General features: G+C 37.2%; 2 protein-coding genes, 1 non-coding gene and 1 pseudogene across 3 annotated transcripts; all 4 read right to left on the bottom strand.

The window, feature by feature from the left end:
* Positions 1–689: 689 nt before the first annotated feature.
* On the bottom strand, positions 690–34,410 carry LOC133058838 (UDP-glucuronosyltransferase 2C1-like). The gene is made up of 6 exons (XM_061145842.1): positions 33,651–34,410; positions 18,027–18,175; positions 16,060–16,191; positions 14,320–14,407; positions 12,820–13,039; positions 690–1,190 (listed from the first exon to the last, which is right to left on the bottom strand). Exons 1-6 carry the CDS (start codon positions 34,369–34,371, stop codon positions 911–913), a joined length of 1,590 nt encoding a protein of 529 aa, XP_061001825.1. The 5' UTR covers positions 34,372–34,410; the 3' UTR covers positions 690–910.
* A 7,979-nt stretch (positions 34,411–42,389) lies between these two features.
* On the bottom strand, positions 42,390–73,921 carry LOC133058533 (UDP-glucuronosyltransferase 2C1-like). The gene is made up of 6 exons (XM_061145236.1): positions 73,188–73,921; positions 66,633–66,781; positions 64,415–64,546; positions 54,947–55,034; positions 53,537–53,756; positions 42,390–42,850 (listed from the first exon to the last, which is right to left on the bottom strand). The coding sequence occupies exons 1-6, from the start codon at positions 73,906–73,908 to the stop codon at positions 42,571–42,573; spliced, it is 1,590 nt and encodes a 529-aa protein (XP_061001219.1). The 5' UTR covers positions 73,909–73,921; the 3' UTR covers positions 42,390–42,570.
* Positions 73,922–93,223: 19,302 nt separating this feature from the next.
* Positions 93,224–109,350, bottom strand: LOC133058700 (UDP-glucuronosyltransferase 2C1-like; annotated as a pseudogene).
* TRNAY-AUA (transfer RNA tyrosine (anticodon AUA)) lies at positions 97,337–97,408 on the bottom strand. The gene has a single exon. It is a non-coding gene; the product is annotated as a tRNA-Tyr (tRNA).
* Positions 109,351–121,896: the final 12,546 nt, after the last annotated feature.

Here is a 121,896-nt window from a genome sequence, read left to right as displayed (position 1 = left end):
CCTGGTTTTGTGAAGGACAAGCTGACATAATGTTAAACTATCTTCCCCTTAGAAATGTACTAACTTAGGGTATAAAAGCTATGGTAAAAAATAAAGCATTGCCAGACTCTGCCAGACCCTGCAAACATCCCCGTCTCGTCATTCTCTCTCTCTCTCTCTCTCTCTCCCCCCCCCCCCCCCCCCACAGACTTGGCCCTATCAAGGCGGGTCTCACGTGTCTTCTCTCTCTCTCGCCGACGCCTTTCATCCTCAGGGTGCCCCCTGGATCCTGCCGAGGCTGGACCCCAGCACTATCCAAATGAAGGATAATCTTCAAATGAAAAACTGAAAAACAGTGTTTTGTATTCCAAAGGGAACAAAGTCTAGTATGTGATATGGAAGGAAATCGACAGTGTAAAATGCGCTTTACAGCAGAGTAGAAATTCTATCAGGCTCCTGATATTCCTGATTGTCAAAGAAGCTCTGTCTAGAGTGTGTTCTGCATTAGTTCTTGTGAAGTTCTTTTAAAGAATATAATATTGATTATTGAACTCTAAATTACATTAGATATTTAAGAAATATTCAACGTGATCAGTGTGGAAATAGAATTAATCATTATGTTCCTGAGGCCTTACCAGCATCTCAACTGGTTGAACTAAAAGCAATGAATAAAGGAAAGCACTAAGTCTTTAATGGTAACAATTTCCATGTGTTTATTCATTTATCATATCTTTTTAAAGAATAGTTTATTTTAAACCTTAATTCTGAATCATGTAGCATATTTTTGGAGTGAAGATTGGACAAGAATCCAGAAGAAAAGGAGAGAAATCTTTTCAAATCAGTGGCTGGATTTAATCACATGGACTCTGTCAAGGTTTCTAGTACAACTGGTAAAAAACAAACAAACAAACAAACAAAAGGCAGAGAAAGACTACTCTCTCTTTTTCTTCTTTGCAGTCTTACCATACTTCCAGCAACAAAACAGGCAACATTTAGTGACCAGGAATGCAACAGTTGCCACACAGGCCAGCAGGAAGCCAATCACATCCAAAGAGTGGTGCTGGTACCAGGTGAGGTCATGGAAGGCTGGGCGAAGGTGCTTGGCTCCTTTGTGGTGCATGACAAACTCAACCCAGAAGACTGCTCGGTCCAGGGGTTTCACAGGCTGATCATGGTGAATTCTTGATAACTTCATAGCATTCTCTTTATAGCTAAAATTGAATATATAAATAGCAACCTGTAAAGTTTATTAAAGACATGATATACCTAAAAAAGTTATATATTATTAAAATATATTGCATAATCAATTATATGATAAGTTGTGTCATAATTTATATCACCAAGGATAAGAAAAGCATATGAAAATTTGTATCCTCTTGAGATATTTCTAGATATGATGGTCCATTGGCTGGAATCTGTTGGATGCTTTAGAGTCTCGGCAATTATTGGTAGTAGGAGAGAAAATAACTTCCAATTGAAAATAGCATTCTCTAAGTACAGAAATAGGAATGGGTTAATAGAATATGTAGCTTTAGAACATAGAATTTTGATCTAACTTGTTGAGTGTGGTATTGGGAACATGATAGTGTAGGAAGCAGCATGGAGGGGAAGGTCTATGAAAAATGAACCCTTTCCTACCCCTTCACCCTTCCCCAGGTTTGGTCTGGAGTGCCAATGTTAGCAAGACTTCAGCAGTAACATGAAATGGTTTCAGTCTCTGATCTTCATAGTCCTGACATTTCAGATGAAAGCAAGAAAATTTCATGTGACCGTCTAGGCAAGAAGTAGGGCCTGAGACTGAATAGATGCTGGCATTTTTGCTTCAGGCTAAAGAGGGTTATGTGTTGAAAAGCAGAAACATTACTCTGCCAACAAAGGTCTGAATAGTCAAGGCTATGGTCTTCCTAGTGCTCCCATACCAGTGTGAGTGTTGGACCATAAAGAAGTCAGGAGGCTAAATAATTGATGCCTTCAACTGTGGTTCTGGAGAAGACTCCTGAAAGTCCCTCGGATAGCAAGGAGATCAAACCAGTCAATCATAAGGGAGATCAACCCTGAATATTCACTGGAAGGACTGATGTTGAAGCTGAAGCTCCAGTATTTTGGTCATCTGATGAGAACAGAAAACTCATTGGAAAAGTCTACAATACTGGGAAAGATTTAGGGCAGAAGGTGAAGAGGGCCTCAGAGGATGAGACGGTTGGATGGCAACACTGAAAATGAACATGACCTTGGGCAAACTCTGGGAGATGGTGAGGAGCAGAGAGCCCTGGCATGATGGAGTTCATGGGGTTGCAAAGAGGAGACACAACGGGGCGACTGAGCAACAAAAACAATAACAGAGGGCTGCACCTGCAGGGGTGAGATGGAAGGCTGCCAAGACCTAGAACAGCAACCCTTCCAAGTTCTGTCAAGGAACAGAAGACCACACCAGGGTTTTGGCTGAAGGCTTTGATGGCTGACTTATAAGCAAGATTTCCTTGGGTTTGTGAAGGCGGGATGTTATTCACCCACACCAAAGTGCAATCATCGTTGATAGAGAATACAGAATTTTAAACTGTAGAAAATCATAGGAAAGCATGTAAAAAATTTTAGGAAAAGAAGTATACACCTTAAAAAGATAAACAAAGCCTTATTACCCTTTCATTTAAAAGAACAAAGGCAGGCCTTTCCTAATACCAAAGAACTTAAGGAATAAGTACCTCTGAATACATCTCAGGAAAATAAATAATAGTGACAGAAGTTCCAAGACAGATGCAGAAACAAAATATTTATCAAATAAAAGGTCAATAAAATAAATAGATATACTCCATTAAAACATAAAGTGCATCATTAAGTACATACAAATATGAAACTAATGCTAAATGATATTGGAAATTGTGGTCATGGGCAAGATAAGTACGTTGCAAGCTTTGATAATATTGCTCTGATAATATAGCAAAGAAATAAGATGTGGTGTTTAAGAGACATTGATGGAAGCTGGTGCTTGTTTTAAGAGTAAAGTAAGTCAGAAAGAGAAAAACAAAAATCATATATTAATATTGTAACCTTGAAAAAAATAGTACTGATAACCCTCTTTGTAGGGTAGGAATAGAAATACAGATATAGAGAACAGATTTGTGGACATAGCAGGAGTAGCACACGGTTGGACGATTGAGCGAGTAGCACTAACATATATACAGTATCATGTGTAATGTAGACAGTGTGTTAGAAGCTGCTGTACACCACAGGAAGCTCAGCCTGGTGCTCTGAGGCTTCCTAGGTGGCACAGTGGGTAAGGAATCTGTAGGAGAAGCAGGAGACACACGTTTGATCCCTGGGTCAGGGAGATCCTCTGGAGGAAGAAATAGCAAACCACTCCAGTATTCTGAACTGGAAAATATTACTAACAGAGGAGCCTGTTAGCAGGTAACAGTTGATGGGGTCAAAAAGATTTGGACACGTCAGAGATTGCCACAAAATCACAGAGGGGAGGGATGGGATGGAGGTCGGAGACAGGCTCATGAGGGAGGGATTATATATATATATAAGTACTTAGCATGATTCACTTTTTACTTGAGAAGGGAATAGCAAAACACTTCAGTATTCTGCCTTGAGAAACCCATAAACAGTACGAAAAGGCAAAACAATATGACACTGAAAGATGAACCCCCCAGGTCAGTAAGTGTCCAATATGCTACTGGAGAAGACAGAGAAACAGCCCCAAAAGGAATGAAGAGGCTGACCCAAAGTGGAAATGACAGCTATTTGTGGATGTCTCTGGTGGTGAAAGGGAGTATGTCAAGGCTGTAAATTGTCACCCTATCTATATGCAGAGTACTTCATGAGAAACGCTGGGCTGGATGAAGCACAAGCTGGAATCAAGATTGCTAGGAGAAATGTCAATAACCTCAGGGTGGAGATGAACCACACTTATGGCAGAAAGTGAAGAAGAACTAAAGAGCCTCTTGATGAAAGTGAAAGAGGAGAGTGAGAAAGTTGGCTTAAAGCTCAACATTCAGAAAACTAAGATCATGGTGTCCAGTCCCATCACTTCATTGCAAATAGATGGGGAAACACTGAAAACAGTGACGGACTATTTTTCTGGGCCCCAAAATCACTGCAGATGGTGATTGCAGCCATGATATTACAAGACGCTTACTCCTTGGAAGGAAAGTTATGACCAACCTAGAGAGCGTATTGAAAAGCAGAGATGTTACTGTTCAACAAAGGTCCGTCTAGTCAAGGCTATGGTTTTTCCAGTGGTCATATATGCATGTGAGAGTTGGCTTGTGAAGAAAGCTGAGTGCTGAAGAATCGATGCTTCTGAATGTGGTGCTGCAGATGACTCTTGAGAGTCCCTTGGACTGCAAGAAGATCCAACCAGTCCATCCTAAAGGAGATTAGTCCTGGGTGTTCATTGGAAAGACTGATGTTAAAGCTGAAACTCCAATACTTTGGGGCACCTGATGCGAAGAGCTCACTCATTAGAAAACACCCTGATGCAGGGAAAGATTGAAGGCGGGAGAAGAAGGGAACGACAGAGGTTGAGATGGTTGGATGGCATCACTGACTCAATGGACATGGGTTTTGTGGACTCTGGGAGATAGTGATAGACAGGGAGGCCTGGTGTGCTGCAAGTTCAGAATGCTGCTTGTACACACACCAAGATGTGTTCCCAGGGCATATTCGGGTCTAAGACCTCCAGCTGGGGATATTCCTTGTACAAGAACATAACAAAGATAGTTCAAAGTAATCAATAAAATGAGAGATGTGACCGGGGACACAGGAGGCTGATTTTATCATGGCACAACCTATACTTTCTGCATGGCAAGACATAAATAAAAGTGAAGTGACTCTGAGCAACAGGTGGCTAAAGTACTGGACCTTCAGCTTCAGCATCAGTCCTTCCGATGGAAATTCAGGGTTGATCTCCTTAAGATGGAATGGTTGGATCTCCTTGCAGTCCAAGGGACTCTCACCAGTCTTCTCCAACTCTACAGTTCAAAAGCATCAACTCTTCAGTGCTCAGCTCTCTTGATGGTCCAACTCTTCCAACCATACAAGCCTACTCGAAAAACCATAGCTTTCAGTAGAAGGACCATGGCAAATAGATGGGGAAACAATGGAAACAGTGACATACTTTATTTTGGGGGGCTCCAAAATCACTGTGGCTCTGAATGCAGCCATGAAATTAAAAGACGATTGCTCCCTGGAAGAAAATCTATGACAGAATTAGGTAGCATATTAAAAATCAGAGACATCACTTTGCCAACAAAGGCCCATCTAATCAAAGCTAAGTTTTTTCCAGTAATCACATACAGATGTGAGAGGTGGACCATAATGAAAGCTGAGCATTAAAAAAATGATATTTTTCATCTGTGGCATTGGAGAAGACTCTTGAGAGTCCCTTGAACTGCAAGGAGATCAAATCAGTCAATCCTAAAGAAAATCAATCCTGAATATTCATTGGAAGCATTGATGCTGAAGCTGAAGCTCCAGTACTTTGGTCACCTGATTGAGGAGTCAACTCATCTGAAAAGACTCAGATTCTGAGAAAGACTGAAGGCAGGAGGAGAAGTGAGTGGCAGTGGATGAGATGTTTGGAGGGTATCACTGATTCAGTGAACATGAGACCGAAGGCCTGGAGATAGTTTAGGATGGGGATGCCTGGTGTGCTGCAGTCCATAGGACTGCAGAGTCGGACATGACTGAGCGACTTAACAACACGTTGTTGCATGGTGGAAACTAATGCAACATTTTAAATAAGTTATCTCCCAATTAAACATAAGTTAAACAAAAAAGAGAGACACTGATAAATAACTTGATGGTGAAAAGTCATTCAATATTTTAAAATTTTAAATGCTTATAAAAAGTTTTAATCTCTGATGACAAAGCATATTTATAGATTTATACAAAATTTCTAGTAAGAATTTATCTGATAGATAAAAACAATTGTCCAACTCTGGCAAACCTTTTTAATTTTAATATAGTTTCTTGTTTCCAAAGAATATATTTGTTTTATTTATGTGAAATATAGTTACATAATAAATGCAATCCTTCATTATTGAGAATTTATTTATTTGTCTATGATCACAGCTAACTACCATGTGGTACAAAGTTCCCCAGAAATTACATATTTTATTACTCAAAGCCTGTTCCCTATTACTCAAAGCTTGTCTCTCCAGTCTTTCAACTCCTAGACCTGGAAAACACCACTCTACTCTCTACTTCTACGAATTTGAATTATTAGGCTGCATAAATAAGTGATGCTAAATAATATTTGTCATTCACTGACTTATATCACCTAGCACAATAACATGTTTTCAAATATGGAAGTATTTCTTTTGTCTTTTTTGCTAAATGATATTCCTTCACATACATACACCACATTCTCTTTATCTATTCATTCATTGAAACACACTGAGGTTTAATTCATACCTCGGTTTTTCTGAATAATAGAGCAATTAACACTGGGGTGAAACTATCAAATTGCCACCATCTGTTGGATCATCGAACATGCAAGAGAGTTACAGAAAATCATCTACTTCTCTTTTATTGACTATGTCAAAGCCTTTGACTGTGTGGACCAAAACAAACTCTGGAAAATTCTTAAAGAGATGGGAAAACCAGACCACCTGACCTGTCTCCTTAGAAATCTGTATGCAGATCAGGAAGCAATGGTTAAAACTGGACATGGAACAACAAACTGGTTCCAAATAAAAAAGGAATACATCAAGGCTCTTTATTGTCACTCTTCTTTAACTTATTTAACATATATGCTGAGAACATCATGAGAAATCCTGAGCTGGATGAAACACAAGCTGGAATCAAGATTGCCAGGAGAAATATCAATAACCTCAGATATACAGATAACACCACCCTTATGGCAGAAAATGAAGAACTAAAGAGGCTTTTGATGAAAATGAAAGAAGAGAGTGAAAAAGTTGGCTTTTTATAGCTCAACATTCAGAAAATTAAGATCATGACATCTAATCCCATCACTTCATGGCAAATAGATGGGGAAACCAGTGAAAACAGTGACAGACTACTTTTGGGGGCTCCAAAATCATTGCTGATGATGACTGCAGCCATGAAATTAAAAGACACTTGTGCCTAGGAAGAAAAGTTATGACTAAACTAGACAGCCTATTAAAAAGCAGAGACATTACTTTGCCAACAAAGCCAATCTAGTCAAAGCTATGATTTTTCCAGTATTCATGTATGGATGTGAGAGCTGGAATATAAAGAAAGCTGAGTGCTGAAGAATTGATGCTTTTGAACTGTGGTGTTGGAGAAGACTCTTGAGAGACCCTTGGACTGCACGGAGATCCAACCAAATCATCCTAAAGGAAATCAGTCCTGAATATTCATTGGAAGAACTGATGCTGAAGCTGACACTCCATTACTTTGGCCACCTGATGCGAAGAACTGACTCATTGGAAAAGACCTTGTTGCTGGGCAAGATTGAAGGAAGGAGGAGAAGGGGACGACAGAGGATGAGATGGCTGCATGGCTTCACCGACTCAGTGAACATGAGTTTGAGTAAACTCCAGGAGTTGACGATGGACAGGGAGGCCTGTGGTACTGCAGTGCATGAAGTTGCAGAGAGTCTCACACGACTGAATGACTGAACTGAACTGAACTGAAGATGTCTCTCCATATTCTGTTTTCATTTCTTTAGATATATAGCAGGAAGTGAGATCACTGGATAGTGGAGTAGTTCTACTGTTGATCTTTTGAAAAGTTTCCGTACTGTTTTCCATAGTAGCTGCACCAATTTACATTCTCACCTGGTGTGCAGTAGAATTTTTCTTTTTCTAAATCCTCACCTCTTAGACCATATCTTTTAATGATGGCCATCCTAAAAGTTCTAAGCTGGCTTGCAACTCAACACTCAAAAAACTGAATCCATTGTATCTTTTCCCATCACTCCAAGGCAAATAGAAGGGGAAAAATTGGAAGCAGTGATAGATTTTATTTTCTTGGGTCCAAAATCACTGCAGATTGTGATTGCAGCTGTGAAATTAAAAGACACTTGCTCATTGCAAGGAAAACTATGATAAACCTATACAGCACATTAAAAAGCAAGGATAACAGCTTGCTGACCATGGTCCTTGTAGTCAAAGATATGGTTCTGCAGTAATCATGTTTGAATGTTATTTCATACATGCAGGCTCAGTTGTGTCCTGCTCTTTGGGACTCCACAGACTAAAGTAGTCCAGACTCCTCTGTACATGGAATTTTCCAAGCAAGAATACTAGAGGGGGTTTCCATTCTCCAACCAGGGGAAGATTTTCCAAGCAAGAATGCTGAAACGGGTTCCCATTTCCTACTCCATGGTTTGATCACTCACCTAGGGCCAGACATCATGGAGTGTAAAGTCAAGTGGGCCTTAGGAAGCATCACTATGAACAAAGCTAGTGGAGGTGATGGAATGCCAGGTGAGTTACTTCAAAAACTAAAAGATGATGCTGTAAAAGTGCCGCACTCAATATGCCAGCAAATTTGGAAAAGTCAGCAGTGGCCACAAGACTTGAAAAGGTCAGTTTTCATTCCAATCCCAAAGAAAGGTAATGGCAAAGAATGTTCAAACTACTACTGCACAATTGCACTCATTTCACACCCTAGCAAAGTAATGCTCAAAGTTCTCCAAGCTTGTCTTCAACAGTATACAAACAGAATTTCCAGACGTTCAAGCTGGATTTAAAAAAGGCAGATGAATGAGAGATGAAATTGCCAAAATCCACTGGATGCTAGAAAAACAGGAAAATTCCAGAAAAAAAAAATAAATCTACTTCTGCTTCATTGACTACGCTAAAGCCTTTGACTGTGTGGATCAAATCAAATTATGGAAAATTCTTCAAGAGATGGGAGTACCAGACCACCTTCCTGCATCCTGCAAAACCTATATGCAGGTCAAAAAGCAACAGTAAGAACTGGACATGGAAAAATGGACTGGTTCCAAGCTGGGAGAAGAGTACTTCAAGGATGTATATTGTAAACCTGCTTATTTAACTTTTATGCATCATGCAAAACGCTGGGCTGGATGAAGCACAACCTGGAAACAAAATTGCCAGGAGAAATATCTATAACCTTAGATATGCAGATTACATCACCAAATGGCAGAAAGTAAAGAGGAAATAGTCTCTTGATGAAGGTGAAAGAGGAGAGAGAAAAAGCTGGCTTAAAGCTCAACTTTCAAAAAATGAATATCATGCCATCTAATCTCATCACTTCATGGCAAATAGATGGGGAAACAGTGACAGACTTTATTTCTTGCGCTCCAAAATCACAGTGGACAGTGAGTGCAGCCATGAAATTAAAAGAATCTTGTTCTTGGAAGAAAAGCTATGACAAACATAGAGAGTGTATTAAAAAGCACAGAAATTACTTTGCTGACAAAGGTCTATATAGTTGAACTATGGCTTTTCCAGTAGTCAGGTGTGGATGTGAGAGTTGGACCATAAAGAAGGCCGAGCATCAAAGAATTGATGCTTTTGTGCTGTGCTGTTGAACAAGACATTTGGGAGTTCCTTGGTCTGCAAAGAGATCAACTGGTCAATCCTAAAGGAAATCAATCCTGAATATTCACTGGAAGGACTGATGCTGAAGGTGAAGCTCCAATATTTTGGCCAACTGATGTGAAGTGCTGACTCATTAGAAAAGACCCTGATTATGAGAAAGATTGAGGGCAGGAGGAGAAGGGCTGAAGAGGGCTAGATGCTTAGATGGCATCCCTGTCTCGATGACATGAACTTGAGCAAGCTCGGGAGATGGTGATGGGTAGGAACGCCTGGCCTGCTGCAGTCCATGGGGTCACAGAGTCGGATGCAACTGAGTGACTGAAAAATGCCATGAGATCTCCTGACTCAGGGATCGAACCTGCATCTCCTGCAGCAACTGCATTGACAAGTGGTTTCTTTACCACTGAACCGTAAAGAAGGCTGAGCACCAAAGATTTGATGCTTTCTGATTGTGGTGCTGGAGAAGACTCCTGAGAGTTCCTTGGAGAGCAAGGAGATCAAATCAGTCAATCCTAAAGGAAATCAACTCTGAATATTCATGGAAGGAGTGATGCTGTAGCTGAAACTCTAATACTTTGGCCACCTCATGTGAAGAACTGACTCACTGCAGAAAACCTGATGCTGGAGCAGATTGAAGGGAAAAGGAGAAGGGGTTGGCAGAGGATGAGGTGGTTAGGCATGTATTTGAGCAAACTCTAGGAGATAGTGGAGAATGGAGGACCTTGTCATGCTGTAGTTAATGGGGTCACAGCGTCGGACACAACTTGGTGACTGAACATCAACAACAATTCTAATAGGTGTGAGGAGGGATTTTGACTTGCATTTCATGATGCTTAGTAAAATCAATCCCCTTTTCAAGTACCTGTTGACCATTTATATGTGTTCTTTGGACAAATAGGTAACTCCATTCATTTAAAAAAAAATTGCTATTGAGTAATATGTGTTACTTATTTCTTTTGTATATCAGTCTATATCAGATGTGTAATTTTCCAAATATTCTCCAATTTTGTACATTGCCCTTCATTTTGTGAATCATTTATTTTGCTGTGTAGAAGCTTTTGAGCTTGATATAGCCCCACCTTTTGTTTTGCATTGGTTCCTTGTATTGTTGGTATCATATCCCAAAATTTCTTGCCAATACCTTTGTCAAGAAACTTTTCCTCCTGTTTTTATAATAAAAGTTTTATGGTTTCAGGTTTTATGTTCAAGTCTCTAGTCCATTTCTAGTCAAGTTTTGTAAGAAATGCAATGTGGTGGTTTAGTCGCTAAGTTGTGTCTGTCTCTTGTGACACCATGGACAGTATACAGCCAGGCTCCTCTGTCGATGGGATTCTCCAGGAAAGAATACTGGAGTGGGTTGCTAACTCCTTCTCCAGGAGCACTTCCTGGCCCCAGAATTGAACCAGGGTCTCCTGCATTGAAAACAGATCTTTACCAACTGAGCTATGAGGGAAGTAATGTAATATAAAGGTCCAAATTTTTTTCTCCTGCATATAATTATTTAGTTTCCCTAGTACTACTTATTGAAGAGATAACACTTTTCCTATTGCATATTCTTCACTTTTTGTCAAATGTTATTCAACTTTACATAGAAGGGTTTGTATCAGGGCTCTCAATCCTGTCCATTGGCCTGTTATGTCTATTTTTATGACAATATCATCTTTTTAAAATTGCTATAACTTTGTAGTACAGCTTTAAATAAGAAGTGGGATGTCTCCAATGTCATTATTTCTTGGGACTGCTTTGGCTTTTTGAGATCTCTTGTGACTTCACACAAATTTAGAATTTGTTTTTCAATTTCTATGCCCCAGAAGGACTTAGAAATTGGCCATTCAATCCATTCTTCTTTTTCTGCCAAGGAACTCTTTCTAGATTAAAATTCTCTCTTGGTGATGTGTAATGCTGGCTTTGGGAAGATGCTGGTGAAATAAAGCTGCCATCATTCTGTTCTTGCATGATTTATCTCAGGTTTTTTTGTTCTATTGTGTTGCTAAAATTTCCTTCATGGCCTTTAGGACACTCCCAGAGATGGTTTTGCTCATAGATAGAGTTCAGCTTTTATTCTCTTTCAGGGAACGAGGAATCTGGGTTCTTCTTTCTATTTATAAATTAGCAGAAGTAAGTTTCCTAACTGGTATTGGTTATAACTATGCAGATTGTCACTGCAGCCATAAAATTAAAAGACACTTGTGTCTTGGAAGAAAAGTTATGACCAACCTAGACAGCATATTAAAAAGCAGAGACATCACTTTGTCAACAAACGTCCGTCTAGTGAAGGCTATGGTTTTTCCAGTGGTAATGTATAGATGTAACAGTTGGACTATAAAGAAAGCAGAGCGTTGAAGAATTGATGATTTTGAACTGTGGTGTTGGAGAAAACTCTTGAGAGTCCCTTGGGCTACAAGGAGATCCAACCAATCCATCCTAAAAGAAATCAGTCCTGAAAATTCATTGGAAGGATTGATGCTGAAGCTGAAACTCTAATACTTTGGCCACCTGATGCGAAGAACTGACTCATTGGAAAAGACCCTGATGCTGGAAAGATTGAGGGCAGGAGGAGAAGGGGACAACAGAATATGGCATCACTGACTCAGTGGACATGAGTTTGAGTAAACTCCGAGAGTTGATGTTGGACGGGGAAGCCTGGCGTGCTGCAGTCCACGGGGTCGCAGAGTCAGACATGACTGAGCAACTGAACTGAACTAAACTGACATGAGGGAAGCTGAGTGGTTTTTCAGTTTCATGATCTTATTGTATTCCCTAGATTCTTTATAGTGGTAATATCTGGTATTTTTAACAAATAATAAGTACCATTGTTAATTTAAAAATTCATGTCCTCTGTTAACTACATAGGCTTAAGGCATATGAATACCTTAAGTTAACTTTAATTGTATCTTTCTTTTCCTTTGTTCAGACTAGTTTCAGGGAATTTGGGGAGGTGGGTTTGGGCACAGACAGGGTATATAAGGTTTTCACAAAAACTGGTTAGGGTCCTTGACTAAGAGGAGACTCTGCCTTGGGCCCACCAGTGTAATAAACTGCACTCCACAATCAAAAAATAAAGAAATAAATAATAAAAAAATAAAAATTCATATATTTTTAACAATAGATCATTTTCTTTAAATAAATGTAGCATCTCTTTGAGGTTATAATTTATCATCAAGTAGTGGTAGGTGACAAAATACCTTCACAAAATTTAGGAAGTATAAAATAATCTTATTTGCTATTAGGTGTGCTCTAAATTATGCAAAACTTGCCAATTTAAAATTATATAAAACTGATTATTCCTTCAAAAGCAAAATGATTCTTAGAAAAGAATATATTCTCTACTCACGAAGGGTTGTTAATAACTGCTTTCAATGCATTAAGTAGATCTGCACTTGTCATTCTTTGCAAGTCTACTGCAACACCTGCCCCTTTGGCTTTCATGCGAGCAATATTATCATGCTGATCACCAAACATAGGAATTCCAACTATAGGGACCCCATGGTAAATAGCTTCATAGATCCCATTGGTTCCACAGTGAGTGACAAAAGCTCTGGTTTTAGGATGACCTAAAAATAAAAATGTATATATATATTAATTATATATATTAATTATATAATATATATTATATATAAATTAATTAATTATACAAATATATAAATATATATTAATTATATAAATTATATAAATATATATATATTATATATATATAAATTAATCTGAGTTGTGAGAGTGTCAGAAACAGAAAATCATGATACCTACATAAGCCAAATTCTATTAGGTAACATCTTCTATATAATTCTGTGCCATGAGAACACATATAAATTCTTATCGGCTCTGAAGAAAGCAGCAATTAATTAGCCCAGGCTAAGTATAATTAGTGATTCCAGAAATTAAGTCATTCCACAGACAACTAAGAAGGTTCCTGCAGAATATATGGTGGAGAGTACTTGTCATTTGACAAGTTGTTGCAGGAAGAATATATTAATAAAAAAGAAGGGAGGGACTGAAGAAACTAATATTTTTGTCGATGGGAAAGGGGAGGTGAGATGGGCAGGGTTTCAATATGAGAATGTTGGCATAACAAGCTAGAAATATAGGCTACATTAGTTCATGGTGTACTCTGTTTAAGAAAGTAGGATTTGCACTTGACTTTATACTAATATGCAGCCATTTATATTCTACACGAAATATAGGTGAAATGGCTGCTAGATTTTATTTTTTCCATAGAGAAAAGAGGTGTGAGAAAATTGGTGAAGAGAAATAGGAGTGTGATGCAGTATTCTATACAAAAGTTAATGAAAGCCTGATCTAAAGGTACTTTCTCTGACCTTGATCCTGAGGAGGGAGAGATTATATCATAAACGAGAGAGCCATGAATTTGATATTTATGTTAGAGTTTGACAAAGATCCTTGACCAAAGTCTAGTCAGGTTCAGCTGAACTCTTCTCAACTAGAATTTGATTTTGTGGTTCCACTATCTCTGTATTGCCAAATTTTAGCAAGCATTCTACTAGGTCAGTTGAACTCTGCAATTTTCCATCCAATCATCTTCCACTATGTTCTTTTGTGATAAATTCCCCATTTTTATTTCTGCATACAAATTGTTTCCAGTCTCTCTGTTTTATTGCCCTAATAACTGTACTTATGGTGATGGTCTTGAATAAATGTGCTTTACACTCTTTAACAAGTGTCATGAACAATCCTTTCAAAACTTGTGAAGCAATGTGAAGATTTATTAAATTTTTTTCTCTTATTTTAAATACAAATTTGTTGATATCTGTTATTGAATAATCATTCAGATTATACCTCATTCAGCTCTGTTTATCTTTCTTCTCTTTGGTCTTACCAAGAAGATCATTCTGTGGAATCCATTTATATAGCCGGGTATTGGCTCCTAGTGTTTCTGGTTTCTTTCCTGTGTATCGCCACAGAACCTATAAAGATAAATGTCTTTATTAGAAGATTTTAGAATCATATCCTGTCAGAAGAAGTTAACGTACCCTGATGACTCAGATGGTAAAGAATTTGCCCACAATACTGAAGACCAGGGTTTGATCCCTGGATCAGGAAGATCCCCTGAAGAAGGAAATGGCAACACACTCTAGTATCCTTGCCTGGAATACTCCATGGATGGAGGAACCTGGCAGGCAATAGTCCATGGCATTGAGAAGAGTCAGACACGACTGAGTGACTTCACTTCAATCAAATTTGATGCCTCCAGGTAATGGACAAGCAAACTGAGTCCCTATGTGATTAGGTAATGAATATTTTTAAACCATCAACACTACAACCATATTTTCAAAGGCTTGCAATAATCCTAGTCAATAGCCTTTCATCTTCTGGTTAATTCTAACTTAACCTAATGAAGAAAAATGATGAAGATGTAGATGAAGAATGACAATCTGAATCTGAAAGACCTACATACTGGTGTTACTAGGCCACTCTGATAAAGGGGATTTTTGAAACAGATTTCAGAGGCAAGTGGAAGGATGTTAATTACCTCTTTAGAACTACTGTTTGCATACTTACCAGTAATGTAGACTCATACAGTAAAATATTCATAATCATATTTATCATTTTAAAGTATTCTAAGTCTAGAGTTTGGTGGCATTAGAAACATCCACATTGTGTAACCATCAGCCATATGGCATGACATCCAGTCGCACAGTCGTGTCCAACTCTTTGTGACCCGATGGACTGCAGCTTGCCAGGCTCCTCTGTCCATGGGGAGTCTCCAGGATAAGATTACTGGAGTGGGTTGCCATGCCCTCCTCCAGGGGATCTTCCTGACCCATTGGAGTTGGTGATGGACAGGGAGGCTTAGTGTGCTGCAGTCCATGGAGTCACAAAGAGTTGGACATGACTGAGAGACTGCAGTGAACTGAGAAAAAAGATGTCTCTCAGTTAAAACCTAGAAAGGTACCAATAAAAATTATAGTTTACTGGAACATTCTAAAGTATACTCCTATATCTTTTACTGTATTGTTAAAGAAATGTTAAAGAATCATTATTTAGGATTTCATTTAGGATTATTTTTAAGATTCATTATTTAGGATTATTAGAAGAATAATTATTTAGAATTATTTTTAGAATCTAAACTCTTATTTCCAGGCTCAATTATGACAATGCTCAAAATCAGTAATTACTAGAAAATATAGTCCCAAGACCTTCTGAGAATCAAACCTATTATTTTGAATATCTTTTCCTTTAATCTCTGTCATGTTATTTGTAACTTGTTTATATGCTTCAGATTTAAAGAAATATAAGAACATCAAAAAGTGTTTGGTTACATGGATGCCTTAAAACCTAATGCACAAAGCTGACTGATGGTTTAACAGTAGAAAATGATTAATTTTAGTTTATTATTTAAAGAAAATACTGCAATAGAATTTCCCTAATAATGCCAGGTTTAAAGCAAGATAGTGATCAAATATCCCCTTTTATCATTTATACACTTTCATTAGAGCTCACTTAAGTTGAGACTAACAATATCAATACCCTTTCCTACATTTTACAAGTATAGTTTTATTATGAACTTATTGGATTTAAAACAGCTGTCTCTGGGGAAAAAAGAGTATTATCTGACCTTCTGTGGAATCTGAGCAAGGGCTGATGCAATCACATTAGATTTTTCTTCTGAGAGGTTTCTGATCATTGACCCCAGAGTAAACACCACGACTCCATCTTTTCCAGAGCTTTGAACAAACTCTTCGAGCTCCTATGAAGAAAACAGTCTTTGTAATATAAAAGCTTACCGTTACAATAGATGTCACACTCTTCTCAATGTGTCTGAATTATTAGAACAGTTCTATACTTTCATATGTTAATGATTTCAGTGTATAATAGATGGCAAATTAAAAATTATTGTTATTAAAGACTCATTTAGTAAAGCATAATTGAGGTATGTGTGTGTCTTTGTGCTTGTCCATTTGTGTTTACAAATTATTGACTGACTGTTATCTTTTGCCATTTGCTGAGCTCTTTACATGTGTCATTTAACTTAGATATATGGTGATTTTATGAGATATCTATACATTTACAGATGGGAAATCTATCTCCGTAAGGTTAAGTAATTTGTTCAAGTCTACACAGCAGAGGCTGGCAGAGCAAATTGCTACGTTTAAATTAAATAGCTCTGGTGCTGCAATTTAGCCTTAGATGCTAATAACGTTTTTTCATTTTGTTCTGTGGAATCATGGTCAGGAAAACGACACAATTTTAGTATATTTACTTTTCTCTGTTTTCTAAATTTCTATTTTCTTTTACTTTGATTATATATACATTTTTGTATAAGCTTCCACATATACAATTAGCAATGAGGTAGCCATGTAGCTCCTGACCAGACAAGTAATGCAGAAATACCTATAAAGCATACTCTGAGGATTATAGGGATATACTAGAAATATATAGCTTTGAATTGAAAACAAAAAACAACATGTATAATCATAGTGAAATAAATCTTTTCATCTTCTTTTTAAATACTAGCAAAACTAAGCCAGTTAACTATGACAAAAAAAAAAAAAAAAAAGAATGTGTGTGAGGCATGAAATGGAAAGACAGGGAAGATATTTATATTAAGGGACTTCTCACATGGTTATTGGAGAAGGAAATGGCAACCAATTCCTATAGTCTTGCCTGGAGAATGCCATGAACAGAGAAGTCTAGCAGATTGCAGTCTATGGGGTTGCAAATATTCAGACAAAACGGAAGTGACTTAGCACTCACACACATGGTTATGGAGGATGTCAAATCTAATCTGCAGAAAAGTACGTTAGGCTGGAGGCTCAAAGAGCCACTGCCATAGTTCAAGTATGAAGGCTGCCTACTGGTGGAACTCAGTCTTTTGTTCTATCCACATCTTCAATTAATGGAATGAGGCTTACCCACATAATGGAGAGTAATTAGTTTAATCAAGGTCCACATCTTTAAAATGATTTCATCTAAAAATAGCCTCTCAGTAAGTTCTAGAAAAATATTTGTCTAAATACCTGGTTACCTGGTCAGGCAAGTTAACACTTAAAGTTAACCATTACACAGTTTAGAGATGATTTGACTTAAGATATAATGATATCTTTATGTTCAATTATCACATAGTATTCATAAGATACTAGGAAATATTTTAAAATTTATATAAAACACATTTTCATGAATAGTTAATGGACTTTGAACAAGAAAATAAAATATTGAGGACTACTTCATGAGATAATAATACATAATCCAAAATCCAAAATAAAGGCTCACCTTCTTACTGTAGTGTATAGACTAAGAAAATAATGATCATTAAATTCCATGTCTGTTTTCTCTGTTTGGGGAACAAATATTGTTAACAATAAAAAAGAAGTCATTTTAAGAGATAAATACTCATAGCTGGGTCGGGAAGATCCCCTGGAGAAAGGAATGGCAATTCCACTCAAGTATTCTTGCCTGGAAAATTCCGTGGACAGAAGACCGTGGCAGGCTACAGTCTATGGGGTCGCAAAGAGTTAGATAAGACTGAGTGACTAACACTTCACACTTCATTCATGTAGGAAAATAATAAGCACATTTAATTACCTTAGGTAGGGGTTTTGCAGGCTTGCAGTGCAGTCCTCCAACAAACTCAGTATTAGGTAAGTAAGGCTGAGGAAATTCAAAATCCCAGTAACTTCGAAACAACCACATGTCAGCTTTCCCCATAATCTCACATAGTGTGGTAGGTTTTCCTGAATAGCAATGAAGGATAATAGAGGGAAAGGAATCTGATATGTTAAATGAGAGATATATCTTCACCTAATTTTCTAAGTAAATTCTTAAAGACCAATACTGAGCCTACGCAATCCAGTTAAATCAATTGGCCTTTTACCCTGAAGAGTACACATAGTCAGATTATGAATAAGTAAACACAGATTTGGGCTTCCCTTTTGATTCAGCTGGTAAAGAATCCGCCTGAAATGCCAGAGACCTGGGTTCGACCCCTGGGTTGGGAACATCCCCTTGAGAAGGAAAAGGCTACCCACTCCAGTGTTCTGGCCAAGAGAATTCCAAGGACTTCTAAAGTCCAAGGGGTTGCAAAGAACCCCACACGACTGAGCGACTTTCACTTTCAAACACAGATTTAAGTATGAAGCAAGGCCAAAATCCTGTTGCTTTCTCTCTGTCAATGGAGTGTTTCATCTTGATCTAAATCTGAGCCCACTCAGGTGCTTCTATTAAGTACAAGAAAGTTGGGAAGCGATTCTCAGTCTTCTGTAGTAGAGTCACAACTTCTTTTCTGGAATTCCAATTTATCTCATCCTCATTGCTCCAAAAGCCTCTGATAGTGTTGAAAACCAGCTTGCGTTTTACCCATCTTTTTTTCTATTATTTTCAAGTGTGTTGCCACAACTAATTACATCCTGAATACTTTTATTACAATTCTTAAAAGGATTGTCCCCTTTGCTATAGTAAATGAAATTTCCTATTTTACAAGATTTTATCCTCTTGGTGAAAATATTGCACTGCATAGTAATCTGGATGTGAACTAATTTCTATTTTGTAGCAAATCTTACCCAGAGTTGTGGTGTCCTTTTGAAATATGTGCTCCATGTCACTGAGAGGAGGATATCACAGCCATCTGGTTTCTCACCACATGGCTTTTTGAATATTTTCCTTGATGTTCTAAGTGTGCTAAAGGTTTGACTAGAAAATATAAGGGGTTTTGAACTCCTAGGAAGATGTATCTGCATAACAGATCAAGGCAAATCTCAGTCAATGAGGGGTTTTATTCGGTAATGGCAATTCCACTTTCATACTCAGCACATATCTTTAGGAAAATGTACATAGGTTTTACTTTGTCATTTATTTTTTAATTTACTCTGAACTTTTGAGATAATATACTTTGAAGTTAATGTAAACTGTTATATTTCTGTTTGGTAGAAAATAACATCTCCCAAATCATGATTCTATTGCTCTATAGGGTATTTTTTAACCATTGTTTTGTCTAGACTACTACTCTTATCCTGAAATTCCTTTATCTCCTGAAAATTCCTTTATCTCCTGAAAGTTTTATAAAGAGTTTCTGAAGTTTTTGAAATGAATGCTGTCTTTCTTGGTTATTTTCTCATCAGTTATTTGAACACACTATGACATGCTTTAATGAATAATTTTATAAATCATTTATTAATTTATATTTTATACATAAATGTATGTTCATGCATATATTTATTATATGTTTATATATTTTATAATATGTATGAATGTATATTAATAAAATATATTTATAATTTTATAGATAAAACTTTCTAAATTATGCATTATATTTTTAAAATTTGAAAAACATATTTGTAATACATAATATAATGAAGATTTTAAATTCTGAATAGCCAAATTAAATCTGTAACTTATAGCATTTTAATATCGATGAGAATAAAAAGAAATGTGTTTCTTCTATTTACCAAGTTTTTACTCTTCCTCTCAGATTATTGGTATATTCCACCAAAGAATAGTTTAAGTTGCTGAGAATTACAGAAGAATCAGGAACAGAGCAATACCCTATCACTAGAAAAGATGTTCCTAAACTGAGTGTCAGACTGCTTGGATCAGAAGTAAACAAACAGCTTCAGTCCAACTGTAGATCATTCAAAGCTTAATCCATGACTCAGCAAATGTCACTTTCATGAAATTTTAAGTTATCTTTTCTCAGTGTTGCCTTTTGTAGCTTGAACTCTCAACACGGATGTGTGATAGTTTCTGCCCACATTTTATAAGGCCATTTCTAGAGATATAAGCACCTGTTTCCGTCACAAAATGCCCAGAAGTTTCAGTGCAACATATCGACCTTGATTAAGTCATATGCCTTTTTTTAACATATTACATATTGCCAGACAGCAGAGTTCGTTAGACACACTCTTGTTGTTTATGAGTTGTTGAGTAATTTCGAAGAGGAAATATTGAATAGACCTATTGTCACTCCCTTTTTTCAAGTGAAGTGAAAGTTGTTCAGTAGTGTGTGACTCCTAGCGATCCCATGATTAGCGACTCTTAGAGATTCCATTCAGTCCATGGAATTCTCCAGGTAAAAATAGCGGGGTGGGTAGCCTTTCCATTCTCCAGGGGATCTTCCCAACCCAGGGATCGAACCCAGGTCTCCCAAATTTTAGGCGGATTCTTTACCAGACAAGTCACAAGAAAAGCCCAAGAATACTGGAGCGGGTAACTTCTCCCTTCTCCAGCAGATCTTCCCGACCCAGGAATCGAACTGGGATCTCCTACACTGCAGGTGAATTCTTTACCAAATGAGCTATGCACTTCACTCAAAAAAAGGAAAAATGAAGTGGCTATATAAAATAACAGATCACAACTATATCCTTTTTTTTTTTTTTTTTTTTTTTTTAAGGAATAAACACAATTTTTAGTAATGATAGGGTAGTAGAGATACCTCTGTTAAAACTAGTAACAAGGAAAAAAATTAAAATTCATATTAAAATGAAAAAGTTCTAAACAGACAAATCAATCCTGAGAAAGAAAAACAAACCTGTAGGCATCACACACTCTGATTATAAGAAATATTGTAAACTATATTAATCAAAACAATACGTGCAGGTTTAAAAACAGTCCATTAGAACAGAAGCAAAAGGCCAACGATAAGCTCATGCATATGTAGTCTACAAATATTTCATAAGGAAGCCAAAAATACTCAATGAAAGAAGACAGTCTTTTAAATAATTCTTACTGAAAAAATTAAAAGGATAGTCACATAGAAAAGAATAAAACAAGACTCTGATCTTACTCCACTACAAAATTATATTAAAATGGATAAGAGGCTTAAATACAAGAGCTAAGACCATAAAATTACTCAAAGAAAATAAAGAGAAATAATTTTTGACATTCATAGTGGCAGTGAATTTAGATATGATGCCAAAGTATAAGTGGGCTGCCTGGTGGCCCAGCTGGTAAAGAATCCACCTACAATGTGGGAGACCTGAGTTTGATCCCTGGGTTAGGAAGATCCTCTGGAGGATGGAAAGGCTACCCACTCCAATATTCTGGCCTGAAGAATTCCATGGACTTTATCTTGATATTAAGATGGTGGAGTAGAAGGATGTGCACTCATTGTTTCCTGTGCAAACTCCAAAATTGCAACTGGCTGTTAAACAACCATCAACAGGAGAAGGTTGGATTCCCCCCAAAAGAAGATACCCCAGGTCCAAGGGCAAATGAGAAGCCCAAACAAGACAGTAGGAGGGGGGAAATTGCAGTTAATATCAAACTCCATACTCGCCAGAGATATTTGGAGGGTTCAAACAAAATTTTGTGCACACCAAGACCCAGACGTCCCAATGAAACTGAGCCAGAACTTCCCTTGATTGTTTGATTGTCTCCTGCAGAGGTTTAGGTCAGCAGTGGCCTGCTGCAGTGGCCTGCTGCAGTGACAGGGGCTATGACTGCAGCAGACCTGTGTCATGCACCATGTGGCATCAGCCCTCTTGGAGGAGGTCACCATTAACCCCACCATAGAGCTGGTTAGCAGATGAGAACCCCAAGGGAATATGACTTTGGAGACTAGTGGGACATCATTATAGAACTTTCTATAATGTTCTTCCACAGGATTGGAGAAACAGACACTTGGAGAGCACAGAAAACAATCCTGAACACAACAGCAGCCAGGAGAAATGAGTAGTGTCTCCACAAGAGACTGAGTCAGACTTGCCTATGAGTGTTGAGGAGTCTCCAGGGGAGGCATGGGCTTGACGACCAGTAATGCTGAAGATTTTGGCCACCTGATATGAAGAGTGGACTCATTTGAAAAGACCCTGAAGCTAGGAAAGATTGCACGTGAGAGAAGGGGACGACAGAGGATGAGATGGTTGGATGGCATCACCGACTCAATGGACATGAGTTTGAGTAACTCCGGGACTTGGTGATGGACAGGGAGGCATGGCATGCTGCTGGCCATGGGTTCACAGAGACTGACACGACTGAGTGACTGAACTGACTGACTGACAATGCTGAGGAAGATTAATTTGAAAGGTTCTATGAAGACCTACAAGAACTTCTAGAACTAACACCCCCAAAAGATGTCCTTTTCATTATAGGGGACTGGAATGCAAAAGTAGGAAATCAAGAAATACCTGTAGTAACCGGCAAGTTTGGCATTGGAGTACAGAATGAAGCGGGGCAAAGGCTAATAGAGTTTTGTCAAGAGAATGCACTGTTTATAGCAAATACCCTCTTCCAACAAGACAGAAAAGACTCTACACATCCATAACGCCAGATGGTCAAAACCAAAATCAGATTTGTTATATTCTCTGCAGTGAAAGATGAAGAAGCTCTATACAGTCAGCAAAACCAATACTGGGAGCTGAGTATGGTTCAGTTCATAAACTCCTGTTGGTCAAATTCAGACTTAAATTGAAGAAAGCAGGGAAAGCCACTAGACCACTCAGGTATGACCTAAATCAAATCCCTTACAATCATACAGTGGAAGTGAGAAATAGATTGAAGGGATTAAATCTGATAGAGTGCCTGATGAACCATGCTTGGAGGTTCCAAACATTGTATAAGAGACAGAGATCAAGGCCATCACCAAAAATAAAAATTCAAAAAAGCAAAATGGTAGTCTGAGGAGGCCTTACAAATAGCTGTGAAAAGAAGAGAAGCAAAAGAAAAAAGGGGTTGGGGGGAGAGGAAAGGAAAGCTATATCCATCTGAATGCAGAGTTCCAAAGAATAGCAAGTAGAGATGAGAAAGCCTTCCTCGTGGATCAGTGAAAATAAATAAAGGAAAATAATATAAAGGGAAAGACTAGAGATCTCTTCAAGAAAACTAGAGATACCAAGGGAACATTTCAGGTAAATATGGGCTCAATAAAAACAAACAAACAAAAAAAAAATGTATAAACCTAAAAGAAGCAGAAGATATTAAGAAGAGGTGGCAAGAATATGCAGAAGAAGTGTACAAAAAAGATCTTCACGACCAGATAATCATGATGGTGTGATCACTCATGTAGAGCCAGATATTCTGTAATGTGAAGTCAAGTGGGCCTTAGAAAGTATAGCTACAAAACTAAGCTAGTGGAGGTGGTGTAAATCCAGTTGAGCTATTTCAAATCCTGAAAGATGATGCTGTGAAAGTGCTGCACTCACTATGCCAGCAAATTTGGAAAACTCAGCAGTGGACACAGGACTGGAAAAGGTCCATTTTCATTCCAATCCCAAAGAAAGGCAATGCCAAAGAATGTTCAAACTACCACACAGTTGCATTCACCTCACACGCTAGCAAAGTAATGCTCAAAATTCCCAAAGCCAGGCTTCAGCAATATGTGAACCATGAACTTCCAGATGTTCAAGCTGGTTTTAGAAAAGGCAGAGGAACCAGAGATCAAATTGCCAATATCCACTGGATCATTGAAAAAGCAAGAGAGTTCCAGAAAAACATCTATTTCTGCTTTATTGACTATGCTAAAGCCTGTGATTGTGTGGATCACAACAAAGTGTGGAATATTCTTAAACAAATGGGAATAGGGGATCACCTGACATGCCTCTTGAGAACTCTGTATGCAGATCAAGAAGCAGCAGTTAGAACTGGACACGGAAAAACAGACTGGTTCCAAATAGGAAAAGGAATATGTCAAGGTTGTATATGTCACCCACTTATTTAACTTATATGCAGAGTACATCATGAGAAATGCTGGACTGAATGAAGCACAAGCTGGACTCAAGATTGCCACGAGAAATATCAATAGCCTCAGATATGCAGATGACACCACCCTTATGGCAGACAGTGAAGAAGAACTAAAGAGCCTTCAGTGATGAAAGTGAAAGAGGAGAGTGAAAAGTTGGCTTAAAGCTCAACATTCAGAAAACTAAGTTCATGGCATCTGGTTCCATCACTTCATGGTAAATAGATAGGGAAACAGTGGAAACAGTGAGAGATTCAATTTTTTGGGCTCCAAAATCATTGCAGATTGTGACTGATGCCTTGAAATTAAAAGACACTTGCTCCTTGGAAGAAAAGTTATGACCAAGCTAGACAGCATATTAAAAAGCAGAGACATGTCTTTGCCAACAAAGAACCATCTAGTCAAGGCTATGGTTTTTCCAGTAGTCATGCATGGATGTGAGAGTTGGACGATAAAGAAAGCTGAGTGAAGAACTGATAATTTTGAACTGTGGTGTTGGAGAAGGCCCTCGAGATTCCCTTGGATGGCATGGAGATCCAACCAGTTCATCCTAAAGGAAATCAGTAGCAAATATTCACTGGAAAGACTGATGCTGAAGCTGAAACTCCAATACTTTGGTCACATGACATGAAAATCGGCTCATTTGAAAAGACCCTGATGCTAGGAAAGGTTGAAGGCAGGAGGAGAAAGGGATGACAGAGAATGAGATGGTTGGATGACATCACAGATTCAATGGACATGAGCTTGAGTAAACTCCAGAAGGATGTGATGGACAGGGAGTCCTGGCATGTTACAGTCCATGGGGTTGCAAATGTCCGACATGACTGAGCCAACGAACTGAAGTGAACTGAACTGAAACAGCAGGGGGGGTAATACAGCTCCACCCATCAGCAGAAAATTACATTAAAGATTGACTGAGCATGGCCCTGCCCATTAAAACAAGTCCCAGATTTCCCCACAGTTCCTCTCTCCCATCGTCCTACACAGTCCAAGGAGTTCTCCAGGCCAGAATACTGGAGTGGGTAGCCTTTCCCTTCTCCGTGGGATCTTCCCAACCCAGGGATCAAACCTGGGTCTCCTGCAATGCAGGTGGATTCTTTACCAGCTGAGACACAAGGAAAGCCCATCCTGGAGGAGGTGGCCATTTAAATCAAGACTCTCTTACTAATCTACAAAGTCAAGAGATGGTATAGGCAGGAAGCCATTATTTCCGGAAAAAACAGGGTCCTATTCTGGCACTGTCGGCTGCGACGGACCGCGCCGAAGCGCGCCGGCTGCGACAGACCCCACAGAAGCGCAGCCATGAGGAGCTACCCCTCGGCCAAGGGCAGGGGTAGCGCCCGAGAGTGCCAGGCTGCGACAGCACAGGAGTGGCGGCCGAGAGGATCTTCCCCAAGCCCGAGATCAGGGGTGGCAACCGAAAGGAGCTAACCCACCTCCAAGGAACGACTGCTGTGCGTGCGCAGGAGGGCCAAGAGGAGCTACTCCACGTTGAAGGTCATGAGGGGTGGCAGTGAGAAGATACCCCTCATCCAAGGTAAGGAGCAGCGGCTGCGCTTTGCTGGAGCAGCCGTAAAGAGATACCCCACGTCCAAGGTAAGAGAAACCCAAGTAAGACGGTAGGTGTTGCAAGAGGGCATCAGAGTGCAGACACACTAAAATCATAATCACAGAAAACTAGCCAACTTGATCACAGGCCCACAGTCTTGTCTAACTAAATGAAACTAAGCCATGTCGTGTGGGGTCACCCCAGACAGTCGGTCACGGTGGAGAGGTCTGACAGAATGTGGTCCACTGGAGAAGGGAATGGCAAACCACTTCAGTATTCTTGCCTTGAGAACCCCATGAACAGTATGAGAAGGCAAAATGATAGGATACTGAAGGAGGAACTCCCCAGGTCGGTAGGTGCCCAATATGCTACTGGAGATCAGTGGAGAAATAACTCCGAAAAGAATGAAGGGATGGAGCCAAAGCAAAAACAATAGCCAGTTGTGGATGGGACTGGTGATAGAAGCATGGTCCGATGCTGCAAAGAGCAATATTGCATAGGAATCTGGAATGTTAGGTCCATGAATCAAGGCAAATTGGAAGGGGTCAAACAGGAGATGGCAAGAGTAAATGTCGACATTCTAGGAATCAGCAAACTAAAAATGGACTGGAATGAGTGAATTTAACTCAGATGACCATTAAATCTACTACTGTGGGCAGGAATCCCTTAGAAGAAATGGAGTAGCCATCATAGTCAACAAAAGAGTCCAAAATGCAGTACTTGGATGCAATCTCAAAAATGACAGAATGATCTCTGTTCGTTTCCATGGCAAACCATTCAATATCACGGTAATCCAAGCCTATGGCCGAACCAGTAATGCTGAAGAAGCTGAAGTTGAACAGTTCTATGAAGACCTACAAGACCTTTTAGAACTAATACCCAAAAAAGATGTCCTTTTCATTATAGGGGACTGGAATGCAAAAGTAGGAAGTCAAGAAACACCTGGAGTAACAGGCAAATTTGGCCTTGGAGTACAAAATGAAGCAGAGCAAAGGCTAAAAGAGTTTTGCCAAGAGAACACACTGGTCATAGCCAACACCGTCTTCCAACAACACAAGAGAAGACTCTACACGTGGACATCACCAGATGGTCAACACCGAAATCAGATTGATTATATTCTTTGCAGCCAAAGATGGAGAAGCTCTATAGTCAGCAAAAACAAGACCTGGAGCTGACTGTGGCTCAGATTATGAACTCCTTATTGCCAAATTCAGACTGAAATTGAAGAATGTGGAGAAAATGATTAGACCATACAAGTATGACCTAAATCAAATCCCTTATGAATATACAGTGGAAGTGAGAAATAGATTTAAGGGACTAGATCTGATAGACAGAGAGCTGATGAACTATGGACAGAGGTTCATGACAATATACAGGAGACAGGGATCAAGATCATCCCCATGGAAAAGAAATGCAAAAAGGCAAAATTGTTGTCTAAGGAGGCCTTACAAATAGCTGTGAAAATAAGAGAATCGAAAAGCAAAGGAGAAAAAGAAAGATATTCCCATTTGAATGCAGAGTTCCAAAGAATAGTCAGGAGAGATAAGAAAGCCTTCCTCAGCAATCAATGTGAAGAAATAGAGGAAAACAACAGAATGGGAAAGACAAGATACCTCTTCAAGAAAATTAGAGATACCAAGGGAACATTTCATGCAAAAAATGGGCTCAATAAAGGACAGAAATGGTATGGACCTAACAGAGGCAGAAGATATTAAGAAGAGGTGGCAAGAATACACAGAAGAACTATACAAAAAAGATTTCCATGACCCAGATAATCATGATGGTGTGATCACTCACCTAGAGCCAACATCCTGGAATGTGAAATCAAGTAGGCCTTAGAAACCATCACTACGAAAAAAGCTAGTGGATGTGATGGAATTCCAGTTGAGCTATTTCAAATCTTGAAAGATGATGCTGTGAAAGTGCTGCACTCAATAAGCCAGCAAATTTGGAAAACTCAGGAGTGGACACAGGACTGGAAAAGGTCAGTTTTCATTCCAATCCCAAAGAAAGGCAATGCCAAAGAATGCTCAAACTACCACACAATTGCACTCATCTCACACGCTAGCAAAGTAATGCTCAAAATTCTCCAAGCCAGCCTTCAGCAATACGTGAATCGAAAACTTCCAGATGTTCAAGCTGGTTTTAGAAAAGGCAGAGGAACCAGAGATCAAATTGCCAATATCTGCTGGCTCATTGTAAAAGCAAGAGAATTCCAGAAAAACATCTATTTCTGCTTTATTGACTACGCCAAAACCTTCGACTGTGTGGATCAAAATAAACTGTGGAAAATTCTAAAGGAGATGGAAATACCAGACCACCTGACCTGCCTCTTGAGAAACCTGTATGCAGGTCAGGAAGCAACAGTTAGAACTGGACATGGACCAACAGACTGGTTCCAAATAGGAAAAGGAGTATGTCAAGGCTGTATATTGTCACTCTGCTTATTTAACTTATACACAGAGTACATCATGAGAAACGCTGGGCTGGAAGAAGCACAAATTGAAATTAAGATTGCTGGGAGAAATATCAATACTCTCAGATATGCAGATGACACCACCCTTATGGCAGAAAGGGAAGAGGAACTAAAAAGCCTCTTGATGAAAGTGAAAGTGGAGAGTGAAAAACTTGCCTTAAAAGCTCAACATTCAGAAAACTAAGATCATGGCATCTGTTCCCGTCACCTCATGGGAAATAGATGGGGAGACAGTGGAAACAGTGTCAGACTTTAATTTTGGGGGGCTCCAAAATTACTGCAGATGGTGACTGCAGCCATGAAATTAAAAGACACTTACTAATTGGAAGGAAAGTTATGGCCAACCTAGATAGCATATTAAAAAGCAGAGACATTACTTTGCCATCAAAGGTCCGTCTGGTCAAGGCTATGGTTTTTCCAGTGGTCATGTATGGATGTGAGAGTTGGACTGTGAAGAAAGCTGAGCACTGAAGAATTGATGCTTTTGAACTGTGGTGTTGGAGAAGACTCTTGAGAGTTCCTTGGACTGCAAGGAGATCCAACCAGTCCATCCTGAAGGAGATAAGTCCTGGGTGTTCATTGGAAGGACTGATGCTGAAGCTGAAACTCCAATACTTTGGCCACCTCATGTGAAGAGTTGACTCATTGGAAGGGACCCTGATGCTGGGAGGGACTGGGGGCAGCAGGAGGAGGGGACGACGGAGGATGAGATTGCTGGATGGCATCACGGACTCGATGGGCATGAGTTTGAGTAAACTCCGGGAGTTGGTGATGGTCAGAGAGGCCTGGCATGCTGCGATTCATGGGGTCGCAATGAGTTGGACACGACTGAGCAACTGAACTGACTGACAGACTGAGTCTCTCCCACCAGTTCAGTTCAGTTTAGTCGCTCAGTCGTGTCGGACTCGTTGGGATCCTATGACACGCAGCACGCCAGGCCTCCCTGTCCATCACCAATTCCCGGAGTCCACCCAATCCCATGTCCATTGAGTTGGTGATGCCATCCAACCATCAATTGGAGACTGATGCAATCTCAAAAGTGCCAGAATGATCTCTGTTCATTTCCAAGGCAAATCATTCAATATCATGGTAATCCAAGTCTCTCCCATCAGGAAGGTTCATAAGCCTCTTATCCTTATTCATCAGAGGGCAGGCAGAGTGAAAGCCACAATCATACAGAACTAATAAAAGTGATCACATGGACCACAGCCTCGTCTAACTCAATAAAATTGTGAGCCATGCCATTTAGGGTCCCACACATGGAGAAGTCATGATGGTAAGTTCTGACAAAAAGTAGTCCACTGAAAAGGGAATTGCAAACCACATCAACAACATTCTTTCCTTGAGAATGCCACGAGCAATATGAAAAGTCAAAAAGATACGGAACTGAAAGTTGAATACCTCAGGCTAGTAGGTGCCCAATATGCTACTGGAGAAGAGTAGAGAAATAGCTTCAGAAAGAATGAAGTGATGGACCAAAATAAAAACAACTCCCAGCACTTTCACAGCATCATCTTTTAGGACTTGAAATAGCTCAGCTGGAATGTCCTCAAACCCACTAACTTTGTTCATGGGGATTCTTCCTAAGGCCCACTTAACTTCAGACTCCAGGATGTCTGGCTCTATGTGAGTGATCACACCATCGTGGTTATCTGGGTCATGAGGATCTTTTTTATACAGTTCTTCTGTGTATTCTTGCCACCACTTCTTAATATCTTCTGCTTCTACTAGGTCCATACCGTTTCTGTCCTTTATTGTGCCCATCTTTGCATGAACTCTTGCCTTGGTATCTCTAATTTTCTTGAAGATCTCTAGTGTTTCCCACTGTATTGTCTTTCTCTATTTCTTTGCACTGATCACTTAGGAAGGTTTTCTTATCTCTCCTTGCTATTCTTTGGAACTCTGCATCCAGATGGATATGTCTTTCCTTTTTTCCTTTCCCTTTAGCTTCTCTTCTTTTGTCAGCTAATTATGAGGACTCCTCAGGCATTTTACCTTTTGCATTTCTTTTTCTTGGAGATAGTCTTGATCACTGCCTCCTGTACAATGTCATGAACCTCCATCCTTAGTTTCAGGCATTCTGTCTAGCAGATCTCACCCCTTAAATCTATTTGTCATTTCTACTGTATAATCACACTGGATTTGATTTAGGTCATACCTGAATGATCCAGTGGTTTCCCCTACTTTCAGCTAAAGTCTGAAGTGGGTGTTAAGGAGTTCATGATCTGAGCCAGAATCAGCTGACAGTCTTGTTTTTGCTGACTGTATAGTTCTTCTCCATCTTTGACTCCAAGGAATATAATCAATCTGATTTTGGTGTTGACCATCTTGTGATGTCCATGTCTAGAGTCTCCTCTTGTGCTGTTGAAGAGGGTGTTTGCTATGACCATTTCCTTGCCTTGACCAAACTCTGCTAGCCTATGCCCCACTTCATTCTCAACTCCAAGGCAAATTTGCCTATGACTCCAGCTGTCTCTTGACTTCGTGCTTTTGCCTTCCAGTCCCCTATGATGAAAAGGACATCACCAAACAAGATGGCAGAGTAAAAGGTCATGTGCTAATCACCTGTGTGAATTCCAAAGTTGCAGCTAGCTGCTATGCAACCACAGACAGAATGTTGGATTCCACCAAAAATAAATAAATAAATAAATAAAAGCTATCCCAATTCCAAGTGCAAGGAGAAGCCCCACTAAGATGGTAGGAGGGAATTTTTTTTTTTTTTTTAGAATCAAACCCCATACTCACCAGAGATGCTTGGAGGACTCAAATTCTTGCACACACCAAGAGCCAGACATCCCACAGAGACTGAACCAGACCTACCTTGGATGGTTTGTGTGTCTCCTGCAGAGGTATGGGTCAGCAGTGGCCTGCTGTGGGGACAGGGATTCTAACTGCAGCAGGCCTGGATTATCTGATGTGTGGCCTGAGCCTCATAATGGAGGTCACTATTAGCCCCACCATAGAGCTGCTGAGCAGATGACCCACAAACTACAGAAAAATTATACCAAAGATTTTCTCACATTCATAAGAAAGTTCAGATTTTCTTAGAACAAATTTTCCAACCTGGAAATCCAGTAACTGAGAAGCCCCAGGGAATTTGATTTTTCAAGGCCAGTGGGAGATTGAGCCAGACTTGTCTTTGAGTGTCCAGGAATCTCTGGCGGAGGCATGGGTTGAAAGTTTGGCCTCAGGCCAAACAATAAGGATGGAACTCAGCCTCGCCCATCAGCAGAAAATTGGATTAAAGATTCACTGAGCATGGCCCTTCCCATCAGAACAAAACCCAGTTTTCCCCACAGACAGTCTCTCCCTTCAGAAAACGTCCATAAGCCTCTTATCCTTTTCATCAGAGGACAGACAAAATGAAAACCACAGTGAAAAACACAGAAAACTAACCCAACTGTTCACATGGACCACAGCCTTGTCTAACTCAATGAAACTGTGAGCCATGCCGTGTAGAGCTGCCCAAGATGAATGGGTCACAGCAGAAAGTTCTGACAAAACCTGGTACACTGGAGAAGAGAATGGAAAATCACTTCAGTATTCTTGCCTTGAGAACCCCACGAACAGTATGAAAAGGTGAAAAGATATGACACTGAAAAACGAACTCCCTAGGTCAGTAGATGCCCAATATGCTACTGGAGAAGAGTGGAGAAATAACTCCAGATACATTGAAGAGATGGAGCGAAAGCAAAAATAATGTCCAGGTTTAGATGTAGCTGGAAACGGAAGTAAAGCCCGATGCTATAAGAATATTGCATAGGAACCTGGAATGTTTGGCCCACAAATCAACATCAATTGGAAGTGATCAAAAAGGAGATACAAGAGTGAACATAGACATTTTCGGAAACAGTGAACTAAAATGAACTGGAATGGATGAATTTAATTCAGATGACCATTGTATCTACTACCATGGGCAAGAATCACTTAGAAGAAATGGGAGTGTCCCTCATAGTCAAGAAAAGAGTGTGAAATGCAGTATTTAGGTCCAGTCTCAAAAATAACAGAAGTAGAAACTAAAAGTTTTCAAATAAATACCATGTGTGTTTATGTGTAGTGATGGGTATTATCTAGAGTAATTTCGTGATTATTTCACAATAGGTGCAAATATCTAATCATTTTATTGTATACCTGTGTTGAAACAAAATTATTTCAAGTCTGGGCAAGCAAAATATTGCATAAAAATTTCTCTACCAGTTGAGTCACTGCCCGGCACTCCCCGTTTCAGTGTGCAATGTGTCTGCATTATACATTAAGTAGATGCCCTCAGAAGACACGGGGACGTTTACTCTACAAAAAAAGTAATTTCTTCCTGGCACCAGCAGGGTAGCTCATTATAAGCTAACATTCTTTCCTTAATCTTTTAAAGGGTCACAGTGACCCACTACTCAATGTTTATGACTACATAAACTGGCAACATAGTGTTCTGATGTATATCTTTCACGTATAACCCCTTCCCTCAAAATCGTATGTAACAGTTCTTTAACTTCTAGTGGGCAGGGCATTCCTCAGAGCTTCCTGACAGATTTTCTCCAGGGTTATAATCCTCAGATTGGCTCAAATGAAATCTTCCATACTTTCCCAGGTTGACTATTGACTAGTTTTTTTGTCACCATCTGAAACTAATACAGTGTTGCATATTAATAATACTTCAAAAAATCTAACTAATATATGAAAGGTACTGCTTTCTCAAAGGTTAGTTACCTCTTATGCAAAATTTTCTTACCATAATCACATAAACATAATAAAAAATAAATTATTCAAAAGCAAAATAGAAGGGGTACATGGGCTTGCTAAAATAGACGAAAAATCTGTACTCAGGGTCAAAAGTCATTAGTTGATCTCTAATGACCTCTAACCTTAAATAAAACAACAAGAACAAAACACTGAAGTGAGTTAAAAGTCTCGAATCATGGCGCTATAGGAAAAAAGTCTTTTTTTGTTTTTACACTTTTGAAGACAAGAACAAATGAAACCAAACTACATTACTTATTTCCTAGTTTCATGCTCACCACATGGCAAACCTGGTCATCTATTAACCATTCCTTCATAGAACACAAATATAAAGCCTTAAGAAGAGCAGGTTAATCAGAAAGAAATCAGGCTGTGAATGAGGAGAAGTGGAACGCAGAGTAGTGCAAGGTTATGGAAATTAAACACACTGTCAGATTTGGGTTTTCCAGACACTCCAAAAACTTAAGCTTAAATATAGAGAATATTCCTTCTTGGATATATATCAGGGTTCCCCTGGTGGCTCAGATGGTAAAGAATCAGCCTGCAATGCAGGAGACCTGGGTTCAATCTCTGGGTTGGGAAGATCCCCAAGACGGAATGTTATCATTATTCAGTCATATAACACAAAACCAAAAAAAAAAAGAGAGAGTGTGTGTTAATTTTTACATTCAAAACAGTGTAGCCACCCTAAAATACCATTGTAAGTTTTCATACAGTCAGATAAATGTTTACATTATTTATAGGATATAAGAATATTTATTATATACATGTTATTCTTACCTAAAACCTTGCTGTAGTATTCATCCCATTCTGGAAATACATAATATGTATATATCATGTCACTCACTGTATACAGTAACCAGTTCTCCAGCCTCTGTATAAAAGTCATGTTGTCTGTAAGTCTTGATGTGATTCCAGGAACATATGAAGAAGGCATAGGAAGCCCAGCACACAGTCTTTCAATGACATTCCCATAGAAAAACCGAAAAGTGAGTATAAATGGAATATTGAGGAGTTCAGCCACCAATTCCCCACCAAAACTTAAAGGGTCAGCAATACAGACATCAAACTTGGCTGCCTGTAGCCTGCTGAGTAACTCCTTGTTTGTGAAAACACTTTCACACGCTCTTTTGTTTGTTAATAAAAATTGTCTGACTAAGTTTGCCAGTTTTATTTGCCTTACCCACCATGAGAGTTTTGGCAGTTCAAAAGTTTCTTTATAGAGCAGAGTACTGAGCTCTTCTCTGAAAGCTTCTTTAGTTACTGAAAGCTGGAGGATCTCCACATTATAGGGAATCTTGGTATGATCAATCAAAAGATTTTGTGAAGGTACCAGAAGAGTTATCTCATGCCCACGAAGGTGAAGTTCTTCTAGAATCACTTTTAAATTAATCCAGTGACTAAAATCCACAGGCCATACAAGAACTTTGCCCGTCCTTCCAGAGTCAAGGAGACATAGATGCAGCAAGAAAAGCATGCAGAAGCCTTTCACCGTCTTCATGGTTAGTTCCTACTTGAATTAAATCTTAAACTAAATGCATGAAACTCACAGTCCAAAGATCTCTCCTTAACTTTCGCAATCACTTCATAGTAGGTTGGGCTGAACTTTGACTTGTGTACTTTGTATTATGGATTAAAATGAAAAGCAACTCCTTTGATGGGTGGGAAAAAAAAAAAAAAAAAAAACCTTGATATAACACAATACACTGAGTTAGGAAATATATACTCAGGCTTAAACACAAATCCATAATAATTTCTAAATAATATTTGAAAACCCGACATTATGTGATTGCATATTCTATTAGGGCTAGATTTTTTGGAATTTTTTTTCTGACTTTATTTTTATGATCATTTGAACAGGAAGATCTCTGTAGTGTTTCTTTTACTGATAACTCTTCTAAATATTTTAGGTACAGAAGAGATCATCACTTAAGGCCAGAAATACGTACCTTTTAAGAGATGCTACGGCAAAGAGATATATTTCATTTTTAATTTTAACTTTATATTGGGTTATAGTTGATTAACAATGTTTTAGTTTCAGGTGTACAGCGAAGTTATTCAGTTTTATATATATATATATATATATATATATATATATATAATCTCTTTTCAAAATTCTTTTCACATTTATGTTGCTATAGAATATTGAGCAGAATTTCCTGTGCTTTATAGTAAGTATAGTAAGTCCTTGATTCAACTATTTTAAATATAGTAGTCTATATCTACTAATCCGAACTCCCAATTTATTGCTCCCCCTACCTCGCCCATTTTGTAACCATAAGTTTGTTTTTAGTGTGTGTCTGTTTTTGTTTTGTAAATAATTTCTTTTTTTATCTTTTTTAGATTGCACATAGAGACAATGATAGTTATCTTTCTCTATATTCCTTATTCAGTTAGTATGATAACTTCCAGGTCTATCTGTGTTGATGCAATATTTTGGAGATTAATCCCTTGTCAATTTCTTCATCTGTAAATATTTTTTTCCCACTCTGAGTGTTACCTTCCTATTTTGCTTATGTTCTGCTTTTCTGTGCAACAGCTTTTGAGTTTAATTTGATCCCATTTGTTAGTTTTGTTTTCATTTCCAGTGCTCTTGGAAATGAATCAGAAAGGATATCATTTTAATTTAATCAAAGAATGTTTTGATGTTTGGTCTTACATTTAGGTCTTTAATCCATTTTGAGTTAATTTTTGTGTATGATGTTAAATTATGTTCTACTTTCATTCCTTTACATATGTCTTTCTAGTTTTCCCAGCACCTCCTGTTGAAGATCCTGTTTTTCTCCACAGTTAGAGTTTAATTGACAATAGGTCTGTGGGTTTATTTCTCGACTTTCTATACTGTTCCAGTGATCAATATCTGTTTTGTGCCAGTACCATACTGTCTTGATGACTATACCTTTGTGGGGTAGTCTGGGAGACCTTAATTCTCCACCTCTCTTTTTCTTTCTCAAAATTGCTTTCACCATTCAGGGTCTTTGTGTCTCTAAAATTTTTCTTAAAATTGTGTTAGTTTATAAAAAATAACCTTGGTAATTTCATAGGGATTGCATTGAATCTGTAGATTGCCTTGAGTACTGTAGAAATTTTGATAATATTGATTCTTCCAATTCAAGACTATAGTATATCTTTCCATCTGATTGTGTCATCTCTGATTTATTTCATCAGGGTCTTATCCTGTTCAGAGCACAGATCTTTTGCTTCCTTGGTAGGATTATTCCTAGACATTTTATTCTTTTTGATGAAATGGTAATGGGGATTTTTTTTTTTTTCTTTCTGATCATTCATTGCTGGTGTATAGAAATGCAACAAATTTCTGTATTAATTTTGTATCCTGTTTACTTATCAAATTCATTCATGAGACCTAGTAATTTTGCACATCATCTTTAGGATTTTCTATGTGTAGTATCATGTTTCCCATAAACAGGGATAGTTTTGTTTTGTTTCCAGATCTTTTATTGGTGTATTGTTGCTTTACATTGTTGTGTTAGGTTCTATTGTATAACAAAATGATCAGCTGTATATATACATATGCACCCTCCCTCTTGGACCTTTTTGTGAAACCCCATCCCACCATCTGAGTCACCAAAGAGCACCAGGCAGGGCTCCCTACACTATACAGCAGGTTCCTACCATTTATCTATTTTGCACATGGTAGGGTATATACGTCAAACCCAATCTCCCAGCTCATGCCCCCTCCCAAGGCCACATGTCTGTACTCTATGTCTGCATCTCTACCCTTGCCCTGAAAATAGATTAATCTGTACCGTTTTTTTTTTAGATTCCACATGTATGCATTAATATATGTTATTCATTTTTTTCTCTTTATGACTTACTTAACTCTCTGTGACATGCTCCAGGTCCATCCACATCTCTACAAATGATCCAATTTCATGTCTTTTTACGGTTGAGTAATATTCCATTGTATTTATGTACCACACCTTCTTTATCCATTCATCTGCTGATGGACATTTATGTTGCTTCTATTTTCTGGCTATTGTATTAATAAATAGTGCTGCAATGACATTTCAGGTGCACATATCTTTTTCACATATGGTTTTCTTAGAGTACATGACCAGTTTGAAATTGCTAATCTTATGGTTGTTCTATTTTTAGTATTTAAAGGAACATCTTTATGGTTCTCCATGGTGGCTATACCAATTTGCATTCAAACCAACAGTACAAGAAGGTTCCCTTTTCTTCATTCTCTCTCCAGCATTTATTGCTTGTAGATTTATTGATGATAGCCATTCTGAATGGTGTGAAGTGATATTGTTTTTCAGTCAAGCAGTGTGTCTGACTCCTTGCAACCCCATGAATTGCACCATGCCAGGGATCACTGTCGTTCACTAACTCATGGACTTTGCTCAAACTCATATCCACTGATTCAGTGATGTCAACCATCTCATCTTCTGTCACTCCACACTCCTCTTGCCTTCAAACTTTCCAAAGAGTCACCTCTTCACATCAGGTGGCCAAAGTATTTGAGGTTCAGCTTCTGCATCAATCCTTCCAATGAATATTCAGGGTGGATTTCCTTTAGGATTGATTGGTTTGATCTCTTTACTGTCCAATGGATTCTCAAGAATCTTCACCAGCACTACAGTTAGAAAGCATTCATTCTTCAGCATTCAGCCTTCTTTATGTTCCAAATATCACATTCATACATGACTGCTGGAAAAACCATAACCTTGACTATAGAGACCTTTGTCAGCAAAATGATGTCTCCACTTTTTAATGCTCTGTTTAGGTTTGTCATGGGCCTCCTTCATGGTGCGGTTGGTAAACAATCTGCCTGCAATGAAGGAGACCTAGGTTCAATCCCTGTGTCAGGAAGACACCCTGGAGAAGGACTAGCAACCCACTCCTGTAAACTCGCCTGGAGAATTCCATGGACAGAGGAGCCTGGCATGGGGTTGCAAGAGACAGGCACGACTTAGTATCTAAACCACAACTACCATCAGATATGTCATAGCTTTCCTCTCAAGGAACAATCATCATTTAACTTCGTGGCTGCAGTCATGGTCTGCAGTGATTTTCCAGCCCAAGAAAATGAAATATGTCACTGTTTCCACTTTTTCCCCATCTATTTACCATGAAGTGTTGGGACTGGATGCCATGATCCTAGATTTTTTGAATATTGAGTTTTAAGCTGCCTTTTTCACTCTTCCACCTTCATCAAGAGGCTCTTTATGTCCTCTTCACTATCTGTCATTATGAGTTCAGATTTAAACAGATTTTATATTTTGTTGAGTACTGAGGAAATGGAAGTATTTATAGCTCCTAAAACAAAATTTCTCAACCACTATAGATAGCTTGTAGAAATAACCTTTTTTATGAAATATTATACACATGGAATTAAACTTTTCACTATGGATGGGAAGACTTGTTGATTCTTGCTGAGATGTGCATCATTATGGAGGGCTCTTATACGACTGGGGTGGCTTCCCTCCGTGAAGAATAATGGTTTACATCTGAATATTGCATTAACTGTGAAAGGCAGATGTTTGAATTTCATGGTGTCATATGGATTGTAGATATCATATATGAGGGAATTACATCTAAATATATGCAGGACTATTTTTTTGGAAAGAAATTGAGTTGTAGTAACTGACAATGAGAATTAGAATCTCAGTCTATATGGCAAAGTTTAGAGCAAGAATATTGAACCATGGTAGAGCTGGAATGAGATTCAGAGGCAAAGAACCTGGGAAAAAATTAAATTGAAAAGCAGAAAATGGTAGGTAGAAATTCATGTACACTGCAGAACTTATGTTTTCTGCTCCATAGGCAGCAGATCCTTCTAAATCCCAACTCTATTACCATTTAGAATATTACCATTAATACTCCCATTAATTTAGGCAATATGTTAGATTTCAGTAGGCAGGTGACTTATTATCTTTGGTAAAATATATAGAACATAATAGAAACAAATACTTCCCTTGTCATAAAGGCAAGTAAATTTAATAATCAAAGCATAACACTGCATGAATAATATTTTGTTTATAACATATAAAACCTGACTCTGTGTTCATATATATATGAATGTACACACATGAACAAAAAAAACTTGCATCTACCTACTAGTATTTTAGATTATCATGATCCAGAAAAACTTGAGCAGGATTTCATAATATAATCACATATGAATTGTTAAGTAGTTTAAAAGATATTTTAAACAAGTTATTTCAACTATGAGAGCCAGAGGTCATCAAACTCCAAAAGCAATGTTTATTAGCACTTAAACTGGAAAAATGTAACATGTAACAATGGTTTAGCCTTTGCATACCTAAAATTATTATAAGATTTTTAATAAAATGATTTTAATCATGTATAGATGTGCTAAGTCTCTTCAGTTATATCTGAGTCTTTGCACCCTTATGGACTGTAGCCAGCCAGGCTCCCCAGTCCATGGGATTCTCCAGGCAAGAATACTGCAGTGGATTGCCAGGCCCTCGTCTAGGGAATCTTCCTGTCCCAGGGATCACACCCATGTCTTTTATGACTCCTGCATTGGCAGGCAGGTTATTAACCACTGACACCACCTGGGAAGCCCCATAATGATATATAGATGATACAAATAGGTAAATATTATGGTTTAAGAAAAGCTTTGGTCTCTACAAGATAGAATATATGCATTTAGTTGTCAGAGTAATCATTTTAAATAAACTCAGGAAACTCAGAAATAAGGTATCTAAATCCTGAGTTACTTAAACTCCTTTATGTTAACATCATTGCATATTGATAAAAAGTGAAGATATATCTTGAGTTTGGCATAAAATGACCAAAGATTAAACTATGATTTAAAGACTATTATAAGAAAGGACATTATCATATTGCTAATATATGATTTAGGTTTATGGTGTATTATTGCTTTAATTACATGCATTATATCTTTAAACCAGTAACATCACTGCTTGCATTTTTAAGTTCTATTCCTTAAAATAATATAATTATTTAATTATACAAAACCTCATAAAATTGAGAAAATATATTTTCAACTCCTATATTTCTTTACAGTTAATTCCCCAACTAATAGTAAATTATGATTACCTTGTTCTCATATCTGTAAAAGACAGATAATTGCCCAAATCATTTATGTTTATTCTGATAGTGTTATATTTGTTCTGTTTTTTATATTTGATAGACTTGCATTTGTATTTAGTTATTTTAGGTCTATTTAACTTGATTTATAGATGTCAAAGTTTATGGTGAATCATTTACTGAACTTGGTTAACACATAACATCATCTGAGTTAGACTGAATAACTTTTTTGACATTAAGGGCAAATTATTGGCAAGCATATTGGAGACAGACTTTTAAAAAAGAAAGGAAGAGTTTTGTTTTCTTTCTTTTTTTTTTAAATGGAGAATTTGGTGGAATTTCAAGACAAAATCATGGCTAGAACTCCCGATATTCACCTATAGGATTAGAGGAGAAAGGAAAAAGAATATTCTCTTTTTAGAGACATGTTTATTTTTATTAAAATTCAATTTATGTCTTCATATTTGCTGCATATTTTAGGCAGAAGCTAGTTAGTAAGACGTCTAGGTGCTTGTGCTTAGTATAGTAGTCACAGTACGGCTCATGAGAGGATCAGGAGAAATATTGAGACAAAGTAAAAGAAAGAAATGGATTAACTCCTGAATTTCTGAAGAAGAAATCATCCCCAAAGAAAACAGCTTTTATGAGAAGTGCACTTTCTGTCCAAAGTATCTGCAGTGCAACTCTAGTTTTTTTTTCTTCTTTGCAAATATTTATATTGTAAGTACAATTAATGTAGGATTCAATTAAGTAAATTTTTTATGTAGTTGTTGGCATCTGACTCTGTGTGACACCATGGACCGCAGCACACCAGTCTCTTCTGTCCTTCACTATCTCCCAGTTGTTGTTTAGTTGCTAAGTCATGTCCAACTCTTTGCGATCCCCTGAACTGTATCCTGTCAGGCTCCTCTGTCTATTGGATTTCCCAGGCAAGAATACTGGACTGGGTTGCCATTTCTTCCTCTGGGGGATCTTCCTGGGCCAGGGATCAAATGAGTGCCTTCTGCATTGGTAGGCAGATTCTTTACCAGTAAGCCACTAGGGAAGCCCTCATTATCTCCCAGAGTTTTCTCAAATTTATGTCCATGAGTCAGTGATGCTATCTAACTGTCTCATCCTCTGCCACTTCCTTCTTCTTTTGCCCTCCATCTTTCTCAAAAGTAGGGTCTTCCCCAATGAATCAGCTCTTCTCATCAGGTGGCCAAAGTATTGGAGATTCATAGGCAGCATTAGTCCTTCCAGTGAATAGTCACAGTTGATTTCCTTTAGTATTGACTGGTTTCATCTCTTTGCAGTCCAAGGGACCCTCAAGAGTCTTCTCCAGCACTACAATTTTAAGGCATCAATTCTTCACTGCTGGGCTTTCTTTATGGTCCAACTCTCACAAATATACAGGAAAAGGGATAAATTTGAGTACATGGAGCTTTGTCTGTAAAGTGGTATCTCTGTTTTTTAACACACTGTCTAGGTTTGTCATAGCTTTTCTTCTGAGGAGCAAGCGTCTTTTAATTTCATGGCTACAGTCACCATCCTCAGTGGTTTTGGAGGACAAGAAAGCAGTTTCCACTTTTCCTCCTTCTATTTGCCATGAAATGATGGAACCAGATGCCATGATTTTCTTTCTTTCTTTCTTTTTTTTTTTTTTTAATGCTCAGCTTTAAGCCAGCTTTTCCCTCTTTTACCCTCATCAGAAGGCCCTTTAGTTCCTTATTACTTTCTGTCATTAGAGGGGTATCATCTGGTATCACCTGAGGTTGATATTTCTGTGGCAATCTTGATTCCTGCTTGTGATTCATCCAGGCCATCATTTCAGATGATGCACTCTGCATATAGTTAAATAAGCAGAATGACAATATACAGCCTTATTGTACTTAAGTTAGTTTAAAAGAGTGGGCATTAAATTCCAGTCATTTACTTTGCTCCATCGTACCAATAACCATGAAAATGTACAATAATTAGCTAGTTCTCTGAAGCCAAGGAGTCTTACAATACAAATGAAGTACTATCATTATTAATATCCAAATGAAGGATAGCCTTTGAAAAACAAAAAAACAGTGTTTTGTATTCCAAGGGGCACAAAGTCTAATGTGTGATATGGAAGGAAATTGACAGTGTAAAATGTGATTTACAGCAAAGTAGAAATTCTATCAGGCTTCTGATATTCCTGACTGGCAAAGAAGCTCTGGCTAGAGTGTGTTCTGCATTAGTTTTTGTATAGTTCTTTTAGAGAACATGAAATAATTATTGAGTATTGAACCCAAAATTATGTTAGATATTTAATAAATATTCATCCTGATCAATATGGAAATAGAATTAATTATTATATTCCTGAGGCCTCACCAGCATCTCAACTGGTTGAACTAAAAGCAATGAATAAAGGAAAGCACTAAGTCTTTAATGGTAACAATTTCCATGTGTTTATTCATTTATCATATCTTTTTAAAGAATAGATTACTTTAAACATGAATACTGAATCATGTGGCTTATTTCTGGAGTGAGTCTTTGATTTTTGTCTTGATAAGTTGAAGATTGGACAAGAACCCAGAAGAAAAGGAGAGAAATCTTTTCATATCAGTGGCTGGATTATTCAGTTGGACTCTGTCAAGGTTTCTAGCCCAACTGTTTAAAAAAAATAAAAAAATAAGGCAGAAGAAAACTACTCTCTCTTTTTCTTCTTTATGGTCTTACCAAACTTCCAGCAACAAAACAGGCAACATTTAGTGACCAGGAATGCAGCAGTTGCCACACAAGCTAGCAGGAAGCCAATCACATCCAAAGAGTGATGCTGGTACCAGGTGAGGTCATGGAAGGCTGGGCGAAGGTGCTTGGCTCCTTTGTGGCGCATGACAAACTCAATCCAGAAGACTGCTCGGTCCAGGGGTTTCACAGGCTGATCATGGTGAATTCTTGATAACTTCATAGCGTTCTCTTTATAGCTAAAATTGAATATATAAATAACAACCTGTAAAGTTTGTTAAGGACATGATATACCTGAAACAGTTATATATTATAAAAGTATATTGCATAATTAATTATATGATCAGTTGTGTCATAATTTATATCACCAAGAATATGAAAAGCATATGAGATTTTGTTTCCTCTTGAGATATTTCTAGATATGACGGTCCACTGGCTGGAATCTCTTGGATGCTTTAGAGTCTCAGCAATTATTGGAGGTAGGAGAGAAAATAATTTTCAATTGAAAATAGCATTCTTAAAGTACAGAAATAGGAATGGATTAATAGTATATGTAGCTTGAGAATACAGAATTTTGGTCTAACTTGCTGAGTGTGGTATTGGGAACATGATAGTGTAGGAAGCAGCATGGAGGGGAAGGTCAATGAAAAAGGAACCCTTTCCTCACCCCTTCACTCTTCCCCAGGTTTGGTCTGGAGTGTCAGTATTAATGAGACATCAGCAGTAACAGGAAATGATTTCAGTCTGTGATCTTCATAGTCCTGACATTTCAGATGAAAGCAAGAAAGCTTCATGTGATCCTCTAGGCAAGAAATAGGGCCTGAGACTGAATAGATGCTGGCATTTTTGCCTCAGGCTAAAGAGGGCTGTGTGTTGAAAAGCTGAAACATTACTCTGACAACAAAGGTCTGAATAGTCAAGGATATGGTTTTCCTAGTGGTCCCATACCATTTTGAGAGTTGAACCATAAAGAAGTCAGATTGCCAAATAACTGATGCCTTCAACTGTGGTTCTGGAAAAGACTCCTGAAAGTCCGTTGGACAGCAAGGAGATCAAACCAGTCAATCTTAAGGGAGATCAACCCTGAATATTCACTGGAAGGACTGATGCTGAAGCTGAAACTCCAGTATTTTAGTCATCTGATGAGAATAGACAACTCATTGGGAAAGTCCACAGTGCTGGGAAATATTGAGGGAAGAAAGAGAAGAAGGCATCAGAGGATGAGACAGTTGGATGGCATCACTGAAAATGAGCATGATCTTCGGCAAACTCTGGGAGATGGTGAGGAACAGGGAGGCCTGGCGTGCTGCATTTCATGCAAAGAGTAGACACAAAGAGTAGACACAAGTCACAAAGAGTAAACACGACTGAACACCTGTACTACAACAACAGAGGGCTGTACCTGCAGTGGTGAGATGGAAGGATGCCGATACCTAGAATACTAACCCTTCTAACTTCTGTCAAGGAACAGAAGACCACACCAGGGTTTTGGTTGAAGGCTTTGAATGGCTGACTTAGAAGCAAGATTTCCTTGGGTTTGTGAAGGAGGGAGGTTATTCACCCACACCAAAGTGCAATCATCACTGATAAAGAATACAGAACATTAAATAGTAGAAAATCATGGGAAAGCATGCAAAAAGTTTTGAGGGCGGGAACTGTAAACCAGAAAAAAGTAAACAAAGCCCTGTTGCCCTTTAGTTTAAACAACCAAAGCAGGCCTTTTTTAATACACAAGAATTTAAGGAATAAGTACTTCTGAATACATCTCAGGAAAACAAACAATAGCAGCAGAAATTCCAAGACAGATACAGAAAGAAAATATTTATCAGATAAAAAGTCAATAAAATACTCTATTGAAACACAAATTGGTTCATCAAATCCATATAAATATGAAATTAATGCTCAATGATATTGGAAATTGTGGTCATGGGCAAGATGTTTACATTGTAAGCTTTGATAGCATTGTACTGATAATATAGCAAAGAAATCTAAGATGTGATGTTTACGAGACACTGATGGAACCCACAGCCTGTTTTACAGAGTGAAGTGAGTCACAAGGAGAAAAACAAATATCATATATTAATATCGTAACCTAGGAAAACAAAAGCACTTATAACCCCATTTGTAAGGTAGGAATAGAAATGCAGCTGTAGAGGACAGGCTTGTGTACACAGCAAGGGACGGGACACAGTTGGACAAAGGGAGAAAGTAGCACTGACTTTTCTATACTATCATGTGTAGAGTAGATAGCCAGTAGAATTTGCCGTATAACACAGAGAGCTCAGCCTAGTACTTCGGGGCTTCCTAGGTGGCTCAGTGCTAAAGAATCTCCCTGCCAATTCAGGAGAGCAGGAGATGCACATTCAATCCCTGGGTCAGTGAGATCCTCTGAAGAAGGGAATGGCAATCCATGCCAGTATTATTCCCTGGAAAGCCCTATCAACAGAGGAGCCTAGCAGGCTGCAGTCCATGGGGCTGAAAAGACTTGAATATACCCAAGAGATTGCCACAAAACACAAAATGGTGGGATGGGGTGGAGGTCGGAGGAAGGCTCAAGAAGGAGGGGATTATATATATATATATATATATATACTTATGGGGGATTCACATTATTGTACTGGAGAAGGGGATGGCAAACCACTGCAGCATTTTGCCTTGAGAATCTCATAAACAGTATGAAAAGGCAAAAAGATATGACACCAAAAGATGCACCCTCCATGTCAGTAGGTGTCCAAAATGTTCCTGGAGAAGAGCAGAGAAATAGTCCCACAAGGAATGAAGAGTCTGACCCAAAGCAGAAATGACACCCATTTTTGGATGCCTCTGGTGGTGAAAGTAAAATCAGATGCTATAAAGAGCAATATTGCATAGGAACCTGGAATGTTAGGTCCATGAATCAAGGCAAATTGGAAGTGGTCAAACAGGAGAAGGCAAGAGTGAACATCAACATTTTAGGAATCAGTGAACTAAAATGGACCAGAATGTGCAAATTTAGTTCAGATGACCATTGCATCTAATACTATGGGCAAGAATCCCTTAGAAGAAATGGAGTAGCCCTCACAATCAGCAAAAGAATCCAAAATGCAGTACTTGGAAGCAATTGCAAAAATGACAGAATGACCTTTATTCATTTCCAAAGCAAACCATTTGATATCACAGCAATCCAAATCTTTGCACCAGCTACTAATGCTGAAGAAACTGAAGTTGAACAGCTCTATGAAAACCTACAAGACTTTCTAGGACTAACACCAAAGAAAGATGTCCTTTTCATCATAGGGGACTAGAATGCAAAAATAGGAAGAAGAAACACCTAGAGTAACAGATAATTTTGGCCTTGGGGTACAAAATGAAGCATGGCAAAGGCTAACAGAGTTTTGTCAAGAACATGCACTGGTCGTAGCAAACACCACCCTCCTCCAACAACACAAGAAATGACTCTATACGTGGTCAATGTGTAGAGATAGTCAATCCCAAAATCGGATTGATTATATTATTTGAAGTTGAGGATGAAGAAACTCTATACAATCAGCAAAAACAAGACCAGGAGCTGACTGTGATCATTAACTCCTTATTGCCAAATTCAGATTTACATTAAATAAGGAGGGAAAAACAGCAGACCATTCAGATATGACCTAAATCAAATTCCTTACAATTATACAGTGGAAGTGGCAAATGAATTCAAGGGATTAGATCAGATAGACAGAGTGCATGAAGAACTATGGACAGAGGTTTATAACATTGTACAGGAGGCCGTGATCAAAACCAACCCCAAGAAAAATAACTGTAGAAGGGAAAATGGTTGTCTGAGAAAGCCTTACAAATAGCTGAGAAAAGAAGAGAAGCAAAATGCAAAGGAGAAAAGGAAACAAATATCCATCTCAATGCAGAGTTTCAAAGAATAGCAAGGAAAGATAAGATAGCCTTCCTATGTGGTCAATGCAAAGAAATAGAGGAAAGCAATAGAAAGGGAAAGATTTGAGATTTCAAGAAAACTAGAGATACAAAGGAAATATTTCAAGAAAAGATGAGCACAATAAAGGACAGAAATGGTATGGACCTAAGAGAAGCAGAAGATATTAAGAAGAGGTGGCAAGAATATAAAGAGTTCAGTTCATTTCAGTTGCTCACTCATGTCTGACTCTTTGCTCATGGACTGCAGCACACCAGGTTCCCTGTCGATCACCAATCTCCAGAGCTTGCTCAAACTCCTGTCCATCAAGTTGGTGATGCCATCGAACCATCTCACCCTCTGTCATTCACTTCTCCTCCCACCTTCCATCTTGCTCAGCATCAGGATCTTTTCCAATGAGTCAGTTCTTTGCATTGGATTGGGGTTTCAACTTCAACATTAGTCCTTCCAATAGATATTCAGGATTTATTTCCTTTAGGATGGACTGGGTGGATCTCCTTGCAGTCCAAGGGGCTGTCAAGAGTCTTCTCCAACACCACAGTTCAAAAGCATCAGTTCTTCAGTGCTCAGCTTTCTTGATGGTCCAGCTCTCACATCCATGACTATTGGAAAAACCATAGCTTTGACAAGATGGACCTTTGTTGGAAAAGTAATGTCTCTGTTTTTTTGATATGCTGTCTAGGTTGGTCATAGCTTTTCTTTGAAGGAACAAGTGTCTTTTAATTTCATGGCTGCAGTCACCGTCTGCAGTGATTTTGGGGAACATACAAAAAAGATCATGACCCAGACAACCACAATGGTGTGGTCACTCACCTAGAGCCAGACATCCTGCAGTGTGCAGTCAAAAGGGCCTTAGAAAGCATCACTATGAACAAAGCTAGTGGATATCATGAAATTCCAACTAAGGTATGTCTAATCCTGGCAATCCTGGTGGGCTACAATCCATGGGGTCACAAAGAGTCAGACATGGCTGAAGGATGAAGCACAGCACAAAAGATGATACTATTGAAGTTTTGCACTTAATATGCCACCAAATTTGGAAAGCTCATCATTGGCCACAGGACTGAAAAAGGTCAATTTTCACTCCAATCGCAAAGAAAGGCAATGCCAAAGAATGTTCAAACTACCTCACAATTGCACTCATCTCACATGCTAGCAAAGTAATGCTCAAAATTCTCCAAGCTCTGTTTCAACACTACACAAACTAATAACATCCAGATGTTCAAGCTGGATTTAGAAAAGACAGAGGAAGCAGAGATCAAAATGCCAACATCCATTGGATCATCGAAAAAGCAAGAGAGTTCCAAATAAATGTCTACTTCTTTATTGACTACACCACAAGCATTTGACCAGGTGGATTACAACAAACTGTGGAAGATTCTTCAACACATGGGATATTATATCTGTAGGATATTATATCTGATGGGATATTATACCTCAGACCTGCCTCCTGAGATATCTGTATGCAGGTCAAGAAACAACAGTTAGAACTGGACATGGAATAACGCGCAGGTTCCAAATTGGGAAATGAGTACGTCAAGGCTGTATATCGTCACCCTGTTTATTTAACTTTCATTTAGAGTACATCATGGGAGATGTCAGGCTGGATGAAGCACAATCTGGAATTAAGATTGCTGGGAGAAATATCAATAAGCTCAGATACAAAGATGACACCACCCTCATGACAGAAAGCAAAGAACTAAAGAGCCTCTTGATGATAGTGAAAGAGGAGAGTGAAAAAATTGGCTTAAAACACAGCATTCAGTATACTAAGATCATGGCATCGGACCAATCACTTCATGACAAGTAGATGGGGAAACAATGAGAGACTTTATTTTGGGGGCTCAAAATCACTGCAGATGGTGACTGAAGCCATGGTGTTAAAAGACGCCTGCTCCTTGGAAGAAAACCTATAACTCACCCAGACAGCATATTAAAAAGCAGAGAAATTACTTTGCTCACAAAAGTCCGTCTAGTCAAAAATATGGTTTTCCCAGTAGTCATGTATGGATGTGAGAGTTGGACTATAAAGAAAGGGTGGAGAGGGAGGTGGGGGGGGGATCGGGATTGGGAATACATGTAAATCCATGGCTGATTCATATCAATGTATGACAAAACCCACTGGAAAAAAAAAAAATAATAATAATAAAAAGAAAAAGAAAAAAGAAAAAAAAAAGAAAGGTGAGTGCTGAAGAATTGATGCCTTTGAACTGTGGTGTTGGAAAAGACTCTTGAGAGTCCCTCAGACGGCAAGGAGATCAAACCAGTCCATCCTAAAGGAAATCAGTCCTGAACATTCATTGGACGGACAGATGCTGAAGCTGACTCCTGTTGTAGTCCATGGGGTCGCAAGGAGTAGGACATGACTGAGCTACTTAACAGCAACAAAATGCTGTTGCATGATATAAAAGAATATAACATTGTAAATCAGTTACCCCCCAATTGAAAATAAGTTAAACAAAAACGAGAGACACTGATATGAAGTTAAGTGACATCATAGTGAAAAATCATTCAATATTTTAAAAATTAAAATGTCTAAGAGACAATTTTAATCTCTCATGTCAATGCTCATTTATAGATCTATACAAAATTTCTAGTAAGAATTTATCTGATCTATAGAGACATATATTCAACCCTGGCAAATCTTTTAATTAGTTTCTTTTTTCCAAAGATATATTTGATTTATATGAAATATAATTACATAACAAATGTAATCCTTCACTACTGTGAATTTATTTATTTGTTTATGATCACAGCTAACCACCATGCTGTACAAAGTTCCCCAGAACTTATTTATTTTATTACTCAAAGCCTGATCCCTATTACTCAAAGCTTGTCTTTCCACTCTCCCAACTCCTAAGCCCTGGAAAACACCACTCTACTCTCTGCTTCTATGAGTTTGAACTTTTAGGTTATACATATAAGTAATCTTAACTAATGTCTGTCATTCACTCTCTGAATTACTTCCCTCAGCACAATTCCATGTTTTCACAAATGGCAGTATTTCCTTTGTCTTCTTTGCTAAATAATACTCCTTTATATACCTATACCACATCTTCTCAACCTATTCATTCATTGACAGACACTTAAGTTTTATTCATATTTTGGTTTTTGTGAATAATACAGCAATTAGCACTGGGGTGAAGATATCTCTTCCATATTCTATTTTCATTTCCTTTGGTTATATATCCAGCAGTGAGATTGCTGGATAATAAGTCATTTTGTTGTTTTTGTTGATATTTTGACAAGCTTCCATACTGTTTTCCAAGTGGCTGGACCAATTTTCATTCCCATCTGGAGTGCACTGGAGTTCTTTTTCTACATCCTCACCAATACCTCTTAGACCTTGTCTTTTGATGATAGCCTTTCTGAAAGTTCTAAGCTGGCTTAAAACTCAACATACAAAAAACTAAGACCGTGGCATCTGGTCCCATCACTCCATGGCAAATAGAAGGGCGAAAAGTGAAAGCAGTGATACATTTTATTTTCTGGGCCACAAAATCACTGCAGACAGTGATTGCAGCCATGGAGTTAAAAGACACTTGCTCCTTGGAAGGAACGCTCTGATAAACCTAAAAAGCATATTAAGAAGCAGAGATAGCGCTGTGCTGACAATGGTCCATATAGTCAAAGCTATGATTTTCTAATAGTCATGTATGAATATTATTTCATGCTTGTATGCTCAGTTGTTCCTGCTCATTGCAACTTCACAGACTAAAGTAGTCCAGGCTCCTCTGTACATGGGATTCACTAAGCAAGAGTAATGGAGTGGTTGCCATTTCCTACTCCAGGGGAAGATTTTTCAAGCAAGAATACTAGAGTGGGTTGCCATTGCCTACTCCATGTGTGATCACTCACCTAGAGCCAGAAATCTTGGAGTGTGAAGTCAAGTGGACCTTAGGAAGCATCACTATGAACAAAGCTAGTGGAGGTGATGAAATTCCAGTTGAGCTATTTCAAAACCCAAAAGATGATGCTGTTAAAGTGCTGCACTCAATATGCCAGCAAATTTGGAAAAGTCAGCAGTTGCCACAGGACTCAAAAAGGTCAGCTTTCATTCCAATCCAAAAGAAAGGCACTGGCAAAGAATGTTCAAACTACTGCACAATTGCACTCATTTTACATGCTAGCAAAGTAATGCTCAAAATTCTCCAAGCTCGGCTGCACTACTACATGAACAAGAACTTTCAGTTATTTAAACTGGATTTAGAAAAGGCAGAGGAACCAGAGATCAAAATGTCAACATCCATTGGATTCTAGAAAAAGCAAAAGAGTTCCAGAAAAACATCTACTTCTGCTTCATTGGCTACGCTAAAGCCTGTACTTCATGGATTGCAACAAAGTGTGGAAAATTCTTCAAGAGATGGGAATACCAGACCACCTTACAGGTCAAGAACCACCTGTGTGCAAGTTAAGAAGCAACAGTAAGAAGCAAACATGGTACATTGGACTGGTTCCAAATTAGGAAAGGAGTACATCATGAGAAATGCCAGGCTCGATGAAGTTAAAGGTGGAATCAAGATTGCCAGGAGAAATAGCAAGAGCCTCAGATATGCAGATGACACTGCCCTTATGAAAGAAAGCAAGGAGGAACTAAAGAGCCTCTTGATGAAGGTGAAAGAGAGTGAAAAAGCTGGCTTGAAACTCAACATTGAAAAACACTAAGAATATGGTATCCTGTCCCATCACTTTGTGGCAAATAGATGGGGAAACAATGGAAACAGTGACAGACTTTATTTTCTTGGGTTCCAAAATCACTCTGGAGAGCAACCACAGTCATGAAATTAAAAGGCTCTTGCTCTTTGGAAGAAAAACTATGATAAACACAGACAACATATTAAAAAGCAGAGACATTACTTTGCTGACAAAGGTCCCTATAGTCAAAGCTATGGTTTTTCCAGCAGTCATGTATAGATATGAGAGTTGGACCATAAAGAAGGCTGAGCATCAAAGAATTGATGCTTTCTAATTCTGGCACTGGAGAAGTATCTTGAGAGTCCCTTGGACAGCAAGATCAAACCAGCCAATCCTAAAGGAAATCAACCCTGAATTTCATGGAAAGACTGATGCTAAAGCTGAAGCTCCAATACTTTGGCCACCTGATGAGAAGAGTTGACTCACCGCAAAAGAACCTGATGCTGAGTCAGACTCAAGGGAAAAAAAAAAAAATTGGGCTGTGGAGGATGAGATGGTTAGATAGCATCACTGCCTCAATGGACATGTATTTGAGCAAACTCCAGGAGAGAGTTGAGGACAGCGTAGCCTGGCATGCTATAGTCAATGGGGTCACAGAGTCGGCCATAACTTAGTGACTAAATAACATCAACAACAATTCTAATAGGTGTGAGGTGGGATTTTGATTTGCATTTCATGATGCTTAGTAATGTCAAGCTCATTTTCATGTACCTGTTGGCCATTTATACATCTTTTATGGGCTAATATCTATTCAGTAAGTCCATTCATTTTTTAAAAAAATTTTGTTATTGAGTAATATGAGTTACTTATATCTTTTGTATGTTAGTTTCTTATCAGATGTGTTATTTTCAAAATGTTCTCCAATTTTGTATGTTGCCTTTCATTTTGTAGGTCATTTCTTTTGCTGTGCAGAAGCTTTTGAGCTTGATATAGACCCACCTTTTGCTTTGCATTGGTTCTTTGTATTGTTGGTGTCATATCCCAAATTTTGTTGCAAATACCCTTGTCAAGAAACTTTTCCTCCTGTTTGATCATAGGAGTTCTATGGTTTTAGGTCTTATGTTTAAATCTTTAGTCCGTTTCTAGTCAACTTTTGTAAGTAATGTAATATACAGCTCCAAATTTCATTCTCCTGCATATAATTATCCAGTTTCCCTAGTACTACTTATTGAAGGGATAACACTTTTCCTATTGTTTATTCTTCACTTTTTGAAAAATATTATTCAGCTTTATATATGAGGGTTTGTTTCAGGGCTCTCAATCCTGTCCATTCATCTGTATGTCTATTTTTATGACAATATCATCTGTTTAAAATTACTATAGTTTTGTAGTACAGTTTGAAATAAGAAGTGGGATGCCTCCAATGCCTCCCAATTATTTCTTGGGACTGCTTTGGCTGTTTGAGATCTCTTGAGGCTTCATACAAATTTAGAATTTATTTTTCTATTTCTGTGTCCCAGAAGGCCTTAGAAATTGGTCACTCAATCCATTCTTCTTTTTCTACCAAGGAATTCTTTCTAGCTGAGAGTTCTCTCTTGGTGTTGAGCAAGACTGGCTTTAGGATGATTCTGGTAAAATAAAGCTGTCATCATTTTGTTCTTGTGTGATTTATCTCAGGTTTTGTTTTTCTTTTTTTTTTTTTGGTTGTTGTTCTACTGTGTTGCTTAAATTTCATACATGGACTTTAGAGCATTCCCAGAGATGATTTTGTTCATAGATAGTGTCTAATTGTTATTTTCTGCCAGGGAACAAGGAGGCTAGGGTCGTCTCTGCCTCCATTTGGATATCTCAATTTTGCTTCATTCTCTTTCTCTAGTTTTAATTTAAAATATACCAATGTAAATATTTTAAATTAACAAATATAACTATTTTTAAAAATATCTTTCTATTACTTTCTATTTATAAGTTAGCACAAGCAAATAGCAGAGGTTTCTAAACTGTTGATGGTTATAACTACATGAGGAAAGCTGAATGGTTATGTTTTTATGATTTTGTTATATTTCCTAAATTCTTTATAGTGATAATATCTGCAATTTTTAAGAAATAAAAAGTACTATTGTTAATTAAGGAGCTTATATCTTTTTAACAATAGATAATTTTCTTTAAATAAATGTAGTATTTCTTTGAGGTTGTAATCTATCACTCAGTAGTTGTAGGTGACAAAATAATTTCACGAAATTTAGGAAGTATAAAATAATCTTATTTGATATTAGCTATGCACTGCTAATTACGTAAAAGTTATCAATTTATAATTGTATAAAGCTGATTATTCCTTCAAAAAACAAGAGACTTCTTAAAAAAGTATATATTCTCTACTCACGAAGGGTTGTTAATAACTGCTTTCAAAGCTCTAAGCAGATCTGCACTTGTCATTCTGTGCAAGTCTACTTCAACAGCTGCCCCTTTGGCTTTCATACGAACAACGTTATCATGCTGGTCACCAAACATAGGAATTCCAACCATAGGGACCCCATGATAAATAGCTTCATAGATCCCGTTGGTTCCACAGTGAGTGATAAAAGCTCTGGTTTTGGGATGTCCTAAAAATTAAAAAAAAAAAAAAAATATTATTCTAAATTGTAAGAGTGTCAGAAACTGAAAATCATGACACCTACATAAGCCAAATTCTATTAGGTAACATCTTCTATATAATTCTGTGCCATGAGAACACACATAAATTCTTATAGGCTCTGAAGAAAGCAGCAATTAATTACTCCGAGCTAAGTATAACTTGTGATTCCAGCAATTAAGTCATTCCACCGACAACTAAGAAGTTTCCTGCAAAATATATGATGGATAGTACTTGCCATTTGACAAATTATTGCAGGAAGAATATACCAATAAAAACGAAGGGAGGGACTGTAGAAACCAAATATTTTTGAAGATAGGAAAAGGGAGGTGAGATGTGCAGGATTTCAATATGAGAATGTGGGCATAAAAGGCTAGAAAGATAGGTTACATCAAGTTCATTATGTACTCTGTTTAAGAAAATAGGATTTGCACTTGACTTTATACTAATATGCAGCCATTTATATTTTACATGAAATATAGGTGAAATGGCTTGCCAGATTTTTTTTTTTTCCTGTAGAGAAGAGAGGTAGGAAAAAATGGATGAAAAACATCAGGAGTGTGTTACAATATTCTATGCAAAAGTTAATGAGAGCCTGATCTAAAAGTACTTTCTCTGACATTGATCCTGAGGAAGGAGAGATTATATCATAAATGCAAGAGTTATAAACTTGATATTTATGTTAGAGTTTGACAAAGATCCTTGACCAGGGTCTAGTCAGGTTCCTCTGAACTCTTCTCAACTAGAATTTGATGTTGTGGCTCCACTATCTCTGCATTACCCAATGTTAGCAAGCATTCTACTAGGTCAGTTGAACTCTGTAATTTTCCATCCAATGAACTTCCACTATGTTCTTTTGTGAAAAATTCTCCACTTTTCCCTTCTGCATACAGAGTTGTGTCCAGACTCTCTGTCTTATTCTAAAAGTCCATTGCACTACTAACTCTACTTATCATGATGGTCTTGAATAAAGTGTGCCTTAGTCTTTAAAAAGTGTCATGAATAATCCTTTTTAACACAAACTCCTGAAGAAATGTGAAGAACACATTAAAGTTTCTTTTTTCTTATTTTAAATATAAATTTGTAGGATATCTGTTATTGAGTAATCATTCAGATTATACTTCATTCAGCTCTGTTTATCTTTCTTCTCTTTGGTCTTACCTAGAAGATCATTCTGTGGAATCCATTTATATAGCTGGGTATTGGCTCCTAGTGTTTCTGGTTTCTTTCCTGTGTATCTCCACAGAACCTATTAAGATGAATGTCTTTATTAGAAAATTTTTAGAATCACATCCTGTCAGAAGTCAACCTGTGATTAATCAGATTTGATGCCTCCAGGCAATACACAAGCAAACTGAGTCTCCAAGTGACTAGGTAATAAGTGTTTAAAAACCATTAACACTACAACCATGTTTTCAAAGGCTTGCAATAATTCTAATCAATAGCCTTTCATCTTCAGGTTAATTCTAACTTAACCCGATGAAGAAAAATGATGAAGATGTAGATGAAGAAAAACGACAATCTGCATCTGAAAGAACTACATACTGGTGTTAGTAGGGCACTCTGGTAAAGGGGATTTTTGAGACAAAGATTTCAGAGGCAAAGGGGAGGGATGTTTATTTACCTCTTTTGAACTTATTTTTTTTACATACTTACCAGTAACATAGACTTATAAAGTAAAATATTCATAATTATATTTATCATTTGAAAATATTGTAAGTCTAGAGTTTGGTGACATTAACACATTTACAACGTTGTGTAACTATCAGCTATATGGCATGGCATCCAGTCACACAGTCGTGTCCGACTCTTTGTGACCCGATGGACTGCAGCCTGCCAGGCTCCTCTGTCCATGGGGAGTCTCCAGGTAAGATTACTAGAGTGGGTTGCCATGCCTTCCTCCAGGGGATTTTCCTGACCCATTGGATAGGACCCAGGTCTCCCATATTGCACGTGGATTATTTACCAACTAAGCCACCAGGGAAGTCCAATCAGCTCTACATTTACCTCAAATATTTTCATCATCTATAACATCAACTCTGTATCACTAAATAACTCCCTATAGCTCTCATTCCTTATCCCCTGATAATGTCTGCCCTACTTTCCATCTCTATAAAATTGGATTATGCTAGGTAACAGGTGGGCTTCCCTTGTAGCTCCGTCGGTAAAAGAATCTGCCTGCAGTGCAGGAGACCCAGGTTCGATCCCTGGGTTGGGAAGATCCCCTGGAGAAGGAAATGACAACCCTTGTATCCTTGTATCTCAGTATCCTTGCCTAGGAAATCTCATGGACAGAGGGGCCTGGTAGGCTACAGACCATGGGGTCACAAAGAGTCGGGCATGACTGAGCGATTAACACACACACACACAGGTAACAGGTACAAGTGGAATCATACGTTATTTGTATACATAAATCATATAGCATTTGTGTTCTTCGGATTTAGCATTATTTTATTTCAGGGTTCACACTTGTTTCAACATACCATAACTTCCTTTCTTTTTAAGGTTGAATAATATTTCTTTTTATACACATATGTATACATATATATATATATATAGGTAAATAAATTGCAAAGCACAAATAGAGGAATAGGTGTAGAGAACAGATGTATGGATACCAAGGGGGAAGGCAGATGGGATGAAATGGGAAATCGGGATCGACATATATACACAACTGATACTATGTTTAAAGTAGGTAACTAATAAGAACCTGATGTAAAGTATAGAGAACTCTACTCAAGGCTCTGGGGTGATCTATATGTGGAGGAAATCCACCAAAAAGTGATATATGTATACATATAGCTGATTCACTTTGCTGTATAGTAGAAACTAATACAACATTATAAAGTAACTGTACTAAAACAGAACTAAAAATAAATAAAAACTATTAACCCTCCAAAAAATAAAAAACAAAATAAAGCAAATTCTTTATCCATCTTTTTTCTGACCTGAAAATTGTGGCTCTGACTTGTTCAGTCACTCAGTTGTGTCCGACTCCTTGCAACCACATGGATTGCATCATACCATGCTTTCTGTCCTTCACCATCTCCCAGAGCTTGCTAAAACTAATATGCATTCTCTGTTTCCCCCGTCTCATCCTGCCTTCAATCTTTTCCAGCATCAGGGTCTTTTCTAATGAGTCAGCTCTTCACATCAGATGGCCAAGATATTGGAATGTCAGCTTCAGTATCATCCTTACAATGAATATTCAGGACTGATTTCCTTTAGGATTGACTGGTTTGATCTCCTTGCAGTCCAAGGGACTCTTAAGCATCTTCTCCAACACCACAGTTCCAAAGCATCAGTTCTTCAATGCTCAGCTTTCTTTATGGTCCAACTCTGACATCCATACATGACCCCTGGAAACACCATAGTTTTGACTATAGGGACCTTTGTTGGCAAAGTAATGTCTCTTCTTTTTAATATGCTGTCTTTGTTTGTTATAGCTTTTCCTCCAAGAAGCAGGAATCTTTTAATTTCATGGCTGCGGTCAATATCAGCAGTGATTTTGGAGCCCAAGAAAATAAGGTCTGTCACTGTTTCCATTTTTTCCCAGTCTGTTTGCCATGAAGCAACGGGACTGGATGCCATGACCATAGTTTTTGGAATGTTGAGTTTTAAGCCAGCTTTTTCACTATCCTCTTTCACCTTCATCAAGAGGCTCTTTAGTTCCTCTTTGCCCTCTGCCATAAAGGTGCTGTCATCTGTATATCTGAGGTTATTGATATTTCTCCCAGTAGTCTTGATTTCAGCTTGTGCTTCTTCCAGCCCAGCGTTTCACATGATGTACTCTGTGTATAATTTAAATAAGCAGGGTGACAATATATAGCCTTGACGTACTCCTTTCCCAATTTTGAATCAGTCCATTGGTCCAGGCGTGGTTCTAACAGTTGCCTCTTGACTTGCATACAGGTTTCACAGGAGGCAGATAAAATGGTCTGGTATTCCCATCTCTTGAAGAGTTTTCCAAGTTTGTTGTAATCCACACAAAGCTTTTAGCATACTCGATAAAGCAGAAGTAGATGTTTTTCTGGAATTATTTTGCTTTTTCTAAGGTCCAATGGATGTTGTCATTTTGATCTCTGGTTCCTCTTCCTTTTCTAAATCCAGCTTGAACATCTGGAAGTTCTTGGTTTATATACTGTTTAAGCCTATCTTGGAGATTTTGAGCATGACCTTGCTATCATGTGAAATGAGTGCAATTGTGTGGTAGCTTCTTTGGCACTGCTTTTCTTTGGGATTGGAATGAAAACTGACCTTTTCCATTCTTGTGTCCAGTGATGAGTTTACCACATTTGCTGGCATATTGAGTGCAGCACTTTAACAGCATCATATTTTAGGATTAAAAATAGGTCAGCTGGAATTCCATCACCTGCACTAGCTTTGTTCATTGTGATGTTTCTTAAGGGTCACTTGACTTCGTGCTCCAAGATGTCTGGCTTTAGATGAGTGATCACAACATCATGATTATCTGAGTCATTAAGTTATTATGCCTATTAATGTACAAATATGTGTTTTAATCACTGATTTCAATTCCTTTCAATATATAGCCAAGACAGAATGTCTAGTTCATATGATCCTATGTTTAACTTTCCAAGAAACCATAAAAATGTTTTTCACAGCAGATGCAGCATTTTAACTCCTAGTAGCAGTCCACCAATTCTTATTTCTCTGCATTCTCACCAACATGTTATTTTCCTTTTTTCCCCTTCTTTTTCTGATAATAGATATCCTATTAAATGAAGTGTTAATTTTACATGCTTTTGATTTTCATTTCTATAATGATGAATCTTGAGCTTCTTTTCATATGTTTTTTGACCATTTGTATATTCTGTGAAGAAATCTATTCAAGTACTTTTCCATTTTTCATTTAGGTTTTGTTGTTGTTGTTCTTGTTGAGCTGTAGCAGTTTTTTTTATGTATTGTGCACATTAATTCCTTACCAGATACATAATTTGAAAAGATTTTCTCACAATCTGTACGTTTTATCTCACTTTCTTGATAGTGTGTTTTGATGCACAAGGGTCTTCATTTGAAGAAGTCTAATTTATATATATTCTTTCTGCTTTTGCATTTGTTGTCTTACCTATGAAATAAATCATAGCAAAATCCACTGTGATGAAGTTTTCTCTCAGGATTTTCTTGTAAAAATGTTATATTTTTACTTCAAAGTTTAAGTCCCTGATAGATTTTGAGTTGATTTTTTGTATATGTTATAAGGTGAGAGTCCAATTTTCTTCCTTTGTATGTGGGCATCAAGGTCTTTTCTGCTAGTCTTCTGGTTTTTCTCATTAATAGTTGCTCTATAAATTTTTGCTGTTTTGGTATGCCAGAGGGAAGAAGTGAACTTAGCATCTTCCTACTCTGCTGTTTTGGCTATACTTCAGTCCTAGTTTCCTGTAATCCTTTTTATATGTATGACACCATTAGTAATCTCTGTAGGTTCATTTCTGACTTTATTTGTATCTATTCTTTTTTTTTTTTTTCTTTTTGCCAGCTTAGCTAATATTTTGATAATATTTCAATCAACTAGCTTTTGGGTTTACTGATTTTCTATTTTTTTATCTTCTTTTAATCTTTGCTCTAATCTTCATTATTTGTTTCCTTCTACAAGCTCTGGGTGTAGTTTGCCTTCATTTTATATTTCTTTAAGGTATAATACTAGATTATTGATTTTAGATCTTTCTTCATTTTAAACGTAGGCACAGACAGGTATAAAGTTCCCTCTGATCCCTTCTTCCTCTGAGTCTCTTGCTTTAATCTCTCGTGTTTTCATTTATTTAAAACCTATTTTTAATTTTTCTTGGAACTTATTCTTTGATGTATTTCTTGTTAACATCAAAGCATACAAAAACTCTGCTCTGTAATATCTCCATTCAACTCTTTCTGTAATTGATGTCATAAATTGCATATTTAATCAGTGTTCTTAATTGCATAAATTGTAATTGCTTTATGTATTTTATTTTAATTGAGAAAATAAAATAAATTGGAGTTACAACCAAATTTAGAATGAAATCAGCTTTTAAAATTACTTTTGATCTTACCTTTACTGAAGCCATTTATGTCTCCATGTGGTTTGCTTTAATATCTAGCAGCTTTTCATTTCATCCAAAAAGAGTCCCTTTTGTATTGTTTTTATAGGCAAAGTCTAATGGTAATGATGTACCTCAGCTTTTGTTTTTCTGTTAACGTCTTAATTTCTACCTCATCTTTGAAGGAAATTTTGTCTGACGAAATTGTCAATTAACTTTTTTTTTCTTTCAGCACTTAGAATTTATCAATCTACTGCCTTCTGGCTTTCAGAATTTCTGATGAGAAATTTGCTGATCATCTTAGTGAAGATATCTTTTATGTGATGAATTATTTCTGTCTAGCTCCTTTCAGTCTCCAGTGTTCTTGCCTGGAGAATCCCAGGGAAGGCGGAGGCTGGTGGGCTGCCGTCTAAGGGGTCGCACAGAGTTGGACCCGACTGAAGTGACTTAGCAGCAGCAGCAGCTCCTTTCAGTAATTTTTCATTGTCTTTGGCTTTCAACAGCTTGAGTTTAATATGTCTTTCTATAGATCTTTTTGATTTTATCCTACTTCAAGTTCTCTAAGCTTCTTAAACTTGCATATTCATGAAGTATCTCATTAAATCTGGAATATTTCATGCCATTATTTCTTTAATATCCTTTCTGTCCATTTCTCTTTTTTGAGAAGTCCTACAGTCTCTATGATTATTCAAAAGGAAGTGTCCCACAAGTGCCTTAGGGTTCATTTTTCTACATTTATTTTTTCTTTCTGTTCCTCCAATTTGATAGCTTTGATGATCCTTTCTTCAAGTTTGCTGATACTTCTGCATAGTCATGTCTGATCTGGAACCCATGATGTGAATTTTTCATTTCAGTTATTGTAATTTTTTAGCTCCAGATTTTTTTTTTTTTTTGGTTCTTTAATTTTCCCCCTTTATCAGTATTTTACTTACTTCCTACTTCATTTTATTCTCTTTATTGTTTTCTTCTTGCCTGGAGAATCCCTATGGACAGAGGAGCCTGATGGGCTACAGTCCATGGGTTAGCAAAGAGCTGGACATGACTGAGTGACTAAGCATACAAAAGGCAAACATACAGTAAAGACAGGATAACATCCACACACAAATATGATGTCAAAACCAGCAATGGTGACAAGTGGAGATTACAGATACTGGAAATGTATTTTTGAAATTAAAAGATGAGCAACTTAAAACAACCAGATAGACAGATAGATAGATGCTGTATCAAAACCTTATGGGAAATGCAAAGCAAAATCTACAATAGATACACATATAAAAAAGAAAAAGCAATCCAAGCACAACACAAAAGGCAGTCATTCAACCACAAGAGAAGAGGGGGGCAAAAAACAAGGGAAGAAAAAGACCTATGGAAACAAACCCCAAACAATTAAGAAAATGGCAACAGGAACATACACATCGATAATATATAAATAGATTAAAAGCTCTAACCAAAAGACATAAACTGATAATTGATAAAGAAAACCACATTTATATATATGCTATCTACAAGAGACTTACTTTAGACCTAGGGACACATACTGACTGAAAGTGAGGAGATGGAAAAAGATATTCCATACAAACAGAAAGTGAAAGAAAATTGAAGTAGTGATACTTGTATCACACAAAATAGACTTTACTTCAAGGACTGTTACAATAGAAAATAAAGGGCACTGCATAATAATCAAAGGATAAGTGTAAGAAGAAGTAATAGTAGTTGTAAATGTATATGCACCCAAAATAGGAGACAAGTGCTAACAGCCTTTTATAAAAAGAGAATTCAACAGTAATACAATAATAGTGAGGCACTTACACCAATGAGCAGATCATCCAGACAGAAAATCAATAAGGAAACAAGCGTTAAATAATACATTAGATCAAATAGACTTCATTGATATTTACAAGACATTCCATCTGAAAGCAGCAGAATACAGTTTCTCCTCAAGTGGACACAGAACATTCTCCAAGATAAATCACATCTTGGGTCACAAAGCAACTTTTAGTAAATTTAAGATAATTGAAATTGTATCAAGCATCTTTTCTGATCATAAAGCTATGAGATTAGAAATCAGCTGGGGGGGAGGGAATGTAAGAAAACACAAACATATGGAGGCTAAACAGTATGTTACTAAACAAACAGTGGGTAACTGAGGAAATTTTAAAAAATCTAAGGATTAATGACAGCAAATTTACAATATCACAAACATATAGGACACAGTAAAAACAGTTCTAAGAAGGGAAGTTTTAGGAATACAATCTTACCTCAAAAAATAAGAAAAATCTCAAGTAAATATCCTAACCTTAACCTGAAGTAACTAGAGAAAGAAGAATAAACAAAACCAAAGTTAGCAGAATGAAGTCATAATGATCAAAGCAGTAATAAATGAAACAGAGACAAAGAAAATAGTAGCAAAGTTCAATGAAACTAATATCTGGTTCTTTGAGAAAATAAGCAAAATTAGCAAAACTTTAGCCAAACTCATCAAACAAAAAAGGGAGAAGGCTCAAATCAATAAAATGAGAAATGAGAAAGAAGTTACAATGCACAATACAGAAATACAAAAGAAACTAAGAGAGTACTATAAGCAACTGTTCATCAATAAAAGAAAATTGCATGACATGGAAGAAATGGACAAAGTCTTAGAAATGTACAATCTCCCAAGACTGAATCAGGAAAAAAAAATAGAAAATATAAACAAACCAATCACAAGTACTGAAATTGAAACTGTGATTAAAAATCCTCCAACAAACAAAAGTCCAGAACCTGGTGACTTCACAGGCAAATTCTATCAAAATTTAAAAATTAACATCTATCTTTCTGAAACTCTTCCGAAAATTGCAGAGAAAAGAATATTCTGAAACTCATTATATGAGACGACCATCACCCTGATACCAAAATCAGACAAAGATATCACAAAAAAGAATATTACAGGCCAATATCACTGATAAACATAGATGCCAAAATCTTCAACAAAACACCAGCAATCTGAACCCAACAATACATAAAAAGGACTGTACACTACAATAAAGTGGGATTTATTCCAGAGATGCAAGGGTTGTCCAATATACACAAATCAATCGATATGATACACGACATTAGCAAAGTGAAAGTCTCTCAGTCGTGTCTGACTCTTTGTGACTCCATGGACTCTACGGTTCATGGAATTCTCCAGGACAGAATTCTGGAGTGGTTAGGCTTTCCCTTATCCAGGGGATCTTCCCAACCCAGGGATAGAACCCAGGTCTCCTGCATTGCAACTGGATTCTTTACTAGCTGAGCCACAAAGGAAGCCCAAGAATACTGGAGTGGGTAGCCTATCCCTTCTCCAGCGGATCTTCCCGACCTAGTGGTTGAACTGGGGTCTCCTGCATTGCAGTTGGTTTCTTTACCAACTGAGCTATCAGGGAAACACATTAACAAACGCAGTAGTAAAGCCATATGATCATCTCAATTGATCCAGGAATATCTTTTGCCAAAATTCAACATACATTTATGATTAAAAAAAAAAAAACTCTGTAGAAAGTGTGCCTAGAGGAAAGTTATCTCAACAAAATAAAGGCCATATATGACTAACTTGTAGCAAACATTATTCTCAATGATGAAAAACAAAGCATTTCTTCTAAGACCAGAAACACGAAAAGGATGTTCCCTCTTGCCACTCTTATTCAACATAGTTTTGGAGAGAGAGTTCTTGGTGCCTCTAGCCCTTCCTCGATGCCACTCCTAAGCATTGTATTTTAATGCAATTAAAAATGCAATAATTTTATGAAGATTTTTTTAGATTAAATGTTTAATGGGTATTACTTCTACAAAGCAATTTTTGAAAGTAATTTGGATATAAATATAAGAATTGTCATAATTATTTGAAACACAATTGCTTTAATGGTCTATTTTATCTAAAGCTAGGGAAAAGGTGTCACTCAGTTATAACCTAGAATGATGTCAATAAAAAAATTAGTTTGCTGGAACATTGTAAAGTATACTCCTAAATCTTTTACTGAATTATTAAAGCTTTAACTGTTAAGAATCATTATTTAGGATTTCATTTAGGGTTATTTTTAGGATTATTTAGGATTATTAGAAGGAACATTATTTAGGTTTAATATTAGAATATACGCTCTTATTTCCAGGTTTAATTAAGACAATGTTCAAAATCATTAATTATAAGAAAATATAGTCCCAAGACATGCTGTGAATCAAACCTATTATTTTGAATATCTTTTCCTTTATTCTCTGTCATGTTATTTGTAACTTGTATATATGCTTCAGATTTAAAATACATATATAAGAACAGCAAAAAATGTTAAATTACATGAATGACTTAAAACCTAGGCTAAAAGCTGACTGATGCTTTAACAGTAGCATATGATTAATTTTAGTTCATTATTTAAAGAAAATACTGCAATAGGATTTTCTGTTAATAATGCCAGGTTTAAAGCAAGATAGCAATTAAATACCCCCTTTTATCATTTGTACTTTTTCTTTAGAGCTCACTTAAGTTGAGACTAACACTATCAATAGCCTTTCCTGCATTTTAAAAGTAAACTTTACGGTGATCATGGATTTTAAAATAGTATCCCTGAAATAAATATTATCTGACCTTCTGTGGAATCTGGGCAAGGGCTGATGCGATCATATTAGACTTTTCTTCTGAGAGGTTTTTGATCATTGACCCCAGAGTAAACACCACGATTCCATCTTTTCCAGAGCTTTGAACAAACTCTTCTAGATCCTGTGAAGAAAACAGTCTTTGAAATATAAAAATTTACAGTTATAATAGACGTTACACCCTTTTTTCAATGTGTCTGAATTATTAGAACAATTATGTACTTTCATTATGTTAACCATTTCAATGTATAATAGAAAGAAAGAAAGTGAAGTCTCTCAGTAGTGTCCGACTCTTTGCAACCCCATGGACTAATGTAGCCCACCAGGCTCCTCCGTCCATGGGATTCTCCAGGCAAGAATACTGGAGTGGGTTGCCATTTTCTTCTCCAAGTGATCTTCCCGACGCAGGGATCAAACCCAGGTCTCCCAAATTGCAGGCAGACGCTTTAACCTCTGAGCCACGAGGGAAGTCCCAGTGTATAATAGATGACCTGAAATCCTTATTGGGTGAATTAAAATTATTTTTACTAAAGGCTCATTTAGTAAAGCATATTTGAGGTATGTGTGTGTCTTTGTGCTTGTGCGTTTGTGTTTACAAATTATTGACTGCCTGTTATCTTTTGCCATTTGCTGAGCTCTTTACATGTATCAGTTAACTTAGATATATGGTGATTTTATGAGATATGTATACATTTACAGATGGGAAATTCTATCTCAGTAAAGTTAAGTAATTTGTACAAGTCTACACAGCAGTAGCTGGCAGAGCAAATTTCTACCTTTAAGTTAAATAGTTAAGGTGATGTGCTGTATATTTAGCCTTAGATGCTAATAAGATTATCTTTCACTTTTCTGATGAATCACAGTCAATACAATGATACAATTTTGGTATATTTACTTTTCTCTGTTTTCTAAATTTTTATTTTCTTTTATTTTAATTATATATATATATTTTTTCATATAAATTTCCACATACACAATTAGGAATGAGGTAGCCATATAACATCTGACCAGACAAGTAATGCCAAAATACCTATAAAGCATAGTGTGAGGATTATAGGAATATACTAGAAATATATAATTTTGAATTAAAAATAAAAACAGTATACTCAATCACACTAAAATAAAAATAAGTCTTTTCATCCTGTGTTGAAATTCTAGCAAAACTAAGCCAATTAAATATGATAAGAAAAAAATGTGTGAGGTTTGAAATGGAAAGACAGGGAAGAAACTTATATTAAGGGATTTCTCACATGGTTATGGAAGCTGGCAAGTTTAATCTGCAGAACAGCACATTAGGCTGGAGACTCAGAGAAGAGCCACTGCTATAGTCTAAGTCTGAAGGCGGCCTACAGGTAGAATTCAATCTTTGTTCTAGTCACATCTTCAACTAATTGTATGAGGCCTACCCACATAATGAAGAGTAATTTGTTTACTTAGGGTCCACATACTCAAAAGTTGATTTCATCTAAAAAGAGCTTCTCAGTAACTTCTAGAAAAATGTTTGTCTAAGTAGCTGTGTACCTAGCCAGGCAGGTTAACAGATAGAATTAAACTATACACTATGTTTACAGATGATTTGACTTAAGATATAATGTTATCTTTATGTTCAATTATAGCATAGTATTGGAGAAGGAAATGGCAACCCGTTCCAGTATTCTTGCCTAGAGAATCCCTTGGACAGGGGAGGTTGGTGGGCTGCTGTCATGGGGTCGCACAGAGTCAGACACGACTGAAGCGACTTAGGAAAAAATAAAAAAGCATAGTATTCATAAGATGCTAGGAAATATTTTATATAATACATTTTCATGTGTAATGAATAGTCTTTGAACAAGAAAAGAAAATATCGAAGATTACTTCAACCAGATGGTTATACATAATCCAAAATAAAGGCTACTCACCTTCTTACTGTAGTGTATAGTCTAAGAAAATAATGACCATTGAATTCTATGTCTGTTTTCTCCATTTGGAGATCAAACATTGTTAACCATAAACCAGAAATCATTTTAAGAGATAAATACTCATAGCTGGGTCAGAAAGATCCCATGGAGAAGGGAATGGCAATTCCACTCAAGTATTCTTGCCTGGAAAATTCCATGGACAGAAGACCCTGGTGGGTTACAGTTCATGGGGTCGCAAAGAGTCAGATAAGACTGAGTGACTAACACTTCACACTTCATTCATGTAGGAAAATAATAAGCACATTTAATTACCTTAGGTAGTGGCTTTGCAGGCTTGCAGTGCAGTCCTCCAACAAACTCAATATTAGGTAAGTAAGGTTGAGGAAATTCAAAATCCCAGTAACTTCGAAACAACCACATGTCAGCTTTCCCCATTATCTCACATATTGTGGTGGGTTTTCCTGAATAAAAATGAAGGATAATAGAGGGAAAGGAATCTGATATGTTAAAAGAGAGATATATCTTCACCTGATTTTCTAAGTAAATTCTTAAAGACCAATACTGAGCCTATGCAATCCAGGTTAAATCAATTGGCCTTTTACCCTGAAGAATACACATAGTCAGAATATGAAAAAGTAAGCACAGATTTAAGTATGGAATAAAACCAAAAGCCTGTTCCTTTCTCTCTCTCAATGGAGTCTTTCATCTTGAGCTAAGCCTAAACCCACTCATGTGCTTCTACTAAGTACAAGAAACAGGCAGCAATCCTCAGCCTTCTGTGGTAGAGTCACACCTTCTTTTCTGGAATTGCAATTCATCTCATCCTCATTGCTCCAAAAGTCTCTGATTATGTTGAAAAATAACTTGTGCTTTACCCATCTCTTTTCTAGTGTTTTCAAGTGTGCTATTACAACTAATTACATCCTGAGTACTTTTAATACAATTCTTAAAGTGACTGTCTCCTTTGCTATCTTTAATGAAAGTTCTTATTTTACAAGATTTGATCCTCATTGGTGAAGATATTGCACTGCAAAATAATCTGGTGGTGAAATAGTTTCTATTTTATAATGAAGCTTACCCAGCTTTTGGTGTCTTTTTGAAATATGTGCTCCATGTCACTGATAGGAGGAAACCATAGCTATCTGGTTTCTCACCACATGACTTTTTGAATATTCTCCTTGATGTTCTAAGTGTGCTAAAGTTTTGACTAGAAAATATAAGGGATTTGAACTCCTAGGAAGATGCAGCTGCATAAGAGATCAAGGCAAATCTCAGTAAATGAGAGGTTTTATTCTGGTAATGGCAATATCCACTTTCACACTCAGCACATATCTTTAGGAAAATGTACATAGGTTTTACTTTATCATTTATTTTTTTTAATTTACTTTTGAGCTAAAATACATTGAAGTTAATTGTTAACTGGGAATATTTCTGTCTAGTAGAAAATATCATCTCCCAACTTTCAATTTTATTGCTCTATAGGATATTTTTGACCATTGTTTTGTCTAACCTAGGACTTTTATTCTAAAATTCCTTTATCCCCTTTTTATAAGATTTATAAAGAGCTTCTCAATTTTTTGTAATGAATGCTGGCTTTCTTTTTTTTCTCATCAATTATTTGAACATATCTATGACATGTTTTAATGAATAATTTTATAAATTATGTGTTGTATTTTTAAAATTTGAGAAACATACTTGCAATACATAACATAATGAAGATTTTAAATTCTGAATAGCTAAATTATATCTATATCTTAGAGCATTTTAACATTTATGAGAGTAAAAGAAATGTGTTTCTTCTATTTATCAAGTTTTTACTCTTCTTCTCAGATTATTGATATATTCCACCAAAAAATATTCTAAGTTGCTAATAACTATGGAAGAATAAGGGACAGAGTAATACCCTATCACTAAGGTTTCACTCAAAAAGATGTACCCAAACTGAGTGTCAGACTGCTGGGACCAGAAGTAAACAAACAAGTTCAACCAAGTCGTAGATCAATCAAGGCTTAATCCATGATCAGAAAATGTAACCTAGATGAGATTTTAAGTTATTTTTTTCTTACTGTTGCCTTTTGTAGCTTGAACTCTCAACATGGATGTATGATGGTTTCTGCCCACGTCTTATAGGGCCATGTCTAGAGATATAAGCACCCGTTTCTGTCACAAAATGCCCAGAAGAAGTTTCAGTGCAACATGTCAACCTTGACCAGGTCATATGAATTTTTTTTAACATATTGCATATTGCCAGGCAGCAGAATTCATTAGAAGCACTCATGTTGTTTGTGAGATGTTGAATTATTTCTCAGAGGAAATATTGAATAGATACTCAAAAAAGGAAGTGACTATATAAAATAAGAGATTATAGCTATAATTTTTTGACATTTTTATGAATAAACACAATTTTTAGTAATGATAGGGTATTAGAGATACACCTGTTAAAATTAGTAACAAGGAAAATAATAAAAGTTCATATGAAAATGGAAAGGTTCCAAGTGGACAAATCATTCCTGAGAAAGAAAAACAAAGCTGTAGGCATCACACACTTTAATTTTAAAGAATATTATAAAGGCATAGTAATCAAAACAATACATAGGTTTAAAAACAGTCACCAGGTCCATTGGAACAGAAGCAAAAGCCCAAAGATAAACTCATGCATATTTAGTCAACTAGTATTTCACAAGGAAGCCAAAAATATTCAATGAACTTACTCCACTACAAAATTATATTAAAATGGATCAGGCTTAAATATAAGACCTAAAACCATAAAATTCCTCAAAGAAAACAATGGGAAATAATTCTTGACATTCATCATGGCAGTGAATTTAAATATGACACCTAAAGTAGAAGCAACAAAATTATAAATGAACAAGTGGAACTACTTACAACTAGAAGTTACTGCACACTGCACAGAAAAAAAGAAAAATGATCAACAAAAGAAGAAGGCAGCCTATGAATAGAGAAAAATTTTGCAAAGCATAAGTTTGTGTATATGTTGTTATTGTTGTTCAGTCACTCACTCATGTATGGCTCTTGGTGACACCATCAACTGCAGCACACCAGGCTTCCCAGTCCTTCACCATCTCCCGGAACTGACTCAAAGTCATGTCCACTGAATTTGGTTGGTGATGCCATCCAACCATCTCATCTTCTGTGGTTCCCATTTCCTCCTGCCTTCAATCTTTCCCAGCATCAGGGTCTTTTCTAAGGAGTTGGCTCTTCACATTTAGATGGCCAAAGCATTGGAACTTCAGTTTCAGCATCAGTCCTTTCAATGAATATTCAGGATTGATTTCCTTTAGGATTGATGGGTTGAATCTTCTTGCAGTCTAAGGGACTCTCAAGAGTCTTCTCCAACACCACAGTTCAAAAGCATCAGTTCTTCGGCACTCAGCCTCCTTTATGGTCCAACTCTTGCATCCATACATAACTATTGGAAAAACCATAAATTTGACTATATGGACCCTTGTTGCCAAAGCAATGTCTCCGCTTTTTAATATGCTGTCTAGGTTGGTCATAGCTTTTCTTTTATTTATTTATTTATTTATTTATTTATTTATTTTTTTAATTTCATGGCTGCTGTCACCATCTGCAGTGATTGTGGAGCCCAAGAAAATATGGTCTCTTACTGTTTTCATTTTTTGCCCATCTATTTCCATGAAGTGATGGGACTGAATGCCATGATCTTTGTTTTTGAATGTTGAGTTTTAAGCCAGTCTTTTGATTCTCCTCTCTCACCTTCAGCAAGTGACTCTTTAGTTCCTCTTTGATTTCTGCCATAAGAGAAGGGTGTTGTCATCTGTATTTCTGAGGTTATTGATATTTCTCCCAGAAGTCTTGATTCCAGCTTGTGTTTCATCCAGACTGTCATTTCACATGATGCACTCTGCATATAAGTTAATTAAGCAAGGTGACAATATACAGCCTTGACAGACTCCTTTCCCAATTTGGAACCAGTCTGTTGTTCCATGTCCAGTTCTAACTGTTGCTTCTTGACCTGCATACAAGATTCTCAGGAGGTAGGTAAGATGGGCTAGTGTTCGCTTTCTTGAAGAATTTTCCAATTTGTTGTGATCCACACAGTCAAAGGCTTTGGCGTAGTCAATAAAACAGATGTAGATGTTTTTCTGGAATTCTCTTACTTTTCTAGGATCTAGCAGATTTTAACAATTTCTGCTGGATCTCTGGTTCCTCTTCCTTTTCTAAATCCAGCTTGAACATCTGGAAGTTATCGGTTCATGTACTGTTGAAGTCTAGCTTGGAGAATTTTCAGCATTACTGTACTAGCCTGTGAAATGAGTGGAAGTGAGCAGTAGTTTGAACATTCTTTGGCATTGCCTTTCTTTGGATTTTGAATGAAAACTGACCTTTTCCAGTCCTGTGGCCACTGCTGAGTTTTCCAAATTTGCAGGCATATTGAGTACAGCACTTTCACTGCATCATCTTTTAGAGTTTAAACTAGCTCAACTGGAATTCCATCACCTCCACTAGCTTTGCCAATAGTGATGCTTCCTAAGGCCTACTTGACTTTTCATTCCAGTATGTCTGGCTGTTGGTGAGTGATCACACCATAGAGGTTATCTAGGTCATGGAGATGTTTTTTGTATAGTCCTTTGTGTATCTTTGCCACCTCTTCCTAATATCTTCTGCTACTGTTAGGTCCATACAATTTCTGTCCTTCTTTGTGCCCATCTTTGCATGAAACATTCCCTTGGTATCTCTAATTTTCTTGAAGAGATCTCTAGCCATTCCCATTCTATTGTTTTCCTCTATTTCTTTGTATAGATCACTTAGTAGGAGTTTCTTATCTCTCACTTATATTCCTTAGAACTCTGTATTCAGATAGGTATATCTTTCATTTTCTCCTTTGCTTTTTGCTTTTCTTTTCTCACCTAGGTGTTACCATCTAAAATATAGGGAGAACTCACAAAATTCAATAACACAAAAACAAATAATTCCTTAAAAAATTAGCTGAAGACCTGAATAAACATTTTTTGAGGAAAAGATTCAAATAGTTAATAAGAATATGAAATGATGCTCAACGTTGCTAGTTACCAAGAAATTTCAAAGCAAAACTACAAGGAAGTAACATCTTGTACCTGTTATGATGACGATCATCAAGATGATAAGAGACAACAAATGTTGGTTAGTAGGTAGTGGAAAGAGACAACTTCACACTGTTAATGCAAATGTAAACCAGTATAGCCAGTATGGAAAATGTGATGGTGATTCCTCAAAATTTAAAAATAAAGCTACCATATGATCCAAAATTTCCACTTCTGGATATAATATTAAAAAAGAATAAAGCAAAACAAACAAGCAAACAAACAAACAAAAACAAATCGCTGCACTCTCAGGCTCATTGAAGCATTATTTACAAATTTACAATAGCCAAAAACATGGAAACAAATTAGGTGTTTATAAATAGGTGAATGGAAAAAGAAAATATGATGAGAGATGGAGTGGAATATTATTAAGTCATGAGTAACAAGGAAAACTTGCCATTTGCCTCAACATGGATGGACCTTGAGGATATTATGTTAAGTGAAGTAAGACAGGGAAATAGATCACTTATATGTGGAATCTAAAGAGAAAACAAAACAGAAACTAAAACAAGCTACAGACACTGAGAAGATTAGTGGTTGCCAGATGCTAGGGTTGGAGCATGGTCACAACAGGTAGGTGAAGGTGGTCAAATGGTACAAAGTTCCAGTTCTAAAGTAAGTAATTAGGGAGTGTAATTTACAGGCTGGTGACTCTAGTCACTCATACCGTATTATGTTTGAAAGGTACTAAGAAAGTAGATATTAAGAGTTCTCAAGTAAAAACCATTTGTACTTACATGTAGTGATGGATATTATCTAGAGTTATTGTGGTGATTGTTTCACAATATGTACAAATGTCTAATCATTTTGTTGTATACCTCTGTTGAAACAAAATTATTTTAAGGCAGGACAGAAAATTTTTGCATACAAATTTCTCTGCCAGTTGAGGCAGTCCCCATTTTAGTCTGCAATGTGCTTCTGCATTAAACATTAACTAGATCCCCTTAGAAGACACAGGAAAGCTTGCTTACAAAAAAGAAAAATTTTCCTCCTTGCACTAGCAAGTTAACTCCTTAGGAGGTAACATTCCTTCCTTAACCTCTTCAGTGGTCACAATGACCCACTACTCATTTTTTAGGACTACATAAACTGGCAATCAAATGTTGTGATGTATAACCCTTTCTCTCAAAAACATATGACAGTTCTTTAACTTCTAATGGGCAGAACATTCCTCAGAGATTCCTGATAGATTTTCTCCAGGGTTATAATCCTCAGATTGGCTCAAATAAAATTGTCCATTTCTTTCATAGGTTGACTATTGATTAACATTTTTGTCACCAACTGCAACTAATACAATGTTACATGCTAATAATACCTTAAAAAAATCTATCTGAAAGTGAAAGTCTCTCAGTCGTGTCCAAATCTTTGCGACCCCATGGATTATACTGTCCGTGGAATTCTCCAGGCCAGAATACTGGAGTGGGTATCCTGTCCCTTCTCCAGGGGATCTCAAAAAATCTAGCTAAAGAATATAAGAAAGATTCTGCTTTCTCAAGGGTAATTTAGCCTTATGAAAAACTTTCTTAACATAATCACATAATCACCTTAACATAATAAAAAATAAATTATTCAAAAGGAAAATAGAAGGGGTACATGGACTTGATAAAATAGAGAAAAATTTTGTGCTTAGGGTCAAAAGTCACTGCTGCTGCTGCTGCTAAGTTGCTTCAGTCGTGTCCGACTCTGTGCGACCCCAGAGAATGTAGTTAACTACATTTTTCAAAGTATATAAGAATAATAACTATATACACATTTCTCTTACCTAAAACTTTGCTGTAATATTCATCCCATTCTGGAAATACATAATATGAATATGTCACATCATTCACTGTATACAGTAACCAGTTCTCCAGCCTCTGTATAAAAGTCATGTTGTCTGTCAGTCTTGATGTGATTCCAGGAACATATGAAGATGGCATAGGAAGCCCAGCACACAGTCTTTCAATGACATTTCCATAGAAAACCCGAAAAGTGAGTATAAATGGAATATTCAGGAGTTCAGCCACCAATTCCCCACAAAATATTAAAGGGTCAGCAATACATACATCGAACTTGGCTGCCTGTAGTCTGCTGAGTAACTCCTTGTTTGTGACAGCACTGTCACACACTCTTTTGAAAGTTAAAAAAAATTTTCTGCCTATGTTTGCCCATTTTATTTGCATTTCCCACCATGAGAATTTTGACACGTCAAAAGAAGCTTCATAGAGAATGGTACTGAGCTCTTCCATGAAAGTTTCTTTAGTTACCGAAAGCTGGAGGATCTCCACATTATAGGGAATCTTGGTATGATCAATCAGAAGACTTTGTGAAGGTACCAGGACAGTTATCTCATGCCCACGATGGTGAAGTTCTTCTAGAATAACTTGTAAATTAATCCAATGACTAAAATCCGCAGGCCATACAAGAACTTTGCCTGTCCTTCCAGAGTCAAGGAGACATAGATGCAGCAGGAAAAGGATGCAGAAGCCTTTCACAGTCTTCATGGTTACCTCTTGCCTGAATTAAATCTGGGTTTAAATCAAGTGCATGAAACTCACAGTCCAAAGATCTCTCCTTAACTTTAGCAATCAGTTCATAGTAGGTTGGGCTGAACTTTTACTTGTGTACTTTGTATTATGGATTAAAATGAAAAACAACTTCTTTGATGGGGGAAAAAAAAAAAAAACACCTTTATAAACTCAACCCCGCAGTCAAAAGCATCACTTCTTCATGTTCAGCTGTTTTTTATAGTCCAGTTCTCGCACCCATATATGAATACTGGAAAACCCAAAGCTTTGACTAGATGAACCTATGTTGGCAAAGTAATGCCTCTGTTTTTTAATATGCTCTCTAGGTTGGTCATAGCTTTTCTTCCAAGAAGTAAACATCTTTTGGTTCCATGGCTGCAGTCACCAAATGCAGTGATCGTGGAGCCCAGAAAAATAGTCTGTCACTGTTTCCATTGTCTCCCCATCTATTTGCCATGAAGTGATGGGACAGGATGCCATGATCTTTGGTTTTTGAATGTTGAGTTTTAAGCCAACTTTTCACTCTCCTCTTTCACTTTCATCAAGAGGCTCTTCAGTTGCTCTTTGCTTTTGGCCATAAAGGTGTTGTCATCTGCATATCTGTGGTTATTAATATTTCTCCCAGAAATCTTGATTCCATCTTGTGCTTCTTCCAGCCTAGGCATTTCACATGATGTACTCTGCATATAAGTTAAATAAGCAGGATGACAATATATAATCTTCATGTGCTCCTTTCCCAATTTGGAGTCAGTCCACTGTTCCATGTCTGGCTGTAACTGTTACTTCTTGACCTGCATACAGATTTCTCAGGAAGCCAGTAAGGTGGTAAGGTGGTCTGGTGTTTTCCACAGTTTCTTGTGATGCACAAAGTCAAAGGCTTTGGAGTAGTCAGTAAAGCAGATGTTTTGTGGGAACTGTCCTGCCTTTTCTATGATCCAATGGATGTGAGCAATTTGACCTCTGGTTCCTCTGTGTTTTCTAAATCCATCTTGAATATCAGGAAGCTCTCATTTCACGTACTATTGAAGCCTCACTCAGAGAATGTTGAGCAATACTTTGCAAGCTTGTGAGCTGAGTGCAGTTGTGTGGTGTATTGTACTTTCTATGGCATTGCCTTTCTTTGGGATTGGAAGGAAAACTGACCTTTTCCAGTCTGGTGACCACTGCTAAGTTTTCCATATTTGCTGGCATATTGAGTGCCACACATTAACAGCATCATCTTTTAGAATTTGAAGTAGCTCAGCTGGAATTCCATCACCTTCACTAGCTTTGTTCATAGTGATGCTTCCTAAGGCCCACTTGACTTCACACTCCAGGTTGTCTGGCTCTAGGTGAGTGATCACACCATTGAGGTTATTTGAGTCATTCAGATTTTTTTTTTGTACAGTTCTTCTGTGTATTCTTACCACTTTTTCTTAATATCTTCTGCTTCTGTTAGGTCCATACAATTTGTGCCCTTTATTGTACCCATCTTTGCATGAAATATTCCTTTGGTATCTCTAATTTTATTGAAGAGGTCTCTAGTCTTTCCTCTTCTGTTGTTTTCCTCTATTTCTTTGCATTGTTCACCTAGGAAGGAAAGCTTTCTTTTCTTTCCTTGCTATTCTTTGGAATTCTGCATTCAGTTAGACATATCTTTCCTTTTCTCCTTTGCCTGTCAATTCTCTTTTTTTCTCAGCTATTTGTAAGGTCTCCTCCGAAAACCATTTTGCTTTTTTGCATTTCCTTTTCTTGGGGATGATCTTGATCACTGTCTCCTGTACAATTTCATGAACCTCCATCTAAAGTTCTCCAGACACTCTGTTTATCAGATCTAATCCCATGAATCTATTTGTCACTTCCACTGTATAATAGTAAAGGATTTGTTTTAGGTCATACCTGAATGGTGTAGTGGTTTTCCCTACTTTCTTCAATTTAAGTCTGAATTTGGCAATAAGGAGTTGGTGATCTGAGCCACAATCAGCTTCCAGTCTTGTTTGTGCTGACTCTATAGAGCTTCACAATCATCTGCAGGAAAAAAATGTAATCAATCTGATTTTGGTATTGACGATCTAGTGATGTCCATGTGTAGCATTGCCTTTTGTGTTGTTGGAAGAGTGTGTGTACTATGACCAGTGTGTTCTCTTGCAAAACTCTGCTAGCCTTTGCCCTGCTTAATTTTGTACCCCAAGGCTAAACTTGTCTGTTACTCCAGGTATCTCTTGACTTCCTACTTTGCATTCCAACCCCCTATGATGAAAAGGATATACATACACACACATATATGTGTGTGTGTGTGTGTGTGTGTGTGTGTGTGTGTATTTGGTGTTAGTTCTAGAAGGTCTTGTAGGTCTTCATAGAACTATTCAACTTCAGCTTCTTTGGCGTTAGTGGTTGGGGCATAGACTTGGATTACTGCTGTGATATTGAATGGTTTGCCTTGGAAACGAACAGAGATCATTCTGTCATGTTTGAGATTGCACCCAAGTATTGCATTTCAGACCATTTTGCTGACAATGAGGGATATTCCATTTTTTTCTAAGTGATTGTTACCCACAATAGTATATATAATGGTCTTCTGAGTCAAAATCTCCTATTCTAGTCCATTTAGTTCACAGATTCCAAAAATGTCAATGTTCATTCTTGCCATCTCCTGTTTGATCACTTCCAATTTGCCTTAATTTATGGACCTAACATTCCAGGTTCCTTGCAATATTGTTCCTTACTGTAATATTGTTCTTTTTAGCATCGCAGTTGACTTCCATCACCAGTCATATCCACAGCTGGGTGATGTTTTTGCTTTGGCTCCATCTCTTCATTCTTTCTGGAGTTAGTCCTCTACTCTTCTCCAGTAGCATATTGGGCACATATCAACTTGGGGACTTTATCTTTCAGTGTCATATCTTTTTGCCTTTTCATACTGTTCATGGGGTTCCCAAGGCAAGAGTACTAAAGTGGTTTTCCATTCCCTTCTCCAGTGGACCATGTTTTGTCAGAACACTCCACCATGACTCATCCATCTTGGGTGTCCCTATATGGCACAGCTCATAGTTTCATTGAGTTACAAAAGGCTGTGGTCCTTATGATCACTTTGGTTAGTTTTCTGTGACTGTAGTTTTCATTCTGTCTGTCCTATGGTTGGGCTTCCCTGGTGGCTCAGCTGGTAAATAATCTGCCTGCAATGAGGGAGACCTAGGTTTGGTCTCTGGGTTGGAAAATACTGTGGAGAAGGGAAAAGCTACCCACTCCAGTATTCTTGCCCGGAGAATTACATGGACTGTATAGACCATGGGATCGCAGAGTAAGACACAACTGAGTGAGTTTCACTTCATATCAACTTCCCTTGTGGCTCAGCTGGTAAAGAATCCGCCTGCAGTGCAGGAGACTGAGTTTGATCCCTCTGTTGGATGATCCCCTGGAGAAGCGAAAGGCTACCCACTTCAGTATTCTGTCCTGGAGAATTCCATGGATTGTATAGTCTATGGGATCACAAAGAGTCAGACAGGACTGAGTGACTTTCACTTTCACTTGCCCTCTGATGAATAAGGATAAAAGGCTTATGGAAGCTTATCATTTTTTAGGACTACATAAACTGGCAATATAATGTTCTGATATATAACCTGCTCATGTATAACCCTTTCCCTCAAAAACTTATATGACAGTTCTTTAACTTCTAATGGCAGACCATTCTTCAGAGTTTCCTGTCAGATTTTCTCCAGGGTTATAATCCCTAGATTGGCACTGATAAAAATTTTACATTTTTTTTTCCCCTAGGTTGGCTATTGATTAAATTTTTGTCACCATCTGAAACTAATGCATTATTACATGTTAAGAATACCTCAAAAAATCTATCTAACTAAATAATGCAAGAAAAGTACTACTTTTCAAACGTAATTTACCTCTTATGCAAAATTTACTTAACACATAAACATAATTTAAAAAATAAATTATTCAAAAGGAAAATAGAAGGGGTAAATGGACTTGCCACAATAGAGAAAAACTTTGTGTTTGGGTTCAAAAGTTGACCATAGAACAATAAGAACAAAACACTGAGGTGAGTTAGAAAATAAAGAAACAAGGTCCTTAAAAAAAAAAAAAAAAAAAAACAACTTTTTTTTCACACTTTAGATGACAAGAGCAGATGAAACCAAACCACATTACTTGCTTTCTAGTTTCATTCTCACCACATTGCAAACCTGGCCATCAATTAACCATTCCTTCATAGGATACAAATATAAAGCCTTCAGTCAGTTCAGTTCAGTTCAGTCGCTCAGTTGTGTCCAACTCTTTGCAACCCAATGGACTGAAGCATGTGAGGCCTCCCTGTCCATCACCACCTCCCAGACTTTTCTCAAACTCATGACAATTGAGTCAGTGATGCCATGCAATCATCTCATCCTCTGTTGTCCCCTTCTCCTCCCACCTGGTGATGGACAGGGAGGCCTGGCATGCTGTGGTTCATGGGGTTGCAAAGAGTCAGACACGACTGAGCTACTGAACTGAAATGAACTGAATTTTCTATTGTGTATATGTACCACAGCTTTCTTACCCACTTGTCTGCAGATGGACATCTAGGTTGCTTCCATGTCCTAGCTATTGTAAACAGTGCTGTGATGAACATTGGGGTACACATATCTCTTTCAATTGTGGTTTCCTTGGTGTGTATGCCCAGCAATGGGATTGCTGGGTCATATGGCGGTTCTATTACAAGTTTTTTAAGGAATCTCCACTCTGCTCTCCATAGTGGCTTCACTCCTTTGCATTCCCACCAATAGTGTAAGAGGGTTCTCTTTTCTCTGCACCCTCTCCAGCATTTATTATTTGTAGACATTTAGATAGTAGCCATTCTGACCAGCGTGAGGTGGTACCTCATTGTGGTTTTGATTTGCATTTCTCTGATAATGAGCGATGTTGAGTATCTTTTCATGTGTTTGCTAGCCATCTGAGTGTCTTCTTTGGAGAAATCTCTGTTTAGTTCTTTGGCCCAGTTTTTGATTGGGCTGCTTATTTTTGTGGAACTGAGCTGTAGGAGTTGCTTGTGCATTTTTGAGATTACTTCTTTGTCAGTTGCTTCGTTTGCTATTATTTTCTCCAATTCTGAAGGCTGTCTTTTCACCTTGCTTATAGTTTCCTTCATTGTGCAAAAGCTTTTAAGTTTAATTAGGTCTCATTGTTTATTTTTGCTTTTATTTCCATTACTCTGGGAGGTGGGTCATAGAGGTTCCTGCTGTGATTTAAGTCAGGGAGTGTTTTACCTGTTTTCCTCTAGAGTTTTATAGTTTTTGGTTTTATATTTAGATCTTTGATCCATTTTGAATTTATTTTTGTGTATGGTGTTAGAAAGTGTTCTAGTTTCATTCTTTTACAAGTTTGACCAGTTTTCCCAGCACCACTTGTTAAAGAGATTGTCTTTTCTTCATTGTATATTCTTGCCTCTTTTGTGAAAGATAAGGTGTCCATAAGTGTGTGCATTTATCTCTGGGCTTTCGATTTTGTTCCATTGATCTATATTTCTGTCTTTGTGTCAGTACCATACTGTCTTGACTGTAGCTTTGTAGTACAATCTGAAGTCAGGCAGGTTGATTCTTCCAGTTCCATTCTTCTTTCTCATGATTGCTTTGGCTATTTGAGGTTTTTTGTATTTCCACACAAATTGTGAAATTATTTGTTCTAGTTCTCTGAAGAATACTGTTGGTAGCTTGATAGGGATTGCATTGAATCTATAGATTTCTTTGGATAGTATAGTCATTTTCAGTATATTGATTCCTCTGATCCATGAACATGGTATATTTGTTCATCTATTTGTGTCATCTTTAATTTCTTTCATCAGTGTTTTATAGTTTTCTATATATAGGTCTTTTGTCTCATTAGGTAGATTTATTCTTAAGTATTTTATTCTTTTCATTGCAAAGGTGAATGGAATTGTTTCCTTAATTTCTCTTTCTGTTTTCTGATTGTTAGTGTACAGGAATGCAAGAGATTTCTGTGTGTTAATTTTATATCCTGAAAATTTACTATATACATTGATTAGCTCTAGTAGTTTTCTGGTAGAGTCTTTAGGGTTTTCTATATAGAGGATCATGTCATCTGCAAACAGTGAATATTTTACTTCTTCTTTTCCAATCTGGATTCCTTTTATTTCTTTTTCTTCTCTGATTGCTGTGGCTGAAACTTCTAAAACTATGTTGAATAATAGTGGTGAGAGTGGGTACCCTTGTCTTGTTCCTGGCTTTAGGAGAAATGATTTCAATTTTTCACCATTGAGGATAATGTTTGCTGTGGGTTTATCATATATAGCTTTTATTATGCTGAGGTATGTTCCTTCTATGCTTGCTTTCTAAAGGGTTTATCATAAATGGATACTGAATTTTGTCAAAGACTTTCTCTGCATCTATTGAGATAATCAAATGGTTTTTATCTTTCAATTTGTTAATGTGGTGTATCACATTGATTGGCTTGTGAATACTGAAAAATCCTTATATCCTTGGGATAAAGAGCACTTGGTCATGATGTATGATCTTTTTAATATGTTGCTGGATTCTGTTTGCTAGAATTTTGTTAAGAATTTTTGCATCTATGTTCATCAGTGATATTGGCCTGTATTTTTCTTTTTGTGTAGCATCTTTATCCTTGGGATAAAGAGCACTTGGTCATGATGTATGATCTTTTTAATATGTTGCTGGATTCTGTTTGCTAGAATTTTGTTAAGAATTTTTGCATCTATGTCCATCAGTGATATTGGCCTGTATTTTTCTTTTTGTGTAGCATCTTTATCCTTGGGATAAAGAGCACTTGGTCATGATGTATGATCTTTTTAATATGTTGCTGGATTCTGTTTGCTAGAATTTTGTTAAGAATTTTTGCATCTATGTTCATCAGTGATATTGGCCTGTAGTTTTCTTTTTGTGTGGCATTTTTTGTGTAGTTTTCTTTTTGTGTGGCATCTTTATGGTTTTGGTATTAGGGTGATAGTGGCCTCATAGAATGAGAATGGAAGTTTACCTTCCTCTGCAATTTTCTGGAAGAGTTTGAGAAAGATAGGTGTTAGTTCTTCTCTAAATTTTTGGTAAAATTCAGCTGTGAAGCCATCTGGTCCTGGGCTTTTGTTTGTTGGAAGTTTTCTGATTATAGTTTTGATTTCTGTGCTTGTGATGGGGCTGTTATTTTCTATTTCTTCCCGGCTCAGTTTTGGAAAGTTATACTTTTCTAAGAATTTGTCCATTTCTTCCAAGTTGTCCATGTTATTGGCATATAGTTGCTGATAGTAGCCTCTTATCCTTTGTATTTCTGTGTTGTCTGCTGTGATTTCTCCATTTTCATTTCTAATTTTGTTGGTTTGATTCTTCTCCTTTTTTTTTTTTTTTTTTTGATGAGTCTGGCTAATGGTTTGTCTATTTTATTTATCTTCTGAAAGAACAAGCTTTTAATTTTGTTGCTTTTGGCTATGGTCTCCTTTGTTTCTTTTTCATTTATTTCTGCCCGAGTTTTTATTATTTCTTTCCTTCTACTAACCCTGGGGTTCTTCATTTCTTCTTTTTTCTAGTTGCTTTAGGTGTACAGTTAGGTTATTTATTTCATTTTTCTCTTATTTTTTGAGGTAAGTTTTTATTGCTACGAACCTTCTCCTTAGCACTGCTTTTACTGAATCCCATAGGTTTTGGGTTATTCTGTTTTCATTTTCATTCATTTCTATGCATATTTTGATTTCTTTTTTATTTCTTCTGTGATTTGTTGGTTATTCAGATGTGTGTTGATTAACCTGCATATGTTTGCATTTTTTATAGTTTTTTTGTTGTTGTTGTTGTAGTTGACATCTAATCTTACTGCATTGTGATCAGAAAAGATGCTTGAGATGATTTCAATTTTTTTGAATTTACCAAGGTTAGATTTATGGCCCACGATGTAATCTATCCTGAAGAAGGTTCCGTGTGCACTTGAGAAAAAGGTGAAATTCATTGTTTGGGGGTGAGATGTCCTATAGATATCAGTTAAGTCTAACTGATCCATTGTATCATTTAAAGTTTGTGTTTCCTTGCTAATTTTCTGTTTAGTTGATCTATCCATAGGTGTGAGTGGTGTATTAAAGTCTCCCACTATTATTGTGTTATTGTTAATTTCCCCTTTCATACTTGTTAGCATTTGCCTTAGATATGCGGTGCTCCTGTGTTGGGTACATATATATTTATAATTGTTATATCTTCTTCTTGGATTGATTCTTTGTTCATTATGTAGGGTCCTTTGTCTTTTTTAATGGCCTTTCTTTCAAAGTCTATTTTATCTGATATGAGTATTGCTACTCCTGCTAACTTTTGGTCTCCATTTACGTGAAATATCTTTTTTCAGCTCTTCACTTTCAGTCTGTATGTATCCTTTGTTTTGAGGTGTGTCTCTTGTAGACAAAATACATAGGGGTCTTGTTTTTGTATACCACCAGCCAGTCTTTGTCTTTTGTTTGGGGTATTCAACCCATTTACATTTAAGGTAATTATTGATAAGTATGATATTGCTTCCATTTATTTTGTTGTTTTGTGTTTGAGTTTATAACCTTTGCTCTGTTTCCTGTCTAGAGAAGATTCTTCAGCGTTTGTTGAAGAGCTGGTTTGGTGGTGCTGAATTCTCTCAGCTTTTGCTTGTCTGTAAAACTTTTGATTTCTCCTTCATATTTGAATGAGATCCTTGTTGGGTACAGTAATCTGGGTTATAAGTTTTTCTCTTTCATCATTTTAAGTATGTCCTGCGTTTCCCTTCTGGTCTGAAGAGTTTCTATTGAAAGATCAGCTGTTATCCTTATGGGAATCCCCTTGTGTGTTATTGTTTTTCCCTTGCTGCTTTTAATATTTGTACTTTGTGTTTGATCTTTGTTAATTTGATTAACATGTGTCTTGGGGAGTTTCATCTTGGGTGAAACTGTTTGGGACTCTCTGGGTTTGGGACTCTCTGGGTGTGGGACTCTCTGGGTTTCTTGGACTTGGTTGGCTATTTCCTTCCCCATTTTAGGAAAGTTTTCAACTATTATCTCCTTAAGTATTTTCTCATGGCCTTTCTTTTTGTCTTCTTCTCCCAGGACTCCTATGATTCGAATGTTGGGGCATTTAACATTGTCCCAGAGGTCTCTGAGGTTGTCCTCATTTATTTTAGTTCTTTTTCCTTTTTCCTCTTTGCTTAATTTATTTCCACCATTCTAACTTCCACCTCACTTATCCTATCTTCTGCCTCAGTTATTCTACTGTTGGTTCCCTCCAGAGTGCTTTTATTCTCAGTTATTGCATTATTCATTATTGATCAACTCTTTTTTATTTCTTCTAGGTCTTTGTTAAACATTTCTTGCATCTTCTCAATCCTTGTCTCCAGACTATTTACCTTTAACTCCATTTTATTTTCAAGATTTTGGATCATTTTTACTACCATTATTCTGAATTCTTTTTTGGGTAGACTCCCTATCGCCTCCTCTTTTGTTTGGTTTGGTGGGCATTTGTCACATTCCTTTACCTGCTGCATATTTCTCTGCCTTTTCATCTTGCTTAGATTGCTGTCTTTGGGGTGACCTTTCTGTATGCTGGAAGCTTGTGGTTCCTCTTTATTGTGGAGATTCCTCCCTGTGGGTAGGATTGGATGAGTGGCTTGTCAATGTTTCCTGGTTAGGGAAGTTTGTATTAGTTTTCTGTGGGTGGAGCTGGATCTTGTCTCTCTGGAGTGCAATGAAGTGTCCAGTAGTGAGCTTTGATGTGTCTATAGGTTTGGTGTGACTTTGGCTGCCTACATTTTAATGCTCAGGGTTATGTTCCTGCTTTGTTGGAGAAGTAGCTTGGTATGTCTTGCTCTGAAACTTGTTGGCTCTTGGGTGGAGCTTGGTTTCAGTGTATGTATGGAGGCTTTTGGATGAGCTCTTGTTGATTAATGTTCCCTGGAGTCAGGAGTTTTCTGGTGTTCTCAAGTTTTGGATTTAAGCCTCCTGCCTCTGGCTTTTAGTTTTATTCTTACAATAGCCTCAAGACTTCTCCATCCATACAACACTGATGATAAAACATCTAGGTTAATGGTGAAAAGATTCTCCACAGTGAGGGACACTCAAAGAGGTTCACAGAGTTACATAGAGAAGAGAAGAGGGAGGAGAGAGATAGAGGTGACCAGGAGGAGAGGAGGGGAAGTCAAAAGGAGAGAGACCAATCTAGCCAGTAATCAGTTCCCTAAGTGTTCTCCACAGCCTGGAACACCCAAAGAGATTCATGGAGTTAGGTAGAAAAGAGAAGGGAGAGACAAGATAGAGGTGACCTGGGGGAGAGAAAGGAGTCAAAAGAGTAGAGAGCAATCAAGCCAGTAACCACACTCCTAAGTAAAAATGGGTACTGAAGACTGGATTGGTAAAGGCCCAAAATGATAACAAATACCAAAAAGCAAAGACTAAAAATCTAGAGTAGAAGTTAGACTCTCAAAAATACAACATTAAGACCCAATCAAAAAATGGGCCAAAGAACTAAACAGACATTTCTCCAAAGAAGACATACAGATGGCTAACAAACACATGAAAAGATGCTCAACATCACTCATTATCAGAGAAATGCAAATCAAAACCACAATAAGGTACCATTACATGCCAGTCAGGATGGCTGCTATCTAAAAGTCAACAAGCAATAAATGCTGGAGAGGGTGTGGAGAAAAGGGAACCCTCTTACACTGTTGGTGGGAATGCAAACTAGTACAGCCGCTATGGAGAACAGTGTGGAGATTTCTTAAAAAACTGGAAATAGAACTGCCATATGACCCAGCAATACCACTCTGGGCATAACTCCGAGGAAACCAGATCTGAAAGAGACACGTGCACCCCAATGTTCATCGCAGCACTGTTTATAATAGCCAGGACATGGAAGCAACCTAGATGCCCATCAGCAGAAAAATGGATAAGGAAGCTGTGGTACATATACACCATGGAATATTACTTAGCCATTAAAAATAACACATTTGAATCAGTTCTAATAAGATGGATGAAACTGGAGCCCATTATGCAGAGTGAAGTAAGCCAGAAAGATAAAGAACATTACAGCATACTAACACATATATATGGAATTTAAAAGGATGGTAATGATAACCCTATGTGAAAAACAGAAAAAGAGACACAGATGTACAGAACAGACTTTTGGACTCTGTGGGAGAAGGCAAGGGTGGGATGTTTCGAGAGAACAGCATCGAAACATGTATATTATCTATGGTGAAACAGTTCACCAGCCCAGGTTGGATGCATGAGACAAGTGCTCGGGCCTGGTGCACTGGGAAGACCCAGAGGAATCGGGTAGAGAGGGAGGTGGGAGGGGGGATCAGGATGGGGAATACATGTAAATCCATGGCTGATTCATGTCAATGTATGACAAAAACCACTACAATAATGTAAAGTAATTAGCCTCCAACTAATAAAAATAAATGAAAAAGAAAAAAAAAGGAAAATACAACAATAAAAAAACAAAGCAAAATCACAAAAGTTATTAAATATATATATGAAATTTGTTTTAAAAATAGGGTCTTTTTTTTTTTTGCAAGGTAATAGTGGGTTATAAAAACGGGTTATAGAAATGGGCTATAAAAATTAAAATTAAAGGGGTAATAAAGAACTTAAAATTTTAAAAAAATTAAATGATAATAATTAAATCTAGGAATTTCTCTGGAGCTGTTGAGGGCAGTGTGGGGTCAGTTCAGTTTCAGATAGTTCCTTGTTCCAATTTATACTTCTTTTTAAGATCTATAAGCACCTTCCAATGTAGTCGGTGCTAACTACAGGGTTTTAATCTGTTGCACCTGTCACTTCCAAAGTGGTTCCCTCTTTTTTATTTATTTTGGCTTCCTCTGTTTGCAAGTCTCTTCAGTGTCTAATTTCCACCCTGACACAAGGGAGCGAAGGTGGTCACTCATTTAGGCTCACTTGTTCAGTTGTGCTGGGCCGGGGGGGGGGGGGGGGGGGGGGGGAGGGGGGCGGTGAGAAACACTGCAAACAAATATCACTGGTGTGTGTGGGGAGTGTTCACAGTGTCTGGGACACAACTGGATTGGCCCCTGCTCACAGTGTGTGTGACCTTTCCCAGTCTACACTGCTCAGGCTCCAGGTTGCTCTGCAGGGGAACTGTCTAAAGTGGGCCCTGGGTTATGTGCACTTTCCAAGTCTATGCCGCTCAGGTTCAGGTTCTCGGGTACTCCACAATGGCGCAGACTCAGTTGGGTCTGCATTTTGTGCCCTTCCCAGGTCCGGGCAGCTCAGGTGACCAGGTGCTTGGCAAGCACAGTCTCCCAGGTGTGTGGTGCGTCTTATCACCTCCCAGGTCCCGGGTGCTCAGTTTCCTGGGTGCGCCGCGAGAGCATGGTCTTAGGTGTGCCGAGTGTCTCCTCTGGGGAGCTGATCTCTGACTGAGGCCCTCCTGGTGGGTGTCAACCATCCAGGATCTCAGGAAGACTTGGTCAGCAACTGGGAGCCTGCTGGTAGTTTGGTAAAGGGCGCCATCTCTGAGACCAAGATTGGCCCTCGCCTTCCGACTCTGGCTGCCACCTGCCTGCCTCTCTGCCTCCAGCGGGGGCAGGGGCCCGTCCGCAGCCAGCTAGCTCTCCTCTGGTATTTGCTCAGTCCTTTGTTCTGTGAGCAGGCCTGGCAGTGCCTTAGTTTAGAGCTTTTTGCGAGAAAGTTCTTTCTCTTTTTTTTTTTTTTCTCTCTCTCTCTCTCTGGCTATCCCACAGTTTAGGTTGCTATCTCATGTTAGCTCCCCCAGATTGTCCTCAGGGCATTCAGGCCCTGTCCTTACCCTAAGCATGCCGCCCGTGCCTCCCTCGTCAGCCCCCGCTCACTGCTGGCAGGCTGGAGGGTCTGGTCTACTTTTCTGCTGGGAGTTGTGGTTAGGCACGTATTCTGTGGAGGTTTTTTGTTTTTTTTTTTTTAATCCTCCTGGTTATGTTGCCCTCTGAGATTCCAAAACTCCCCACAGACTCACCGGTGAGAGGATTTCCTGGTGTTTGGAAACTTCTCCTCTTTCACGACTCCCTCCATGGGATGGGTCTCTGTCCCTAACTCTTTTGTCTCTCTTTTTATCTTTTATATTTTGTCCTACCTCCTTTTGAAGAGAATGGGCTGCCTGTCTAGGTGCCTGGTGTCGTCTGCCAGCGTTCAGAAGGTGTTTTGTGGAATTTTCTCAGTGTTCAACTGGTCTTTTGAGGAATTTGTGAGGGAGAAAGTGATCTCCCTGTCCTATTCCTCTGCCATCTTACAACCACCCCCAATCTCCAGTTTTTAATACACTGTCTAAGTTTGTCATAGCTTTCCACTCAAGGAGAAAGTGTCATTTAATTTGTTGCTGCAGTGATGATCCACAGTGATTTTGGAGCCCAAGAAAATAAAATCTGTCACTGTTTCCACTTTTTCCCCACCTATTTGCCAAGAAGTGGTGGGACCAGATGCCATGGTCCTAGTCTTTTTAATGTTAAGTTTTAAGTCAGCCCTTCCACTCTCCTCTTCCACCTTCATCAAGAGGCTCTTTACTTTCTCTTTGCTTTTTGCCATTATGAATTTGAAATAAAAGATTCTATATTTTGTTTAGAGTAGTGAGGAAATGGAAGTATTTATAGCTTCTATATCAAAATTTCTCAACCATTATAGAGAGCTTGTGGAAATAACCTTTTTTTTTTTTTTATAAAATATTACACACATGAAATGAATCTTTTCCATATGGATGGGAAGACTTGTTGATTCCTGGTAAGACTGACATCATTACAGAGAGCTCTTACACACCTGGAGTGGCTTCCCTACATGAAGAATCATGGCTTACATCTGACAATTGCAGTAAGTGTGAAAGGTAGATGTCTGAGTTTCACAGTGTCATATAGACTGTTGATATCATATATGAGGGAATTATATCTAAATATATGAAGGACTGATTTGGGGGGAAATGAATGGCAGGAACTGGCAATGAGAATTAGGATCTTAGCCTATTTGGCAAAGTTTAGAGCAAGAATATATAGAACCATGGTAGAGCTGGAATGAGATGCAGAAGCAAAGAACGTGGGGAGAAAATAAAATTGAAAAGCACAAAATGGTAGGTAGCAATGCATGTACACTGCAGAACTTGTTTTTTGCTCCAAAGACGCCAGGCCCTTCTAAATCCCAACTCTATTACCATTTAAAATATCATGGTTTATACTTAATTTAGGCAATATGGTAGATCTGAGTCTGCAGGTAAATTATTATCTTTGTTAAAATATATAGAACATACTAGAAACAAATACTTCCCTTATCATAAAAGGCAAGTAAGTTTAATAATCAAAGCATATCACTGCATGAATAACTTTTTGTTTATAACATATAGAACTTGATTTTGTATGTATGAATGTACACACATGAACAAAGGTACTGCGTCTACCTATTAGCATTTTAGATTATCATGATGCATAAAAACTTGAGCAGGATTTCATAATATAGTCATATATGAATTAAGTAGTTTAAGGGTATTTTAAAATATATTAACTGACTATGAGAGCCAGAGGTCATCAAACTCCAAAAAAAAAAAAAAAAAAAAAAAATAGTTTTTATTAGCACTTAAACTGGAAAAATATAACATGTTAAAAGGTTTAGGCTTTGCATACCTAAAATTATTACCAGATTACTCATATAATGAATAGAATGATGCATGTGTGTGATAAATCACTTAAGTCATGTCTGACTCTTTGCTACCCTATGCACTGTAGCCAGCCAGGCTCCACAGTCTATGGGATTCTCCAGACAAGAATCCTGGAGTGGGTTGCCATGCTCTTCTCCAGGGAATCTTCCTGACCCAGGGATCAAACCTATGACTTTTATATCTCCTGCATTGGCAAGCAGGTTCTTTACTACTAGCAACACCTGGGAAGCCTCATAATGATGTACAGATGATACATATAGGTAAATATTTTTGTTTAAGAAAAGCTTTAGGATATGCATTTACTTGTCAGAGTAATTCTTTTGAATAAATTCAGAAAATTCAGAAACAAGATATTGAAATCCTAAGTTACTTAAATTCCTTTATGTTAACATCATTTTATATTAATAAAAAACTGAACCGGTATCTTGAGTTTGGCATAAAATGACCAAAGATTAAACCGTGATTTAAAGATTATTATAGGAAAGGACATTATCATATTGGTAATGTATGATTTTTCAGAGAAGGAAATGGCAACCCACTCCAGTATTCTTGCCTGGGCAATCCTGTGGACAGAGGAGCCTGGTGGGCTGCCGTCTATGGGGTCGCACAGAGTCGGACACGACTGAAACAAATTAGCAGCAACAGCAGCAACGCATGATTTAGGATTATGGTGTAATGTTGCTTTATTTACATGCATTAGATGTTTAAACAGTAACATTAGTGCTTATATTTTTAAGCTCTATTCCTTAAAATATTACAATTATTTAGTTACTCAAAGCTTCATAAAATTGAGAAAATATATTTTTAAAACCTATATTTCTTTATAGTTAATTTCCCCAACTAATAATAAATTATAGTTACCTTGTTCTTATACCTGTAAACAGACAGATGTTTTCCCAAGTCATTTATGTTTATCCTAAGATGGTTTTATGTTTGTTCTATTTTTTATATTAGATTGACTTGCATTTGTTTTTACATAGTCATTTCAGGTCATGTTAATTGAGTTATAAATATCAAAGTCCATGGTGAATCATTTACTGAACTTGGTTAATACACATCATCTGAGTTAGATTGAATAATTTTTTTTACATCAAGGACAAATTATTGGCAAGTATGTTGAAGATAGGCTTTTTAGAAAAGAAATAAAGAAATATTTTTTAAATGAAGGATTTGGTGGAATTTCAAAACAAAAGCATGGCCAGATTCCCCCAAATTCACCTGTAGGGTTAGAGAAGAAGGAAAGAAAAGGAATATTCTGTTTTTAGAGACATCTTCATTTTTATTAAAATTCAACTTATGTCTTCATATTTGCTGCAGGTTTCAGGCTGATGCTAGTTAATAAGAAACCAGTACTTGAGCTTAGTATAGTGGTCACAGTACAGTTCATGAAAGGATCAGGAGGAATATTGAGACAAAGGAAAAGAACAAAGTAAACAAACTTCTTGAGTTTCTGATGGAGAAATCATCCCCATGGAAAATAGCTTTTATGGGAAGTGCATTTTCCATCCAAAGTATCTGCAGTGCAACTCTAAACAGTTTGCTTCTTCTTTGTAAATATTTCTATTGTAAGTAAAATTAAAGTAGGATAAAATTAAGTAAATGTTTTTGCTATTGTCCATGTCTGACTCTGTGACCCCATGGATTGCTCCTCTATTCTTCACTATTTCTCAGAGTTAGCTCAAATTTATGTCCATTGAGTCAATGATGCTCTCTAACCATATCATTCTCTGCCGCCCCCTTCTCCTTTTGTCCTCATTCTTTCCCAGCATCATGGTCTTTTCCAATGAATTGGTTCTTCTCATCAGGTGGCCAAAATATTGGAGATTCAACTGCAACATCAGTTGTTCCAGTGGATATTCAGGTTTGATTTCCTTTAGGATTGACTGGTTGATCTTCAGTAGCACGATTAGAAAGCATCAGTTCTTCAGTGCTGGACCTTCTTTACAATCCAACTTTCACATCCATACAAGACTACTGGAAAAACCATAACTTTGACTATATAGACCTTTGTCAGTAAAGTGATATCTCTACTTTATAATACATTGTCTAGGTTTGCTTCTTTTCTTCCAAGGAGTAAGCATCTTCTAATTTCATAGCTACAGTCACCATTTGCAATGATGTTGGAGGACAAGAAGATAAATCTGCCACTGTTTCCACTTTTTCCCCTTCTATTTGCCATGAAGTGATGCCACTGAATGCCATGATCTTAGTTTTTTGAATGCTGAGTTTCAAGCGAGTATTTTTCCTCTCTTCTTCCACCTTCATCAAGAGGCTCTGTAGTTCCTCTTTACCTTCTGCCATTAAAGGGGTATCATTGACCCAGGGCAGAGTCAATGGCTTTTCTTTCTGTTCTCACATAGTAAAAATTGTTATATAAATTTCCAATAATAAGAAGAGATTTAGTTCAGTAACATATCGTCTCATTTATAATCAAACTACATCTAAAATTAAAACATGCCTTCTCTCTGAACTTAAGCTTATTGCCACATGCAGTATAAAAAGAGGGGGGATTCAGCTCCCCTCTTTGCTCATGTAGCAACAGTGCTCCTCTGCCTCCAGACATATAATTTCTTGGTTGTTATGGTGAGGGTTTGGCATTGGTCCTTTCTGGACCTGAGAAGTGTTTCAAGCTGGCAGATTTTCCTCATGAGATTCCTTGAGGTGCAACTCCAACTTACTGGGTATTACTGTTCAGTCATTCAGTTGTGTCCAACTCTTTGCAACTCCATGGACGGAAGCATGCCAGGCTTCCCTGTCCTTCACCATCTCCCAGAGTTGTCTCAAACTCATGTCCATTGAGTCGAAGATGTCATCCAACCATCTCACCCTCTGTCATCCCCTTCTCCTGCCTTCAATTTTTCCCAGTGTCAGGATTTTTTCCAATGAGTCAGCTCTATGCATCATGTGGCCAAAGATTTGGAGCTTCGGCCAAAGATTTGGATTCAGTCAGCTCCAATGAATATTCAGGATTGGATTTCCTTTAGGTTTTGACTGGTTTGATATCCTTGTAGTCCAAGGGAGTCTCAAGGGTCTTCTCCAACACCACAGTTCAAAAGAATCAATTCTTCTATGCTCAGCCTTCTTTATGGTCCAACTCTTGCACCCATACATAACTACTGGAAAAAAAACATAGCTTTGACTATATGGACCTTAGTTGCTAAAGTAATGTCTCCGCTTTTTAATATGCTGTCTAGATTGGTCATAGCTTTACTTCCAAGGAGTAAGGGTCTTTCAATTTCATGGCTGCTGTCCCCATCTGCACTGGTTTTGGAGCCCAAGAAAATAAAGTCTCTCACTGTTTCCATTGTTTTCCCATCTATTTCCATGATGTGACAGGACCCAATGCCATGATCTTCATTTTTTAAATATCAAATTTTAAGCCAGCTTTTTTACTCTCTTCTTTCACTTTCATCAAGAGGCTCTTCAGTTCCTCTTCACTTTCTGCCATAAGGGTGGTGTCATCTGCATATCTGAGGTTATTGATATTTCTGCCAAGAATCTTGATTCCTACTTGTGCTTTATCCATCCTGGCATTTTGCATGATGTACTCTGCATATAAGTTAAATAAGCAGGATAACAACATACAGCCTTGACCTACTCCATTCCCAATTTGGAACCAGCCATTGTTCCATGTCTGGTCCTAACTGTTGCTTCTTGACCTGCATGAAGGTTTCTCAGGAGGTAAGTAACATGGTCTAGTGTTCCCATCTCTCGAATAGTTTTCCACAGCTTGTTGTGATCCACACTGTCAAAGACTTTATCATAGTCAATGAAGCAGAAGTAGATGTTTTTCTGGAATTCTCTCCCTTTTCCTAGGATCCAACTGATGTTGACAATTTGATCTCTCATTGGTTCCTCTGCCTTTTCTAAATCCAGTTTGAACATCTTCAAGATGGGTGATTCAGCCTCAGCCTCAGCCTCAGTCCCTCCAATGAATATTTAGGATTGATTTCCTTTAGGATTTACTGGTTTGATTTCCTTGCAGTCCAAGGGACTCTCGAGAGTCTTCTTTCATCACTAATATTCAAATGGAGGAAAATCTTCAAATGAAAGACAAAAAAATAGTGTTTTGTATCCCAAGGGGGACAAAGTCTAATGTGTGATGTGAAAGGAAATTGATGGTTTAAAATGTGCTTTACAACAGAATAGAAACCCTAATAGAATTCTGATATTCTTGACTGGCAAAGAAGCTCTGGCTAGAGTGTGTTCTACATTACTTCTTGTCTAGTTTCTTTAAAAAATATGAAATAGCTATTACATATTGAATGCAAAATTTTGTTAGATATTTATGAAATATTCAACCTCATCACTATGGAAATAGAATTAATCATTATATTCCTAAGGCCTCAAGCAGCATCTCAACTGGTTGAACTTAAAGCAATGAAAAAAGTAAAGCATTATGTCTTTAATGGTAACAATTTCCATGTGCATATATATCTTTTCTTTTTAAAGAATAGATTACTTTAAACTTTAATTCTGAATCATGTGGCACATTTTTGGAGTGAGTCTTTGATCTTTGACTTGATTTATTGAGGAATGGACAAGAACCAGGAGAGAAAGAACAGAAGAACAGGAGAGAAATTTTTTCAAATCGGCAGCTGGATTTATTCAGATGGACCCTATCGAGGGTTCTAGCCCAGCCTTCAAAAAAAAAAAAAAAAAAAAGACTACTCTCTTTTTCTTTGCAGTTTTACCAAACTTCTGCAACAAAACAGTAAACATTTAGTGACCATGACCATGAATATCATAGTTGCCACACATGATAGCAGAAAGACAGTCACATCCAGAGAGTGGTACTGGTACCAGGTGAGGTCACGGATGACTGTTCAAACATGTTTGGCTCCTTTGTGGTACATGACAAACTCAATCCAGAAAACTGTTCAGTCCAGGGGCTTCAAAGGCTGATCATGGTAAATTCTTGATAAATTCATAGCATTTTCTTTATAACTAAAATTGAATATATAAATACCAACTTGAACAATTTGTTAAGGATGCAATATGCCTAGTACTATTATATATTATAAAATTATATTGCATAATGATCAATATCTTATGTCACAAATATATCACCAAGAGCAGAATGCATTTGAAAGCTTGTTTGCTCTTGAGATATTTTAGATATGAAAGTCTATCAGCTAGAATCCATTGGATGTTTCATAATCTCAGTAATGATTGGAGGCCTGGGAGAAAGCAACTTATACTTGGAAATAGTATTTTTATAGTTTAGAAATAGAAATGCAGAATATGTAGATTGAGTATACTGAATTTATCTTTTGTTGAGTGTTGTATTGGGAACATGATAGAGACAGGAAGCAGCATTGAGGGGCAGGTCTATGAGAAAGAAACCCTTTTTTCTAGTTGACTTATTTCATTTAGCACAATTCCATGTTGATGCAAATGGCAAAATTTCATTCTTTCTCTTTGCTGAATTCCTTTACATACACATACCATATCCTCTTTTTCTTTTCATTCATTGATAGACACGTAGGATGTTTTCATATCTTTGCTGTTGTGAATAATGCTATAGTGAACATGGGTGTGCAAGATGTATCTTCCATATTCTTTTTTCATTTCCTTCAGATGTGTACCCCAATGTGGGATTGATGGATATATAGTTGTTCTATTTTAAATTTTTGAAGTAACCTCCCTACTGTTTTCTACATTGGTGATAGAAATGTACATTCCCACCAACTCCCTTTCTTCACATGCTCACCAACTCTGTTATACCTTTTGTTTTGAAGATAGCCATTCTAACAGGTGTGAGGTGATATCTCATGTGATTTTGATCTGCATTTCCTGATCCTTAATGTTGTCAAGCCCCCTTTCATGTATCTGTTGGCTATTTGTAAGTCTTCTTTGGAAAAAATCTTTTTGGTAACTCCGCTCATTTAACTTTATTTTACACGAGTTAGATGAGTTATTTAAAAACATATTTTGTGTATTAACTTTATCAGGTATTTAAATTGCAAATATTTTCTCCAGTTTTGTAGGTTGCCTTTCATTTTGTAGACCATTTATTTTACTGTTCAGAAGCTTCTGAGTTTGAGGTAGCCCACTTATTGATTTTTGCATTTATTCCTTGTATTGTTGGTGTCACATCCAAGAAGTTGTTAGCAAGACCCTTCTGAAGGAGGTTTTCCTCCTATGCTTTCTTCTAGAAGTTGTATGGTTTCAGGTCTTATGTTTATGTTTTAGATACATTTCTAGTTAATTTTAATAAATGATGTAAAATAGGGGTCATTCTCATCTGTATAAATTTGTTTAGGTTTCTCAGCACCGTTTATTGAAGGGACTACCTTTTTCTTATTGAGTGTTCTTGGCTCTTTTGTCAAATATTATTTAACCTTATATAAGAGAGTTTATTTTGTAAGTAAGAGTTAGTTTCAGTAGATTTCAAACCTATTCATTGGTCTATGTGTCTATTTTTGGCCAGTACCATACTTTTTGCCTTTTCTTACTGCTCTCGGAGTTCTCAAGGCAAGAGTATTGAAGTGGTTTGCCATTGCCTTCTCCAGTGGACCATGTTTTGTCATGAAGCACAGGTTGGAATCAAGATTGCCAGGAAAAATATCAATAGCCTCAGATGTGCAGATGACACCATGCTTATGGCAGAAAGCAAAGAAGAACTAAAGAACGTCTTGATGAAAGTGAAAGAAAAAGTTGGCTTAAAACAACATTCAGAAAACTAAGATCATGGCATCCGGTCCCATTACTTCATGGCAAATAGATGGGAAAAAAGTGTCTGACTTTATCTTTCTGGGCTCCAAAATCACTACAGATGGTGATTGCAGCCATGAAATTAAAAGACACTTACTCCTTGGAAGGAAAGTTATTACCAACCTAGACAGCATATTAAAAAGCAGAGACATTACTTTGCCAACAAAGGTCCATCTAGTCAAGGCTATGGTTTTTCCAGTAGTCAGGTAGCAACATCCAAATCCATTAATTATAAGGAAATAGAATACCAAAGCATTCTGTGAATCAAAGTTATATTTTTGAATATCTAGTCCCTTATTCTCCATCATGAAGCACAGGCATAGCTTGTACATATGCCTCATATTTAAAAAAGAAACAAACAAACTTTAAACACAACAAAATAAGGTTAGATTACATGGAAGCATGTAGTCTAGTCAAGGCTATGGTTTTTTCCAGTGGTCATGTATGGATGTGAGAGTTGGACTCTAGGGAAAACTGAGCACTGAAGAATTGATGCTTTTGAACTGTGGTGTTGGAGAAGACTCTTGAGAGTCCCTTGGACTACAAGGAGATCAAACCAGTCCATTCTAAAGGAAATCAGTCCTGGGTATTCACTGGAAGGACTGATGTTGAAGCTGAAACTCCAATACTTTGGCCACCTCATGCGAAGAGCTGACTCATTTGAAAAGACCCTGATGGTGGGAAAGATTGAAGGCAGAAGGAGAAGGGGACAACAGAGGATGAGATGGTTGCATGGCATCACCGACTCAATGGACATGGGTTTGGGTGGACTCTGGGAATTGGTGATGGACAGGAAGGCCTGGCATGCTGTGGATCATGGGGTCGCAAAGAGTCGGACATGACTGAGAGACTGAACTGAACTGGGAATCACTGCAGATGGTGACTGCAGCCTTGAAATCGAAAGACACTTGCTCCTTGCAAGAAAAGTCATGACCAACCTAGACAGCATATTAAAAAGCAGAGATATTACTTTGCTGACAAAGGTCCATCTAGTCAAAGCTATGGTTTTTCCAGTAGTCATGTATGGATGTGAGAGTCGGACTATAAAGAAAGCTGTGCACTGAAGAATTGATGCTTTTGAACTGTGGTGTTGGAGAAGACTCTTGAGAGTCCCTTGGACTGCAAGGAGATCCAACCAGTCCATCCTCAAGGAAATCAGTCCTGAATATTCATTGGAAGGATTGATGCTGAAGCTGAAACTCCAATACTCTGGCCACCTGTTGTGAAGAATTGACTCATTTGAAAAGACCCTGATGCTGGGCGAGATTGAAGGCAGGAAGAGAAGAGGATGAAGAGGATAAGGTGGTTGTATGGCATCACCAACTCGATGGACATGAGTTTGAGCAAGCTCCAGAAGTTGGTGATGGACAGAGAGGCCTGTGGTGCTATAGTCCATGGGGTCGCAAATTCGGATATGACTGAGTGACTGAACTGAACTGACCATACTTTTAAAAGAACTCTTGTTTTATAGTTGTGATTGATGAAAGCTTATGGAGTTCTGCTGGGTTCATGGTCTGCGAAGGAGAAAATTTAAGTCTGGGACCAAAGGCAGTCTCAGACACTTAGAGTTTTGTGTTATTAAAGTGATAGTGACCAAAAAAAGCTCTGACATAGACATCAGAAGGTGGTAGGAAGTTTACCTGCCTTGCTAGTTTAAGAAAGGCATTATATACTTTTCTGCTAGCTACTGAGAATAGTATAAAATACCTTAAGGCTGTGAAAATTTTGCCCAGACCCTTTCCCATAACATGCATTCTAGGTTGGTATCAGCACAAGATTAGCCAGAAGGAACGTGTTAACCCAGAACTCAAGGCTGTGGAAATTTTACCTAAACCTTCTCCCATAACATACATTCTGAGCTCAAAGAAAGCATGTCCTTGAAGAAGACATACTGCTTTCTATGAGGTCTACGTGTCTAAAGCAAAGAAAAGTGAAAGTGAAGTTGCTCATTCATGTCTGAGTCTTTGCAACCCCATGGCCTGTAGCCTACCAGGCTTCTCTGTCTATAGGATTTTCCAGGCAAGAATAATGGAGTGGGTTACCATTTCCTTCTCTAGGAGATCTTCCCTACCCAGGGATTGAACCTGGGTCTCCCACATTATAGGCAGACGCTTTACCGTCTGAGCCACCAGGGAAGTCCTGTATAAAGCAAAAGAATGTGAAAAAGAAAGAATATTCACGTCATCCTTAAAGGGGTCTTAGGCTTGGACTCCTTATCAACCTGCCTTAGTTAACTCTCCTAGTAGCTACAATTTGAAATTGGTTCTTCTATCTCTGTGCCTCCAAAGATTTTAGAAGCTGGTCACTCAACTCACTTTTCCTTTCTTGATGAGAAACTCTTTATAGCTGTGAAGCTCTCTCTTGGTGCTGAGTAATGCTGACTTGGAAAGGCAATCATGCGAGTAAAATGAAACTGTCTTCATTCTATTCCTAAGTGGTTATTCTCAAGCTCTTTTGTTGTTGTTCTTGTCCACAGTATCGCTAAAATTCCTTAAGTGGACTTTAGAGCTCTCCTGGAGATTTTTTTTGTTTATGGATAGTGATTAATCGTTGATCTTTGTCAGGTGACAGGAGGCTGGGTCTTCTACGTCTCCATTTGGATCTCACTGTTTCACTCTCCTTACTTCACCAGTTTTTTTTCTAACTTTTCAATTAAAATATACCATAATAGGATGTTTTTAATTAACAAGTAAAATGATTCCATTTTTTTTTATTTTTTTCAATTAGTACAAATAAATATCTGAAATAATGCTTCTTTACTGAGAGTTGGTCATAGCTACCTGTAGAGAATGAAGTGATTTTTTTTTTTTTTTTTTTTTTACTATTTCTCTATGCTTTTGCTTTATTGTCTAAAGCAGAGGCCACAGAACTGGAAAAGGTCAATTTTCATTCCAATCCCAAAGAAAGGCAATGTCAAAGAATGTTTAAACTACAGCACAACTGCACTCATCTCACATGCTAGCAAAGTAATGCTCAAAATTCTCCAAGCCAGGCTTCAACAGCATGTGAACCGTGAACTTCCAGATGTTCAAGCTGGATTTAGAAAAGGCAGAGGAGCCAGAGATCAAATCGCTCACATCTGTTAGATCATCGAAAAAGCAAGAGAGTTGCAGCAAAACAAATATTTCTGTTTATTGACTACACCAAAGCCTTTGACTATGTGTATCACCACAAACTGTGGAAAATTCTTCAAGAGATGGGAAGACCAAACTACCTGACCTGCCTACTGAGAACTCTGTATGTAGGTCAAGAAACAACAGTTAGAACTGGACATGGAACAACAGACTGGTTCCAAATCGGGAAAGGAGTACATCAAGGCTGTATATTGTCACCCTGTTTATTTAACTTATATGCAGAGTACATCATGCAAAATGCTGGGCTGGATGAAGCACAAGCCGGAATCAAGACTGCTGGGAGAAGTAACAACAACCTCATATATGCAGATGACACCACCCTTAAGGCAGAAAGTGAAGAACTAAAGAGCTTCTTGATGAAAGTGAAAGAGGGGAGAGAAAAGTTGACTTAAAACTCAATATTCAGAAAACTAACATCTTGGCATCCAGTCCCATCACTTCATGGCAAATAGATGGGGAAACAATGGAAACAGTGACAGATTTGTTTTATTCGACTGAAGAATCACTGCAGATGGTGATTACAGCCATGAAATTAACAAACACTTACTCCTAGGAAGAAAAGTTATGACCAACCTAGACAGCATATTAAAAAGCAGAGACATTACTTTTCGGACAAAGTCGTGTCTAGTCAAAGCTATGGTTTTTCCATTAGTCATGTATGGATGTGAGAGTTGGACCATTAAGAAAGCTGAGTGTCAAAGAACTGATGCTTTTGAAATGTGGTGTTGAAGAAGATTCTTGAGAGTTGCTTGGACTGAATGGAGATCAAACTAATCAATCCTATAGGAAATTAGTCCTGACTAATTGGAAGGACTGATACTGAAGCTGAAACTCCAATACTTTGGCCACTTGATGCGAAGAACTGACTTGTTAGAAAAGACCCTGATGGTGGGAAAGATTGAAGACAGGAAGAGAAGGGGACAGTAGAGGATGAGATGGTTGGATGGCATCACCGACTCGATGGACATGAGCTTTTGTAAGCTCCAGGAGTCGGTGATGAACAGGGAAGCCTGGCTTGCTGCAGTCCATGGGGTTGCAAAGAGTCAGACATGACTGATTGACTGAACCGAACTGAACTGAACTAAATTCATTATGGTGTTTATGGTGTTAATATCACATTTTAAGAAAATAAAGTGTTATTAATAAAAATGTTTGTCTCTTTAATAATAGCTTAGCTTCTTTAAATAAATTTAATATTTCTTTGAAGTTGAAATATATTTACCAGTAACAGTAAGTGAATCTAAATGGTTTCACAGAGTTTCAGATGTATAAGATAATTGTATTTGATGTTAGCTGTGTCCAGGTGATTAAGTAAAAGTTATCAATTTCATTAAATGAAACAATTTACTCCCTTTAAAATACTGATGCTAATTTAAAAAGAACATATTCTATACTCAAGAAGGGTCTGTAATAACTGCCTTCAAAGCATTAAAGAGATCAGAACTTGTCATTTTGTGCAGGTCTAATTTGACAGCTGCCCCTTTGGCTTTTACATGAACAGTATTATTATACTGACATACTGACCACCAAACAGGGGAATTCCCACCATAGAGATCCCATGATAAATACCTTCATAGAGCCCATTGGTTCCACAGTGAGTGGCAAAAGCTCTGGTTTGGAGATGACCTAAAATTATGTGTGTGTGTGTGTGTGTGTGTGTGTGTGTGTATTCTAAGTTGTAATTAGATATAGATAATCATGACATGCTTATAAATCATTAATTTGATTAGATATCACATTCTACATAGTTCTAGGCTATGAGGCCGTCCATAAATTCTTATTGACTCTAAGGCAAACATCAGTTGATTATTCCAGGGTAAGCAGCATTGGTTTCCCAGGTGGATCAATGGTAAACAATATGTCTGCCAATGCACCAGACATGGATTTGACCTCTAGGTCAGGAAGATCCCCTGGGGAAGGAAATAGAAACCTACTCCAGTATTCTTGCCTGGGAAATGCTATGGAGAGAGGAGTCTGGAAGGCTACAGACCATGGGATCACAAAAGTGTCAGACACAACTTGGTGACTAAACAACAGCAAGATTCAGTTAGTAATTCTGACAATTAAGTCTTTCCACAAACCTCTGAAAAGTTTGTGCAGTTAAGTAATGAAGAGTACTTGTCATTGGACTAGTTGTTGCAATGAGAATACTTGAATAAAAGGAATGGAAAGATTTAAGACAAATATTTAAACAAATGCTTCTTGGGATGGGGAAAAAGGGGTGGTGATATGTGCAGGGTTTCAATGTGAGAAGGCTGGCATAACAAGCTAGAAAGATCAACTAGGACAAACTCATGAAATACTCTGTTTAAAAAATAGAGGTTCTGAATTGATTATAAGTAATTTGTAACATTTATAAAAGTATATAAAGTGAAATGGCTTATCAGATTTTTTTTTTTTTCCAACTAGTTACTGCAGGAAAAGTGAAGAGAGGTGAGAGAAAATGGATACAGAAACCTAGGAGGGTGCTCAATATTCTATAAAAATGTTAATGGGTGTCTGATGTGAACGTACTTTCATTGACTCTGATTCTGAAGGTGCTCAGCCTTCTTTATGGTCCAACTCTCATATCCATACATGACTACTGGAAAAGCCATAGCTTTGACTCTATGGACTCCCATGCATTTAAGTATTTTTTAATTTCTTGAAGCAATAATGCTTTGTGATTTTCAGCAGGCAAGTATTTTACTTCTTAATTTAGATTTATCCTTCAGTATTTAATTTGCTTTATTGTTCTCATAAACCGAGTTTTCTTTTTTTAATTTTGTATTCAGAGTGTTCCATAAGCAAAGCTGGTTTTTGTATGTTAATCTTGTATTCTGTACTGTTATTATGTTTGGTTATTAGCCCTAGTAGAGGAAATGGATTAGCCATCATAGTCAACAAAAGAGTCTAAAATGCAGTACTTGGATGCTATCTCAAAAATGACAGAATGATCCCTGTTTGTTTCCGAGGCAAACGATTCACTACAATGGTAATTCAAGTCTATGCCCTGATCAGTAATGCTGAAGAAGCTGAAGTTGAACGGTTCTGTGAAGCCCTACAAGAACTTTTAGAACTAACACCCAAAAAAAAGATGTCCTTTTCAGTATGGGGGACTGGAATGCAAAAGTAGGAAGTCAAGAAACACCTGGAGTAACAGGCAAATTTGGCCTTGGAGAATGGAATGACGCAGAGCAAAGGCTAATAGAGCATTGTGAAGAGAACACACTGGTCATAGCAAACACCCTCTTCCAACAACACAAGAGAAGACTCTACACATTAACATCACCAGATCACCAACACTGAAATCAGATTAATTATATCCTTTGCAGCCAAAGATGGAGAAGCTCTATACAGTCAGCAAAAACAAGACCAGGAGCTGACTGTGGCTCAGATCATGAACTACTTATTGCCAAATTCAGACTGAAATTGAAGAAAGAAGGGAAAACCACTAGACCATTCAGGTATGACCTAAATAAAATCCCTTATGGTTATACAGTGGAAGTGAGAAATAGATTTAAGGGACTAGATCTGATAGACAGAGTGCCTGATGAACTATGGACAGAGGTACATGACATTGTACAGGAGACAGGGATCAAGACCATCCCCAAGAAAAGGAAATGCAAAAAAGCAAAATGGTTCTCTGAGGAGGCCTTACAAATAGCTGTGAAAAGAAGAGACACAAAAAGCAGAGGAGAAAAGGAAAGATATAAACATTTGAATTCAGAGTTCCAAAGAATAGCAAGGAGAGATAAAGCTTTCCTCAGCAATCAGTGAAAATAAACTGAGGAAAATAATAGAGTGGGAAAGACTAGAGATCTCTTCAAAAAAATTAGAGATACCAAGGGAACATTTCATGAAAAGATGGGCTCAATGAAGGGCAGAAATGGTATGGACCTAACATAAGCAGAAGATATTAAGAAGAGGTGGCAAGTATACACAGAAGAATTGTACAGAAAAGATGTTCATGACCCAGAATCATGATGGTGTGATCACTCACCTAGAGCCAGACATCCTGGAATGTGAAGTCGCATGGGCCTTAGGAAGCATGACTACGAACAAAGCTAGTGGAGGTGATGGAATTCCAGTTGAGCTATTTCAAATCCTGAAAGATGATGCTGTGAAAGTGCTGCACTCAATACACCAGCAAATTTGGAAAACTCAGCAGTGGCCACAAGACTGGAAAAGGTCAGCTTTCATTCCAATCCCAAAGAAAGGCAATGCCAAAGAATGCTCAAACTACTGCACAATTGCTCTCCTCTCACACGCTAGTAAAGTAATGCTCAAAATTCTCCAAACCAGGCTTCAGCAACACATGAACCATGAACTTCCAGATGTTCAAGCTGGTTTTAGAAAAGGCAGAGGAACCAGAGATCAAGTTGTCAACATCTGCTGGATCATTTAAATGACCACTGCTTATATAAAACATTTTTAAAGTAACTTTGTTAGGAATACAAGAATTATTATAAAGATTTGCTTAAAACTCAACATTCAGAAAACTAAGCTCATGGCATCTGGTCCCATCACTTCATGGCAAATAGATGGGGAAACAATGGAAACAGTGAGAGACTTTTTGGTGGGGCTCCAAAACCACTGCAGATGGTGACTGCAGCCATAAAATAAAGAGACTCTTGCTCCTTGGAATAAAAGTTATGATCAACTTAGACAACATATTAAAAAGCAGAGACATTACTTTGCCAACTTTGTTCATCTAGTCGAAGCTATGGTTGTTCCAGTAGTCACACATGGGTGTGAGATTTGGACTATAAAGAAAGCTCAGCACCAAAGAATTGATGCTTTTGAAATATGGTGTTGGAGAAGACTCAGGAGCTCCTTGGACTGCAAGGAGATCAAACCAGTCCATTCTAAAGGAAATCAGTCCTTAATACACATTGGAAGGACTGATGCTGAAGCTGAAACTCCAATACTTTGAAACTCCAATATGAAGAACTGACTCATTAGAAAAGACCCTGATGCTGGGCAAGATTGAAGGCAGGAGGAGAAGGGGGCAACAGAGGATGAAATGGTTTGATAGTATCACCAACTCTATGAACATGAGTTTCAGCAAGCTCCAGGGGTCAGTGATGGGCCAGGAGGTCTGGCTTGCTGCAGTCCATGGGGTCGCAAAGAGTTGGACATGACTGGGCGACTGAACTGAACTGACTGAACTGAAAATCATATGTAACTAAAGGTAAAGAAAAAAATAGTGTCTCTGACAATTTAAAAAACAACACTCAGTTACAACCTAGAATATTATCAATAAAAATGATAATTTATGGGAATAGTATAGAGTGAAATACATAAATCTTATACTGCATTATTATGATTTTTAACTGTTTATATATTAAATAGAAGAATCACTATTTAAAAGTATTCCAAGAATCTGAGCTTTCAGTTTCAGGCTTAGACAAGGCATCTTCCAAATCCATTAATTATAAGGAAATAGAATGCCAAAGCATTCTGTGAATCAAAGTTATATTTTTGAATATCTAGTCCCTTATTCTCCATCATGATAGCTGTAATTTGTGTATATGCCTCAGATTTAAAAACAAACAAACAAACTTTAAGCACAACAAAATAAGTTTAGATTACATGGAAGCATGTAGTCTGGTCAAGGCTATGGTTTTTCCACTAGTCATGTATGGATGTGAGAGTTGGACTCTAGAGAAAACTGAGCACTGAAAAATTGATGCTTTTGAATTGTGGTATTGGAGAATACTTTTGACAGTCCCTTGGACTACAAGAAGATCAAACCAGTCCATCCTAAAGGAGATCAGTCCTGGATGTTCATTGGAAGGACTGATGTTGAAGCTGAAACTGCAATACTTTGGCCACCTCATGTGAAGAGCTGACTCATTTGAAAAGACCCTGATGGTGGGAAAGATTGAGGGCAGGAGGAGAAGGGGACAACAGAGGATGAGATGGTTGGATGGCATCACAGACTCAATGGACATGGGTTTGGGTAAACTCCGGGAGTTGGTGATGGACAGGGAGGCCTGGCATGCTGTGGTTCATGGGGTCGCAGAGAGTCGAACACAACGAGTGACTGAACTGAACTGAATTAAATTATTTACCTTAATTTGGAACCAGAGATTCATTTCTGAATTCTGTTCAATTACTGTGTAATAGGGAACCTTAGCCAGAGTTTTGGTGTCCTTTTGAAATATGTAGGTAATATCACTGATATTAGAAAACCATAGTGATCTGGTTTCTCACCACATGGCTTTTTAAAAATATTTTCTTTGATGTTCTACGGGTGCCGAAGTTTGATTAGAAAATATAAGGGATTTTTGAACTGCCTGGAATATCTATCTACATAAGATATCATCAACAAATCTCAGTAATTTAGGTGTTTGATTCTGGTAATGCCAAAGGTAGTGAAAATCCAGTGTCTTGCTTCATGTGCATCTCATTTCACTACCTTATTGGTGTCAACCATGAGTATAATCTTACTATTTTTGTGACAGTTGCTCTAACACCATTTTGTGACAGTCTTATTGAGATACATTTTAAATACCATCAATTCCTTTTAAATAAATGACAGTGTGATTTTTGGTGTATTTATAAAATTGTGAAATTATTACCACTATTAGATTTAGAAAATCATTAATTCCCCCCAAATTCTGCATTTATTTAAAATAGATACTTAAAAAAAATAAAATAAAATAAAATAGATATTAAAAAAGTAACAAAGGAAAAGGGGAGAAGCTATAAAACAAGAGATCATAACCATGATGGAAAATTAATCTTTTAGGAATAAACTAAATTTGTAGTAACGATATGGTATTAGAGATACTTCTATCAAAAATACTAAGAAAGAAAACAAATTTAAAATTCATTCATGTCTATGTATGACAAAAACCACTACAATATTGTAAAGTAGTTAGCCTCCAACTAATAAAAATAAATGTAAAAAAAAAAAGAAACCACATTTGAATTAGCAATAAAAAATAAAATAAAATTCATGTGAAACTGAAAAAAAAACCCAAATAGCCACAGAAAAGAGACCACCCCACAGGCACAACACTTTCTCATTTCGAACAATATTATAAAGATATTGTAATCAAAACAAAAGGTATAGCTCTGAAAACAGACACATGGACCAATAGAGCAGATTCAAGAGCCCAGAAATAAACCCATACACATGTGATCAACTAATATTTCACAATGGAGTCAAAAATACTCAGTGGAAAAAGGCAGTTTTAAATAAGTTTTGCTTAAAAGAAAAAGTGGATATTCACATACAAAAGAATGAAGCTAGACTCCAGTCTTACTCCAAAAAATTAACTGGAAATGGATTAGAGACATGAATATAAGACCTGAAACCATAAAGTTTCTAGAATCTGGGGTTTTTAAAATATAACACTAAAAGCATAAACAATAAAATTAACAATAAGCAAGTGGGACTACTTCAAACTAAAAAGACTAACACAGCAACAGAAATGAGCAACAAAAGGAGAAAGCAGCCTATGAAACAAGGGACAATATTTGCAAACCACATATTGCATGCTTGCATTCTCTCTTAAAAGTACTTTTTTGTAAGTTTTCATAGTCAGATATTTACACTTTACATATGAAATGAGTATTTTTATTGCATGCACATTTCTCTTACCTAAAACCTTGCTGTAATGCTCATCCCAATCCAGAAATCCTGCATGCAGGATTGCCATCCAAAATCTCTAAGGAACTTAATACAATTTATACAAAAAATGACAATTCAATTAGGCATTGAGCAAAAACATAGATATTCTATAGACCTGAACAGACATTTTTCCAAAGAAGATATTCAAATTGGTAAGTACATAACAAGTGCTCACCATTCATATTCATCAGGAAATGCAAATTAAAAATACAATGAGCTATCACCTCACAGCTGTTAGTATGACTATGATAAAAAGGCAAGAGATAGCAAATGCTGGAGAGGATATGGAAAAAGGGGAGCCCTTGTGCACTGTTGGTGGGAATGTAAATCGGTGCAAAACTGTAGAAAACAGTATGGGGATTCCTCAAAACCTTAAAAATAAAAGCACTACAGTACTCCCTTGTTCATTTCAGCTTTGTAGCATTATTTACAGTGGCCAAAATATGGAAACAATCTAAACTTTATTCAGTGGGTGAATTGATAAGAAAATTATGAATACATATACCATGGAATATTATTAAGTCACAAGGAAAAAGGACAACCTGTGATTTGCCTCAACAGAAGTAGAACTTGAGGAAATCATGATAAGTGAAGTCAGACAGAGAAAAATGATCACTATTTGATATCACTTGTAAATCCATGGCTGATTCATGTCAATGTATGACAAAAACCACTACAATATTGTAAACTAATTAGCCTCCAACTAATAAAAATAAATGGAAAAAAGAAAAGAAAAAAAAAGTGAAATCTAATAAATAAATAAAATGAACTCATAGAAACAGAGAACAGGTTGGTGGTTGCCAGATGCCAGGTTTGGAAAGTGGGCACAATGGGTAGGTCAAAGTGGTGAAAAGATACAACTTATAGTTCTAAAATAAGTCCTGGGGATGTGATATACATTGTGGTGACTATAGCTAACAAGACTGTATTATGTATACGAAATGTGATAAAAGAGTAGATTGTAAAAGTTCTCACTTCAAAATAAGAAAATTTGTAACTATGCATGGTGATGAGTGTTAACTAGAGTTCTTGTGATATTCATTTACAGTATGTACAAATTTAAAATCATTATGCTATGGATTTACATGTGTTCCCCATCCCGATCCCCCCTCCCGCCTCCCTCCCCATCCTATCCCTGGCTGATTCATGTCAAGGTATGGCAAAAACCACTACAACATTGTAAAGTAATTAGCCTCCAACTAATAAAAATAAATGAAAAAAATTAAAATAAAATAAAATAATTGTGCTATACACCTGAAACAAAAGTAAATTATTTTGAAGCAGGACAAGAAAAATTTAGCATAAAATTTTCTCTGCCATTTGGGTCACATCCCACCCACCCTTTAGTGTGCATTGCGTGTCTGCACTGCAGATTAAATAGACACAGTAGAAGACATAGGTGTGCCTACTCAGTCACCAACACAACAAAAACAATTTCCTCCTGGTGCCCACCAGTTAACTCTCAGGAGATAAAATTCCTTCCTTAATTCCTTAGGGGCACACAATGACCCACTACTTGCTTTCTTGGCCTATGTAAACTGTCAGTATCTTACTTTGATATATAACCCTTTGATGTATTAATATAACCCCTTGTCTCAAAACTTACACAACTGTATTTTGACTTCTAATGTACAGAAAATTTATCAGAGAAGATAATGGAAGATTGTCTTTATGGAAGATAGTCTCCGGGATTATAACCCTCACTTTGGCTCAAATAAAATTTTCCTTTTTTTTTTTTTTTGTAGTTTGATTACTGATTAATTTTTCTAGATCCATGAAATTAATACAATGTTACATGTTAATTATATCTAAAAAATCTAACTAAATAAAGTAAGTAGGGTACAGCTTCCTCAAAGATAGATAATATGAAGTCATCCATTTCACAATTAAGTAGGTCCTTTTTAAATAGAAAAAAACCAATCATGGAAAAAAAAAAAAAAAAAACAAGAAAGTAAATAGACTTGCTACAAAGAAAAAACTATCAGGGTCAAAACTCACTAGCTGACCTCTAATGCAATTATGAATAGAACAACAAGACAATAACAAGTTTAAAAGTCCTTTAGAGAAAAATCTCCCTTTTTTCCTCTTTGGAAGACAAGATCAGGTGAAATAAAGTTACATTTATTGTATAGTTTCTTGCTCACCACACACCAAGCCCTGCAACCAAGTCAACCAACCGAACCTTGATATTATGCAGACAGAAAGCCTGAGAAACAGCAGGTTAATCAAAAAAACAAACAAGCAACAACTGGCTGCATACAAGAAGTAAACAAGAGAGAAGTCTGAGGTTATAGAAATTAAGAACACTGTCAGATTTGGGTTTTCCAGATCCTTAAAAAAAAAAAAAAAACTTACTGGCATCAGGCAAAATTTATGTATAAATATACAGAATATTCCTTTTTTGATATGTTGTCAGGACTCAATCATAAAAAAAAACAAATAAAAGAGAGAAGAAATAAAATTATTTTTTCATTCAATACATTTAAGCAACAGGAGCTTGCATTCTCTCTTAAAAGTACTTTTTTGTAAGTTTTCATAGTCAGATATTTACACTTTACATATGAAATGAGTATTTTTATTGCATGCACATTTCTCTTACCTAAAACCTTGCTGTAATACTCATCCCATTCCAGAAATAAATAATATGAATATATAGTTTCACTCATTGCATATACAAACCGATTCTCCAGCTTCTGCATAGAAGTCATGCTGTCTGTCAGTCCTGATGTGGTGCCAGGAACTTATGAAGAAGAAGTAGGAAGGCCAGCACACAATCTTTCAATAACATTCCTATAGAAGAACCAGTGTGAGTATATACATGGGATATTGAGGAGTTCAGTCACCATTTCTCCCCAGAAGCTTAAAGGGTAAGCAATACAGATACCAAACTTGGTTGTCCGCAGCCTGCTGAGTAACTCCTTATTTGTGACAGCATTGGCACATACTCTTTTATCTGATATTAATAAACCGCTGATCACTTTTGTTAGTTTTTCTTGGAAGTCCCAGCATGGAAGTTTTGGCACTTCAAAAGCAGATGTATAGAGACCAGCATCAAGCTCTTCTGTGAAAGCTTCTTAGTTACTGAAAGTTGGGGGATCTCCACATTAAAGGGAATCTTTACATGATCCAGCAGAAAGCTTGGTGAGGCTACCAGGATGGTTATCTCATGCCCATGAAAATGCAGTTCTTCCGGAATAACTTCTAAATTAATCCAGTGACTAAAATCCGCAGGCCATACAAGTACCTTCCCAGTCCTTCCAGAGTCAAAGAACCACAGATGCAGCATGAAAAGAACACAGAAGCCATTTGCAGCCTTCATGATTAACTCTCTTGCGCAAAGTAAATCTGGGCCTAAGCCAAGTGCATTACATTCACAATCCAGTGATCTGTCCTTGACCTTCAAAATCAATTTTTAGTAGGTTGGGCTGAACTTTGACAAATCAACCACAGGGCAATAAAAAAATTTAAAAAAAATTTTAAAGGGAAAAATATTAAAATGCAATGTAACTGTTTTAAAGAGAAGAAAGAGTTAAGTCAATAAAATAAGTTAGAGAGAAAAAGAATGAGAGTTTTCAAATTTATTTTAGAGGATATCAAAAGAAAGGAGTTTAAAGACAAATCCATAATAATCTCTAGGTAATATTTTAAAAACTCCATTATCATGTGATGAATATTCACTTCAGACTAATTTTTGAGGGGGGGTCAGATCTTCTTCTCTGGTTTTCTTGAATGCCCATTTGAACAAATAATTTGAACCACTTGAATCTGAAAACTACTCACAGCTTAAAATTATAAAGAATCCTCTTCAGTTTACAGGGTATTATTCCTTATGAGTGAAAGCAAGAATATAATCTGTTTTAAATTGTTGTGATCTGCTTTTAATTTAGGTAAGACATAAATAGGAAGCGAACAATCTTTAACAAAGTATTTTGTGATCTCTAGAAGATCATTTTATCTCCTCCTTATTTGTGGAAAAATGAAGCTGACATCTTTTTCAAGAGTAAAATTAAATATCTCATTGGATTGCAAATTGTTTGGGTTATCTCTGGTAATTTTCACACTGTCCAAAGGCTGAAATAAGATTAGCAAAAATTCTGTGCTGTCTAATTCTATATTTTGAAAAATTTCACCATTCTCATTTCAAGAAAGTAATGGTGTTAGTAGAAGGAGAGGTTTGGAGGAAAGACAGAATGACAAGGAAAAATGAATAGTACCATAATCATAATAATTTGTAACTATAATAGTAGTAGCTATTGTTATTACATTGCAAAACAAGATTTGAATTCAAGTCAATGATTGTGAAGATTTCATTATGTAAAGAAACCGCTGTTTCAAACCATTAACTTTTCTATTAATTAGGAGGCTCTCAGAAAATTTCAATACTTTTTAAAGAATTAAGACATTTGACAAAATATGTCAGTATTTTGCATATCGACTTCCCATTCAATATGTGATTTGCAAACATGTCTCCCATTCTGTTGGTTGTGTTTTCATCTTGTTGAAGGCTTCTTTTGCTGTGCAGAAGCTCTAAAGTTTGATGTAATCCTACTGTTGATGTTTCCCTTGTTATGATTTTGGTGTTATATCCAAGAAAATTGTTTTCAAGACAAATGTCAAATAGCTTTTTCCCTACTTTTTTTCTTTTTAAAAAGAGTGTTAAGGTATCTATCTTATGTTTAAGTCTTTGATACATTTTGAATTAATTTTTGTGAAAGGTGTAAAATATGGGTCTCTACTATTATTGCTTGTGTTTATCTTGTTTTCTCAGAAGAGAAAAAACGATGAATATTTCCCCATTGATTGTTCTTGTCTTCATTGTCAGTTATTATTTGACTATAAATGCAAAGTTTTAATTCTGGACCCTGCGTAGTCTTCTGCTATTCTATGTTTTCATATTTAGGCCAATGCCATATTGTTTTAAATACCACAACTTTGAAGTATAATTTGAAATTGGGAGGTGTGATGCTTTTGCTTTTATTAGTGTGGATATTTTAGCGACATTAATTCTTGTGATCCATGAAAACAGGATATTTTCTCATTTGTGATTTCCTCTATTTCCTTCAACAAAGTCTTGCAGTTATAATGTGCCAATTTTTCACTTCATTGATTAAATTTACTTTTATTATTTTCTTACTTTTGATGCAATCATAAATGAGATTTTTTTCAGATGTTTTATTAGTAGTATAGAGAAATTCAACTCATTTCTGTATGTTGATTTTTGCATGGCACATATATATATGCTTGGTGCTCAGTCACTCAGTTATGTCCAACTGTTTGCAATCCCACAGATTGTATACTGTGAAGCTCCTCTGTCCATAGGATTTTCCAGGCAAGAATACTGGAGTGGGTTGCCATTTCCTACTCCAGGGGATCTTCCTGACCCAAGATGCGTCTCCTGCATCTCCTGCATTGGCAGGCAGATTCTTTACCACTGAGCCACCTGGGAAGTATGTTGATTTTATATCTTACTGGATTTATTTTACTTCATCACGTTCTGGGTTGAATCTCTGGGATTTTGTTGTTGCTCAGTCTCTAAGTTGTGTCCGACTCTTTGTGACCTCATGGATTGCAGCACACCAGGCTCCTCTGTCTTCCGCTATCTCTTGGAGTTTGTTCAAATTCATGCCCATTGAGTCGGTGATGTTATATAATTATTTCATCCTCCGCCACTCCCTTCTCCTTTACCTTCAATCTTTCCCAGCATTAGGGTCTTTTCCAACGAATCAACTCTTCAGATCAGGTGGCCAAAGTGTTGGAGCTTCAGCTTCAGCATCAGTCCTTTGAATGAATATTCAAGATTGCACAAGAAAACATGTCATCTGCAAAAAATGACAATTTTATTTCTTTCTTTCTTATTCGAAAGCCTTTTCTTTTTCTTGCCTAGTTGGTCTAGCTAGGACATTTAGTACTGTGTTGAAATGAATGTGAGAGTGAGCATCCTTGTCTTTTTCCTGTTCTTAGAGAAAAAATCTTTCAAATTTTTACTGCTGAGCATGTTAACTTTGGATTTGTCATATACAATCTTTATTATGTTGAAGTATGCTCCTTCTGTATGCAATATGTACAGGACTTTTATCAGGAAAGAATGTAACATCTTGTCAAATGTTATTCTACAACTATTGATTTGATCATGTGATTTTGTCTTTCATTCTATCAAAAGTCTAACTACCTAAATGGAGAAGTGATATTTTCTCAGTCATGTCTGACTGTTTGTTATTACATGGATAGCAGTCCACCAGGCTCCTCTGACTATGGAATTCTCCAGGCAAGAACACTGGAGTGGGTAGCCATTCCTTTCTCCAGAGGATCTTCCCATCCCAGTGACTGAATCTGGGTCTCCTACATTGCAGGTGGATTCTTTACTGTCTTAGCCACCAGGGAAACCAATGCACAGCATTTATTGATTTGGGTAAGTTGCATCTCAAGGATAAATTCCACTTGGTCGTTGTATATAATTCTTTTAGCACGTTCTTGAATTTGGCTTCTTGATATTTGGATGAGAATTTTTGCATCTATATTCATTCTGAATATTGGCTTATAGCTTTCTTTACTTAGAGTATCATTTATTTTGTGTCAAAGTAATATTGGTCTTGTAAATTGAGTTTGAAAGTGTTCCCTCTCTTCTCTTTAACTTTTTTGGAATTATGAAGAACTTGCATTAATTATTTCTAAATATTTCATAAAATTCATTAGTGAAGGCATCTGATCCTAGGGTTTTCTATGTTGGCAAATTTTTGATTACTGAGTCAATCTCTTTGCTCATTATGGCTGTTCAGATTTTCTGTTCCTCCTGATTCAGTTTGTTAGGTTGTGTGTTTCTTGGAATTTTTCCTTTTCTTCTTGGTGTGTAATTTGTTGGCATATAATTCTATACAGTAGTTTCTTATGACACTATGTATTTCTATTGTATTGGTTGTAATGTCTCCTCTTTCATTTTTGATTTTGTTTATATGAGTCCTCTTCTTTCCTTTGTTAGTCTAGCTACAGGTTGCCATTTTTGTTTATCTTTGTGAAAAGAGAGAGAAACACAAATACTGTATAATATTCTTTGTATGTGGAATCTAAAAAAGTCAAACTTCCAAAAATAAGGAGTAATATGGTGGTGACCAGAATCTGAGGACTGGGAGAATAAATGAGGTTTCTAAGGACACAAACTTGCATGTCATTGTGAAGAAATCTTAAAGAGCTAAGGTATAAAATAGTAAGTATAGACAAAAATATTATATTATAATTATCAAGGGTGCTACCAGACTAGATCTTAGTTATTCCATCCACACAAAAAAAGAAATAATAATTAGGTGACAGAAGAGAAGTGAAAATTATCATTAAAATGGAAGGGCTTCCCTGGTGGCTCAGATGGTAAAGAATCTGCCTGCAATGCAGGACACCTGGGCTTGATCCCTGGGTTGGGAAGACCCTTTGGAGAAGGGAATGGCAACCCATTCCAGTATTCTTGCCTATAAAATTCCATGGACAGGCCATGGGGTCACAAACAGTTGGACATGACTGAGAGACTAAACCAGCAAGCACTACAATATTTAAAAGTATCAAATCAATCCTTTCTACCACTTAAATAATTTTTTATGTCAAACATATATCATCCTTCAAAAAAAAAGTATATGAATTTTAAACTGAGAAGATCCCTAGATAGAGAGTATATCTTATTTCAGTTTTATAATTTTTCATACTTTGCATACTTTATTGCCATGAGCTCAAATTATTTTCATAAAGGTGTCAGTGAATGAGAATAACCAATTTATATCAGTGATTTTGTAAAAATTTTTCTGTGGTGTATGAATAACTTTTTATCAGAAGATAAAAATTTTTTTATCTTCTTTTACAATGTTATGTTTATTTCTGCCATACAACCAGTGTGAATCAGCCATAAGTATGCATGTATTTCCTCTCCCTTGAACCTTCCTCCCCCCTCATCCCACCTCCCAAGTCCTCGCAGAGCACTAGGTTGAGCTCCGTGTGTTATACGAAACTTCCCACTAGCTATCGATTTTACACATGATCTTGGTGCTTAGTCACTCAGTTGTATTCAACTCTTTGCAACCCCATGGACTATAGTCCACCAGTCTCCTCTGTTCATAGGATTTTCCAGGAAAGAATGCCAGAGTGAATTGCCATTTCCTACTTCAGGGGATCTCCCCAACCCAGGGATTGAACCCATGCCTCCTGTATCCCCTGCACCGGTGAGTGAATTCTTTACTACCGCCACCTGGGAAGCCCACTTTACACATGGTAAGCATATCTTTCCTTGCTACTCTCTCAATTCATCTTACCCTCTCCTTCCCCTGTTATGTCCAAAATTTTTAAAGAAAGGATGTTTTACCATAATGTGATAAGGAAGTGTCTTCCACAGTAGAGATGAAGCAGGTTTAAATAGCAAAATGATGAGCCAAAATACTGAAGATAGGTAACTTTAAATGCTGCTACAGTAACTGGAAATACACACAATATCTGGATGTACTATGTGAGTCATAGGAAAGTTCAGTAAATTTAATACTGAGTTTGATATCATCAGGGTGAAATTATACTTTGAAGAATACTCTATATTGTGTAGTCTGCAAGGTTAAAGTTTGAGAAAATTCCTCTTTTCTTTTTTCTGTTAAAAAAAGTCTTCAAAAAGGTTTTATGACAATAAGTAGGATCAGAAAGTATACAGGGATACAGGCAGGGTTATTCTTTTCCAGAGAGAAAAGAATAATATATTTAAAACAAAAATGAAATTTAAAAGGTAAGAACATGGTTTTGACTAGATAATCAGAAAATTTTTGCCTCTTTATTATTATTATTATTTTTATTTTGGTAATAGAGTACATTGAGCAAAGTTGAAGTATTATAGTGTAAAAGGTAACAAAAATGTTACATTAGAAAATGTAAAGGACTACAAGACACAATAATTCTGAAACAATCACTGGAAAATTATTTTTTGTAGGAGAGTACATTGAGCAATGTGGGCTTATTCTACTCTAGGTAGCAATAAAATTATCTTTAATTGGCAAGGATCTGGGACTAGTGGATAGAATAACTCTGAAATAGTTCCAGGCAAACACAGCTTCACCAGGAGTTCTGATAAATTTGAAGTGAACTACGTGAAAGGTGACCAGATCCCCGGGGCACCTCTCCCACTGTGGGGCAGGTGTTCTCTGGGAAACTCAGTGAGGTCATGATGATGGTTCCTCACAGCAGTTATAACACATATCACATCTTACTGTGAAATCAGTTATGCAATATGAGGATAGGGCAAAGCGTGTCATATTTAAATAAACTCATCAATATGGTCATCACTGACTCAATGAACATGAGTTTGAGCAAATTCTGGGAGACGGTGAAGGACAGGGAAGCCTAGAATGCTGCAGTCCATGGGGTCAAAAAGAGTCAGACCCTACTGAAGTGACTTAGCATGCATGCATTAAGAACAAAGTTAAAGTACCAAAACCATGAACCCTATGAACACTCATCTGCACACTGACAACTTTCTTTCAGTGTGTGAACTCCTCAAATGTTTTAAATTCTTTCTAAGTTGATTTATTTTTAGTAAGTCACTGTGAAAAAATACATCTCAAATACTCATTACATTTAAAACTTCACAAATTTTCTGTGCTAATATTTTAATCCAATTAGTGATAAAAAGTAAACATCTAAAATTTTCTTATTTACCCAATTACAAGTATGTAGATAATACTTACTAAGAATGTAGGGTACATTCTTAGTTCTTTAGGTAGTGCTTGTTTTTGTCTTATTTGGAAGAATTGTAAAATCAGAAAGCAACTTGAGTAGCATGGAGGGACCTAGAGATTGTCACACTAAGTAAAGTCAGACAGAGAATGACGAATTTCACATGACATTGCTTATATGTGGGGTCTAAAAATAGAATATAAATGAGTTTATTTACATAACAGAAGTAGAGTAACAGATGTTATAGATGTACAAAACAAACTTATAGTTATCAGATGGTAGGGTGAGGAGGGATAAATTGGAAGGTTGGGATTGACATATACCCATCATTATATATAAAATAAATAACTAATAAGGACATACTGTATAGCAAAGGGAAGCCTACTCAATACTCTTATACTCTTACGATAGCTTATATGGAAAAGAATCTAAAAAAGAGTGAATATATGTATATGTGATAACTGATTCACTTTACTGTACATAGGAAATTAACACAGCATTCTAAATCAACTACACTCCAACAATTTTTTTTAAAGCAATTGATTTGAAGAGACATGTTGGGATATTCCTATATAAAAGCTAAATTTTCTGAAGGCAGAAGTATTTTTTTCCAAATCACTTCATGATTTTATTTTATTCATACTATTACTGTAAAGTAATAACTATTACTGTTAAATTAATTAATTTTGTTAATACTATTACTATCTGACTACATCAAAGCCTTCGATTGTGTGGATCACAATAAAGTGTGGAAAATTCTTAAAGAGATGGGAATACCAGACCACTTGACTTGCCTCCTGAAAAATTTGTATGCCGGTAAACAAGCAACAGTTAGAACTGGATATGGAACAATGGACTACTTCCAAACTGGGAAAAGAGTAGGTCATGGCTGTATATTATCATCTTGTTTATTTAACTTCTATGTAGAGTATTTCATGTGAAATGCCGGGCTGGATGAAGTACATGCTGGAATCAAGATTGCTGGGAGAAATATCAATAACCTCAGTTACATAGATGACACCAACCTAATGGCAGAAAGTGAAGAAGAATTAAAGAGCCTCTTGATGAAAGTGAAAGAGGAGAGTGAAATAGTTGGCTTAAAACTCAACATTCAAGAAACAAAGATCATGGCATCTGGTCCCATCACTTCATGGCAAATACATGGGGAAACAATGGAAATGGTGACAGATTTTCTCTTCTTGAGTTCCAAAATCACTGCAGATGGTGACTACAGCCATGAAATTGAAAGATGCTTGCTCCTTGGAAGAAAAACTATGACCAACTTAGATAGCATGTTAAAAAGCAGAGACATTACTTTGCCAACAAAGTTCATCTAGTCAAAGCTATGGTTTTTCCAGTAGTCATGTATGGATGTGAGAGTTGGACAATAGAGAAAGCTGAGCATTGAAGAATTGATGCTTTTCAACTTTTGTGTCGTAGAAGACTCTTGAGAGTCCCTTGGACTGCAAGGAGATCCAACCAGTTCATTCTAAAGGAAATCAGCCCTGAATATTCATCGGAAGGACTGATGCTGATGCTGAAACTCCAATACTTTGGCCATCTGATGCAAAGAACTGACTCATTGGAAAAGACACTGATGCTGGGAAAGATTGAAGGCAGGAGGAGAAGGGGAGGACAGAGGCTGAAATAGTTGGATGGCATCACCGACCCGATGGACATTAGTTTGAGCAAGCTCTAAGAGTTGGTGATTGACCACCTGGTGATAGATAAGCTTGGCATGCTGCAGTCTGTGAGGCTGCTAAGTCAGACATGACTGAGAGACTGAACCAATTACTGTTAAGGGCTTCACTAGTGGCTCAGACAGTCAAGAATCTGTCTGCAATGCAGGAGACATGGATTACTAATAATATTATAGCTATGATGTATATATTTTCCCCCTTTTGTTTCACAATGACTTTGGAAAGAAAACATCTTGAGAATATATTGGTTGTAATAGCATAGTCCCCATATGTGGTTTTAAAAGTGGTATTTTTAAATTTTTGCACAAATTTTACAGTAAGTAAACACCATAAGAAGAAATGTTTCTTACTTTTTAAAAGAAGTATGTTTCACTTGGTAGTTTTATATAAAAGTACATTTCTCTAATATCCTTTTATATATATATATATATATTTTAATTTTTAATAATCTAAAACAGATGCTGGGAAAGATTGAACGCAGGAGAAGAAGGGACGACAGAGGAAGAGACGGTTGGGTGGCATCACAGACTCAGTGGACATGAGTTTGAGCAGGCTTTGGGAGTTGGTGATGGACAGGGAAGCCTTGGATGCTGCAGTCCATGGAGTCGCAGAGTTGAACACGACTGAGTGACTGAACTGAACTAACTGAAAGCTGGTGTTTAAAAATGAAGATAAATTTTAAGTTAATACGTATTGAATATTTGGGTTTCCCAGATCACGCTAGCCATAAAGAGACCCATCTGCCAATGCAGGCAACATAAGAAACATTGGGTTGATCCCTGATTCGGGAAGATTCCCTAGAGGAGGGAATGGCAACCCATTTTTTACAGAAGAGAAAAGTTACCTCCTTTGTTATTGCTACAGTGCAATGCTACCACACTTTTGTGAATCAGAATCCATGAGCTGTACATCTTTATTTATCCTTCCTCCTTGTCTGTTAGTCCATAATCGTTTCGAAAGTAGAAAGAGCTGTAACTCCAAAGCCTGCAACTGAAATGTTGAGTACACTCTATATTATAATATGGCTAACAAGAAAAATAATAACAATATTAGGAAACATTCACCGATGTATACTAGGAATGCATCTAAGAATCAATATATCATCCCTCTAGATAATCATATAGGCTACTATTACTATGCATTCCATTTAACAATGAAAATCCGAGAAAGGGAAAATAAAAAAGCAGCACGATAAGCATCAGATTCAGGATTCAAACCAATACAATTCACTTCCACACTTTAATCACTGCTTTGTCATCACAAAATAATTGTTTTGTTGCAGAAATTTTGCTAAAAAAAAAAAAAGAAAAGAAAAAGAAAAGAAAGAAAGAAAGAAGGGGAAAAGAGAGTAGCTGTATCTGGGTCCTGAAGCAGGAATAGATGGAATTATTCCAGTTTATTCCAATAGGAAGGAGTTATGTTAAGGCCTCCACCCTCCTGTGATGCAAAGTATTGGAGTTTCAACTTCAACATGAGCCCTTCCGATGAACACTCAGGACTGATCTCCTTTAAGGTGGACTGGCTGGATCCCCTTGAAGTTCAAGGGACTCTCAAGAGTCTTTTCCAACACCACAGTTCCAAATCATCAATTCTTCGATGCTCAGCTTTCTTTATAGTCCAACTCTCACATCCATATATGACCACTCGAAAAACCATAGCCTTGACTAGATGGACCTTTGTTGACAAAGTAATGTCTCTGCTTTTTAATATGCTGCCTAGGCCGGGCATAACTTTTCTTCCAAGTAGTAAGCATCTTTTAATTTCATCACTGCAATCAACATCTGCAGTGATTTTGGAGCCCAGAAAAATAATGTCAGCCACTGTTTCCATTGTTTCCCCATCTATCTGCCATGAAGTGATGGGACTGGATGCCATGATCTTAGTTTTCTGGATGTTGAGCTTTAAGCCAACTTTTTCACTCTCTTCTTTCCCTTTCACCAGGAGGCTTTTTAGTTCTTCTTCACTTTCTGCCAGAAGGGTGATGTCATCTGCATAGCTGAGGTTATTGATATTTCTCCTGGCAATCTTGATTCCAGCTTGTGCTTCCTCCAGCCCAGAGTTTCTCATGATATACTCTGCATATAATTTAAATAAGCAGGGTGACAATATACAGCCTTGATGTAATGGACATGAGTTGGTTCAAAATTGAGAAAGGAGTTTTCCAAGGCTATATATTGCCACCCTGCTTACTTTAACTTATATGCAGAGGATATCATGTTGGGTGAATATGATGAACAGGCTGGATGAACACAAGCTGAAATCAAGTTTGTGTGAGAAATATGAGTAACCTCAGATATGCAGATGACATCACCTTTATGGCAGAAAGTGAAGAGGAACTAAGGAGCCTCTTGATGAAAGTGAAAGAGGAGAGTGAAAAAGCTGACTTGGAAATCAACATCCAAAAAACTAAGATCATGGCATCCAGTCCCATCACTTCATGGCAAATAGATGGGGAAATAATGGAAACAGTGGCAGATTTTCTTTTCTTGGGCTCCAAAATCACTGTAGGTGACTGCGGCCATGAAATTAAAAAATGCTTGCTCCTTAGAAGAAAAGCTAGGACAAACCTAGACAGTGTGTTAAAAAGCAGAGACATTACGTTAAAAAGCAGAGACATTACTTTGCCAATAAAGGTCCATCTAGTCAAAGCTATGGTTTTTCCAGTAGTCATGTATGGATGTGAAAGTTGGACCATTAAGAAAGCTGAGCATCAAAGAATTGATGCTTTTGAACTGTGCTGTTGGAGAATACTCTTGAGAGTCCCTTGGACTGCAAGGCGATCAAACCACTAAATCCTAAAGAAAACCAGTCCTAAATATTCATGGAAAGGACTGAAGCTGAAGCTGAAACTCCAATACTTTGGCCACCTGATGCCAAAAGCCAATTCATTGGAAAAGACCTTGATGCTGGGAAAGATTGAGGGTAGGGGCTGAAGGGGAGGACAGAGGATGAGATGGTTGGATGGCATCACCGAATCAATGAACATGAGTTTGAGCAAACTTCAAGAGATAGTGAAGGACAGGGAAGCCTGGTGTGCTGCAGTCCATGAGGTCTCAAATAGTCAGACATGACTGAGTGCCTGAACAACAGCAAATGTATAGCCTGCTTCTTTCTCTGGCAGCTGGCTGAGTGCTATAGAGACCAGATAGAGACACATGTGAACAATGCAAATTATTTATGTGGCACATCTGTATTTAATGTGGAAGATCTTTACAATCTTTGGAAAACTATTTCTTATTCAGCTCTTCAAATGAACCATCAGGCATTTCTTCATTCTCCATGAGAAACAAAGTGGATTCTGAACTGACACATTTTGTGTATGAAGCCCTATCACCTGAATCTTTCCTGGAGGGTGAAGATCATCAGTTAGTAAAGAAATAACATATTAAAAGGCCATAAATTGGAGTAAAAATGTCACAAATATTATGAAAGATACAAACCGAATAATATGAAGATGGAAAAAGAGAAAATGACCATTGAGAATGTAATATTTATTGTATAATTAATCCATTATATGGAAATATTGGCCTAGAAATATATCAGTTACTTTGAGCTTGTAATACATGAAAAATGTATTAATCTAATGAATAGTTGATGGTTGAGTGACTGCAGAGGTAAGGTTATCTTAGATAGGTATCTAAGTAGATACCTATCTTAGTAGATAGGTAACCCTTTCACATACCTGGCTTTTTATCTTTGGTTTTTTTGTATGTTTACCTAAATTTTAAAACTAGTTGAATGTTTTGAACATCTTGAACTCCAGAATCCTGAAGCTTCATTCCCATATCCTCTGGGAAAAACTGTATACAGTGAACAATATTCATACAGTTACAAATTTTCTTTTTCTATTTTATTTTTCTGGAATATACACTACACAGTATGAGTTGATGGGGAAAGCTAGAATGTACCTGATAAGAAGCTATCAAAATTTTGAATTTCCTCACTTATTCCTACCAACCTAAGATAATTTCATGACCCTGGTAGATTCATTGTAAGAACTAAAAGTAAATCAGCTTAACTCTTGAACTGTATTGATTCCCACTTATCTTTTTGTACGATTATGGTGCTTGGTGTCTACAGAGATTAATGCCAGTTCAAAATGATTTTAATTCCCAGGTGGTACTAGTGGTAGAGAATCTTCCTGGAAATGCATCAGATACAAGAGACCTGGGTTTGATCCCTGGGTTGGGAAAATCCCTTGGAGAAGGAAATATCAACCCACTCCAGTATTCTTGCCTGGAAAAATCCCATGGACAGAGGAGTCTGGCATGCTACAGTCCATGGGGTTGCAAAGAGTTGGACACGACTGAGCACTTATCAGCAGAAGATATCTAAATACTCCATTCTGGATTATTTACACAATGGTAACTATATCCTGTGTAACTTACTCCAATAATGAAATATTTGGAATTGCAATTGGAACAAATTTCTGATTTGTGGGAAAAGATTGCTTCAACACAAAGTGACTAATTAGAGAG

Source organism: Dama dama, chromosome 6, assembly GCF_033118175.1.
Source record: "Dama dama isolate Ldn47 chromosome 6, ASM3311817v1, whole genome shotgun sequence".
Classification (NCBI taxonomy): domain Eukaryota; kingdom Metazoa; phylum Chordata; class Mammalia; order Artiodactyla; family Cervidae; genus Dama; species Dama dama.
Note: the sequence above shows the minus strand (reverse complement) of the source record. Positions and strands in the feature narration are given on the sequence as shown.

Bases quoted from the DNA above. Each gene is read 5' to 3' on its own strand.
- LOC133058838 (XM_061145842.1), bottom strand. From the start codon at position 34,371: ATGAAGACGGTGAAAGGCTTCTGCATGCTTTTCTTGCTGCATCTATGT. The intron at 16,192-18,026 runs GTAATTAAATGT...TTTTCTTCATAG, and splicing joins CTGCAAAACCCCTACCTAAG to GAGCTCGAAGAGTTTGTTCA. The intron at 1,191-12,819 runs GTGAGTAGAGAA...ATTCAATTTTAG, and splicing joins GCAGTTATTAACAACCCTTC to CTATAAAGAGAATGCTATGA.
- LOC133058533 (XM_061145236.1), bottom strand. From the start codon at position 73,908: ATGAAGACTGTGAAAGGCTTCTGCATCCTTTTCCTGCTGCATCTATGT. The intron at 55,035-64,414 runs GTCAGATAATAT...TCATCTTAATAG, and splicing joins TTGCCCAGATTCCACAGAAG to GTTCTGTGGAGATACACAGG. The intron at 42,851-53,536 runs GTGAGTAGAGAA...ATTCAATTTTAG, and splicing joins GCAGTTATTAACAACCCTTC to CTATAAAGAGAACGCTATGA.